This window comes from Eschrichtius robustus, chromosome 14, assembly GCF_028021215.1.
Source record: "Eschrichtius robustus isolate mEscRob2 chromosome 14, mEscRob2.pri, whole genome shotgun sequence".
In the NCBI taxonomy this organism is placed as follows: domain Eukaryota; kingdom Metazoa; phylum Chordata; class Mammalia; order Artiodactyla; family Eschrichtiidae; genus Eschrichtius; species Eschrichtius robustus.
Window position 1 is genome coordinate 57724992 of NC_090837.1, and position 144179 is coordinate 57869170.

Below are 144179 nucleotides of genomic sequence, written 5' to 3' on the forward strand. Positions count from 1 at the left end.
GGGGAAGTTAGTGCCACAGACATCACAACTTAGTTTGAAAGGGTAAATCTGAAATGAGCTCGTTCAATTCAATAGTTCCATCATCACTGCTACCAGATTGAGCTGCTCTGAGAAACACTTTGCTGTGATACATGAGGTGGGTGAGGCTGATTAGCTAAATCTATATAATACAGGGCATGAGAATTCAACAAAGGTTTAGTCATTTAAAAGGACAACATTGAGTTCCAGCCAAGGATTTTTAAAATGAATATTCCATGTGGGGAAAAAAATACAGAAGATTATAATGATAGAAGAAAATCTTGCTATAATTATTGCTTCATATGTTACCACCTTCAAGGGAAAATATATACATATAAAGTGAGAATAATCCCTCATATGGGTTTCCAGATCCATTTTTTAAAGTGAGCAATCCCAGGTTCAGAGCAAAGGAGCATTATTAAATGATTATAAACTGCAAGCCTTCTAGGGGAACAGCCTCAGCTCCAGCATAAACATTGTGAAGACCAGGGAAAGGTGATCAGTCTCTGGGATTTATGGCTCTTGGAGAGCACTGCCCAGGCTGGAAGGGACATTCAGAGGTTAACAGGTACAGTACCCTTCCCCTAGGCTACTTCACTTGCTTTTTCATGACAAAATAACATTTTACATGCAAGGTTAATTTGGAGGCAGAATGAGTATTATAAATAGGTGACTGGAGTGGGGGTGGGGTGGGAATGTGTATGTTGCTTCCACTTAGAATCATGAAAACCTCAACTGCATCTGTCTACACAATTTCTGCCTCTCCAGTAATTAGGGTAGCATCTGATACATTATAGATGTTCAGTAAATATTTGTGATGGGAATGAATAATCCCATACTGCCTGGGATTTCTCTTCACTTCTTTGACCTCTCCCAGGAAATTTAGGATTCAACCACCACCTCTCTGGACCAGAGTTTTAACCATAAAGTTTCTTGATTTCCATCTTTACAATCTAGATTTTCTAATATTTCTTTCAAAAATGAGGATTTTTGTGTGTGTGATTGCTGCACACTCTCAAAGTTCAGCTGAAAACAGCTTTTCCTGTTACAACTCACAGAAAAATTTTAAATCAAAATGCTGATAGGATTTCCTGAATAATAATTCTTTTGTGCTAAATACAGCATGAACATCAAAACTGCCTAAATAATTAATAATTTTGTTTCTTCCATTAAACCTCCTTTGATATCACTAGCCTACATGGATCTTTATTTCCTAAACTTCTGTAGCAAGTTATGTCTATAACACCTATGGAATACTTGGCTAATTAGTGTTCTGTAATTTTTCTAAATGTTTACAAAGATATATTTTGATTCCTCAAAAAGTTTGGAAGCCCTTGGAGAAGGACTGCATACTATCCCTCATTTAAGCCACACAAATTTTTTTGTGTGTAGTTTTGTAAAGTATTTTATACTGGTGTGTTTGTATGCCATCAATGTATCTACATATAATAAAACTTTTGAAAGTCAGTCATCTACATGTTGCTAAACATCTGAATGACACTGAAGGAGTACCTAGCCTACCTTCAGAAGGCCAATGTGGACAGGCTTCTCAGAGCTACTGATAGGTGAACAGAATTCTGAAGGCCAAAGACAGAGGAGCCAAGGGAAGGCAGAGGTGGACAATGCAGCATCCTCAGAGATCCAGGGACAGGATCTAAGAGTTTGAGTTTGAGCAGGACAGAAAAACGGACCTGTCATGAAAGACGTAAAAATGAAATAGATTAAACTAATTAGTTCTCTACAATTTAGAAAGATGAAGGCTAAAAGGAGGGAAAACTCAAATCTGCCCTTCAACCATAATTTGGAACGATATGCAATATAAACTGATAAACAGAATACTGTCTGATGTGGACTTTTCTTGAGAACATTTAGAAAATCCAGTAGAATCTCTGACATTTTTTTACCCAAAATTTTGAATACTAGGGAGAAGCTCACCAACTTCATTTCAACTTGGGCTATTTTAGTTAACAGACATTTTTTCTTATTTTGAAATAATATGGCTTCCTCAGTTCTACTGGTCCCAGTTCTGTCTTTGGGGATAAGTAAATATAATTTTACAAAGTAATAATTACCAAGAACTTTATGTAAAGAAGGCTTTCTCTGTCCCTCCATAGAAAATTGAGTTACTTCTAGGTGAAGTAGAATGCTGCCATTTAAACCCCATTGTTCAACTCCACCTTGCAAGATCTTTTACCTACAAAGGACTTTTGTTCTAATATATAAATAAATACTGAAAAAAATAATCAACCAAGTTAAACTGAAAAAGGTTAACATTTCACACAGCAAAATTAAAAGAAAAATTGACTGAAAATTCCATCAATGTTAGTAAGTTCCAAAACTACAAAATTGACCCAGGAAAATTACACATAGTAGAAAAAAACTTTGCAAAATAAAACTGAGAATGGTTGAAACTACATTGTGGGAAAATGTGTTATTGACTGAAAATTGACAAAAGAATCTAATTTTCTTGCCCAAATTTTGATCTGGAAAATGTGATCCAGGAAAACTGGACACAGTAGAAATAACTGCCATTAAAGAAAATTCAGAAGTGAGAAGTGAGACTTTTTTATAGCTTATTGCTGAATTAAATCAATTACTGTAAGTTTTATGAACGAAGATTTGATCCTGAAGAAAATGATTTTAATTAAACAAAATAAAATTAGGGGTAAAAAAGAAAATTGTAAATGGCTTAACTGTGTCTATAGAAAATTGGCTTTAGTTCACTCTCAGAAGGCTTTCTCAATGAAAATTTATTGATTAGACCTTATCGTTGTTGGTATAGTTCTGATCTGTTAACATGGAGTTCACATATCATCACTGTCTAAATGTTGAGGTCAAAATAGCATTGGGTTAACTACCTTGTTCTCCAAAGAGCAAATACTAAAAATGCATATCCCTATAAATAAATAGGATTCTAGCAAAGTTTAGACCAATACGTGATAAATCTAACATCCATGTTAAGGGAATGCTAGGGTCTTTGAAGTAAAATTCTTATTCAGAAACAGAAGGTTCTATTAACGGGGCATTAATGTTTCTCCAGGGTGGCCTCTATAATGTTCTGATATTTGAGTGCAACAAATTTAATAAACATATATTTCTTGTGTATCTACTTTGTGGCAGATACTGTAGTACCAAATGCTGATGGTACAGACTGAGCCATGCAGACTCGACCATGTCCTTGGAGTTTATTCAGCAGCCTGCTACACAGAAACTAAAAGAGATACCCCTAGGATCATTGGAACTCAGAGCTGTCTCTAATCAAGTCACAGTGTGTGAGCTCACTCCCACCAACTCTTTTGTAAGGATAAAAACCTGTGCCTGTGAACATCAAGAATGTTGCCAAATGAGATTGACAATTGACAACATGGATTTACTTAAAGCAATGGTTAATTTTATGTGTCAACTTAACAGACCTAAGGGATTCCCAGATAGCTGTTAAAATATTATTTCTGGAAGTGTCTGTAAGGGTGTTTCAGGAAGAAACTAGCATTAAATGGGTAGACTGAGTAAAGAAGATTGCCCTCACAAATGCAAGTGGGCATCATCCAATCCTTTGAAGGCCTGAATAGAACAAAAAAGCAGAGAAAAGGTGAAATTCTTTCTGCTCGAGCTGGACCATCCATCTTTTCCTGCCCTTGGACATCTGCTCTCCTGGCTCTTGAGCCTTTGGACTCAGTTCAAGACTTACACCATTGGCTCCCCTGGCTCTCAGGCCTTTAAGTTTGGACTGGAACTAAACCACTGGCTTTCCTGGCCCTCCAGCTTACAGATGGCAGGTCTTGGGACTTCTCAGCCTTCGTAATCATGTTAGCCAATCCCCCATAATAAATCTCTTTCTATGTATCTACCTATTAATCTACTAATTGATTGATCACTTGCTATCGATTGCTAGAGATAGATGATAGATAGATAGATAGATAGATAGATAGATAGATAGAAAGACAGACAGACAAACTGGTAGAAATCTTATAGGTTCTATTTATCTGGAGAAATCTGACTACTATACTTAACCAAAGATCACAGAAGGAAGTAACCATGTTCAGGACCCAGAGCCGAGAGCTCAGCAATAGACAGAAGTAAAAGGTTTCAGACCCCTAACTTATAGGGTATATAACCATGAGTAGTAACACCTGAGTGAGAGTCCCATCAGACTTTCAGTAGGAGCAGATTGATACAAAGAGCCCAGACACTTCCCAGAGACCATGTCATCTGGGTCAGACACATTCAGCAATCATGGGTCACAACTACACACTATGACTACAGGGTGCAATGCAGTACAATGCAGACACTCAGACACAAACGGTTTTCATATATCTCTGTGACACTTCCATGATACTTGTACTGGTTCAAGTACATTTTGAACTCAACACCATGGAACCAGGACAAGTGTCCACTGCACAGTTATGACTATCATACTAACAGAGAGCAATAGGGCCTTTCCTCAGAAGCTGTCAATGACACAGGAGAGAAAGAAATTACCCATAACTCTTATTTATATAGAGTCTCATGGGAAGATTGCCAATCATCCCTCATTATTATTATTATTATCTTCAGAAAAATAATACATTTTGATGCAGAGATTTTACTAGACAAAATTTAATCCTTAACAAATCGGATAATACTCCACAACTTTGTTATACCACAAGGCCATTATTTTAAACATCAATAATTTTTATATTATAAAGAGTAGGGTTCTCATTTTAAATAACAGAAGAGCGATGGAGAACTGAGTCTATCCCATAGTCTGCATTTATTAAAAGTGCTAGTTCATCAAGCACTTATTGAGCATCTGCTGGCTCCCACGTCTGGTTTCACCACTTCATTGCTTTACAAACTTGTGCAGCCTGTTCACTTTTTTGACTTTCTGATTTTTCATGGAAAAAATGGTAGGGAGAGGACTCTGGATTCTAGCCATTCTAGCTCTGAAAGGCTATGATTCTAAGAACAGGACTGAAGCCACAGAACAATGGCTCCTGTCGCTGCTTTAACTTACTCCTCTTTTTCTGTGGGCAACTCATGCTAGAGCCAGGTGTCTGCACTTGGAGGTATCTCCTCACAAGCAACATCCTGTAACTGCTCCTCCACAGCTTCTTTCACAAGTTGAGATGACCGCAATGATGTTGCCTCAGGACTGAGCCTTTTCCATGCTAAGGATATAAATGTGGTATCTGAACCATCAGCCCTGACTGGACATTACTTTTTGTAATGTGTGCTCTTGGAATAAAGAAACTTTTGAATTCCAAATTCCATCCCTCTGTTAGAGAAATTGCTTGCCAGTAATTCTGCTGACCTTCAAATATGGCCTTTGCAGGGTACCCTGCCACTTCCCTACATTCTACCAGGCCGGAGGTGGTCCTCTGGTCTGCCAAGGCTGTGTTCATCTGGCCACAGTGAGAATTGTGGTAGGTTAATTAGATACTTCAGGTGGGGTGATAGTCCTGCTGCTCAAGATGAAGCAGATTTGTGGATGAGTTAACCAGACTCCTCTGTTCAGCTTAGGATTCAGTTTGGAAGGTAATCATACACACAATGACATACTGGATCTATCTAGGTCAGAACTCTGCCTCCAAAAGTATCCCTGTGGGGCATTTGGAAGGCACTGTAACACTCACATTGTGTAACAGTGTAGCATCCAGATCAACTTTCCTATGATAATAGTTTAGAGACCTATAATTCATGAATTAACCCAAACTGTTTTAAATACATACATATTTTTGGAAAATAATATCTTTGGAATCCCATTCCACCATTTATTAGCTACAAAAATTTAGGCAAGCTACTCAATTTCTGATTTTGCATCTGAAAATGAAGATAGTAACTATCTCACATGGTTTTCTTACAAAGGTTAAATGAGTTATTGTATATAAAAAACTTAAAACAGTGTTCTCAGTAGGTATTACATATTGTTTTTATTTTTATTAATGTAAGATAACAATTTCCAAGTGCATGAGTGTGAAAGGAAGTATATGATGTTATGGGGTTTGGAGTCAGACAGACCTGACTTGGAGTCTTATCTCTGGTACTTTCTGGCTACACGACTTAAGTCATTCTGCTTAACCCTCCTGAGCTGTGGTTGCTGGATCTGAAAAAGAGGATATTAATGGCTACTTTAGAAAGTTGTTGAAAATATATGTGAAACATCAGGCATGTAGTATGTACCAAGAGATCCACTTACCCTTCTACCTTCCCTCAGGAGAAGCAGTCTGAGCTTCACTACAGAATAAATGTGGCTTATGAAGGCAGAAACACCTTTCCTAGGATGCAAGGACGGCATTCCTCAGAAGATGCTGTTCAAAATAACATTCACATTCAAAAAAATAGAAGTTTTGTTTCCCAACTGGAAACAATTTTAAAGGTCCTAGTAATAAATGAAGTTTAGCTCTTGTTAGAGTTTCTTTGTGATTCTCTCAAAGGATGTCCAAAGAAAAACTGAAAGGATAACTGAGAGCAATGAAATGGGGCTTTAGTATAGAAATTAGGAAATTCTGTTTTTAGCACAAACCAGGTAAAAGACAACCCAGACCTGGAGCACATGGTTGATGAGCAGAGGTATTACTATAGTGCTGGTGATACCTCCCTTACTTGCATACCTTGTCCTCTTAAAGCCAGCTTCTGATGAAGACCCGCATGTTCTAAATAAAAGGCCAATATCTCTAAACTCTAAAGACATCAGGAAAAGCATTTCCCAACCTAACCACTAAATTTAATTTCTGAGAGGAAAATAAAAATAAGCATTAAAAGGCATGAACTTAGAAGGCCAGGATCTGAAACTTTTAGGCATGTAAGACTTGAGAGAAAACATGGACCAGTAGGTAAGAGCTTGAGGTCTTTTCTGACTGCTTACTTCCCCCACTTATATATGATGTAAATAGATTAAAGACCAAATATAAAAAAAAAGTGATAAATAACATTGGAAAAATTTATAGAAGAATATTGGGCAGGAAAGATTCTCCTATGTAAGACTAAACACAGAAGGCATAAAGGAGAACATCACAACTTATACCACTGTGATATGATTACATCATACAACTTATAAACTTTCATAAGACAAAGGTACACACAGTTAGAAGACAAATTGCAGACTTGGAGTGACACACAATAAGTTGCAAAGTGTTACCTCAAGAAATGAGAGGAAGAATGAGGCAAGGAGGTAAAAAAAGACTTGAAACTTTGATTCTATGTTATTCTGGATTGTTTGAATTTTATGCCACCAGCATATAATTTAAAGGGAAGAGGGAAGCAGGGTGGAAAGGCAGCAGGAAAGGAGGGAAAGGCAGGCAAAGAGTTTTGTCCAGGAACTGAAAAATCTAGTTGAATCCATGAATAAATAAACTATAGATTGGATTTAAGGAAAACGAAGGACATGAATGAACCTCGATAGAGAATTGGAATCCTGACACCACCACTTAAGAACTGAGTAAACTTAGACAATTCATTCAATCCTTTCTAAGCCTCAAATTTCCTGACTAAATAATAAAGATAATTGGTATACTAATTATCTATCTAGATAATTTATTTTTTTAGAGTTGCTAAAAGGATAAAATAAAATGCAATATGTAAAGCCCCAAACACAGTGCTTAAAACATACCATGTTTTCAATAAAGGGGAAAGTTCTCTTCACCTTTCTGCTTAAAAGAATGGAAAAAAAGGGCATTCAAGTGAGCAAAAGGATAGAAGAGGCAATTCAGGTGACAAGGACAATGTACAGCTCAAGCTAAATAAAACTTGAGGCTGATTTAAGGTGTAGTCAGAGGGTTATAAGGGAAAATCTGAGCTGATCATATGCAAATATGCACATATCATTGTAACTAATACTTTGTTCCCATGTAGCTCAGACGTGTTCAACCAAGGTACGCAGCTATGTGATGCAAGGTGTAGTTGTAGAACTGCAGGGTGCTGAGCGCATGGCATTCTTGATTAAGGAAAAAGTCAAATTTCTTCTCCTTTTATATACAAATTGGTGCTTATGGCATTCCTTGGTTTCTGGCCACCTAGCAATAATATAACAAATTTCAAATCTAGGTGTTCTGAAAGAGACATAGTCCAAGGGGAGAAGGATGCACTTGAAAACCCATTAGAAACAGGTGCAGAGTGTCCTTTGAAGCCTCAGCTCCCCCACCCCCTGTTCTGCCCGAGCGTAAGACCTTATTCCAAAAGGTTGAACAAAAAGGGAAGATAGACTAATGATTAAAAAAAAATCAGATACAGCCTTGCCCCAATAGCCCACCAATCATACTTTCAAATAAGCTGATCACTTACTGTAGAGGTTATTTAGAACAAAGTGGAGCTCCAGAGTACATTTATTTGAATGTATTTCCATTTCAATCACCCTGCATCAGAAGTCGCCTCTCCTTCCCATCACATAAGGTGAACAGATGTGATTTTAAAGACTTACTTCACGAACTTCAGCTCTGAAAAAAACAGCTATCTGGATAGAGGATTTTTTTACCTCATTTGGGGCATAAGATTCAAAAATTAGTTAATTACCGATCCTACTCTTGTGAGTGCATCATATTAGTTGCCTTTCAATATCCTTAGTCATAGGTTCTTAGATGAGTGAGTTTTTCTCCACTCTGTGCATAAATAGATTAAAGTTGTCTGTTCAAGTGAGGAAGTAGGTATCAAAAAGTTTTTTGAAATCTTTCATTTCACTTGGCATAATCAGGGGTATACAAAGGAATCCCTCTAACCTAAATGGACCATCTGTTGAAGTTCCTTTTCCAAAAATGGGAAAGGATGGACCAATCTGAAGAGAACCACCTACATGGTTCCTTGTGCAATAGGTATGCTTGTGACAAAAAGCTTTCTACTTCAAATGATTAACCAAGACCAGGGTTGGTATCTACCCTGAGACTTAATATGGATAGAAATACTGTACATTATGAACATTTAGTCATTCATTTATCATTTCCAGTGTATTATAAAAAACAACAACATTGAAAAGAAAGATACAAGAAAAGAATGTGCCACAAATTTTTACCTTTCCTACCACTAGGGTAAAACAATTGCATTATCAAGCAACTTGTCATTTTTGAGCACTTATTATCCTGTTATGCACTGGGATCACCCTGGACACTTGGAGAGAAGACAAGACTCCTGCACTCCCTAATGGGAAGATAACACTTACACACACACACACACACACACACACACACACACACAAACCCTCAAAACATATAAGACTATTCTGAATAAATGAAAAATAAATCAGGTGCAGTTGTGAGGGCAAGGAGCATATGGGAATTCTCTGTAACTTCCACTCAATTTTGCTGTGAACCTAAAACTGCTGTAAAAAATAGAGTCTATTTAAATAAATAGACAGATAGATAGATAGATTTGGAGATAGAAGACCATCTAGAATAAAAATAGGCAGAGAGGTTTCCTAGAAGAGGCAGACCTTGATTTGGGGCTTGGTAAAGCAGAGAACTATAACGAACAAAGGTCAGGAGACCAGAATGTTTGGACTTCAGAGAAACCATCCTTATTCTATCAAAAGGAGCATGTTTATCGGTGCTTTGTGACCACCTAGAGGGGTGGGATAGGGAGGGTGGGAGGGAGATGCAAGAGGGAAGCGATATGGGGATATATGTATACATATAGCTGATTCACTTTGTTATAAAGCAGAAACTAACACACCATTGTAAAGCAATTATACTCCAATTAAGATGTTAAAAAAAAAAAAAAGGAACATGTTGGAAAATACTTGGAAATAAGTCTGAAGAGTGGAGTAACTAGAAGTTAAGGTCTTTGTTTTAAAATTACAACATCAATCATCTCACTAATTTATGCTATAACATGCCTACTTATTAGGGTCAAAATGCAGGACTAATTAATGATGAGGTTGAAGCTCTTAGAGCCAAGGCATGCAATTTCAGAAAGTTTGGTAGTGGCCTGGCACCATATTCACCCTTGACTTTAGGTGCCATGGCCAGCCTGAGAAATCTCTAGCACAATGGTGTTGGATATACTCAACAATCCAGCAGAACTAAGGAGATAAGGTAGTTTTTCAGGAAAGAAAAAAAAAGTCCTGAATCCTGCCGAAATTTTTCTTGGAGGAAGGAGTTCAAGGGGAGAGGTGCCAGGAGCAACTGAAGCAAACAGAAAAAAAATAATCTCATGTAAAGGTAATTTGAAGGGTAGGAGGGAGGTTTGTGTATTTAATTATGATAACACCAGTTTGTCAGGAAAGCTAAACTCAACAAGAAAGTTCTTAATCATTAACAGTGTCATTCCAGCAACGTGCCTTCTCACAGCTGCCTGTTTGATAGATTCTGGGTGACAAAGAGAGCCTGCAGACATGGACCTGTCAATCCTGCCACACGGAACCTCGGAGAACCTCTGAACATGGAGTGTTTGTGTGTGTGGTGTGTGGTGTGTTTGCAGGATGTATATTTGCTTTTACTTTTGCTTCTCACGCTCTCTCCTTGAAAATTCTTCCTTCTTGTTCTCTAAAATAAGTTGGCAATGCCCAGTTTGCTCCATTGCACCTTTTCCTCCCAGTACCTTCTGCTTGCTTTTGTCCCCTGAAGGGTTTAGTCATCTTCATGCTCTGCTTCGAGGGAGGTGGGCGGGGGGCTGGGGAGAGGGCATGTTATCGAAAACCATTCTCGAGCCTTGTTCTCTTTCCAGCATGCCTCTCTACCCGCCTTCATCTAACTTCAGAACAGAAGCTTCTAAACCCGTCGCAGAGGTTGAGAGGTAGTTAGAGGCCACCCGCCTGGCCCAGATCCCTGCAGCCAGTACCCGCGCCGAGGAAGAGGTCAGACTTTAATTGGTCTCTTGTTGACTCCTGCCATTTCTCCCCTCCTCGCCAGCTGAGCACCGTGGCAGGTAGTTCACCAGACACGCGGTCATTCACCTCCCCAGGTTTGCAATCCGCTTCTCTATATCAACAGCCCTTTCCTGTTCCCTCCTCAATTCTCCCAGCACACAGTCTTTAAAAATAAACTAGTGATTTAGCATTTAAATCGGAAGCATTTATTTTAGTACCCACGCTAAGCTGTGGAGATGGGGTGGTAGGGCTGGGGAGGGAACCGTGGGCAAATATTAAAGTCCCAAAAGAAGTGAAAATAGTTCTGTGCCATCCAGGAGAACAATGAAATGGGGGATTCAGGGAAAGTAAGTATATGCCCTATTGCAAGGGAAGAGTTCTAACCAAGAGTCAATGAAACTGCAGGATAACTTCCTTGAGGAAATGGCAGGAACTGCAGTGGCAGAGTCATCAAAGATGAACCCCACAAAGCACACAAAGTAAACCAGAAGTGACATTCTACACAAAGGCTCTGATTTTGTCAGCACGTTGGAATGGCAGGTTTCCCAGTTTGGACATATGTCCTTCTCAGACTTTGACCAGAGGAAAAACTGCTGCTGACTTTTCTGTACATTTGATGAAGAATCCCTGAAACTTGTGAGAGGTAAAATGTGGCTTGTTGCCATCTTCCAAATATACGTTTCTATGATAGAGTCCTGGTTTATTGCAGAATCAGGGGTCTTTGCTGGGTCTTTGCTTTATTTGAACTCAAAAGACATTTGACAGTTAATCATATCTTGTCTTGTACCATCTTTTGCATGACATATATTTCACTTGTACATTATTAGTGATTTGTGTTTCTTACCTCTGTAGCTAACTAGTAGGTTCCCTGTGGACAGAGAACACTTTATTCCTCAAAACTTTCAGCATTGAATCTTCTACATAGTAGTCAATCATAAATATGTCCCAAAAGCACAATCATCAAATACTACTATAAATTAAAATGAGTACAAATCATTGTCCATGGAAACTCTGTCAGAGAGTGTGCTAAGAAATGCAAGTCATCATTTCATCTAATCTTCTGAATAGGGTAATAGTTATTATTGTTCTCACTTTACAGAAGAGACTGAGACTTAGAGAAATAAGAAAAAAAGAATTTACTTAAAGTCTCACAGTTAGAAAGTGAGAGAAGCAGAATTCAAACTCAACCAATGCCACTGTTCCAGCTCCAAAGATCAGAGAATCCAAAATTTATTATTTTACAGCACATAGTGATAGTTAACTTTTTTGAATGTTGTGTGATAGGCTTGGACTAAGTGCTTCCTATGTGTTAGCTAGCATAGGATGCAAGCACATGAACTACAGCCTTTTACAGATGAGGAAACTGACACACATAGACATCAAAGAACAAAGCCGTGAAACTGGTAAGGAGGAGAATTGGGATTTGCACCTCACTGGTCTCATTCTGGTGCCCATGCTCTTCACTACTTTGGTAAATCACCATTCAGATGAAGGAACTGAAAATTCAGAAAGAAAAGCTAGGTCCTCAGGCATCTAGTCCCATGCCACTTTCACCACTGCATAATTTGCTGATTCAATAACTATTTAGAAGTGACTTTCCATCAAGTTTCATTTAATGTCTGTTCCTGAGTCCATAAAAGCTTCACCCAACTTCATCAAGACAACTCAACACTGCTCTTGTACCTTCCTTGAGTTCCAACATAGCAACACTCAAAGTGATCCTTGGTGAGGAAAAGAATGATGAATGAGGAAAGGTAATGTCACTGCCCAAGCACCCCTTGCAGGAATTGGTGGTGAGCTGGAGCAAAGCTGTCCCTGAAGTCATGGGTACAGTGTTTGCAGAAGAGGTAGAATAGAAAGTGTGTAAACTGAAATGTCATCTTTGAAGTTTCCATGGTTCAAGAAAAACACAAAACCTTTTTTCCAATGTTTCTACCATTCATTGATCTACATCATTAATTAATATTGAATCCTTACAGAGCAAACTGATAATACAAGATAATATACCATAGAAAGGATACCCCAATAAGCAACAACAATTAAGCCACAAACTCCTTGAGAGCAGGCATCCACCTTCTGGTTCTCTTCTGAGCCTATCAGAGTTTGGGCACAATACTGAACACATAGGAAGTGCTTGATCAGTCAAAGCTAAATTTAACCGAAACATTCTGGGGTCTTGTCCGGACTCTACCACAAGCTAACTAAGCAGCAAGCCACTTATGGGACTCAGGGAAGGCGACAGGCATAGAGGACTGGGATACAGGAGGACACTTTACTCTTCAAGGAAAGGAGGTCACAAATCTAGTGGGTACTAGCATTGGCTATAGCCTGAATAAATAATATATTTTACACACACACTTTTATGACATTTATTCTTCAACATAATAGAGATGCAGAGATGAATAAGATTCAGATTTATTTAATAGTGTCACTAAGTTCATAACTACTTTCTGTAATTATTATTTTTTTAATCAGTGAATGCAACTACTATGTGGAGAATCTGGGAAATGTTATGACATTTTTAAGGAATCCTCACATTAAAAAATGTTTGGAAATACTGGATCAGTGGACCTTTTTTCTTTTTTTTTCTATTCTAAGCTTTTGCAATCCTTTGAGCTGAAGTGGGGATGAGATGACTTGTCAATGCCTTTCAAAAACTATGGGCTTCATTCTTAGAAATTGTCTTTTGCTGATGATAATCTCCATAATTTACTATTGAAAATCAGGAATTTTTGTATATCCATATCTGATTCTATAAATAAGGTTTTCTGGACACTTTCTAAATTGAAGAGATAATTATTATCTTTAATTGGGTTTCCTCACCTCCTACAAAGATAGCTATGTCTTTGCAAGGATACCATGAGCTTTACAATGGTGGATGTAGATGTCTCAGCCCCATCTCTCCTTATATCCCTCTAGTCACACAAACCATTGGGTTTTTTTGGTTTTGTTTTTTCTGGAACTTGCCACACACCCTCACACTCATGCTCCTCATGCTCTTTCCATTAGCTGGGGGAGCCTTTTATTTCTCCTCAGACCAATCTAACCTCCCTTGAGCCTATTCCCTGGGACATCATCACTGTTAGGCATTCCATCCTCCAAAAAAGGTGGCTGTGTGCCTAACCCCAGGGCACCTCACTCTGCCTGATGTGATAGCTCATTGTTTGGGTGGTTATGTGCTCTCATGGCCTGGAAGCTACTTGAGTTAATTATGACAGTCTGTCATTTATCTTCTTTCCCCTAGGCAATATAGCTAAGGTGTTCTCTAAATGTTCATTAAAGGCCCTGAATGAGTGAAATGATAGATGAAGAAATCATAGAAAGCAAATATCTTTGATTATGAAAAACTACACTTGAATTCAAAAAGTTTAAACTGGTTTCCAGCTTGTACCTGACATGGTTTAAAATGAGTCTAAATTTAAAATGTATATATATCTTACCCTCCTACTCTTAATTACCTGATATTCTTTACACTTTATCAAAAGGAAAGTGAAATGAAATAAATTCTTTCTGCAGAGTTTCTCAGCTCTGCTTCTATACTCTACAAAAAAGAATTAATAAACCAACATTATTCCTAGAGCTGAGTTGATATAAATTGATGGCTCTAGTACCCAAACCAAGATGGGGTGGTAGGATAAGACTCTGAGAGAATAAATTTTTGTTAAAGGAAGACACTACATTAATTCTATCACCACATATAAAAAACCTAAAATTAAGAAAAAAAATAGAAAAGAGAAAATTACATTTCCTTGTGAAGTTAAGCACAGAGAAGAGAAGGAAAAAAATAAATTTGTTCTTTTAAGTTATTTCCAAATGAAGTGGAGAAGATTAGAATACACATGTAAGAATGAAGACATTTGCTAAAACAAAGCATATTGTATTGTGTTTGTTCTCACTGCAAAATTGTTTCTTTAAACTGCAGAAGGATAGTTACACCATTTAGCACAGGACCCAGGACAAAGAGCTGACAACTACTAACATGAACAGATTACTTCATCCTGGTCAGGACTGTGCTAAGCTCTTTATCTGCTTACAATATTTTATCCTCACAATAGCCCTATGAACTACAATTTGAGAACTGTTATTATCTTCATTTTTCAGATGAAGCTTAATAAGATTAGGTTGCCCAAGATGACAGAGTTAGTAAGCAGTCAGACTGGAATTCAGACCCAGATACTCTGATTTCAAAGTCCTAACCACCTCCTATTCCTAGTATGTCCTGAAAATAGGAAATCTGGAATTTCATCTCAATTCTCTATTTGAGGTAGATTTTTAATATTAGGCAGACTTTTGACAAATCTGGACTTAGACAAGATTTTTCAGTTTGAAAGACCAACATCAACAAGATGTGGAAGTGATAAAACAAGAGTTATCCCTAGGGGATAAAAGGACCAAGTAAGACAAGAACACATCATCTTATGGGGAGGATGAGGCTGGTACATTTAGACCCTGGGCCAAATCTAGCCCACCAAGTGTTTTTGTAGAGCTGCTGATTGAAGAATGGTTTTCACATTTTTAAGTGGTTGAAAAATTTTGCTAAAAGAATAGTTCATGACAGGTAAAAATTACATGAAATATATAAACTCACATGGAATTTCAGTGTCCATTAATAAAGTTTTATTGGATCACAGCCTTGCTCATTCATTTTGTATTGTCTATGGCTACTTTCAGAGAATTGAATAGTTACAACATAGACTGTGGGGCTAAAATGTTAACTATCTTACTTTCTACAATAATATCTTACTGACTCCTGATGTAGAAAGTCATAGAGGGATGTTTGGAAGGGTAGCTAAGTGACAGGCAGTCTTCAAAAACAGGCTGGATCATTCATAATTTTAAAGGTACTGGATCCAGAACTCTGAAAGATTTTGAGACATGAAGTGACATAATCAGGAACTTGGTTTGTAAAATTGCAAAAAAAAAAGACATTCTCAGATACCTTCTGTAATGATCATTTATTGTATGGTCACAAAGGGAAGCAGGACAGTGAGGCAACTGACTGAGGGACAGTATAGCCATTTTGGGTCCCAGAACTTCTAACCTTCAAGGAAAGCAGTTCGTCTACTCCAGGACTCATCATAACCTCAGGGGAGCCACCAACTTTATGTGCCTATAGCATCCATCCCCCCGAGAGAGTCTATCTGGTTGGACTGATTCATTGCCGACTCATATGGAGCATGCCTTATTCCACAAAGTATGGTGGCTAGTCCCTGTAGGTCCAGCCTGTCCATGATTGCCCTTGGCTGAGACCATTCCTTGGTCTAGACAATGGCAGGAGAGCAGGTTCTGTTGTACTCAACATTCAGAGCAGAAGCTCCAGCATCTACACAAGAAGTGCTTGAGGACACTTGCCTTTGAAGGAAGAGGTGAATACAGTAGGCCCTTAGCATTTTAAGGATTCCTGTTAGAGTAAAATGACTGCTCCATGGGCCCCGGGGCTACCTCAACACATACACCTGCCTAGACTTCAGTGAAGCCTCCTCCTCAGCATCTGTGCTCTGGCTGCCCTGCTCTACACTTCACAGCTACATAAAGAATCTTGTTGGCTCAAAGTATCCAAAGGAAAATATAAGCACCAGCTCCGAATTCTAATTTTATACCCTAAAAGCCTAGTCTATTTTACCTACTGCTTTAACCACAACATTCTTTGTCCTGCAGCATTTTGTGTCTTTACTGCAATTACTCTAGTTATTTTCCAAAAGAAGGAAGGAAGAAAGGAAGAAATAAGAGAGAGAGGAAGGGAAGAAATAAGGAAGAAAACTGAGAGAAGGATGCCCTCTGGAGTGTATCTGTACATTAGTGATGACAAATCAGTAGGCAGTTGGTCATTTATCTTCCTTTGAAGAACTTTATTTGTGTCATACTTACTTTGAATAAAATAGCAAAAGATTATCTTTATAACTCGCTCAGCAAGTCCCAACAGTCTTCAAATCTGAGTTCTTAAAAGGTCTCTGTCCTTCTCTCTTCTGAAGTATTTAAACTATTTTGAACAGAACAGGCAAAAATCAAAGTTTTGCAGGAAACCTTACAGATGGAGAAAAAGTTAAAGTAAACCTGCAGAAATAAGTCAGGAGAGAACATGGGTTCTAATCCTCACCCTATCACTCACTAGTTATGAGATCTTGATGAAGCCAAAACCCTTCAGAGCCTCATATTGGTCAGATATGAAAATGAATAATAATACTTCTGTGAGAAACATCACAGCTGGCTTTGGTGATCAAATGAGAAGATAACACATTCCAAGTTTCAGAAATTGTCAAATACAGAATACATGTGAATAAAGGATGTGAATGTTAGTACACGGAATAAACATTACAGGCCTACAGAGGAATGAGCCATCACGCCAGGCCAGACTGATAAGGGGCTGATTTGTAGATGACTTGGAACTTCATCAGGATCTTGAAGAAAGAGAAAACGTTCTATGCTGGAAGGAATGGTGTGGAAAAAAGCATGGAAGCCAAGAAGCTTGGTGTGTTTAAGGAGCAGTGAGTAACTAGTATGGTGAGAGCAGACTAAGTGTGTTAGCAAAGTCATGTTGAAGGAGATGAATGCGGAAAAGGTGAGTTGAAGCCCACTGTTGGAGGGCTTGAATGCGAGGGTTAGAAGTTTGGAATTTATTCGGGAGATACAGAGCAGTATTCTCAGACTAATGACTTGGCAGTAGCATGCAGGATAGATCAGAGGGAGAATGGGGAGCAGACAGAACCTGTTAGAGGCTGTTGCCTCATCCATCTAAGGATGAGATAAGGAGCTAAACTAAAGCCATGGCTGTGTTAGCTACCATGAAGGATTTGGTAACAGATATGGATGTAAAGAAAGAATGAAGTACCTCTTTTTGAGATGCTGTCATTGGAAATGGTGAAGTCATAAGAGGAAGCCATCCCAGGAGAAGAAATTAACTCTCTTTCCGCCTCAGTTTTTGAGGTGATAATGTCTGTAACTTGAAAGGATTCTAATATATTACATGAAAAGTCTTTGAGGACAGAATGGACATGAATGGGGCTTGGAGCCACAGTGAAAGACAAGAGGCAACCATTTCCCCAGATTTATGGATTGATCAAGGTTCTTCAAAACAGGTATGAGGGAGGCTTAGAGCAATCCAGCCAAAAGGGAGACAGCTCCCCAGGGAGCCTGAGTAGTGGAGAAAGAAATACAGGACTTATATTAAGGTCCCTGATGGTCTAAACCTGACCTTCTCCAGAGGTCCCACACACAGAGGGAAACCACAATTCAAGCCAAATGTTTCTGAACCAGGCAAATGGGGAGCCAAACACCAAGAAGCGCTGATTTCTATTTAAATATAATATTTTTATTACTTTTCTGGAAATTTGACACCAATCCTCATTTTAAACTAGACAAAGCAGCAAAATTTTTTTCTTTACAAATGATTGACACTCAAAAGGTAATACCCTTTAAATTCCTCCAATTAAAGCAAATTTAATTTTAAGTTTAATTAAAGGAAACTTTAATTAGAAAGAAGATTAAATTTTAATTAAATTTCTCTAAAATCTTCATACCAGCCTTTACAGCTAATATTACTGTCAGAAACCAAATCCCTTCTTAATATTCTTAAATTCTATTCTAGCATTTTCTTTTGTATTAAAGCAGCATCTCACCAGCTCTACCTGCCACTGTGAAAATTATTCCCATCTTAAAATACTGGAAATGTAAAGCAATTATACTCCAATAAAGATGTTAAAAAAAAAAAAAAATACTGGAAATGCAACAAAATCTCCCTGGGCAGAGAAGGAAAAACAACAGGTTCTATTATTGATGAAGTTTTTATTTTAAATCTCTTCCCAGTCCTTTCTGAGGTGATTAGGTATGGTGGGCCTGCTGTGAGCCAGTTGTGCTGTGTCCACAGCATCGACAAACATTTATGGAACACCTACTGTGTGCGTGGCCCTGCATTAAGTTCCCTGTCTAGCAGGGAAACGTTGTTAAAATACTAGCTCAACCAGAGACCCATCCGACAGAGTCTGGACCAGTTTTGCCTCCTGGATTCTTGGCTGTTCCTTCACTCGTAGAGTCAGGAAGAGAAACACCATCTCCTGATGCCTGACTGGTCCAGGTCTTTCCACTACCCCTCCCTGCTTGATGCCTGACACAGCTCACTAACTGAGGGCCCTTAGATTCTACACCTAAATTGCTGTTAGATAGTTATATTACCTGTAGGAACAAACTAAACACTATCTCTCACGTTCCTCATCTATAAAATGGGATAATAAAACCTGCCATGCCTACTTCCTAAGATGTCAGAAGGATGAAATGAAGTAATGAAGATAGAAAAAGTTTCTGAAAACTGCTAAGTGCTACATATTCCTACATATAACCACCTCCTACTGCCACATTGTACCTCCTTATCCCATTCCTCCCATGACCCATGCATGCCCTGCTCTCCATCAGCCTATAACCAAGCTCAGCTCATATGTCATCTCCTCCTCAAAGGCAGCACTGAACCAAGCCCCGACAGGGAACATTCTATTTACATGTAAACCCTGGCCAACTGCTTTATCTTTACAGATACTGACATAGAGCAGAGTCCTGTCTCTGCCTCCAGACACATGAAAGGAGCTTCAAGATTCCCAGCATAAGAGTGAAGTTAAAATAAAATGAGGATAAAGAATTTCATTAAGAAAAGTTACCTTTAGTTTGCTTGACAGTCAAAACTCTCCTCTGCAAGTTACTAGATTGAGTTTCCAATTGCTGTGAAAAGGGCTGCACTGAGCTCAGTACCTGCTACTCCATGTGTCAGTCGAACACCCCATTTTCTTGAGGAGCTACTATGTGCGCTCTAATTTTATTCATCTGTAATCACCCTCTAACAATTTGACTTCCCCTCACCCCAGGGCATCTTTTGGCCCTAGACCTGGAATGTCTTTCCCAAATCTTCTACTCACCTTGTCTTCAGAACTTCCAACAAACACAAGCTCCTCCAAGAATCCTGTCTGAATCTCCCAGCCTCTTCTGAATTCCTGTGTCCCTACAACTTGGGTGACACACAATGATGCCTTAAGTGCAGGGCATGTTTCCTTGCTATACCCTAGGCATCAGTCTTGTCCTGCAACTTCTCCAAGGAAGGACCTACAGTTTATGCTCTTTCTGTAACTCCTGCAGTGCCCGGATCACTGCTGCAGACATAGGAGATAACCAGAAACACTTATTAACTTTTTCAGAAGGGAGTAGAAGCCCTACTCTTTTTTGTTAAGTGCAGGGTACATCAGAGATGTCATAATTCTCGCAAAGCATCAAAGACAATTAATACATGAGCAAACAAAAGAGACGATGGTCAGAAATGGAAAACAGAAGGCGGAGGAAAGACACTTAAATCTGTGGGTTTGACATGGTGTAAAAGTGATGATGTGGAGGGAGCCTTTTCCCAGGAGGGTGTGGGAGGTTGAAAGGTGTGCAAAGTGAGAGGAAGCAGTCAGGGACAGAGGCCTCAGAGAAGACTGTTTCCGTGGCCAACTCTGGGCCCTTAGTGGTCCATTATTCAACTGTAAAATGGGTACAGTGTAATTGTGTTCCTGCTTTAGGACTTTTGTGAGACCTAATTATTTATTGTTTGTAAAGGCTTTGAGCTCTAGATGAAAGACACCACGAGCAGTTCAAAGGATGACTCTAGACCATTATTAGCTGTAGTTAGACTCAAAATGAGAGGAAAGACATGACCATTTTCAGCGTACCTGTCAGCTCAGCCTTTTTTTATCATTTGTAGGATTTTCGTGGCTAAATTAGAATTGTTCTTCATTACTTTTCACTGGCAATTTAAAAAAGATCAAAATGGGACTTGTAACAAGGAGGCTGAATGCTAATTTTTGCTCTCTATAGAAAGATGAAACATACATCTCAGAAATCCTTTACTCTACATTTACAGTCTGCAAGAATTTTAGGAGATATGTGACTTTCCTCTTTTTCTGCCTCAGAAAAATTAGGGGGGGAGCTAAAAGAAGTGAGAGAAGAAAGTAAAACTCACCAGTTTTTGTTTGTTTGTTTGTTTTTTAATTTATTTATTTATTTATTTTATTTTTGGCTGTGTTGGGTCTTCGTTTCTGTGCGAGGGCTTTCTCCAGTTGCGGTGAGCGGGGGCCACTCTTCATCGCGATGCGCGGGCCTCTCACTGTCGCAGCCTCTCCCGTTGCAGAGCACAGGCTCCAGACGCGCAGGCTCAGTAGTTGTGGCTCACGGGCTTAGTCACTCCGCGGCATGTGGGATCCTCCCAGACCAGGGCTCGAACCCGTGTCCCCTGCATTGGCAGGCAGATTCTCAACCACCGCGCCACCAGGGAAGCCCAGAACTCACCAGTTTTAAATGTTGATTTTTTTTTTTTTCCTTCTTTACACTAGTTATCAGACTTCCAAACTGCCAAATGATGGAACAGTTTTTTTTTTTTAAAGCTGAACCTCTGAATAAGCTGTTGTCAATGAATCCTGACATTCTCTCTCTGTCTCTCTGTCCCTGTCTCTTTCTCTCTCTCTCTCTCTCTTTTTCTTTCTCCCTTCCTCCCTCCCATTCTCCCAGCTCCTTCGAATGGCTTAGTCTCTGTGAGGTGAGTTTCTCAAGGATCCAATGGAACTGGAGTTTGATAATTTCCTTTTTCTATTCTAGCTGAAGTATATTTTGGGGTCCCTTTTCCATCAAGGACTATTGCCTACAGGTCATGTCCACCTCATGCTGAGGTCCCCATTTGCCTCTGGCTTTCTTTTTTCCTTGCCTTTTCCTTGACCTTTTTGCTTCCAGGAATATCTTCACTGAGAATCTGCTTGCTCCAATACTTTTGTCTAGCTTTATTGAGGTATACTTGACAAATGAAAATTGTATTTGTACAATCAAGGTATATAACATGATGTTTTGATATATGTATACATTGTGAAATGAGTATCACAATCAAACTAACACATCCGTCACCTCACACATACTTATTTTTTTTTTTTTTTTGTAGTAAGAACACATTTGTCTTAGCAAATTTCAAGTAAACAAGACAGTATTATTAACTATAGTCACCACGCAATACATTAGATCTCCAGAACTTATTTGTCCCATAAAACTGAATCTTGGTAACTTTTGACCAACATTTATCCCACCCTTCAGCCCCTGGAAGCTACTATTCTACTCCCTGTTTTTGTGAGTCTGACTTTTTTAGATTCCACATATAAGTAAGATGATGTAGTATTTGTCTTTCTGTGTTTGGCTTATTTCACCGAGCATGGTGCCCTCCAGGTTCATCCATGTTTGTCACAAAGGAAATGATTGTGTGTGTGTGTGTGTGTGTGTGTGTGTGTGTGTGTGTGTATCACATCTTCTTTATCCATTCATCCATCCATGGACACTTAGGTTGTTTCCACATCTTCGCTATCATGAAAAATGCTGCAGTGAACGTGGGGGGTGCAGATATCTCTCCAAGGTCAAGATTTCACTTCCTCTGGATAAATACCTAGAGTGTGATTGTGGGATTGCTGGATCATAGGGTAGTTCTATTTTTAATTTTTTGAAGACCTTGCTCACTGTTTTTCTCCGATCTTTGAGAATTAGGGCTCACAGTAGGCATTGCCCTCACTTCTTTCTAGCTCTTCTCCTTTCTCTCTTACATACAGAAGTTAATTTACCAAAATAAACATTCATGTTGGAGTTTCAGGTGGAAATTAGGAAACAGCACCCTATGTTCTTCTCCATCGTAGATTAATCCTCACGGGATCAATCCTGAATAAGAATCTAAATTTTTAAGTAACGCTTAGAGATGACAAGTATAACCCAGAATGGGGAGTCGAGAATGAGTTGTCTGGAAAATAAACTGAAATAAAATGCTTTCTGTTTCACCTACCAAAGCTGGGAGTTGAGAAGGTACTACATATCATTATCCATCCACAATGGCAGATGCTGTCTAAACAACAATAAGGGGTGAGGTGACCCACCCACATAAACCTCTGGTGCAAAGCTCCACATTTTTCCTGATCCACGAGAGTCTGAGGATCCCGAACTGTGCTCTGGGGACACTAGCAACTTTCCTTGTCCCCTCTCAAGGTCTTGTGTCCATATTCAAGGTGTTCACAAGTATCCTGTATCCCACAGCAATAATTGTGCTCCACGTGACTACTCAATCTAAAATATCTTGAATATGTGTTTGATGAGTCCTCTCTTTTCATAAACTGTTTCTCCAAGAACACAAAGCTTCCTTTTTAATAACTGTATTGGTTTCCTGTTGTTATTGTTGTTGCTGCTGCTCCTGCTGGGGGACATATTATATAATATAAACAGCAAAAGCATCCATTTCAGTAATAATTCCTTAAAATATAATATGTATATATATTTTATATATATATAAATATATATGTTATAATATAGCAACAACCAAAAAACCTTAATGCTCAAAGACTGGAGCAATGAGGTGGAACTTTCAGAAGACTCCCCAGTATTCTTATTTTTTTACTCCCTCTCTGAGATTTCTGTTTCCAAGAGTACCTCTGCCCAAATGTTCCGCTTTAAACACACACACAGCCTGCCCTCTGCCCCCATTCTCACAACCCACACACACACAAACATGGTACTTCTCAGTTGTTTCATTTCCATACTGCTCATTATTTTCATGTGTCCTCAGGCTTCCTTGGTTCCCTTACAAAACCCCATACTTATCTCTGACTTATCATCCATCACCAAACATCTGGATTAAACAAAATTTTTTTTTAAATCACTCAACCATTTTCTCAAGCATTGGAGTAGGAGACAGGTGACCTGTATTCTGATCCCAGTTTTGCAAATAATTGGTTTTGTGACCCAGATAAATTATTTAATCTCACTGTCTAATTTCTTCATCAGTAACATAGGAATATAATTGTCCTACCTGTTTTACAAGGTTGTTGTGAGAAATATTTGAGAACTGAATATACACCTGAAGTCAAAGGCTTATTATTGTTCACATTTACCTCAGGATATCTCTGGCTCTGATTCTCCTCTGAGAGCTGTCTCTGGTGATCTCCGCCTAACCTATTTATAATCCATGCTTTCATTCACTCAGCACACATTTATCGAGTACCAACTATCTGTCAGGCCCCAGGAGCTCACACACCCTAAGAATGCAGACTCTTGACAAAACTTCACCCTGTGTGAGAGGTACCCAGAGTGCTGGGGGGCACTGCACCCCATTCTGTGAAAACATAGACAGACTTGACGCAGTTCATCAAGGTATGTATGGAATGGACATCTGTCTTACTTTGTTTTTCTATCTCAGTCACTCACTATTCATTCCTCTTCCCTAATAGGATCTTCTTTTGAGAAATGTACACTTTCCTCAGTTGGCCAAGGAGCAGACTCAACCTGTGCTAATTGGGTGATCCTTCCCTGATACATGAAACTTGTTCACAGTGACAGAGATTTTAAATGTAGGAATTTACTTATTATAGCCTTGACCCCTGGCCCAGCTCTCCCCACTATGAGCTGTTCTAGTCATTACCATTTCTGCTCCTCAGAGCTGCCTCACTTCCCATCCTCTTCCAAGTTCTTCAGCCTTCTCTGTGAGTTAGCAATAGCTTTCCATTAAATTTTACATTTTCTTCAGTCAGAGTTGCCTGCAACAACAAAAAATAAATTAAAAAAAAAAAACAAAAAAAACCTGAATAACAACAATATGCCTGTATGTCATGTGCAGTGTGTCTTTGTGAAAGTGAAACACACAGGCCTACCTCAGGGCTCAATCTGTATTCATTCATTCAGCCAACACATATCCATTGAACATAAACTATGTGTCAGGATCTGTGCCCTCATGCAGCTCCCTGTTGGACAAGGAGGACAGACAGTGAACAAGTAATCGGAAGTATAGGAGGTGTTGAAGATGGGCAGGGCCCTACTCAAGACTATGGCAGGCAGCCTGGAACTAAGGGGGAGATTTCCATGAAGAAGTCATATTTTACCTTAGTTGTAGAGGATGAGGAGAGTTCTGCTAGGTTGAGGGTGGAGGGATGGAGTTCCAGAGGGAGGGAACAATACGTCCCCTGGGTAGCAAACCATGAACGAAGCCCACTGACTCTATTTCTAGGGTGCAGGGTAAAGGGATATAAATTAGAAAGAGACAGGAAGCTGCGTGCTAGCCCTGGTCCCACAGCTAACACACTGTGAGTTTGAAAAGGCACTTCATTTTTATGCCCATTCCCTTGTCTGTGAAATTAGGGTGGATGGACACATAATATGGAAGGTTTCTAATATGTTATGATTTATGCATGTCTCATGTCTAGTAATAGATGAATAGAGGACATAGCAGGAACCTCATCTAAAATGACCACCCATCCCATCTTCTCGTGGTCTGCTCTCTGCTGCTCCCACCACATGAGGGGGCAGTGTGGGTGCAAAGTACTTGGAGAAGTAATAAGAGGGCACAAAGGCACAGGTGGGTAAGTTGTGAAAGGCAGAAAAGCAAGCCGTTGCCAAAGATGCCTGTACTAATTTTTAGTCTGTCAAGAAATAAACCTACTTAGTATCCTTTTCTCTCTTTCCCGCTATTTAAGACAGCACCTCTCTCATGTTGCTTACCCCATTGTAATTGTGTGTGTGTTCTCTTCTGCTTTCTTTACCACTAGTTTTAATAATGGAAAACAATTGTAAGTAGACCACATGACTCAGGTCCTGTCTAAAACTTGTTAGAATCTGTGATTCAGCATAAATTATATGATCCTATTGGACAAATTACTTACCAAAAATCTTAACTATTTTTTAGGAGATAAATTCTCTGGGAACCAGGGGGCATCTGGCCAAGAAAGCTACCTGTTGGTCATCAGTGGGGATGTGCATTTTTCTCACAGATCTTTTCCCTAACACCACCCTCCCCTGAATACTGGAGAGGTCTGAGCAGGGAGCTGAGTGCCCTGGTAGGACAGGCCTGGGAGTAGAGAAGATAGAGAGGGTCGGAAAAGAAACCATCCCAGGAAGACGGGGTCTCCCTATCAGCTCCAAGACGTGAGAAATCCTTGCAAACATTTTCCCTATGATAAAATTAAAGCACAAAGCTGTGAGCAATTTCCCTCTCCATTATAATTTACTGAAAGAACAATGAACATGAAGAAAGTTTTGTTGATAGCTGTTGGTTGTCAACCTCAGGAGTTCCAAGGTGAAATTCGAAACTGGCCCCGCTACATGGAGGGCAAAGAGAGACCCAAGAAAGAGGCAGCCATTCCAGGTTGGTGCTGGGGGTCTTAAGATGAAGGGAACTTACACTGGAGGCTTGTCTTGGGTGCCTCAAGAAGAGTAGATCCCGGCCCACCTGTCAGAATGTTAAGAGTTTATAGAGAGGCCTAAACAGGTTCAGTTATGTACACCATCTAGTGTGGTCTCACAACACATTGCTCTCTCAGCACTTCATCCTTGAACCCGACTCCCACTGTGGGAACAGTGGACAGAGGTTACATTCTAAGGACGGAGGAGGGATGAGGAGCCTCCAGTTATCCCTGGTCTGGCTTGAGGGTCAACCAGCGGTCACATCTTCTCCATGACTTCCTCTAACAAAAGCAATATACTATCCCTGACTGTGTGAAGAAAAGGAACTCAAATACAAGGTGAACTCAGTCCTTAAAAGTTGTTTACTGACCTCAGCACTTCTAAGGAAACACAGCTGAGAGGATCTTGCAGGGAGCATATCTCACCAGATGTGGGTCTGGAACCACAGTGCTTCTCCAAGTGTACAGAGGTGTCCTCAGGGCTGGGGAGCAGCTCTATTCCCACCACTTTTTTCCAGTTGTTGCTTTTCTAATACACAATACACATTGTCATTGTTAAATCTTTGCCCACCCTGTTCCTATATCTGGGAACTCCCTTTCCTTTTCTCCCCAGTTGTCTACGCCCTACCCCTCCTGAAGGTCCAGCTGAAGTTTGACAAATGACCACTGGGAAGATTCCCAATTCAAACTAACCCTAAGTGACATGTCTTCATCTCAATTCCTATGGTAACCAATGTATGAATCACTCATTTGGCACTTACAGTATCCTTATATTACTGTTTTAAATTAAATCAGATAATGGATATGCAAATCCATTGAAAGCTATAAAATGATAACCAAGCATTTTTCAAAGCATATTCTACAGTATAATAAATATGTGTAATATTGATAAATATTACATTTAAAAAATGATTGTCTACTAAGTGTGAAGTACAGGCAAAACCACTCTGTCTATAGAGGTAGAAATCAGAATACTGGTTGCCTGGGGAGAGGGCAGGCTAGGGGGAGGAGAATTGACTGACAAGGATCATGATAAAACTTTTTAGAGTGATAGAAATACTCTTTGGGGTTTTGGTTACAAGAGTATATCATTGGTCGAAACTTAAACTCTATACTTAAAATCTGCATATTTTGCTGTATATAACTCCATAAAAAAGTTAAAGTGGGGACTTCCCTGGTGGTCCAATGGTAAAGAATCCACCTCCCAATGCAGGGGATGCAAGTTCGATCCCTGGTCGGGGAACTAAGATCCCACATGCCACGGGGCAGCTAAGCCTGTGCGCCACAACTACTGAGCTCGCGTGCCTCAACTAGAGAGCCCACGTGCAACAAACTACAGAAACCACATGCTCTGGAGCCTGTGTGCCACAACTACAGAGCCCACACACCACAACGAGGGAGAGAAAAACCCACATGCTACAATTAGAGAGAAGCCTGCATGCCGCCATGAAGAGCCCAAGCGCTGCAATGAAAAATCCCACATGCCTAAACGAAGATACCGTGTGCCGCAACTAAGACCCAACAGACCAAAAAAAATAAAGAAAAAAATTTTTTAATTATTTTTAAAAAACGTTAAAGTGATAACCTTTGTCAGAACAAAAAGCTTCTATCATGTTATTGTACACTGTAAATCTCCAGACAGTGAACATAGTACCTCATTTGTCCAAAGCACTCTTCATTTTCAAAGTGTTTTCGGATAGCAGTATTCCATGAAAAACTGTGCCATTATATGACATTTGTTTTTATTTTCTACTATATATTGGATTCTCCAGGGCAGAGGCTGTTTTTTATGACTGTCTTTTCCCACAGAACCTGGAACAGGACCCCATAGATAGCATATGTGCCTTGTTGCTGCTGTTGCTGAAAATGATGATGCAGATAATGACGATATAAGATACCACGATCAAAGTAAGAGTAAGTAATTTGCATGGGTCACAGGATTAGGACCATGGCAACCTTAGCCCCAAGGGATTCTCTTGCTACAGGGGCAGGATGAAAGGGGGATGTTTTAGTGTGAAGGTTCTATTTAGTAGGTCTCAGTTCTCATGAGGTGGCTGCATTCCCTACTCATTTAGGAGATTATGCAGCCACTTTCTGAGAATTGACTCACCCTTAAAACACCTGTAAACCATTCTGGTGCTAGGCACTGGGGAATTCACAGTGACTAAAACGCAGTATTTGCCCTCAAAAAGCTCATGATCTACTGCGGGTGTAAGATAAAGAGATGACTTAAAAATGCAGTGGAGTAGAACCAAGTGTTACATGAGCACAGAGGAGGAAATAACACATTCAGTTCCGGGAAGATTTGAAGCACTGATATTTGTCAGTTGGAGATGGTGGTAGAAGGTATTCCAAGCTGAAAGAAGATAAATGTAATAAGACAATACATTTGGAAAGGACTTTGCACATCAAATGACTACAACAAATATGCCTTATGATCTTACACAAGTTATTTATCTTTAGTTTTCTCATCCTCAAATAAATATAATAGTGATTCAGATGTGTCCAGTGGAGGTGGAACACAGGGTTTCTCTGGCTTGGTGGGATGAGATGGGGCCAGGTTGCAAAGCTCTTGTGGATCCAAGAGTTGCAAAAAGAGTCTGGACTTTATCCTTCAGGATGATATTAAGGAGAGGGGTATGACCACGTACATATTTAGAACGTCACTTAAGTTCATACCACACAGCTAATTTTATACAGACTATGTCTTGAAGGGTTTTTTTTTTTTTTCCAGAGAGTTAGTCTTGTTTCCTCAAACCCATTGTAAGTTACACAAGATCTTTATCCCATGTAGCAAACAGCAATTTACTGAGGCCATTGAATGCCCTAAATTTCTTGATTCTAATACAATTATCTAGCTTTCTTCTAGACTTCTTAATCAATAACATTTATAAGGTTTAATACAATCATATATCATAAAGCAGAAATAAGAAATCATAGTGCACAGGATTTTATAATTTACACAAACATTTTATTAAGAGAAGCTTGTTTTAATTTTTCAGGAGCCTTCTTACATTCACCCTGTAGGTGCAGGTAGGTGGTTGGTGTCTCTGAAAGTGTATGGGAAAGTCTCTGAGCTGTAAATGAGGAGGACTGCTGACTATAGAAGCCTAAGTAGAATTGGGCAAGAAGAGCTACGTAAGTGTAAGAAATCCCGGCAAACCATATTAGAAGGCAGGGAAAGAGAGGTGTGGTGAGGGACTGAAAGTGGGATAAATGAAAAGAGGAAGTGGAATTAAAAGCAGCAACCCACTTAAAGATCTATTTACTTGTGGGTCCAAACTCTTCTTTGGAGACCACTGGAATTAGTGGCTCAAAGGAAAAGCTATACAGAAATAAATTAAGAAAAATCAATGATAACTTTGTAGACTATTGAAGACTTGAGTGAGTTATTTTGTTTTCTTTTGTTGATCTTTGCCCATAAGTAGAAACCCACCACACAAACACACTTGGATCCAGTGTACCTCAGCCCTCTTAGGAGTCACAGACCCTGGATACTGCCCTCGGGACCACACAATCCCTCTCCTCCCTCACAGAGATAAATTCATATTAGCCTAGCAGTCAGCCATCATCTATTCTCAGGAGAAGTGTATATAGCATGACCTCCCTTGAAATATTAGCTCTATTTACACGGGTTTGCGTGGACCACATCACTTATGAGTCACAAGAGGAAACAAGAGCCTCCGGTAGATAAAGCAATCAGCACAGACCTCTGTAAATAAATATGAAATTTCAATGAAGGTCATGCCAGGCCTAATTTATTCCCCAGCACCCTATGAAATAATGTTGACCAGGTAAGTGGTTTTCATTTCCCTCCTCCTGGATAAGGGAGAACATTTTAGCTCTAAGGAGCTTGTTGTGCATGTAAAAATGAGCATCTGGCTAGAGAGATGCTACACCCTCAAGGAAATAGCCCTTTATTATTATATTAGATTCTCAATACTGAAAGGCCAGGTCATATAACAACTTTGTGTTGCTTTTTAAATTTAATATGGTGGTACAAGTTCTCATAACAGAACTTAATTGAGGAGATATTGCTCAACAATAGAAGCTATTTTTATTCAATAAACAGAAATGTAGCATCTACCTAGAGGGAGCACTGAGTGGAGCATGAGGTTAACCAATGCAAGGGAGATGAAGATAAATATGATATGGTCCCTGAGGGCCTCCCTGTGTCTCCAATGAAAGCCCCCAACTAGTCTGAGAAGTCAATGTCCTTGGCATATTGATAAGCCAGTCAATTTGGTAAATAAATAATAATTTAATCTGCATTTATTAAACATTTTCTAAGGACAAGACTTTATACTAAATATTGGAGTGGGGGGGATGGAAATAAAATGAAGGCATAGGAAAATTTTCCTAACCCTCAGAGGCTTACAATGCAGTTGAATTTTACTGTATAAATAGTCAATCCAGTGTGAAAAAACAATTAGCCAAATTAGGTAGGGTTGGGGGAAGGTTTTTGTGTATGTGTGTTTTTTAATTTTGGAGCTCAATCATATATCTTTTCTAAACTGAATTTTCTACTTTTCCATCCATCCTATTATGCATAGCCCATATGTAGCAAAGGGACTTTGGGACCCCAAAGATTTGGTCTTTAAGCAGGAAAAAAAGACCAATAAGATAATTGTTGAGGAAGATAAAGAGAAGGTTCAGGAAGTCAAAGATAAGAACTAGACATTAGTTAGTTCTTTAAAGAAGATGCCAATAATGCTGGAATTACGCATCAAGAGTATTCACATGCAATGTGACTTTTCCAGGTTTGGTTGGAATTTACAGAACTAATGGTAACAGTTCTTGCTTTCATTCTACCTGGAATCATGATAAAAGATAAGTCTCAGTGTATATGGGTGTCATTAAAAACCACACCTTAGGAGAATGGGAAGATGTCCCTCCACCCAGTGTTAACAGAAATACCAAACTCACTCTTTTTTTTTTTTTTTTTAAATGGGAATTATTTATTTATTTATTTATGGCTGTGTTGGGTCTTCGTTTCTGTGCGAGGGCTCTCTCCAGTTGCGGCAAGTGGGGGCCACTGTTCATCGCGGTGCGCGGGCCTCTCACCATCGCGGCCTCTCCCGTTGCGGAGCACAGGCTCCAGACGCGCAGGCTCAGTAATGTGGCTCACGGGCCTAGTTGCTCCGCGGCATGTGAGATCTTCCCAGACCAGGGCTCGAACCTGTGTCCCCTGCATTGGCAGGCAGATTCTCAACCACTGCGCCACCAGGGAAGCCCCAAACTCACTCTTTTTAAAGAAAGGTTTCTCTGGTTCTCATTAAAAATTTCATTTATAGGCAAACAATTGATAAGTTCCTTATAAGCCATTTCTATCTGTTCATAAAATTTCCTTGTCTTAGGGAGTCCATTGTGTACCTAAGACTGAAAAAGCCGGATTTTGCTACACAGACTCGTTCTTATTTAAACACATTTCTGTATCTTCACCCTCTCTTACAATCTTCCAACATTTTGCAGTTTCACTTTTCTTCTCACAAATCTCTCTTCTTTGGGGGCTCACACGCTGTTGGAGAGAAGGGCTCAAAATGTTGTTCTTTCCATCTGTGGTAACTGTGACCTCCAGGAAGGTATGAGCCCCATTCTGGATATGGTATATATATATGGTAATTTTGTTGAATTTTTCAGTCCTTGCTTACAAAGGTTTCAGAACATTTTAACCGGGGTAGGGCATTAGAAAAAACCTGAGGGCCGCCCGTTGTCATGCAGAGGCTCTCGCCTGTTGCTTTCGCCTTTGTTTCCATTCGATCAGGCTTATGTGTGCTTTGATCCAGGCAAAACACAACAAAGATATTTTTCAGTTGTAAAACTCCAACTATATATTCACCGAGGGCAAAGCTAAAACCATCATTAGGCAACAATGATAATTTGAAATTCTGGCTGTAGAATTTTGTGCAGCATATTCTCCTTCCCTTTACGTGAATAAAACCCTTTATAATGCTTCACATTCACGATGCCTCCTGGTTTCTCTGTAGCAGACAGCCCTGCTTTGTTATTCCCTCCTTCTTGATGCTAAAGAAAGAGGACGAGTGGCTAAGCAATTTGCCCAATATTGTTCATATGGATTAGAATGAGAATACTAAAACTATTGTAAAGAATGAAGAGAATGTTCTCCATAGCCACAGGTTCTTCCCCTGGCAGTGCTAATACTTACTGCCTGAAATGCACCTTCCCTCTACTACCACCTATTTCAAATCCTATCCCTTAGAAGTTGGCTCAGGCCCCACCTCCACAAGGTCCACTTCTTCCAAACCAGCCTACTCTGAACTTCGCTCAGACTTACCAACGGAATGTCACAATCAAGCTCTTGAGTCTATACTGTATTTCTTCCTATGCAACCCAAATTGGTAAAGTTTTAAGGATAGTACAATGCTCCCTATGTCTTCTTTTGTGGACAGTGATACTTATCCTACTTCATGGCAACAGTAGTAACAATAATTATTCCATTAGTTGACAGAAAGCACTAGATTTAGAATCAAAAGAAATCATGGACGTATGTTGCCATTGAGAAGCTCTTAAAACCTAGACAAGTCTTTCTAAGTTTTAGTTTTTCAATCTATAAAGTAAAAATGTTAAATACCATGCTTTCTGATAGTAATTCTAAAACTAAAATTTTATGATTCTATTGTTTTACTTGCACAAAACCTTTGAGATGTTAGGTGGGGAACTTATCTCACATTTTTCTACTCCTTTTCCTCCAGCATCCAACTTTTATCTACCTGTTCTTTCAACCCTGACCCAATTATCTCTCTGTTTCCAGAAGTGGGGTTTAGAGGGGTGTTGCTGAATGCATCTACCATTAGTCTACTTACCATATCTACATTTTAAAAAATATATTTCAAGACATACTGAAACAAACTAAAGACTCTAAAGCATTATTCCCTGTCTCCAGTATATGGAGGAGGGACATAGCCAAACATATATTTCTGGTATCCAGAAATAGAAACAGAGTTACCAGACTTCTTAGAAAAGAAATTAAAATTGTACATGAAAACCCTTAGAAATTGAAGGAGGAAACTTTTTCACTGGCATTATTCATTCTGTGATGGACAATACACTTAACTTGACATTATGATATCTGAGTTTTAGTTCAACCCCTGCTATCTTAATAGGTATTTGATGAGTTGAAAAAGGTCTCTAACCTCCCTTCCACCACTAACATTCTAGTATTTGAGATGTCTGATGGGCCACCCCTACTTCCTGTCAGTAACCCCATACTTAAGTTCTCAATACCCTCTTCTCCCCCAAGGTGCTGTTCTCTTCCTCCAAGATACGCCCTAACAAAACAGCTTTCAGTGGGTGGACCTAGTCTACCAGCTTCCACCTATATCAGTCTTAACCATATTTATCTCAACTCTTCAGAAACCTGCTACTGGTATAAATACTTGAAGCATGAAGCAAGCTCATACTGTCCATTCATATGCATATGTGAGAACACAAGATCTCCATGGAATCTGCCCAACATGGCAAAAGAAACAACTGTTGGATCAGAAGAAAGAGTGAGCCATGTCACCATGGGGACAAGGACACTGGTAACAGAAATTCTGGGAAGTACTCCTTGGCGTGAGCCATCCCAGAGTCTGTCATTAGCCCCAACAAAGAGCCAAGGTAGGTTTCAGTGTTGGGTTGCCTCAGGCCAAACAACCAACAGGGAGGGAACCCAGCCCCACCCATCAACAGTCAGGCGGATTAAAGTTTTACTGAGCTCTGCCCACCAGGGCAACAGTCAGCTCTACCCACCACCAGTCCCTCTCATCAGGAAACTTACACAAGCCTCTTAGATAGCCTCATCCACCAGAAGGCAGACAGCAGAAGCAAGAAGAACTACAATCCTGCAGCCTGTGAAACAAAAACCACATTCACAGAAGGATAGACAAGACGAAAAGACAGAGGGCTATATGCCAGATGAAGGAACAAGATAAAACCCCAGAAAAACAACTAAATGAAGTGGAGATAGGCAACCTTCCAGAAAAAGAATTCAGAATAATGATAGTGAAGATGATCCAGGACCTCAGAAAAAGGATGGAGGCAAAGATCGAGAAGATGCAAGAAATGTTTAACAAAGACCTAGAATTAAAGAACAAACAAACAGAGATGAACAATACAATAACTGAAATGAAAACTACACTAGAAGGAATCAATAGCAGAATAACTGAGGCAGAAGAACGGATAAGTGACCTGGAAGACTGAATGGTGGAATTCACTGCTGCAGAAAGAGTAAAAAGAATGAAAAGAAATGAAGACAGCCTAAGAGCCCTCTGGGACAACATTAAAGGCAACAACATTCACATTACAGGGGTCCCAGAAGGAGAAGGGAGAGAGAAAGGACCTGAGAAAATATTTGAAGAGATTACAATCGAAAACTTCCCTAACATGGAAAAGGAAATAGCCACCCAAGTCCAAGAAGCACAGCGAGTCCCATACAGGATACACCCAAGGAGAAACATGCGGAGACACATAGTAATCAAATAGGCAAAAATTAAAGACAAAGAAAAATTTTTGAAAGCAGTAAGGGAAAAATGACAAATAACATACAAGGAAACTTCCATAAGGTTAACAGCCATTTCACAGCAGAAACTCTACAAGCCAGAAGGGAGTGGCATGATATACTTAAAGTGATGAAAGGGAAGAAACTACAACCAAGATTACTCTACATGGTAAGGATCTCATTCAGATTCGATGGAGAAATCAAAAGCTTTACAGACAAGTAAAAGCTAAGAGAATTCAGCACCACCAAACCAGCTCTATAACAAATGCTAAATGAACTTCTCTAAGTGGGAAACACAAGAAAAGAAAAAGACCTACAACAAAAAACCCAAAACAAGAAAATGGTCATAAGAACATACATACTGATAATTACCTTAAACGTGAATGGATTAAATGCTCAAACCAAAAGACACGGGCTTGCTGAATGGATACAAAAACAAGAGCCATATATATGCTCTCTACAAGAGACCCACTTCAGACCTAGGGACACATACAGACTGAAAGTGAGGGGATGGAGAAAGATATTCCATGCAAATGGAAATCAAAAGAAAGCTGGAGTAGCAATTCTCATATCAGACAAAATAGACTTTAAAATAAAGAATGGGGCTTCCCTGGTGGCGCAGTGGTTGAGAATCTGCCTGCTAATGCAGGGGACCTGGGTTCGAGCCCTGGTCTGGGAAGATCCCACATGCCACAGAGCAACTAGGCCCGTGAGCCACAATTATTGAGCCTGTGCATCTGGAGCTTGTGCTCCACAATGGGAGAGGCTGTGATAGTGAAAGGCCCACGCACCGCGATGAAGCGTGGCCCCCGCTTGCTGCAACTAGAGAAAGCCCTCGCACAGAAACAAAGAACCAACACAGCCAAAAATAAAATTAATTAATTAATTAATTAAAATAAAGAATGTTACAAGAGACAAGGAAGGACACTACATAATGATCAAGGGATCAATCTAAGAAGAAGATATAACAATTTTAAATATATAGGCACCCAACATAGGAGCACCTCAATACATAAGACAACTGCTAACAGCTATAAAAGAGGAAATCGACAGTAACACAATAATAGTGGGGGACTTTAACACCTCACTTACACCAATGGACAGATCATACAAAAAGAAAATAAATAAGGAAACAGAAGCTTTAAATGACAAAACAGACCAGATAGATTTAATTGATATTTATAGGACATTCCATCCAAAAACAGCAGATAACACTTTCTTCTCAAGTGCACATGGAACATTCTCCAGGATAGATCACATCTTGGGTCACAAATCAAGCCTCAGTAAATTTAAGAAAATCGAAATCATATCAAGCATCTTTTCTGACCACAATGCTATGAGATTAGAAATGAGTTACAGAGAAAAAAACGTAAAAAACACAAACACATGGAGGCTAAACAATACGTTACTACATAACCAAGAGATCACTGAAGAAATCAAAGAGGAAATCAAAAAATACCAAGAGACAACTGACAATGAAAACACGATGATCCAAAACCTATGGGATGCAGCAAAAGCAGTTCTAAGAGGGAAGTTTATAGCTATACAAGCCTACCTCAAGAAACAATAAAAATCTCAAGTAAACAACCTAACTGGAGACCAGGAGAAGATGACGGAAGAGTAAGACACGGAGATCACCTTCCTCCCCAACGATACATCAGAAATACATCTACACGTGGAACTGCTCCTATAGAACACCTAGTGAACGCTGGCAGAAGACCTCAGGCCTCCCAAAAGTCAAGACACTCCCCACGTACCTGGGTAGGGCAAAAGAAAAAAGAAAAAACAGAGACAAAAGAATAGGGATGGGACCTGCAACAGTGGGAGGGAGCTGTGAAGGAGGAAAGGTTGCCACACACTAGGAAGCCCCTTCGCGGGTGGAGACTGCAGGTGGCAGAGGGGCTAAGCTTCAGAGCCACGGAAGAGGGTGCAGCAACAAGAGTGTGGAGGGCAAAGCGGAGAGGTTCCCGCACAAAGGATCAGTGCTGACCAGCACTCACCAGCCCAAGAGGCTTGTCTGCTCACCCACCGGGACAGGCAGGGGCTGGGAGCTGAGGCTCGGGCTTCGGTGGGATCGCAGGGAGAGGACTGGGGTTGGCGGTGTGAACACAGCCTGAAGGGGGCTAGTGCACCACAGCTAGCCAGGAGGGAGTCTGGGAAAAAGTCTGCACCTGCCTAAGAGGCAAGAGACTTTTTCTTGCCTCTTTGTTTCCTGGTGCGCGAGGAGAGGGGATCAAGAGCGCTGCTTAAAGGAGGTCCAGAGACGGGCGTGAGCCGTGGCAATCAGTGCGGACCCCAGAGACAGGCATGAGATGCTAAGTCTGCTGCTGCAGCCACCAAGAAGCCTATGAGCAAACACAGGTCACTATCCACACCGCCCCTTCCAGGAAACTGCGCAGCCCGCCACTGCCAGGGTCCTGTGATCCAGGGACAACTTCCCCGGAAGAACGCACAGCGTGCCTCAGGCTGGTGCAACGTCATGCCGGCCTCTGCCGCCGCAGGCTTGCCCCACATCCGTACCCCTCCCTACCCCCGTCCTGAGTGAGCCAGAGCCACCACATCAGCTGCTGCTTTAACCCCGTCCTGTCTGAGCGAAGAACAGATGCTCTCAGGTGACCTACAGGCAGGGGCGGGGCCAAATCCAAAGCTGAACCCTGGGAGCTGTGTGAACAAAGAAGAGAAAGAGAAATCTCTCCCAGCAGCCTCAGAAGCAGCAGATTAAAGCTCCACAATCAACTTGATGTACCCTGCATCTGTGGAATACCTGAATAGAAAACGAATCATCCCAAATTGAGGAGGTGGACTTTGGGAGCAAGATATATTATTTTTTTCCCCTTTTCCTCTTTTTGTGCATCTGTATGTGTATGCTTCTGGGTGAGATTTTGTCTGTATAGCTTTGCTTTCACCATTTGTCCTAGGATTCTGTCCATCCGTTCTTTTTTTCACTTTTTAAAATTTTTTCATAATAATTATTTTTTATTTTAATAACTTTATTTTATTTTATCTTACTTTATTTCATTTTATTTTATTTTATCCTCTTTCTTTCTTTCTTTCTATTTTTTCTCCCTTTTATTCTGAGCTGTGTGGATGAAAGGCTCTTGGTGTTCCATCCAGGAGTCAGTGCTGTGCCTGTGAGGTGGGAGAGCCAACTTCAGGACGCTGGTCCTCAAGAGACCTCCCAGCTCCAAGTAATATCAAATGGTGAAAATCTCCCAGGGATCTCCATCTCAACACCAAGAACCAACTTCACTCAATGACCAGCAAGCTACAGTGCTGGACACCCTATGCCAAACGACTAACAAGACAGGAACACAGCCCCATCCATTAGCAGAGAGGCTGCCTAAAATCATAATAAAGCCACAGACACCCTAAAACACACCACCAGACGTGGACGTGCCCACCAGAAAGACAAGATCCAGCCTCATTCACCAGAACACAGGCACTAGTCCCCTCCACCAGGAAGGCTACACAACCCACTGAACCAACCTTAGCCACTGGGGACAGACACCAAAAACAACGGGAACTATGAACCTGCAGCCTGTGAAAAGGAGACCCCAAACACAGCAAGATAAGAAAAATGAGAAGACAGAGAAACACATAGCAGATGAAGGAGCAAGGTAAAAACCCACCAGACCTAACAAATGAAGAAGAAATAGGCATTCTACCTGAAAAACAATTCAGAATAATGATAGTAAAGATGATCCAAAGTCTTGGAAATAGAATAGAGAAAATGCAAGAAACATTTAACAAGGACCTAGGAGAACTAAAGAGGAAACTAGCAATGATGAACAACACAATCAATTAAATTTAAAATATTCTAGAAGGGATCAATAGCAGAATAACTGAGGCAGAAGAACAGATAAGTGACCTGGAAGATAATATAGTGGAAATAATAACTGCAGAACAGAATAAAGAAAAAATAATGAAAAGAACTGAGGACAGTCTCAGAGACCTCTGGGACAACATTAAATGCACCAACATTCAAATTATACGGGTCCCAGAAGAAGAAGAGACAAAGAAAGGGACTGAGAAAATATTTGAAGAGATTATAGTTGAAAACTTCCCTAATATGGGAAAGGAAATAGTTAATAGTTAACTATTAGTTAACTATAGTTAACTATAAGTTAATAGTTAAGTCCAGGAAGCACAGAGAGTCCCATACAGGATAAATCCAAGGAGAAACACGCCAAAACACATATTAATCAAACTATCAAAAATTAAATACAAAGAAAACATATTAAAAGCAGCAAGGGAAAAACAACAAATAACACACAAGGGAATCCCCATAAGGTTAACAGCTGATCTTTCAGCAGAAACTCTGCAAGCCAGAAAGGAGTGGCAGGACATATTTAAAGTGATGAAGGAGAAAAACCTACAACCAAGATTACTCTACCCAGCAAGGATCTCATTCAGATTCGATGGAGAAATTAAAACCTTCACAGACAAGCAAAAGCTGAGAGACTTCAGCACCACCAAACCAGCTTTACAACAAATGCTAAAGGAACTTCTCTAGGCAAGAAACACAAGAGAAGGAAAGCACCTACAATAACAAACCCAAAACATTTAAGAAAATGGGAATAGGAACATACATATCGATAATTACCTTAAATGTAAATGGATTAAATGCTCCCACCAAAAAACACAGACTGGCTGAATGGATACAAAAACAAGACCCATATATATGCTGTCTACAAGAGACCCACTTCAGACCTAGGGACGCATACAGACTGAAAGTGAGGGTATGGAAAAAGATATTCTATGCAAATGGAAATCAAAAGAAAGCTGGAGTAACAATTCTCATATCAGACAAAATAGAGTTTAAAATAAAGACTATTACAAGAGACAAAGAAGGACACTACATAATGATCAAGGGATCAATCCAAGAAGAAGATATAACAATTATAAATATGTATGCTCCTAACATAGGAGCACCTCAATACATAAGGAAATACTAACAGCCATAAAAGGGGAATCGACAGTAACACAATCATGGTAGGGGACTTTAACACACCACTTTCACCAATGGACAGATCATCCAAAATAAAAATAAATAAGGAAACACAAGCTTTAAATGATACATTAAACAAGATGGACTTACTTGATATTCATAGGGCATTCCATCCAAAAACAACAGAATACACATTTTTCTCAATTGCTCATGGAACATTCTCCAGGATAGATCATATCTTGGATCACAAATCAAGCCTTGGTAAATTTAAGAAAATTGAAATTGTATCAAGTATCTTTTCTGACCACAATGCTATGAAACTAGATATCAATTACAGGAAAAGATCTGTAAAAAATACAAACACATGGAGGCTAAACAATACACTACTTAATAACCAAGAGATCACTGAAGAAATCAAAGAGGAAATCAAAAAACACCTAGAAACAAATGACAATTAAAATACGACAACCCAAAACCTATGGGATGCAGCAAAAGCTGCTCTAAGAGGGAAGTTTATAGCAATACAATCCACCTTAAGAAACAGGAAACATCTCAAATAAACAACCTAACCTTGCACCTAAAGCAATTAGAGAAAGAAGAACAAAAAACCCCAAAGTTAGCAGAAGGAAAGAAATCATAAATATCAGATCAGAAATAAATGAAAAAGAAATGAAGAAAATGATAGCAAAGATCAATAAAACTAAAAGCTGTTTCTTTGAGAAGATAAAAAAGTTGATAAACCATTAGCCAGACTCATCAAGAAAAAAAGGGAGAAGACTAAAATCAATAGAATTAGAAATGAAAAAGGAGAAGTAACTGACACTGCAGAAATACAAAGGATCAAGAGAGATTACTAAAAGCAACTCTATGCCAATAAAATGGACAACCTGGAAGCAATGGACAAATTCTTAGAAATGCACAACCTGCCGAGACAGAACCAGGAAGAAATAGAAAATATGAACAGACCAAACACAAGCACTGAAATTGTAACTGTGATTTAAAATCTTCCAAAATATAGCAGAGGGAGGAACACTCCCAAAGTCATTCTATGAGGCCAGCATCACCCTGACACCAAAACCAGACAAACAGGTCACAAAGAAAGAAAACTACAGGCCAATATCACTGATGAACGTAGATGCAAAACTCCTTAAAAAAATACTAGCACACGGAATCCAACAGCACATTAAAAGGATTATACACCATGATCAAGTGGGGTTTATCTCAGGAATGCAAGGATTCTTCAATATATGCAAAACAGTCAATGTGATACACCATATTAACAAATTGAAGAATAAAAACCATATGATCATCTCAATAGATGCAGAAAAAGCTTTTGAAAAAATTCAACACCGATTTAGGATAAAAACTCTCCAGAAAGTAGGTATAGAGGGAACTTACCTCGACATGATAAAGGCCATATATGACAAACCCACAGCCAACATCATTCTCAATGGTGAAAAACTGAAACCATTTCCACTAAGATCAAGAACAAGACAAGTTTGCCCACTCTCACCACTATTATTCAACATAGTTTTGGAAGATTTAGCCACAGAAATCAGAGCAGAAAAAGAAATAAAAGGAATCCAAATCAGAAAAGAAGAAGTAAAACTGTCCCTGTTTGCAGATGACATGATACTATACATAGAGAATCCGAAAGATGCTACCAGAAAACTACTAGAGCTAATCACTGAATTTGGTAAAGTAGTAGGATACAAAATTAATGCACAAAAATCTCTTGCATTCCTATACACTAAAGATGAAAAATCTGAAAGAGAAAATATGGAAACACTCCCATTTACCACTGCAACAAAAAGAATAAAATACCTAGGAATAAACCTACCTAAGGAGACAGAAGACCTGTATGCAGAAAGCTATAAGACTCTGATGATAGAAATTAAAGATGATACAAACAGATGGAGAGATATATCATGTTCCTGGATTGGAAGAATCAACACTGAGAAAGTGACTATACTATCCAAAGCAATCTACAGATTCAATGCAATCCCTAACAAACTACCAATGGCATTTTTCACAGAACTAGAACAAAAAAGTTCACAATTTGTATGGAAGCACAAAAGACCCCAAATAGCCAAAGCAATCATGAGAAAGAAAACAGGAGCTGGAGGAATTAGGCTCACTGACTTCAGACTATACTACAAAGCTAGAGTAATCAAGACAGTACGGTACTGGCACTAAAACAGAAATATAAATCAATGGAATAGGATAGAAAGCCCAGAGATAAACCCACGCCCATATGGTCACTTTATCTTTGATAAAGGAGGCAAGAATATACAATGGAGAAAAGACAGCCTCTTCAATAAGTGGTGTTGGGAAAACTGGACAGGTACATGTAAAAGAATGAAATTAGAACACTCCCTAACACTATACACAAAAATAAACTCAAAATGGGTTAAAGACCTAAATGTAATACCAGACACTATAAAACTCTTAGAGGGAAACATAGGAAGAACACTCTTTGACATAAATCACAGCAAGATCTTTTTTGATCCACCTCCTAGAGTAACGGAAATAAAAACATAAATAAACAAATGGGACCTAATGAAACTTCAAAGCTTTTGCACAGCAAAGGAAACCATAAACAAGACAAAAAGACAATGCACAGAATGGGAGAAAATATTTGCAAACGAATCAATGGACAAAGGATTAATCTCCAAAATATATAAACAACTCATGCAGCTCAATATCAAAGAAACAAAAAACCCAATCCAAAAATGGGCAGAAGACCTAAATAGACATTTCTCCAAAGAAGACATACAGATGACCAAGAAGCACATGAAAAGCTGCTCAACATCACTATTTACTAGAGAAATGCAAATCAAAACTACAAGGAGGTATCACCTCACACCAGTTAGAATGCACATCATCAGAAAATCTGCAAACAACAAATGCTGGAGAGGGTGTGGAGAAAAGGGAACCCTCTTGCACTGTTGGTGGGAATGTAAATTGATACAGCCACTATGGAGAACAGTATGGAGGTTCCTTAAAAAACTAAAAATAGAATTACCATATGATCCAGCAATCCCACTACTGGGCATATACCCAGAGAAAACCATAATTCAAAAAGACACATGCACCCCAATGTTCATTGCAGCACTATTTACAATAGCCAGGTCATGGAAGCAACCTAAATGCCCATCAACAGATGAATGGATAAAGAAGTTGTGGTACATATATGGAATGGAATATTACTCAGCCATAAAAAGGAACGAAATTGAGTCATTTTTTGAGACATGGATGGATCTAGAGACTGTCATACAGAGTGAGGTAAGTCAGAAAGAGAAAAACAAATATCGTCTATTAACGCATGTATGTGGAACCTAGAAAAAATGGTGCAGATGAACCAGTTTGCAGGGCAGAATTTGAGACACAGATGTAGAGAACAAACATATAGACACCAAGGGGGGGAAAACTGTGGGGGGGTGGGGATGGTGGTGTGCTGAATTGTGCGATTGGGATTGACATGTATACACTGATGTGTATAAAATTGATGTCTAATAAGAATGTGCTGTATAAAAAAATAAATAAAATTAAATTAGAAAATTTAAAAAGAGTGAGCCATGTTTCCTTGTCTGTTGACCAGTCCCCTAAATTTTCAGCACATATCTATCTTCCATCATGATCTGATCTTTTACAAATACCAAATGATGCACCAAAGCATGAAGTACTAGTCCTGGCCTCAGTTTCTTCATCTATTAAGTGGGGTGGTTGTACATGTCCAAAATTACAGGAATAATTTAGTAATTTAAGGTAAAGCAAAACAATGATTATCCTGCAGGCATTCAAATGAAAATTACAAAAACTGTGTAATAATATGGAATAATGATCCTAATTCAATGTTGAATAATAGTAGAAAAATATTTTATTTTTACTTCAGTAACCATACAAATATATATAAGTGGAAGACCCTGCAAAAAGTGAAAATAAACATTTTAGAGTAGTTTGGTAATGGATGATTTATATAGATAATAACAGCTTGAATAATGGTAGAGTGTCTTCATTTAACAATCAAGTGGTTAGAGTGATTGCTGAGGTTTCATTCAGTGGTGGAATTTCATGATCCTTTGATAAACACATTCTTGTCAGTGTTCAGCAAGTGTAAATGGGATATGGGGCCCCTCATGGAGATAAAAGATACATCTTAAAAATATGGATAAAATGCCTTTATGAAAAAGTATGACTGAAATAGACTTGTTTATTCCACATAGTTTCAAAATAAGAGAAAGCTCTTACGCTCTTGTCTGAATTTTTCCCTTAGGCCAGGAAGTGTTAGGCACCCAAGGTTCCTTCTGTATATCTTTATTACAGATAGTAGCTACTACACTGCACAGGGACTGTGTGTCTTTGTTTAACTTTCCTAGGAAATCGTGACCCCAAGAAGACAGGAATGGGGCTTCACTCCTTTTCAAATCCCCAGAACCCAAGTGCTTTTCATACAGAGAAGGGCCAAATTAAATGTTGACTTCAATGACTGAATGAGAGAAAAGGAGTATGGGTAGATTAGCATTTTCTCTTAAAAATAGAGATATCGCAGCTGTTCAGGAGCTTGTTGTCCCATCCCAGGGACAGTGTTTTGTTTGTTTGTTTGTTTTTCTTTTTCACTTGTTTGTTTTCCCCTCAAGCCATCTTCATATTCACAGCTCACTGGACTATCTTCTTGCTGCCAAAAAAACATGATTTATATTTCACCTCACAGGCCCGAGGTTTCCCGGATCAGACTCATTAAGGTTGATAGTGTTACACATTCCCCTTTCCTGTTTATTGTTTTAGTCAGCATTGCTAACAAACCCCCCTTGCTCATACTGATTGTGTTCATCTTTATAGAGTGTGCTGAGAGGGTCTCTCCTGGGTGACCCCCTTCTCCCACAGAGAACACGAGTCTGTCTAGGCACCTTGGTTCTCGAATCCTCTTCAGAGAAAGGTACTACGTTTCCTAAAGCACGTGGATGTATCATTTCTACAGGTCCTGCTGGGGCGCCGGGAGAAGAAGACCTAGACAGCAGTCCCTATTGGCATCCAGATACAGAGGCACATATAAAACGTTTGTTTTTTTACTTGTTAATGTTGTTTACATCGCATCTGTTTTTTTATCACTCAGAATACTCCCCCTATGTTCTCCACCTTTAAAAGTTACCTTGCTACTGGCTCTTTAATCAGCATTAAATATGCCCAAGTCTATCCCATCTAAATACCTCCTTCTCTCTTATTCACCATTCAGTTCCTTCAAAGTGTCCACAATCACTGTCTTCACTTTCCCTCACCTTCCAGCCCCTCCTCACCCCTCGCTCCAATGGATCTAGTCTCCCAAAGATCATCAGTGGTTTCTGCTGCTAAATCCAGTGGACACTTCACTCCCTAGATACTCTAAGCTCTCTGCAACGATAGACACTGTTCCCACTCTTGCACTGAAAGACGTGCTCTCTTTCTTTGGCTTCTCAGAAACCTCAGTCTTTTGGTTTTTCTCCTACTTCTGTAGCCATTACTTCAATGACTTATTTTCTTTTATTACACCTTAAATATGTGGGTTCTGTTTTCATTTACCTTTTCATTTTACTTTGTCTTCCAGGGCGAATTCATCTGTTCCCAAGATTTCAGAACCCTACATGCTGATGATGTTCATAGTCTCCAGCAGTACCTTTCACCTGAGCTCCAGAAGTAATATTCCATATAGTAAACACCTCCATTCGAACATCCTAGAGGTACCTCAAATTCAACACATCATAAAGTGAATTCGCTATTCCACTCCCCCAAATATGTACCTCATTTGTACTCTTTATCTCTATCAATAGTAGGGCCATCTACCCACTTACCTGAAACAGAAACCTGGTAGTCATTCCCAATTATTTCTCATCTTTTTCCTTTTACCCTCTTCCCACCCAACCAATCACCAAAAGTTAATTGCTTTTCCTTCCCCCTGTAACACAGCATTCACTTCACCTACTGCTGATGCAGCATCCCAAGGGAATGTTTTAGATGCTTCTACACAAGTCAGAATAAATTACAACTTGCATGAAATTAAATCTTGAACAGTTGGTTTTCATGGCAGGACACTTTCATCTGCAAATCAGAATTCCCAACCAAAAGTGGCTCAGATATTAAGGGTACCATTTATAGCTTACTTCACAAGAAATTCAAAAGTAAATATCCCTCAGCATCAGTGAACCAGAGGAAAGATAACAAGGATATAGAAAATCTACTTTCTCCTTTGTGAGGCATAACTCAAACTGCCTTACCAGGTTTTTCTCTCCTCTTTTTAAACTTCCATGAGACTTCCTCCTAATACTATTTGTCTGTAACCAGCTTCTGTTTTATGCCTATAGCTCACCTTCTCAAGTAGATGTAAAAATGGTCAAAGGAGAGAATAGGGTCTTACACATATTTGTATCTGTCACTGAGGTATTTATTATGTCTTGGTAGGCACCTACAGCTTAGTCATCATTTTAGTAGTTGACTGATTCAAAGTTCTACTCATGTCCTTCCCACAGAAGATTTCCACAGAGATGCAATGCATGCTCCCTGGTGTGGAACACAGGCTTGAAGTGGGAAAGGGGTATATTCACTTGCTTATCCAGCAAACTAACTCAAACCCACTTGCATTTTCTTGGTTCTCTGAGGTGTTACTGCATGAGTCCGGTGAGCATGCATTTGAGGTGAGTTCCTCAGAGTCATGCTTTTATGCTGCCAACATGGCTACAATTTTATCTGGATGGAGTTGAAGCCTTGTTGATTTAATCTAGAAATTTATTTCTGACAGACAGCTGGGTAGCATTTGTCACTGTGTTTGGAATCCAAAGTCAAGACTGAGAGTCAGTGTCACCACTGTTTGGGTGGTAGTGAACAACAAACATGGTTTATTTCCATCATAAATTGTTATTTGTTAGTTTTACACTGTGCATAAACCTATAGGCTAAACAATGGGAATATTTTACACATTTTACAAATAGAGACATGAACACTCTGGAATGAGTACTATGTTGTGGCGTCCAAGTTTGAGTGTTTTATTCAGAGGATCTGTTCTCTTTAATCTAGACTTTTTCCTCACTTATATCAATAAATGGAGCAAAAATTAAATATATGTGCCATCAAATCTCCCCTCTTCTCTTGGCAGATATTTACTAGAGGACACTGCTCTTAGCCTCACATCTCACAGATTCCCTGACAGCTTCGTCAGGGAAGTTATGTGAGACAACACATAAAAAGTGTGGGGTTAGTGTAGACATTCTGTCAATGAACAGAAAAGTAATTCAGAGCCCCTGCCAGAATTCAGCTTTCTATAATATTTACCAACTGAAGTCGATTTGGAAGTAAAGCCCCCATGTGGGGAAGCCAGAGACTCTAACCACATTACCACAACATTTTTCAAACAACTGGCTGTTTCCACAGTAACCAAACATCATTTAGGCTGAAGGCTAACCAAACATACGTGTTTTACCTCACCTTGAACATTAATAAAATTACATGAATCAAGAAGGGGGATTGCAACTTTGTAATCTCCCAGTCCTCTGTGAGGTTGGTGCCCACATGCAGAGCTAAGCAACTGCTATGGCAAATTAATCCTGGAGCAATCAACTGGAGGTTAATTCACTGGGTAATTAATTATTTGGTTTGTACCTGAGGATTTAAAGTAGAATTCAAAAGTATACACAATATAATACAGTGCATTTACTGGAAATGGAACACAAATTTGTCTCGAAGCTTTCAAGAGAACTGCAATAAAAAAGAGAAGCTAACAGTCACCTCACTTAGTGTCTAGAAGATAAAACCCAAGCTAGGTGCACAGAAGGGGATTCTTTTGGTATTAGGAGCAGAGTCCTCATGGAAAAACACTCTCATGTAGTGAACAATGTCTTTTAAAAAATACATTCAAGTCTTAAATACAAATACATTCCCATTATGAAAGCATTAATGATTTTCAAAGGGCTGTTTCTTGGAAATCTCTTGACATTGACATGGCACCAAAGTTTAACACAGCATTATCTGTGGTGCTGCTGCCATTACTTGCATAAATAAGTCAGGCAATGGATCAGGAAATTAGCAAGCAACATTTGTTTATCAACTCTCAGGGTAGCCTGCTGCATCATTTGCATTACAGCTTAGAGGTGCGCAGAAAAATGGAAGAGATTTCTCTTTTTTAAAAAAATAATCTAAAATTAGGGGACAGATGGGCTGTTACTTATAATGCTCCGGCTTTTTGAAAAGCTTCCTAAGATTTCTTGGACCCAGAAGCTGTACCTATCTAAGTATCCTGAAGTAGAGATATAATTATTTAGAAACTTTGGCAGGGGAAAAAACAAACTGTTTTCACAAAAATGGAAGTTATATCTAAATTTATATAGTCTGGCTGTGTTATTGACCAAATCACTACATAGATTTTTTAGAATTTCTATCCCCTCTGCCAATATATTAGCTTCTCCCAGGGCATCAATTACTGCAAGCCATTTTTTGGAAGGTATTCAGAGATGGCTACCCTAACAGTTCAGTAATCTGTATCCATCACCCAATGCAATCTGTTATTTCTATAACCCCTATATGTGTAGTAAATTTCACTGAAATATATCGAATATTACAGAAGATATGCCAATTTGATAAGTTTGCTCAGCTTCCATTTTGTCTCAAGATGAATGACTGTGTTAAAAATAAAGAGATATCTTGACATCCTATTATGAAGTACACAATTTCAGCAAAATAGTTCAATGTAGAACAAAACTATACTAAAACAAAAAGTTTCAATAGAGTTGAAAGAGAGCAACTACTCCAGCAGAAGGAAAAAAAAAAAAACAAAACTGAACTGCATCCTGATCAAAAGGCACTTCTTTTATTAAAACTCCAGCAAGATTGTGCACTCGAAGCTCTCTGGGCTTAGGCCAACTTTCCTTACTGTGTAAGAGCCCATATTCCCCTTTCTATGACCTAAACAACATTCTTACTATCCCCAGAAAAAATCCTGTGGTAGACTGTATTTTCCAAGAGGGCTACAGCGATGTCTCCTATCTCATGTGTTTTGCAGTGTAATGGTGTTCCTCCCCAACAAGAGGTGGAGTCTATTTCTCCACCCCCTTGAATCTGGATGGACCCTATGTCAGCTTTGATTGACAGAATAGGGCAAAGTGATGCTGTGCCCATTCCTGGCATAATCCTTAATTAAGCTGGCATCTTCCAACTCTTGCCTCTTGGAGCCCTTGTATGAAGTCCATGCTACTCTGATAGAGAGGTATTTGGAGGGGTTCTCAGGATCCAGACACATGAGTGAAATGCCAGCCATACTGGACATCCAATCCAGTTGAACCTTCAGATGACCCAGTCCTAGCTAGTCTCTGAGTACAATTGCTTAAGACATTCCTAGTGAAAACTCCCCAGTGGAGCCTCATCATCCCACTGAATCATGACAGAAAGTAATAAATTGTTTTCTAAGCCACTAAGTTTGGGGGTAATTTGGAACAAGCCAAATTTTCTAGCTCTATCCATGTTCTTATTCCTGTTCTGGAATTACATTCTTCTCTATTTCTGCCTTTTAAATTCTCATTCACTCATCAAAAGTTGACTAACTCAATCCCTCTAGCCAGCACTAACCTCTCTCTCCTTTCTAGGTCCATAATAATTTGTCCATATCTCTGTTCTATGAGTTTCCACTATCATAGTATACAGAACACAGACTCTACATTTATGGATTCATTAATTCCAAAATATTTTTTGACTGCTTCCCATGTTCGAAGCAGAAATGAATGCAGTAGACTGCCAGGCCTCAAAGAAATTATTGATTAGTGGGAGTGACAGATATAGACAAGATGGAGATTGGTGATTGTAGTACACACAGAGCTTCACAGAAACAATGAGAAGGGATGGCAGGAAGGGAAGGAATTAGGAGAGCCTTCAGGGAATAAGAGAGCCCACTTCAAAGAGATAAGGAAGAATGTTCCCTATAAAAGGGACCACATGCACAAGCAAATTTCCCAGAGGTGAGAGGCAGCATGGTACTTCTGAGATACCACAGGTATTTCTGTGTGACCCAGGTGCAACCAGGAATTCTTGAAGGGTTAGAATACTGAAGAGGAAGGGCATAGATTACAGAGGGCCTCTACACCACGTTAGAGAACTGAGACCCTAGGGAGAACCTCTAGAGTTGTAAGGAGAATGTCATTGTCAGGTAAGAGCAGTGATTTATTTTTCTGACATTTACATGGAGGGTGGTGATGAAGAGGGCAAGTCTGAGAGAAGAGAGAGTTCCATTAGGTATCCATGGCAATAGTCCATCTCAGAGATGGCAAGAACCTACTCAACAGATATGGTCATGGTGATGGCAAAGAGAATTAATCTAACCCAACTCATGCATTTATAAGAGGAAAAACTAAAACTTCAGAAGGATAAGAGCATTTCCCCATGCTGTGACAATAAATCAGGGCAAAAGTTGAGATAATATTTAGGTTAACCGATTCTTCACTTTCTCCATTCTATTAAAATGATATTTCCAACTTCCTAGACTACTCACTCTTCAATAAGAAAGTTATCAAGTACTATTCATCTTTATATTTCTTATAATATGTAGTGCAGATTCTTATAAACAGTCAGTGCTGGAAAGTATTTATTGACTTTTGTTGATGTTTAACTCACATTCTGATGACAGTAGTATAATAATGTATATCATATTACTGTTACTGATAGTCTTTCCAAAAAATTTTAATGAATGTGTAGCAATTTTAAAAGATATAATTCTGATTTAAAGAGTGGACATTTTGGTAGCAACAATGTGTCATGGTATTTTTAATAAAAGTATTTACTCACTCACATTCCCCCCATCTGTGAGTATGAATCCTCTTCCTTTGCTAAGGATCAGCTGGGCACCAACTTCAGAGGGGTCCTGATCCTCTGAGCTCACAGCCATCTGTGAGCCATCATGTCTTCTCAAGCTCCCATGACATAAAATTTCTAGGGCACTTTAGAACTTTATTCATTCTTTCTCATGTTTTTCTATGATGGTGTCATATATGTTTATCTTGTTTCCTCAATGAAATGGTATCATTGTGGTAAGAAAGGCAGTGAACACACTTCCTGGTCCTTTCTTCGCACACAGGAAGAACACAGAATACAGTTAGAAATATTTGACCAGGCAGTTTATAAAAGAGTTTTGAGTATACCCTTGCCTTCAATGTATTTGTAAACAAAGACACATGAAATAATTACAGAGCAACATTTAAAGGAAATGGGCTTGATGACAAAGTGGGGAATAAATGTTGAACAAATTAATATAGTATTTTATTGTATTTATATTCTAATTGACTAATGATAATAATAATGCCTTTTGTTTATAAGGTGTCATATGTTTTGCAAAGTCCTTTCATAACCTTTAACTCATTTACTTCAGAAAAACTTATACTAAGGAACATAGAGTAATTGAAAAACATTGGCATTATATACCAAGGAACAAATTACCAACTTTAATCAGTGAAGGAAGACTTCAGAAGTAATTGTGTGCTAAAGTGAAGTTTTCTAGAGTGAAAATGTATCATTTTACTTTGTCTATGAGATCTATAAAGAGTGATTTCTCTCCAAGGGAATAAGCAGGGACTTAAAGATGTCAAAAGATGATTGCAAACTTGACATGGAATCCTGAAAGGCAACTAAAAGTAAAATGAAGACAACAAATATTTTTCTCCACTATCACTGCTCTGAATCTAGAAGAAAATTATTGTATCCTCTTCAACAAATAAATTTGATTTCTTAGAAAAAGAATATTATTGAACATGTAAGAGTCAGCCAGTTCCATTATCTTTCTCCTTACACACTCCCCCTTGGTGACTAATGAAATGGGCCAATAATTATTTTTCTCTTCTCAGGGTCTTCTCTGCATAGAGTTTGGGAGCTCACCTAGCTAACCACTGGGGCTGGCCAAAAACAACAAATCAGGTAGAGAAGGCAGAGAACTGGATGTCACAGGTCTTTTATTATAACAATATTTTTAAATAACAGATCATGTTATAGTTCCTTGGGTCCATTTGCTACCACAAAAGCAAGGATTGCCTCTTGTGCACAGAGTCAAATAAAAATCAGATAGTAGATTTCCAGTACATGAAATATACTGTACTACATTTGTCCATGTTTTTTAATTCAATTTTTATGAGCCTCTGTGGTTGAGGGAACTATGGCTAAAGGAACAGGGAATTCTGGGTACTTTAACTGCAGGCTGATATATGATCATAAAATTATAAGGATGGAATAGACCTTGGGAATCAACTTGTCCAATTCCTCTCATTTCATAGGAAATTGAGGTCTAGAGCAGTACTTCCCAACTATGTACATACCATGACAACATAGAAAGTGAACCCATTTTTATGTCACAGTAGGATAATTTCTAAAGGTACTTATGGCTAAAGGTGACCATATGGGGTCGCTGGCTGTCTTTAGCCCTTCTTGTCCACCAAGAAGTCTACGGGGATAAATATCTTGGCACTTCCGTGTGGCCAAGGGCACATCAAGGGGGAGCTCTGGTCTAGAGTCCACACATTCAAACAGCAGATTTATAGAAGTAACATCTGAATTTCTGACTCTCCAGAAGGTTCTTGTTTTTCTTTTTTTAATAAATTTATTTATTTGTTTGTTTATTTATTTATTTATTTTTGGCTGAGTTGGGTCTTTGCTGCTACGCACAGGCTTTCTCTATTTGGGGCGAGCAGGGGCTACTCTTCATTGTGGTGTGCGGGTTTCTCATTGCGGTGGCTTCTCTTGTTGCAGAGCACGGGCTCTAGGCATGTGGGCTTCAGTAGTTGAGGTTCACAGGCTCTAGACTGCAGGCTCAGTAGTTGTGGCACAGGGTCTTAGTTGCTCCGCGGCATGTGGGATCTTCCCGGACCAGGGCTCAAACCTGTGTCCCCTGCATTGGCAGGCAGATTCTCAACCACTGCACTACCAGGGAAGCCCCTCCAGGAGGTTATTGTATTATCTTGGCCAATTGGTCAAGGGCAGTTGTAAGTAATAGGATTGTCCAGAATCGGGTTTATGGGATGCAAATGGTGGTTGCCTGGAACCACCATTTGCAGGCAAGACTGGAGAGTTCCAGTTTTCTTATGCATATCTATTTAGCGTCTCTACTTTTCAGATCCTTCCAAGATCTCCGACCTTATAAAATGGCAAATTTAAATCACTACTCTATCCCACTCTCCCTTCCTCATCCACTAACTTTCTTAATAACTAAAGAGAACTGTGAGTTTTGCAATAGAAAAAAAATTTTAATATGAATAACTGCTACAAATTCCATACACACACACCCCACACACATAAACAAAAGCACTCATAAACGTCTATGCTGAAATAATTCAAATTCTATGAGGTTACAAGCATCTTACTTATTATAACTTCTCAAAATTTTATTTCACTGTACCATTTTCTTTAGCACTTAGGCTGAGACAAGGTTCTTGCTGAGTCCAAGGGTGGTCAGATCTCTGCCTCTGTAGCCTTCCTTAGCTGGACTCAGAAAACCTGAAAGGCATCTAAACTGTTAACTTTGTGCTTTATCATATTAAACTTATGTGAATCATGCTTCACTTTTATGTGGTGTTGTGGCAGTTACAAAATCAGAAACACCAAGGTGGCTGAGCAGTCGTGTTAGTAACATTCTGCTCATTAGCCTTTCTCCTCTGTCATGACTCGTTCCACACTGAATTCTTTTTTTTTTTCTTTTTTTTAATAGTAATCTTTTATTTATTTATTTATTTTTATATTTATTTTTGGCTGTGTTGGGTCTTTGTTTCTGTGCGAGGGCTTTCTCTAGTTGTGGCAAGCGGGGACCACTCTTCATCGCGGTGCATGGGCCTCTTCACTATCGCAGCCTCTCTTGTTGCGGAGCACAGGCTCCAGACACGCAGGCTCAGTAGTTGTGGCACAGGGTCTTAGTTGCTCCGCGGCATGTGGGATCTTCCCAGACCAGGGCTCGAACCCGTGTCCCCTGCATTATCAGGCAGATTCTCAACCACTGCGCCACCAAGGAAGCCCCACACTGAATTCTTTTCTGAGCTCTGAAAGAGAGAGAGAGAGAATGCGCCCACTTATGAAATATTTTCTTGTATGCTGCACACTTGAGAATGTAGCAAGATGTCTCTCATTCCATTAAAATTTATTACTTTAGTAAATTCCAGGTTGAAAACAAGTGACTACAGAATGATCTTTTTTTAAAACATTTGGAAAGCTTGTTTTTTAAACAACTCCATTTCCTTTGCACAGAGAAAGCCTCAACTATTTATTCATTTCGTTTGACTACTTTTTTAATCTCAGTTTTTATGAGGACACTAATGACCCTCACAGATTGTTACCCTCCAGTGAAATTAACAGAGCTTTGGCAGCGGCTGGATTCCAGTTGAAGAGTTCTGAAACTCACTGTAAATCTTCTGTTTTGTTGTTCTTCAAACTAGGCTTTGCCATCTGCCTTATGAATTGAATTTTTGTTGCGGTATTTCACATGATCTAAAATATGGTTATTGCCATCCATAAACTGAGGTTCCTGGAGAGTATTAATTAAGTCCAAAATATTGCACCAACGTGCACAGTGAAATACAACACAAATGTCATAGCATGACCATCATTATAACTCTCTATGCATTCCATGATTGCTGTTCTCTCAAAACCCAGAGACAATTTGGCTGTAGCAGCCAAGGAGGTTAAATCTGAAGACTTAAATTCATGTGTTTGAGATAAATTGAAATAGATCTTATTGCTCCCAAACAGTCTCCTGGAAATAATGGCATCTTGACATTTTATCAGTCACTCAAGCGGTCATTCTCAGCTGTATCAGCTGGAGCTTGAAGGATAGAGCCGTAAAGAAAGGCCTGTCAGCCATAAACATTCCTCAAAACCATGAAAACCACAAATGAGAGCTTAAGTAATGGAGGACGAAATACCCTTGATATTTCAACAATTACCTGCAACAACAGGCTTTGTTCAGAACTGTGGTCATTTTTTCAAAAGACTTACTTGTCAGGGCCAGACTGGGGTAAAGGGAGAGAAAAAAGAGAAGACGGAGGAAGGTAAGGGTGGATACGATGCCTATAGGTTAAAAAATGAACTTGAGTTGGCTGCATATTTAAGCTTATGGGAATCGTTCAACAGCAATAAAATAAAAATTAAAAAAAATTAAAGATGGACCTGAGGACATTAATATCATTAAGCTTGTAGTGAAGTTTTGAGATCATTAGAAAGGAATTTACACTGCTCAGCTGTTTCCTGTGTGGCTATTCCTGATGTCAAGTTACAGAGGAGAAAAATAGCAGAGAATGCATTGCAGGGAAGTGAAGATTGTAGTGAATAAGAGTGTAAGTGTGGGAAGGCAAAATGAATTTAACTTCATTACGCCTCAGGAACATATCACTGTGCTGTGGAAGGAGAAAGACTAATTTTAAATGGACTTGGTGCTATTAACTGGGCAATTGGGACCCAAGAAAACTAAATGAAATTGAGACTACAACACAACCGAGTCACACAAACTCAAGAGACAGCAAACCTGGAAAGGTTAAATGCCCTAGAAATTGCATTTGTGGAGTTTCTCAACACAAGAGATTAATGGTTACTCAAAGCAATGGATAAATATTAGCTGAAGACCATTAGCCGAGGAAAACACATCAGTGTATCACGGTTCTCAGGGCTTATCAGATCAATTTTAAATAGGTTTATCTTGGACTTCTCTAACATTTAATGAGGAACAAATTGTTTTTTTTTTTTTCCTGTTTCCTCTACCCATGTTGACTTTTTGATATTACCTAGGAGAGAACAATTAAAATAAATGGGTCTGTGACAAAGAGTTAATTTGCTTGTCTCTGAAACAATTGGAAAAGGGTAATTTTATGATTGTTTCCTCCTATTACACAGTTTATCATAAGTATTTAGATTGAATAGTAGATTCTTTAGATGAGACAAGAGTTTGAATGGTCATCTGGCTCTTCCTGCAGCTTTCATATGGCACCCACCTAAACAATCTCAGATTGACATGACTCTACCTTCTTTTTAATAGCTTTCTATCTATGTCAATCATAATCAAAATGTCAGTCAATTCTCTTTATATTTAACAAGAACAAATGAAAACAAACACAAAATATATATTATTGTCTATCTGGCACCAGTCACTGTGCTAGGAGTGGTAGGGAATTCAAAAACAAATAAAGCCCAAGTCCTTATCCTCAAGAAGCTTAGCACCTACAAATCTAATTCACTCATGTGGTATAAGCCCATTTCTTCTGTCTCCAGGAAAAATGGGGAGAAGTGCAATTATTTTATTCCTAGCTTCTTGATTGTATGCAGGGAATATTGTAATCCAAATCTTCCTAATTAGACATTAATAAACCACTGGGAGGAAACAAGGGAGTATTACCTGAAGACTGAAGAGATCAAATGTCAGCCTTGTGGCCTGGGCTTCTGCCTCAGTCAGCCTTTCTTTGTCTCTTATCTTAGCCTTAAGGTATCATTCTGTTCCCCCACCAACTATGCGGCCTTTTTGACCATTCTTGAAATCAAAAGACTATGAGATGTAAATTTGTCTCTTAAAATTTACTTTCTTTTTTTAAAAAAAAACTTTCTTTTTCTATAGTTACACTCTGAAATTCAGCTGTAAGAACTCTGTGATACCTCTCTAAATCTTTTGATAGGCAGCAAGTAAAGCAATACAAATATTCAATCAAATGCTACAATTTTGAAAGTAGCAAGTGACATTTCTGCTTCCTTCAATGAACCATGCATTTTGCCTTCATTAAAAGAATCACTTCTTTTATTCTATGTCAGTGGCTCATAATAAGACATCAATAGAGTAGTGTTTATATGCTGCAGCTTGGCTGACCTGTAAAACAGCTTCTCATGACCCCAATATTTCCCTTTGTGAACAGTACAGCATGAAATAGCCTAGTCCCACCCATACAGAAGGCTACAATGTCACAACAAACAAGTGTACATGGTGTGCATGCACACTTTTCATAGACTTAGGACTGTCCCTAGGTTTGAATCTGAGTACATTTTTGGTCTGAAAACACAGGTCAAGAGTAAAGGAAGCTTTGAGAAGATTATTTCATGAAAGAACAAAAAACAAATCTCCAGTAGTCAGAAAAGAGAAAAGAAATGTGTCCCTTCTCCTATCAAATAAATGGAATATTACAAGTCTTAGCAATAGTGACATTTTTGTTCACAGTGGAGGCTCTACATGGGGGAATTCAATTGGGGTAAAAGGGTACTGAAATAAAGAACTTTATACTCTCTATTTCTCCATCTCTGTCTCTCTGTCTCTCTCTCTCTGTCTCCCCCTTCCCCCCCCACACACACACAAGAAAAACAAAAAGAAAAACACACAATCTTTCTGCTTTTAAAATAAGTATGCATAATTTTGTGTTTTAAAAAGTTAAAAAGAGGGTTTCCCTGGTGGCACAGTGGTTAAGAATCTGCCTGCCAATGCAGGGGACACAGATTCATGCCCTGGTGCAGGAAGATCCCACATGCCATGGAGCAACTAAGCGCGTGCACCACAACTACTGAGCCTGTGCTCTAGAGCCCGCGAGCCACAGCTACTGAGCCCACATGCTACAACTACTGAAGCCCGTGTGCCTAGAGCCTGTGCTCCACAACAAGAGACGTCACTGCAATGAGAAGCCCGTGCACCGCAACGAAGAGTAGCCCGTGTTCGCCACAACTAGAGAAAGCCTGCACGCAGCAGCAAAGACCCAATGCAGCCAAAAATAATAAAATAAATAAAGTAAATAAATTTATTAAAAAAAAAGTTAAAAAGAGGGTAAAAATCTCAGTTTCTAATACATAGTTTGCTTTCAATAGACATGTTTTAAACTTATATTTTTCAAAAGGAAGTGTGTCCAGTATTTATTCTCCCCTGTACCTTGCTGTTGAACATAAATTCCCCTTGTCCCGCTCATAACAGAAAAGAAAAAAAAACCTATGAAAATCAATGGGTGCCCTAAAGATTGCTTGGGACCCATAATCTGCATTTCCCTTCCACCCAGATCATCCATTTGCATTTCCTTGTTTAGCTCATTTTGGAATTCTCAGTTCCATATCCTGTCTTCAAACTTGCCTCTGGGCCACTTTGGTTCAGAAGATCCTCTGGCTTCCCAGTCTGGATCTTCAAATTTCCACTTCACCTACTGTTAATGTTTTGCTTGAATCTCTTGATTATCTAGGCCAGAACTCCAAGCTTCTGTCTCCAACTCTGGGAAACCACAAGACTGAAAGATCTAGCTCTTTAAATCATCTGCTTCTTCACCCAGAGGAACATAAATCAAGTTAGCTGGAGAGTAGATTAGATAGTCAAAATAATAATAATTATTGCTATTTTCATTATTTTTAAAAAAGAGAGAGAAATTCAAATCAAAGGGTAAGTCAGTTAGTAGGAAAGATGACATAAACTAACCTGAAAAGGAAGGAATCCAACAAAAGAGGTAGAAAGCAAGGAGCATTTCAAGGCAGAGAGAAGGAATTAAGCTACTATCTGTCAGTCCTCACCCAAACACTAAAGACACTACTGGATACGGCCTCTGGGTAAAGAGTATTTCTCAGCCCACCTGAGTAACAGGTGAGGTGATGAGACCTTCTTGTTTCTCTTCTCTATTTTCTTCCCCCACTTCGTGTTTATACCTATTTCTCTTTTTTGTCTATCTATTCAGACAAACAAGTACGAATAAACCAACTCCTAAATTTTACATAGGAATAACTATATAGGAATAGCAAAGAAGGAGGAAAATTCTGTTCTTATGCTTAAGGAAATTTGTCTATAAATGGGGATACATGATTTATACTTGTATTAATAAGCAACTGAAAAAAGAAATCTCTGCTTTCTCTAGAAGAGTCTGATAATGAAGAAGCTTTGTGGAGTGTTTGGTTTGGAAAGAAAGGCCAAGACCTGAATTTGGAGATAGGGCCAGAAGGGAGCTGAATTTCTTTGCATAAGAAAATGGGGGAGAAATATTTGATCCTCTTGGGATCAGAGTAGAAAAGAAAGGAGGAGGGAGGAGAGAGAATGACTCAGCAACTTAGAAAAGTATGGGAAGGACTTTTGTTGAGGAGCAGGGTTATAAGATTTTGCTTTGCTAGGATACAGAATCCATTCTTCTCTCCAAACTTTCAATGCAGTCTGCAAAATTCGAAAAACAAAAATAAAAAACCTGGTATTTTTGTGGAAATCAGAGAAATGGGCTAAGATCCATGCTTGGATAGAGGCCCAGTGGAAATAAACAAGGAGAAAACACAGCATGGGAAATCTGGAATTCAGAGGAGACAAGAAGTTAGAGCCAGACATGTACCTTAATATCATGACCCTTCAAGTCTTGAAAATCTTGGGGAAGGCAGTGGACTTTACACAGGGCATAGAACAGGAATATAGGCTAACCTAGATCTCAAGAAGAAAGGAAACCAAAGCTGACATCTGGGTTCTCCATATAACTAGTCATATGATGTAATATGTATGTGAAATATGTAATACACACCAAAAAAAAATTGCTAGGGAGAATGAAGAAATCAAAGCAGGTAGAGGATCAGGAAAACACTTTAGAAAAGGTAGAGTTCAAAGAATGAACTTCATCCTGATCTCACTAGCTAATATGAAATATGTCTACTTTATTATAATGTTAGTGCACTATCATTTGGAAGATGTGTCTTAGCCTCAAAGGTTTTGTAAAGACACCCAAAGCCCTAGGGACTAGTCGCATTTAACCCCAAACCAAACCACAGGGGAAAACACAATATCATCCAAGGGTGTCCCAGGAGTGTTCTAGTTTTTTTTTTTTTAATCTTTCACTCAGGGTCTAATGCTAGAGGTGTCTTTCCTATGAATTCCTCACATAGGAAAGGAAGAGTGCTATCTTACTATTTCACTTGCTTCTTATCTGGGAGAAGCATAGCTGTCAGATGTCTTTGAATCTCACTTCTGACATTGACTAGCAGTGTGACCCTGCGAAAGTTACTTGACTCTTCTGAGTCCCAATATTACCATCTATAAAGTGAAAATGAGAGCAGCTACTTCATAATATCATTAAGAGAATTACATGAGACCTTACAGCCTGGTGACTATAGTTAACAATACTACATTGTATACTTGGGACCTAATTAAACTTAAAAGCTTTTGCACAGCAAAGGAAACCATAAACAAAATGAAAAGACAACCCACAGAATGGGAGAAAATATTTGAAAATTACTATGACAGTAGAACTTTAATGTTCTCACAAAAACAACAAAATGATAATTACGTGAGGTAAAGAATGTGTTAAGTAACCTTACTGTGGTAAACATTTCCCTATATATATGTACATCAAATGATAACATTGTATACCTTAAACTTACACAATGTTATATGTCAATTATATCTCAATAAAGCTAGAAAAAAAATCTCTTCAGTTCTAAGCATTTCTTTAAACAACTAGACATATATGGGGAGGCAGAAGAGGGGGAAATACAAGAGTCTTTGTTTCCATTTGCTGACAATCCAGTAACAATGGTTAATTAAAAAAAGCATTGGGCTCCATATCCTGTGGGACTCATTACATTTAGGCCAACTCCAGCAAGTTCTTGTTCCCCATCTCCATCCTTGGTGATGAGAATTCATGTTGGTTGAGAAAAAGAATGATGAGATTCTGTAGAAATTCCTTGGTAAAAGAATATTGAATTACGTTCCCTGGGGCCTAGTGATTACATCAGAATTTTTCAGCCTTGACACTCTTAGCATTTTAGGCCTAATAATTCTTTGTTGCAGGGTGGGGCGAGTGGGGAAGGGGGTAGCTGTTCTGTGCATCAGAGGATGTATAGCAACATTCATGGCCTCTACCCACCCACTAGATGCCACCATTAACCCCCTAGTTGTGGCAACCAAAAATGTCTCTAGACATTGTCAAATGTCCCCTTGCTGGCAAAATTGCCCCCAGTTGAGGACCACTGCACTACACCACAAAAGTATCTTAACAACAGGTTTGAAACAAAACTAAGAAAAATAAATTAAGTAGCATTTCCCTCAGCTTCCCAGTTCATCAGGACTTTGCTATATAGTCTCATTTGCCCAGGTAAACCTATCCAAACCAATAATGGAAGAAAAAAAAAAAGATTACAGAAAATAAATCTCAGCTATGAACCAGTTAACTAACATTCCACAGAAAGTTATAGACAATTTCCCCCAAGAAATTAAATTCCTTTACAAAAGTACCCTGAGGACTTTTAACACAAATCACTCTTCTTACTCGAGACTATTTATCATTTTTTAGAGCTTATAAATTATACACACCAGCAGCAATTTTATACACCAACAACCACAATAATCCAGACACAAAACAGAGCAGTTGAAGGGTATTGTCTTCTAACAAAGAGAGAAAGAGATGGGGCTGGGAGAACAAGAAAAAGGAGCTAACCGTGCTCTCCTTTAGAGCTCTCCTCTCAGGAACATAGCTTTTCTTCTCTGTCTTCACTGTCTTAATAGATTTCATCTTCCTTTAAAAGATAAGTCACAATCTGTCCCTGAAAACAGCCGTTATCATTAAAACACTCCGCTGGGGGCAGAGGGGCAACATTACTCAGTGTGAGACAGGACATGCAAGAAGATATGTGACACTTTTCCTTCAGGGCCAGCATTTTGGAGAACAGAGGGGCTAAGACAGGACTCTCAGAGGTCAACTTTTCTATTGTCTTGCCTCTGATTGAGGCTACAATCTAAGCCATTCAAAAGGGAAGTAGTCAACTCCCTCCATTTACATTTCCAGAATGGAGTGTTTTTTTTTTCATTTCACAGCAATTAAAAGAGTGAAGATTGCTGCTAGAGCAATAACATTCCTCTTTCAGTTATAGCCTATGCTCACCTTAGCTATCCTGATCTGAACATAACTTATAATGATCAAGAATCAGATGCCAGATATTCATCTGCGAAGCACACAGGGAATACATCATGTCTGCCCTCCTGTGATGCGGGTGAAAAGAAATCAGATGAAGGACACACACACAGTGGTCAGCTCTCATTGCAGCACTTTTCCTCTCCTCGTTATTTGGCGTAGTGACCTACATATCACAATTAAGCTGCACGCCATTTACAGGACTCAATAGATGATAGAAAATAAAGTAATTACAGTATTCAGAGCTGGAAGGCACCTTAAAAAACCTCTATATCCAAACCCATTTTACAAAAAAAGAAAGCCAAAACCACAGAGGCAAAATGACACTGCCCAAGGTCATTCAGTTCATCAGGGACCCATGAGAACCAAAGCCCCCATCTCCCAACTCAACCGAATGCTCCTTTCATGACAGTAATGCTGCTTCTCAGGAGCAGTGACAGAAAACCCAGCTCAAACTGGTACCAGAAACATGAAAGGAAAAAAAAAAAGGGAGTTCCCATAATCAAACAAATCAGACAGAGTATTTGTTTTTATGAGGTTCCTCAGCAGCCATTCCCCTTCCTGGTAGCTCCCAATTTTCTTTTTGAGACACCTGCTGGTCTTCCATTCTCAGCCATGCAGTTTGGGTGGGTTTGGCCTCACTGCCAGCTCCACGCATTCACGATAACTTGCAGAGCCCTTCAAGGTAAATGAATTTATCAGATTGCTTCCTCCCAGTAAAAGGAAATACAAGCAATAGGAAGGCAGGCACATTGAAAGTAGGATTGGAACTAGGAATTCCAAATATACACGTTTCTATTGTTTGGAGCTGATGCTAAGTTTTTTTTCTTATATCCCCCAAGAAGCTTGGCAGACCCCAAGACCAGGGAGGCCCAAGACTTCCCTCCAGATATCAGAGGGCAACAGCTGCTGAATATAGCTCCAATTTACTAACTCAAAGTCCTCCTGATCCAAAGAGGAATCAACAAGAACAGTCTCAGAGAACTCTACCAGACAATAGAACATTGTGCTTACGTTCCAAGCCACTTCTGGTAAACCCTCTAAACTTAAATTAAATCCCACATGTGCTGAAGATCAATGACTCCATTTATTACCAGTTTATCTTTACTTTTTTAAGTATTATCTAAGAATAACCTTGATTATATTTTATATTTTTATCATAAAGATCACGTTTGACTAGCATTTTTATACTTATCAAAACCTAACACGTATTGTCTTATTTGATGCTCACAAGTCATTATTTATCCCCCCCACCCTTTTTTTGGGGTTTTTTGTTTTTTTTTTTTTTTGGCCACTCTTCTTGGCTTGCAGGATCTTAGTTCCCTGACCAGGAATTGAACCCACACCCCCGGCAGTGAAGGCTTGGAGTCCTAACCACTGGACCGCCAGGGAATTTCCCTATCCCCATTTTAGAGATGAGGATGACTGAATCACAGGTTCAAAGAGATTACCCAGGATTACACAGTGAAAGAATGGCAGAATCACGATTCATGACGTGAGATTAAGACACATTTATTTTATATGACGCAATGAGTGGGGCTGTTGTTTATTTTTCTTGGAATGTCTACAAATATATAACTATCCTTCTCTGTCTTCAAATCTCTGAAGGTTTATCTAATCTCCATAAATTAAGACATATATAGATCCTAAAGCAGACACAAAGAAAATGCTTTTGAAGTAACATGACATTATGAGAACTTCTGACAGGTTCATTAGGATTTCATGAGACTGACTGGGTGCTCCTGAGGTGGATAGAGGGCTCCCTGTGACATGTGGTGGGGGAGGGGAAGGGTGCATGTGCATATCCGTGTGAAATAACAGAAGAGCAACATGTTATAGATCATGCTACGAAAATGAAAATCAGAAAAGCACATTTTTCTTTTTTACATAGCACTGTTGACTTTAGATTGGGACTCAGGTGACCACTTAGGTCACCTGAAGTTCAAAGCAACTCCTTAGCTATGCTAACTATACTTAGATTCTTACTCCTCTTTCTACTAAAATAAATAAATTAATATGCATTTTGGACAATGACAGTGATCTTGTGTCTGTGAATCTGGAGGCTCTTTTTAAATCCCCATGCTCTGGAAAGCAGTGCTGTCAATCAGAGGCGTTTAACTCTGTCACCCATTATTCATTTACCTGCTTTTCTGTTTGTTCCTTATCATCAAAAATGAGGAAATTTGGCCACTTTATTGAAGTTTCAGAAGATTTAGTGAAAGGTTTTGAAAGAATTACTTCCCAGTTCAGTGCTGGAAAGATTAAGAAAGGTGGCAGAGGCAAGCAGCAACTAAATCCTAGAGGATAGAAATGGAAGAGCTGTCTCAGGAAGAAGAGATGGGAGAAGGCCATGGGGTATGAAGAAGTCCAGACATCTTCTCCCAACTTCTGCTTCAAACAGGGCATCTCCACTTCTACCTGTTTTATGTATTAAGATTTTGTTAAGAATTAATTTGTTAAATTCTGGTTCCACAGACATACCCAAAAAAAAGTTTGAAAAATTCGAGCTTAATTCAGGCAAAATGATTTGGTCCATATCTCCTAGTCACTGCAAAACAAGGATCTCAGCCCAAGTCATCTGTGTCCCAGCACATGTGCACTTCCCCAGCCCCGATCTTCCAGACCTCCTATCTCTAATCTCATTGAATCCTCACAGAAACCAGGCAAAGTAAGTATGATTATCCTTCTTTTATGGAGGAAAAAACTGAAGTCCAGAACTTCATAGATTGGAATACCTATGTCTCCTGACTACAAACCCCGTGTTTTTTGCACCATATGCATCAAGCCTCAATGCAAAAGACTGTGTTGGGTTTTTTTTTTAATATGTGAGTCATGTTATCTCAACTTCCTATTTTAATTTAAATTGTCTTCTTTAAACATCACCTCGTCTCTTCTGAAATGTTCTTTGTCCTTTAGCTTTGAGTCTATTTCTTCTCTATTAAACTGACTGTGTATGTGCTACCCTTCCAAAATGACCTCTGCCCAGCACAGAAAGCCATCCAACAGGCCATTTGTTACACCCCATCTCTTTTCTTTTACAAAGGGGACAAAAGGCTGTCTTTGAGCCCCCTTTGGAAGTGTTTTCATGCTAATCCAAGAATTACTGTTGTGTTTGTTTTCTGGCTGGTGTAGTGTGAAGCCATTCATGAGGCCGCATGGACCTTGTCTAGTCACATTCCAGGCCATTCTTGGAACATTTTGGGGAAATGCATCATCGCTCTGCTGGTGGGAGACAAGTCTGTGTCCCTGCCTGAGGCTGGCAGCCAATGCATCCATGTCCTTGATTGCGCACGAAAACATCTCCTGCTATCTCTGACAGGCAGCTCACAGCACACTCACAGGGAGGAGGGAGAGCAGAATTAAATGCTCCAAAAAAACTGAGACTGAGAAGAAAACAACAACCTCCTGAATGTAGGGAAAGAAAGTGAGCTGAGTACTTTAGTCAAGGAAACACATGCTTTTCCCAAACAACCTGAGTTGTTATGGGTTAACAGGAATAGATCCAGAATGGGGATTGGGAGATATGAACACCAATTCTGATTCTGCCACTAACTACCTGTGTGACTTTCAACACATTCCTTTATTTTGTCTTATAGTATCAGTTATAAAATGGGGCTAAAATTTCAAACCCCATAAGATTCTGATAAGGCTGAAAGAAAATACAGTCCACTGATGCACTTGGTAAACTACAAAACCCAGACAAATAGCCATTGCTGCTGCTGCTGCCATCTGGGCCTCAGTTCCTTCACCTCTAAAATGAAGATACTGGGATAAAACTATGTCTCCAAGGCCAACTGTTTATCAGGAACACCTAGGGAGCTTTGTATACATGTAAAGTAGGGGCCTCACTAAAATCCTGAGGGTTAGGACTCAAGGATGTATTTTTATTTTAATTTCCCAGATTATTTGGACACAGCTTGCCCAGGACTGGTTTTTCGGATCTCCTGGACTATCCACTGAAGATCACTGGTTCAGCATTTAGTGATTTCCAAAGAAGACACACTAGCTGGTATAAGCTGAGACTGCCCGTAATTTCACCATTAAAGATTTAGTATTTTCAGTTCCAAAATCTTATTTTCAAAAGTCCCCTATTAAAAGGTAAATATCCTTGATGGGGGCAACATCCCAATCTACCACAGCTTATTTGTTGACCCTTCTCAACTACACTAATGATTAGAGCACACTTACCACAGTGGAACACAAGAGAAGCCCGTGTATGTTTGAGGACAGGATTGTCTAGAACAATCTCTTTATTTTCAAATATGGTAACTGAGCCCCAGGGAGCTTATAAGTAGAGTGATCATATAATTTTCAGCCCAAACAGGATACTTTGAGAGTGAAAGGGGGATTATTGATAGCTACATTAGATACAAACCAGGGCATACAGGGACATATGTTTGCCCTAGATAAAAGGACTTGTCTATGTGACAGAGAAAGTTAATATGGAAAAGAAAGAGATGAGGAATGTCAAAGAGTGGACTAGAACTTCAACCTCCAGACTTCTCCTTCTTCAACCAGTGTCTCAGCCTGTGTGATTCAAGTTCACTTCACTCTGGGTCCATATTCACCCATAAACAACCTAACAGTATATATCTTTCTCCTTTACTTCTTTTCTATCTATCTCCATATTCTAGTTGGCCCATGTTGGAACTCAAACCCCATCACATCTGTGACACTCCATTGCTTCAGTGAATTCACTAACATGTTGAAGGTGCCTTTCCTTTGGATGAGCAAAGGCACCTGCTATGCAGAATCATCAGAAGCCCATGTAAATATCAGAGACTACACAGGGACCCTTAGAAATGTCCCCAACTGAAGACACATGTTCTTGAGGTTGTTTTGAGACCCTGACAGTCCTATAGTTAACTGTCCAGAAACCCTGTGTTTTACCCCTCTGATTCTCATTGTAGTGCCATAACTAAACCCAAGCTGCCAGTCTGTCAATGCTCACCAGGCAGCAGGAAAAATGTCTCTTCCCAATATCAGATTTTCTAATATTGCTTGTCTGACAAAAGTTATTTCATTCTGGCTTTATTTCCAAGAGATGACTTCTGGGTTGGTAATGAACCTCTTCCTATAACCTTATCCTCAGTCATATTAACAGGTAGCAAACACCAAGCTTGGGATTTAAAAAATAAAATAAAATAACCTGGTTTCCAGTCCCCTTTCATGCTTGAAAGGAAATTTGTAAATTGTCAACTTGACTTAATTTTTCCTCTGGACTCACACCTATTTGCTGTAATAAGAAATCTCCCCTGGGTATCACTCATCTACAGCACGTGGCAGGAAAAAAGGGGATTAGGATTGTATTTGTTGACATCTTGAAGCGGATTTTCTTTCAGCAAGTCTGCTATCAATTCTGTCTGCCAAAATAGCATTTTAATATGTTACCTGCCGGTCAAGTATGTTCTGTTAAGTTAACTTCTGCCACTGCTGTGTTTTCTGATGCTGTTTAGCATTAATTTTTCCCATTGTTACCAAGCTTATTATTTTTAATACAAATGTGGATTATGCTATTTTGATCGTGTCTCTATTTCTGCAATGCATTGGTTTAAAAGAAAAAAGAAGAGGGTGCAGAGAGGGTAGAAAACTGGTTTTCTCTAGAGGGAAAGACTAGTTTAATGAGTTTTATTCTGTAGTTGGGAAGATGCTCTTAACCTCCTTGGCCCAGTAGGAAGTGATTTCTTGACACTGTGCATATTGCAAATGCATTTTTATCAGAGCTGCCTAAGGTGGACACAGAGGGGATTTCTCCAGTATTTAACGAAGCCATCTATTTGCAACACAAAGTAACACTATGTTTACCCTTCCTCTTTGTCCTGGGTATGGTATTATTCCAGAGGCATTGCTTCTCCCTTGCAACTGTCAGTGGCCAAGGGTACTTTTCAGCGTGTTTGGGATCATAATTGGCAAAAATGTCTGCTCGGTAGTGAAGAAGGAAAGGTCAGATGTGACCTGGTGGGGGCCGTTCTCCAGTTTGCGTGACACGGACATCAAAGTGCTTCGCGCATTCTCCAAAGTTCACAAACCCTTCTCTGCATTCCAGGGACACGGCTTTCCTCCCTGCCAGATAATTAGCAGCAGCAGCAGCCCAGCCGCCTTGTCGCTGGGCACTCAATGGTGCTCCTTTCATCCGAGCTCATTTCCTTGGAAGGTGAGAGCCATTATCGTAAAGAGGGACATTGTAAATTCTGTTCCTTCTGCTACATCATGGCTCTGAGCAGAGAAATTTGTGTTTTCTGCCAGGGAGAAGAATAACATTTATTTAATGGATGCTGAGCAAAAGGAATTCACATTTCATGCTTCAGGGCTTAAGCCGATCCTAGATCAGAAGGGATCTTTTCCAGGCTCCAAACTATACAACTGTGTAAGTGCTTAGTGCTAACAACCCTTCTGTCCCATCTGGGGATGGTTTGAGGGGTACCATCTCAGGGGTACCTCCACAACCCCTCAGCTCCTGAATTTGTTCACAAATCATGTTTTTTACCACTCTCCCACCAGCTTCCCCTAGAAATTTAAACCTAGTTATGCTTCTCACAGATGGCTCTGTTCCATGGAATTTCAGGTCTGCCCATTCAGCCTCCCAGACCCATCAAGAGAATCCTCGACAGTGTTATAGCTGTAATACATGAGTGTGTCCTCACTCAGAATCGGGAACAGCAGAAAACTGTGAGGCCAAGAGAGCCTGGGATAGGGAAAAGAGGACAGCTTTCAAGCTAGAAGGATTGATCCAGGTTTGAACCATCTTTGCACCCTAAATAGTTGGGTAATCATGAATTGCTTTATCTCATTGACAGTTTTCTCATCTATAAAAAAGAATAATAAATCTTACCCCACAGCACAGTTGCGGGGACCAAGTGAAGTCACATGTGAGATGTGAAGTCCGTAGAGGACAAAAGTTGGTCCATGTCTCCCTTCTCTCAGGAGATTACCATCTAGTCCTGTTCTAACACTAGCCAGCTAAGTAACTCCTGGCAAGTCATTCAAGTTCTCTGTGAGTTCATCTTCAAAATGAGTGAAAGAAAAATCTCTATCCTGCCTTCCCTGAAGGATTATTATACAGATTAAATGAAATATTCATTAAAACAGAAAATTTTACAATGCAAAAAACAAAAGTGTTTCCAAGAAATAAGGTGTTAATATTATGCTGATGCTACTGTTAATATCTTTAAATTCTAGAAATTGTGTTTTATAAACTATCATCCACAATTAACTAAGCCCATCTAAAAATACAATGATACCTTTTAATCACATGTAGATATAGGTCACAATGATGTGATGGTGGAAAAGTTGACATAATCTTGTGTCTTGAGAATAGGTTTGCTCTCAGATCTGGGATAGAAGAGTCTCAGTGGCTTAGTCTATAAGTAAAATGAATAAGTACTTGGAAATTTGAATGCATTATAATTAGGCAAAGGCCTTGAATGTAAACATGTGAAGCATGTTACAGATGCTCATTGAATGTCCGATTTCAAGTGTTTGTGGTGTTCTAGTCAGCTTTGACCATCCCCCTTACCCCCATTGCTGGCCTCTGGGCCTTCTCTACCCTTCTCTCATATACACTCTGCCCCACTTCAGTTCCCAGTGTCTCCTGAACTTGAGAAAGGTAATAACCAGGCATTTCCAGTTGTACACTCAATTCTTGCTAGGAGACTAGTTCCCAGTCTCCTAGCCAAGGTTCTGCTCCATGCCTTTAATTCTACTGAAGGTATTCCTCACCTGTCCATGCCTCTGCCCCATTTCTCAGTCTCTCTACAGTGAGCCTCTTTTTTTCCTCAGTCCATGTAACCACTGACAGCTTCAGAGAGTGCAAGACAAGGATCCAGCTGCCGGCAGATTATAAATCAGTCTCTGGGGCCCAGTTGCAAATTCGTGGATAACGGAGACTAATTAGCCCAACCTAAGTCACATGCTCACACTGATTAAACAACAGTAACAAAGGGGTGGATCACTGTTGACCAAAATTGGGGGAGTAGCAGGACATTATTAGCTGGATACCCCCAAGGTATCCACCACACATGGTAGCGTGGTCCCCAGCATTGACCTCTACCCCTGTCCTAGCCCCTTTAGGTGATATCTTCCACTGAGCCCTCCACAGCCTGCAAGATATCATCAGGCCATGCCAGTGACTTTGCGGGCCCTAGAAGACAATCGCACACAGTGTCTGCCACTTGGTTCACTCTGGTACTTTATCTGCCTATACTGGGCAATGCTCCTACTTCTACTGTGTCTCCCTATCTCCACTAGAAGGTGTTGTCCCTCTGTTGAGTCCCTCCACATCCATTAGGCAACAGGCAGCTTCAGCCAGGTTCCATCACTCCTGCTGCAGTGCCCACCTTTGTTGTGCATTGTGGAAGTTCTAAGAAATACCTCCAACAAGACACTGCTGTTGCTCAGAAGTCATTGTCTCCTCAGCTGCCCTTCTATAGCCTGCACTTCCCGCCAAGTACCTATACTGGTACATGAACTATTTAAAGAGCCACAGTACTTGAGAGTGATATGGAGAAGGGAACTAGGAAGGGAAAGAATGCTTCCAGACTTCCACTCCATTCTTGTGTCAAAGTCTGTTAGTGTTGTATGAAATCCAGATTGCTCATGCCTTCTGTGTTACAGAGATTTAGGTGGAACTACTTTTTCTGTCATTTGTTAGTGACCCTCAGCATTACTCTAAACTCGAAGCTTTGCCAGTGGGTCAAGATCATCATGCCTGGTTCCTTCCTTCTTTTTTTATTTTTAATTTTATTGAAGTATAGTTGATTTATAATGTTGTGTTAATTTCTGCTGTACAACAAAGTGACTCAGTTATACATGTATATATTCTTCTTCATATTCTTTTCTATTATGGTTTATCAGAGGATATTGAATATAGTTCCCTGTGTTATACAGTAGGACCTTGTTGTTTATCTATCTTATATATAATAGGTTACATCTGTTAATCCCAAACTCCCAATACTTCCCTCCCCCACCTCCCCTTCTTCCTTCTTTAACATGAGTTTTTTTTTCTCCTATGAGATCACTTAGCTTTCATGAAATTCCTTCTGGCATGGCCTCAGATCCCATTGTTTCCTAGGCATGGACATGTAAGAATCTCATCTTGAACTGGCATCTTGCCACAGTTGGAATTAAAAAGACATAACTGTGGACTAGTTGTGAAGCTAAAGTTTAATTAGAAAGGATTTTCCTCACCATAAGTTTATCAGAATCACTACCCTTGATGAATCTCATTATCCAGTCAACTAGGATTTTGTTTTTATCAGGAGCAGTCTCCTACAAAGAGGAAGTTGTCCCCAAACAACTTTGTTTTCTCTGTATTAAAACGTTTTCTGTATTGAAATTGTATTACAATAGATCTGCCAGACATGGGAGTAGTTTGAAACTGGTTACGAAAAGCTGTTTCAATGACAGTTTCCAAGGCTAGGGAAGATGTTGGTGGTTGGGTAAGGCTGGAGCAAGGAAGGAAGGAGAGATTGGCTCAAGTTGGAGAGCCACAGTAAAATACTGTAAAATGCTGCTGAGGGCATCATCCTGAGCGCTTTCTCTCTGAGTCCCCTGGAAGAACTGACAACTGCCCGGCCTTTACAAAATGAAATTGACATTTGCAGGCTATGGTTCAACAGAAACTGAGAAGGGAGGGGTGGGTGATGCTGCAGGCAAAGCCAGAACCCAGTTCCCTGGATCCAGGGCAGCAGGCCGATAACTCTGCTGTGAGTGATGGGTCAATATCCAGCTCCAAATCAAAAGCTGAAGTCTTCTTGAGTCAGCAGAGCTGAAGCCTCCTTCAGGGGGTAAGAATATAACACTGGCCCTTCTCACAGATCTGGAGTTGCCTGTAGCCTTTAATCTAAGGAAACCACAGGCAAAGCAAACTTGGCATATAACTTTTCCTACATTAATTAGCACCCTTAAATTTAAAGGAAGAAAAATAATAATACTCTTGGGAGAGCAGCTAGAGCTCAAACTCAACTCATTTGGATTCAGAGCACAAAGACTCTTGGGGAGGGGATGATGGGGCGGAGAACAGAGCACAGGCTGGAGCAGAAGAGATTATTTTCAGGTCAACTGAACAGTGGCTCTTAGAAGCTGGCCATTGTTTGAACTGTGCTTCATGATATTGATTACAAATCACCCTTAACAATTCTTCACCCTTCTGGTCAGGCTTCACCTGTCCTATTGGAAATGGGATGTGATGCGTCCTAGAGCTGTGCTAAATGTGTTTTTTTCTTAGAAGCCATGAACCTGTTGGGTGCACATGATTTTAAAATGTATTCTTAATAAGTTATTGTCTCATAAAGGAAAATTAGCTAAATATTTTTATTCCCACTGATCAGAAATCAAAAACAAATCAGTGACTGAAAAAAAAAATTACAGAACATATGTACTGTTTATTATTTATGTGATGAGAAAGATATAAAGTTCTTTTTTAAAAATGAACCGAGGATACACACATCAAACTCACCATAGTGATTCCATGTGGTGAGGAGGACAGAACTGAAAATGGTGGACAAAGAAGACAGTAAGCTTTAACTTATCATTCTAGTTTTTCTTTTTGAAAAGAATAATTAAAATTCATAAATCATTTGTATAATGATTTATAGAAAAAAAAAATTAATCAATGTAGCCTTTTGCATTTCTGTTAAATTCCCAAAATTAAGACAAGGACTTGGCATTAGGTGGTTATTGTATCTATCTGAAGATGACATTTTAAGAACTGTTCTTGGACAAAGGATACTGGACTCCTGACTCTGAGATCACTATCTAAATTCTTCCTGTTTCAGTGTGGACACAGGTGTGAGACTTTCTTCCCTGAGTCAGGCAGAGAGGCAGTAGGAGTCAGGCTTTTTGGAGCAAACCATCTCCACTTCTTCATGTCCCCTTGGCCAAGAAGGGCATTGGCTTAAATCCATCCACAGGGCTCTATCTTCTTTTATTTTTATTTTTTTTTGTTTACCATTACTGCACATGTAGCACATTTTAAAACAGTAATTTAAAATATTTTTGAATGTTGTAAAAATTCAAGAATGAAAGCAATTTAAAACTATATTTCATTCTCTAGTTACACAAGTACATTTGCATCTATTATATTATTTAATTATCATAATACAGTTTGGAAACTGCAAGGATTGGCATTATTTTACCATTTTGCAAATGAGGAAACTGAGATCAAATAACTTCTAAATCATACCAATAGTAGTAAGAGTTCAAGATTTGTAAGAGTCCAACCGTAACTAGAGTTCAAGTCTTTCAATTCTTAGTAGTCCATCCATTTATTAATTCAACAAAAATTTATTAAGGCTCCTAGTATATAGATGGGAGATGTTATATAGATGGTAGAACCCAAGAGCTGGCAGAAACTTCAGGGAACATTCTCAGTGCCTGTGTTATCCTAGGAACTGTTCTAAGCTTTTGTTTCATTTCCACTTAGAGCCTGTTACATAACATTGAGAACATAATCAGACAAGACCTTTTGGTTAGGAAAAATAAAGTTAAAGAACACTTAATTGTCATCTCTCAATTGGTTTTTATTGAGGTCCTATTACATGCACAATATTTTGGATGATATTATAAATAAACAAAGTAAAGCACACAGACCCCTTCCTTTCCCGCAATGTGAATTGCACTTTACAGTTTGTATGCTATCTCATTTCAAACTTTATAGTCCATCATGGCAGTTATATGCTTGAGCTCTGAGCCAGACAGTCTAAATTTAAATCCTGACTCTAATACTTTCCAGCTGTGTGACCTCAAGCAATTTGCTTAATCTCTCCAAGTCTCAATTTCCTCATTTGTATGACAATGATAATAGGGTTCTTGGGAAGATTAAAAGAGATAATTCATGTAAACAACTTAGCACAGTGTCTGGCACAGCGTTAGGCCCTCAGTAAATATTAGCTATCCCTATTATCATCTTTACAACCACCCTGCAAGGTAGGTAAAACACATTATTTATACATTACAGAGAAGACTGAAGCTGAGAGAAATTATGTTAGTTGCAAAAGGTGACTACAGGCATTCTCCCTCCAGTCCCAGTGTTAACCCCATTTCACACTGAGGTGAGGAAAAATACAAATGTGGAGGACAATTGCTTTAATCAATATCTGATCTGCAACTTACCAACAGATGAACACATACTTGGTATTATGAAGTTCTTTCCAATTAAACTTATTTTCCTTAATCTATGACAATTCTCTGTATTTTAATCTCATGCAAAGACTTATTGTTGGATTTTTGACACCACACTGTGCTTTCAGACTGAACTAAATAATACAAAACACATATTTAAATATTATTCATTAATGAGTCCAGAGAAATAATGAAGGAGGCAAAATTTATTTCTAGTCCCACACCTAGTTCTTAAACTTCAGTAAGCATCAGAATCACACAAATTGTTGGGCCAATTTCATAGTTTCTGATTCAATAGGCCTAAAATGAATCCCAAGAATTTGTATTTCTGACATATTCCCAGGTGATGCTGCTGGGACCACACTTTGAGGACTGCTCAATATCAGTGTTCCCTAAAACATAGTCCCCAGATAATCTATATCCGATCATTTTAGGCAATTATTAAATGCAGCTTCCTAAGTCCCACTCCAGACGTGCTGAAGTCTCTTTGGATGGGTCCTAGGAATATGCATTGTCACAAGTTTCCCAGGTGAATTTTAAGCCTGTAAAAATTTGAAAACCACTAATTGAAATTCTGAGTTTTTCCATGACCTAAATCTTATTATTGTATGCCCAGGACCTAATAGAGTGTTTGGTTTATAGTAGCTGCTAAAAAAAGTTTTTATTTAGATAAATCCCCCTTTGTGCGTCCTGTTCCACAGTCCCCTCCCCACACCCCCCTTCCCCAAATAACAGCTCTATTCTCTGAATTCCCACCTTACTGCCACAGCCACTCACTCAACATTTACAATTTGTTGCCTTAGAACAGCTTTTTTTATTGTCTTTTTAAGTACTTCCGCAAACTGTTATTAAACCTTGTGCAAATCCCCCCTTTTTAAATGGGATTATAATCTCCCTGAAGAGAGTGACGAGATCCCTCATCTTGCTTCTTCCACCCATAGAACCTCAATCCCAGTCAATACATTGTCACTTCACCCCAAAATAAAATACTCAATTTGGGGCTTCCCTGGTGGCGCAGTGGTTGAGAATCTGCCTGCCAATGCAGGAGACACGGGTTCGAGCCCTGGTCTGGGAAGATCCCACATACCGCGGAGCAACTAGGCCCGTGAGCCACAATTACTAAGCCTGCGCGTCTGGAGCCTGTGCTCCCCAACAAGAGAGGCCGCGACAGTGAAAGGCCCGCGCACCGCGATGAAGAGTGGTCCCCGCTTGCCGCAACTAGAGAAAGCCCTCGCACAGAAACAAAGACCTAACACAGCCATAAATAAAATAAATAAATAATTAAAAGACTCAATTTGTTTTTAATTTTGTTTCATTGAATTAGAAACCTGTTTTTATTTAGTCAACAGTTTAATCCAGCACCTACTTGGTACCAGACACTTAGCAAGATACTAGGCTCTCAATTAACATATATAAAAATAATAAGAGAATGAATACTTAGCAAATATTAATCTTCTCTCTTTTCTTGTCTCCCCATCACAACACACACACACACACACACTCACACAGATACACACACACACACTTCTAGGAGGCTGACAGTATGCACTAGAAGCTGAAAAGGAGAAAAGATCTGATAACAAAGTGATTTTTCAGGAAAGTCCAGGGAGCTTATCTCAATAAATATCTGTGCAATTCCATCCCCACCTCACCCCGGAGAAAGAAGAAGCCACTCTCTTTGCCCCTTCAATCTGATGACAGACACTTTCATATTCCCTGCATTCAATCCATGCTTTATCATATCACACTACATTGTTTTTTCACTGTATGGCATGGAAATGCTATAATCATTTTTATGGAAGCCTCTCCCAGAATCAAGTAGCTGTAGACAAGACTGGGTGGCGGCACAACTTAGACATTTACAGATGTGGATCTAGCTGTGCAGGAGAAAAAGGCAATTTAAAGGGACATTGTGAGATTTGAGAAGCCTAAATATTTCATCTTTAGTTTGGTAATTAGCAGCTTGAAAAATACTTGATTAGAAATATTTTCATAAATGTTTTAAAAAAATAGAATTTTTTAATCATATGAATTTTTCCTCAAATAATAAAGCCAGGGAGCGCTAAAGGGCAAATAATAATTGCCTTCACATAAATATAAGATTTTGCTGGAAGAGACCTTAAATATCAGCAATCCAACACCCTCTTAGGAGGAAGCTGAAGCAAGATTTTGTTACTTGCTGATCAGGTAAAATGTTAATGGCAGAGACCCTTAGAAACCTTAAAGACATAGTGTGCAACTGAGAACATGGGCAAAACCCTGATCCAGTGTCACACAGAACCCTCTCAGACTTGCAACCCTGTGTCCTCCTACTCCTCACTGCACCTTTGGAGAGAGGCTCTCCCCAGATGCCAAACAACATAGGAAAAAAGCAGTCTATCTTCATAAAGGATTTCAATTAGATATAAAAACCCCATTTCCCATGGTAAACTTGGCTACAAGGAACCTCTCTTCCCACATTCTCCTATTTTTCTTTAAAAGGCACGAATGATGGCAATGCTACATTTGTACTTGAGCAGATGCCTGTGACGTGCAAGTTATAAGAACTAAAAAAGTACTTTTGTGCCTTGAAACCTCCTTGTCATTTGCCTATCGTGATGTCTAAAGTTCTCACCATCAGAAAATTGTTCCAAAACCCAGGGCCTCTTCCTGCCACACAGGTCCCAGGCCTAAACCCCACCCCCACCAAAGCCTCTTCCAGCTGCGCAGATCCCAGACCTAAATCCCACCCCCGCCAAAGGCTCTGAGGTCCTGGCAGCCCAAGTGCTGCCCTTGACAGGGCCTCCGCTGGCCACGTGAGTCCAGGTGGGCCAAGTGCCACCCCCCTCCAAGTCCTCCTCTGGTTGCACCAGCCCCTGTAGTCACACCTGTGGACGTCTGTGCCCCAACTGGCCTGCATGGGCACCTGTGCTTCAGGCAGGCCAGCTTCAGGAGCAGTTGCAGTAACACGAAAACACACAGAAGTGGGGCTGACACAGCAGGTCCAGAGACCTACCTAGAGGTCTTGGAAGGCTTCCTGGGGAGGTGAGGATTGGCTGTAGCTCACAGTGGAGGCAAGGACACTGATAATTGGGGCACCAGGGAAGTTTTCATTTTTTTAATTTTTTACTTTTTTCTTTTTTTCTTTTTTATTCCTATCTTTTAATTTTATTTTTAAAAATTTTTGTATTTTTATTTTCTTTTTTATTTTTTTTTGCTGCTGTGGTTCTGTTTGGTTTTGTTGTTGTTTCATTTTTATTGTTCTGATATATTTTTTATTTTTCTAATTTTATTTTATTTTTTATTCTTTGTTATTGTTCTGCTCTTTGTTGTTTGTTGCCTTTTTTTTTTTTTTTTTTGCCACACCACGTTGCTTGCAGAGTCTTGGTTCCGAGGCTGGGGGTCAGGCCTGAGCTCCTGTGTGGCAGCACCAAGTCCAAGCCACTTGACTAATAGAGAATTTCAGGCCCCAGGGAATATTAATCATTGTGAGCTCTCCTGGAGGTCCTCATCTCGGCACCAAGACATGGCTCCACCCAACTGCCTGCAAATTCCAGTGCTAGACGTCTCAGGCCAAACAATCAGCAAGACAGGAACACAGCCCCACCCACCAAGAACATGAGAAGACAAAAAAATATGTTACAGACAAAGGAGCAAGGTAAAAACTTAGAAGACCATAAAAACGAAGAGGAAATAGGCAACCTACCTGAAAAAGAATTCAAAGTAATGACAGTAAAGATGATCCAAAATCTCACAAATAGAATGGAATCATGGATTGAGAAAATACAAGAAATGTTTAAAACGGACCTAGAAGAACTAAAGAAAAAATGAACAGAGATGAAAAATACAATAACTGAAATGAAAAATACAACAAAAGAAATCAATAGAAGAATAACTGAGGCAGAAAATTGAATGAATGATCTGGAAGATAGGATGGTAGAAATAACTGCCGAGGAGCAGAATAAATAAAAAAAGAATGAAAAGAAATGGAGACATACTACTGGGCATATACACAGAGAAAACCATAATTAAAAAGACACATGCACCCCAAAGTTCATTGCAGCACTATTTACAATAGCCAGGTCAAGGAAGCAAATTAAATGCCCTTCAACAGATGAATGGATAAAAAAGATATCATACATATACACATTGGAATATTACTCAGCCATAAAAAAGAATGAAATTGGGTCATTTGTAGACACGTGGATGGACATAGAGACTGTCATACAGAGTGAAGGAAGTCAGAAAGAGAAAAACAAATATCATATATTAACACATATATGTGGAATCCAGAAAAACGGTACAGATGAACCAGTTTGCAACGCAGAAATACAGACACAGATGTAGAGAACAAACATATGGACATCAAGGGGGGAAAGTTGAAGGAGGAGGGATGAAGTGGGAGATTGGGATTGACATATATACACTAATATGTATAAAATAGGTAACTAATAAGAACCTGCTGTAAAAAAAAAATAAAATTAAATTATATTTAAAATAAAAAAAGAAATGAAGACAGTCTCAGAGACTTCTGGGGCAACATTAAACACACAAACATTCGAACTTTAGGGGTCCCAGAAGAAGAAGAGAAAAAGAAAAGGTCTGAGAAAATATTTGAAGAGATTATAGTTGAAAACTTCCCTAACATGGGAAAGGAAATAGTCAATCAAGTCCAGGAAGCACAGACAGTCCCATAGAGGATAAATCCAAGGAGAAACACGCCAAGACACATATAAATCAAACTATCAAAAATTAGATACAAAAAAAAATATTAAAAGCAACAAGGGAAAACCAACAAATAACATACAAGGGAATCCCCATAAGGTTAACAGCTGATCTTTCAGAAGAAACTCTGCAAGCCAGAAGGAGTGGCAGGGCATATTTAAAGTGATAACAGTGAAAAACCTACAACCAAGATGACTCTACCTAGCAAGGATCTCATTCAGATTCGACAGAAAAATTAAAACCTTTACAGACAAGCAAAAGTTAAGAGAATTCAGCACCACCAAAACAGCTTTGCATCAAATTCTAAAGGAAATTCTCTAGGCAGGAAAAACAAGAGAAGGAAAAGACCTACAAAAACAAACCCAAAACAATTAAGAAAATGGTAATAGGAACATACATATCGATAATTAACTTAAATGTAAATGGATTAAATGCTCCAACCAAAAGACACAAACTGGCTGAATGGATACAAAAACAAGACCAGCATGCATACTGTCTACAAGAGACCCATTTCAGACCTGGGGACATATACAGACTGAAAGTGAGGGGATGGAAAAAGATATTCCATGCAAATGGAAATCAAAAGAAAGCTGATGTAGCAATACACATATCAGATAAAATAGACTTTAAAATAAAGACTATTACAAGAGACAAAGAAGAACACTATATAATGATCAAGAGAGCAAACCAAACAGAAGATAAAACAATTGTAAATATATATGCATCCAACATAGGTGTACCACAATACATACGGCACATGCTAACAGCCATAAACGGGGAAATCGACAGTAACACAATAATAGTAGGGGACTTTAAAACCCCACTTTCACCAATGGACAGATCATCCAAAATGAAAATAAATAAGGAAACACAAGCTTTAAATGACACATTAAGCCAGATAGACTTAATTGATATTTATGGGACATTCCATCCAAAAACTACAGAATACACTTTCATCTCAAGTGCTCATGGAACATTCTCCAGGATAGATCATATCTTGGGTCACAAATCAAGCCTTGGTAAACTTAACAAATTGAATCATATCAAGTATCTTTTCTGACCACAATGCTATGAGACTAAATATCAAAGACAGGAAAAAAAAAAAACAAACTGTAGAAACCACAAACACAGGGAGGCTAAACAATATGCTACTAGATAACCAAGAGATCATTGAAGAAATCAAAGAGGAAATCAAAAAATACCTAGAAAAAAATGACAATGAAAACATGACGACCCAAACCTATGGGATGCAGAAAAAGCAGTTCTAAGATAGAAGTTTTTATAAATATAATCCTACCTCAAAACACAAGAAAAACCTCAAATAAGCAACCTAACATTACACCTAAAGCAATTAGAGAAAGAACAAAAAAGCCCAAAGTTAGCAGAAGAGCTCTTAAAGATCAGATCAGAAATAAATGGAAAAGAAATGAAGAAAACAATAGCAAAGATCAATAAAACTAAAAGCTGTTTCATTGAGAAGATAAACAAAATTGATAAACCATTAGCCAGAGTCATCAAGAAAAAAAGGGAGAAAACTGAAATCAACAGATTTAGAAGTGAAAAAGAAGTAACAACTGACACTGCAGAAATACAAAGCATCAGGAGACATTACTACAAGCACTAAATGTCAATAAAATGGACAAAATGGAAGAAATGGACAAATTCTTAAAAAGGTACAAGTTTCCAAGACTGAACCAGGAAGAAACAGAAAATATGAACAGACCAATCACAAGCACTGAAATTGAAACTGTGATTACAAATCTTCGCATGACCAGATGACTTCACTGGTGAATTCTATCAATCATTTAGAGAAGAGCTAACATCCATCCTTCTCAAATTCTTCCAAAAAATTGCAGTGTGAGGAACACTTCCAAACTCATTCCATGAGGCCACCATCACCCTGATACCAAAACCAGACAAAGATACTACAAAAAAAGAAAATTACAGGCCAATATCACTGATGAACATAGATGCAAAAATCCTTAACAAAATACTAGCACACGGAATCCAACAGCACATTAAAAGGATTATACAGAATGATCAAGTGGGGTTTATCCCAGGAATGCAAGGATTCTTCAATATATGCAAAACAGTCAATGTGATACACCATATTAACAAATTGAAGAATAAAAACCATATAATCCTCTCAATAGATGAAGAAAAAGCTTTTGAAAAAATTCAACACTCATTTAGGATAAAAACTCTCCAGAAAGTAGGGATAGAGGGAACTTACCTCAACATGATAAAGACTATATATGACAAACCCACAGCCAACATCATTCTCAATGGTGAAAAACTGAAACCATTTCCAATAAGATCAGGAACAAGACAAGGTTGCCCACTCTCACCACTATTATTCAACATAGTTTTGGAAGTGTTAGTCACAGAAATCAGAGCAGAAAAAGAAATAAAAGGAATCCAAATCAGAAAAGAAGAAGTAAAGCTGTCCCTGTTTGCAGATGACATAATACTATACATAGAGAATCCTAAAGATGTTACCAGAAAACTACTAGAGCTAATCACTGAATTTGGTAAAGTAGCAGGATACAAAATTAATGCACAGAAATCTCTTGCATTCCTATACACTAAAGATGAAAAATCTGAAAGAGAAAATATGGAAACACTCCCATTTACCACTGCAACAAAAAGAATAAAATGCCTAGGAATCAACCTACTTAAGGAGACAGAAGACCTGTATGCAGAAAACTGTAAGACACTGATGAAAGAAATTAAAGATGATACAAACAGATGGAGAGATATACCATGTTCCTGGATTGGAAGAAACAACATTGAGAAAGTGACTATACTATCCAAAGCAATCTACAGATTCAATGCAATCCCTAACAAACTACCAATGGCATTTTTCACAGAACTAGAACAAAAAAGTTCACAATTTGTATGGAAACACAAAAGACCCTGAATAGCCAAAGGAATCTTGAGAAAGAAAACACGAGCTGGAGGAATCAGGCTCCCTGACTTCAGACTATACTTCAAAGCTAGAGTAATCAAGACAGTATGGTACTGACACTAAAATAGAAATATAAATCAATGGAATAGGATAGAAAGCCCAGAGATAAACCCACGCCCATATGGTCACTTTATCTTTGATAAAGGAGGCAAGAATATACAATGGAGAAAAGACAGCCTCTTCAATAAGTGGTGTTGGGAAAACTGGACAGCTACATGTAAAAGAATGAAATTAGAACAATTCCTAATACCATACACAAAAATAAACTCAAAATGGATTAAAGACCTAAATGTAAGGGCAGACACTATAAAACTCTTAGAGGAAAACAAAGGCAGAACACTCTATGACATAATTCACAGCAAGATCCTTTTTGACCCACCTCCTAGAGAAATGAAAATAAGGACAGAATAAACAAGTGGGACCTAAGAAACTTAAAAGCTTTTGCACAGCAAGGGAAACCATAAACAAGATGAAAAGACAACCCTCAGAATGGGAGAAAATATTTGCTAATGAAGCAACTGACAAAGGATTCATCTCCAAGATTTACAAGCAGCTCATGCAGCTCAATATCAAAAAAGCAAAAAACCTATTCCAAAAATGGGTGGAAAACCTAAATAGACATTTCTCCAAGGAAGAAGACATACAGATGGCCAAGAGGCCCATGAAAAATGCTCAACATCACTAATTATTAGGGCAATGCATATCAAAACTACAATGAGGTATGACCTCACACCAGTCAGAATGACCATCATGAAAAAATCTACACACAGTAAATGCTGGAGAGGGTGTGGAGAAAAGGGAAACCCTCTTGCACTGTTGGTGGGTATGTAAATTCATACAGCCACTATGGAGAACAGTATGGAGGTTCCTTAAAAAACGAAAAATAGAATTACCATATGACCCAGCAATCCCACTACTGGGCGTATACCCAGATAAAACCATAATTCGAAAAGACACATTCACCCCAATATTCACAGCAGCACTATTTACAATAGCCAGGACATTGAAGCAACCTAAATGTCCATTGACAGATTTATGGGTAGAGAAGATGTGGTACATATATACAATGGAATAGTACTCAGCCATTAAAAGGAACAAAACTGGGAGATTTGTAGTGATGTGGATGGACCTAGAGACTGTCATACAGAGTGAAGTAAGTCAGAAAGAGAAAAATAAATATCGCATATTAACACATATATGTGGAATCTAGAAAAATGGTATAGATGAACCTATTTGCAAAGCAAAGACAGAAACACAGACGTAGAGAACAAATGTATGAACACCAAAGGGGGAGGAGGGTGGGATTAAATGGGAGATTGATATTGATATATATATACACTACTATGTATAAAATATATAACTAATGAGAACCTGCTGTATAGCACAGGGAACTCTACTCAGTGCTCTGTGGTGACCTAAATGGGAAGGAAATCCAAAAAAGAAGGGATATTTGTGTACAAATAGCTGATTCACTTCGCTGTACAGCAGAAACTAACACAACATTGTAATGCAACTATAGCCCCCCCATCAAAAAAAAATAAAGGAAAAGAAAGCTCTTCCAAAACCACTAAAATTAAAAGCATTTTCTCTTCAGAAAACTCCAGTATAATACTGCTAGTTCTAGGAAGGCTAACACATGAATCAAATAGTAGTCATTAAGCACTGGCAAAGCAGGACCCTAAGGAAATGGGACATATTGCCCATACTGGGAAAAGTAGAGTCTGAATCCATGAGTGCTACCTAGGGAGACAAACATAGAGGTGGCATAAATATGTGTCCTAACAAAGCCAGGTTACAACTTGAGGAGAGCTAGTAGCTGAGTTACTGAGGGAAAGAAAAAAATAAAAGAAGAAAACCCAAAATGAGCCACCTTACTTCATAATTTGGACTGTGGTGAACTTTGGATGACCCCCATGAAAAGCATAGGCTAACACAAGCTTAATGATTCATTAAGCAAGTATTGATTTCATACTTCCTCTGTGTTACATTCTGTGAAGGAATACAGAAGGGAACCTAAGGTATGTGTTTCTTTCCTTAGGGATAGCAAATGAGTAAAAAGACAGAAAGCTAACAACAAAAGAAATGCAATGGCTACAGTTTAGAAGTATGGCCAACCAGCTGTGGACAAAGAATGTTGCCACTTCAGTAAACAACAAATGTTGTGGCCATCAAGCCATCAGCCACTGCAGCTACCCTAAATTATGTGCCCTGTGGATATTTCAAGATGGAGAAAAACAGGATACTGACCCTAGATATACAGTTAGGGTGCATATCAAAGGAATAATTTCTATGAGCCCAGACTCTTGCATCTTCCCATATGTAGAAAATCACTAAAATCATTAACTTGAGATGTCTGGTTTTTGTGATTAGCAGATGTTCAACTACATGTTTGTTTTTCAGCAAAAACTTCTATATAACCTGACTCTTTCCTTACCTCTTTGGAACAGATCCTCAGAGCTATCTGAGACTCTGTCTCCTGGGCTATAGTCCTCAGTAAGGTCCCCAAATAAAACATAACTCTCAACATTTAGTGAGTTATATATTTTTTTTCAGTCAATATAACATTCACTGAACCTTAATTCATTGAACCTAAGGCTGTGAATTAGGTATGTGGGAGTTCTTGATGCCCTCATAGCTTAATAGAGAAGATAGCCTTGGTATACAAATAGCCCTAGTAGGATGGGACATGAAGTCCAGGCAGGAGATATAGGGAAAACCTAAGCCATAATTGTGTGTGTTTGTGGGAGAGAGGAGGTTGTTACTTCTACTGCAGAAAGTCTTCATTGTAGATGTGTCACTAAACCTAAACCTGAACTTGAAGGAAAGGTAGACCTCAGTAGTTGAAGATCAGGGATGGAGCTTTAAAGAAGGCCATGGCAGCAGATATACAATATATGTTTTCAGGACTGTGAGCAGTCCTGTTGACTGGGATGAAGAAAACAATTGAGAATTTAGGTGGGTCTTATATGGCCTTGGAGACCTTGTCCTTTTTCTACTTTTTAGGCATCAAGGGAACCTTGAAGGGCTCTTAAAGCCTAAGCATATTTCTCTAAAGTAGTAGAGTGAATTAGACCCAACTTCAAGGCTTGGGTTCCTCATTTAATGTGTAAACGACTCAGACAAATCATGTAACCTCCCTTAGCTTGTTTCCTCATCTGTAAAATGGAGAAATTTTTACTACTGGCTTTGTAGGGTTATGAGAGCCAAATAAGATAAAGTTAAAAAAAAATCCTAGACAGAGTTACACAAATATTCATTATCACCATTATTATGGAAGTGTGCCCAGCATGCCTGGTGGAAGCCAGCACCGGGGCAGGACACTAGTCTGTCCTGAAAAGACCTCGTATTCTGGGAAAGTAAATATCTATCTAAAATTGGAAATCTAGAGCTATTACGTGTGTGAGGTCCATCTGGTTTCTGGTTAGTCACAGTCACCCTGACCATCTAGAAGTGTTTAGATGGACAAAATGCTACAAGTGCTTTCATAAAGAACAACCAATAGAAATATTTTTCTCTACTTCTGATTGGCTAGTACTCCTTTGTATGTCATAATGCTAATAGGATTAAGTCTTTCAATACAACCAGTGTATTTTCTAATTACACCATAAATACAATGCACAGTTTATTATATTTTCCTTTACACGTTCTTCAAAGACCTCAAATGCATCTCTGAAGAGTCTGGGGAAATCTTAAGATGGTCAATGAACACTTCTGGGTGAGTGAAAAATAGATTGAGTGGTAATAACTGTGAAGATTTTTAACTTATTATAAAGATATTCCAAAGGATCTAGATAACAATACGTTCTCTTTTGATGTAAATGTCTCCTGTTGCTTTAATTAGCCCCATCCCTACTCTTCCTAATGAGTACCATTATCTGCAGACTTCCCATACATTTTTAGAACAAATGAAAGGCCAGGGTGTAATCAGGCTTTGGGGGCAGTCACACAGGGTACCACATTCAGAAAGGTCCCATACATAGTTTAAAGTTCTAAATAGTAGTAATATTTTCTTTGAACTTGTGTTTTATAAGCAAGTCTGATGGGACAATGGAGCGTAAGTGTGAGCAGAGGAGAATAAACAAAGGAAAAGAAAAAGTTTCACAATTTAATACCTTTCAGTGGTGTATTTTGGCCTGAATTGACCAATGGCTATATTTGCAGAACAGCTCTTTCGATAGGATTCAAGACCACCAGGCTGACCTTGTAAGTATTGTTTCCTCATCTCCCGCTGGACCTTGTTCTTAAGGCCCTGCTATGCCTCCAGCCTCTTCCACTGGAGCCATGATAATTTGACACTCTGTGACCCAGACTGTATCTTCTTTTGACCACAAAGCTATGCTACACTTTCAGAACTATATTAGGGTGGTGATATGTATTAGCTTTGTATTAGCTTTTTGAATTGTAAGAATGGTGTTAATTTTCTGTTTTAATCTATGATGAAGAAATATTCCCTATCAAAATCATTCCAGCCATGTTTTCCAAAGTAATTCCTGAAAATAAAAGCCAAAGACATATTAAACAACTTAGAAATTCAAAGTAAAAACAGTGAGTTAAGATTAAAATTCTGAAATGTCAGATTAGCTTCCGTTTTGGCAGGTTCTTATCTAATTCCCTTCATAGGACTAAATTTGGATTTCTTTTTCATTTTTAGTACTTCCAACACATTCTGATTTGTTTTAAATGGGTGCAGGACACACAGACACACACACCTATCTGTGCATTTGTTAAATTTGCAGTCTGTAGTTATTGATGTTCTATTTAGAAGCAAGTCAGACAATATATAAAAACTGTACGAAGAAGATTCTTTGCATAACAAAAGAGCTAATGCATCAAGTTACGTTTGTTAATGGCATTCAATTAACATAATTATTGTTAGTTGATTAAAATTAACTGTGAATAACCATTTAACATTTAGCACTTACAAATGTTCCCTGATTTATTAAAATTGTGGGAGCTAAGGAGTCTGGGGAGAAATTAGAAATATTTAGCTTTTTTAATGAAAATTTTAGGCACAATGTGAACTATTTCTTCCTAGTAAATATACATTTGTAAATCAAGCTTCATGTTTTAACCCCTCGTGAAGAATTTGCAGACCTCTTGTTTTAAAGGCACTTGAGAAATAAATATCTGCCAGGGAGAGAAATCCCATCAGTTTTCTTGCTGTTCCTATAAAGATGGTAGAACCATACTGTGAAATTTGCTGTTCTTCAATTGCTCCATTCTGCACATGCCCCAAGGAATCTCAGAATTGTAGAAACTAGAGACGTAGTAGACTAAATAGGTCATCTATTCTAATAGAAAATTTACCAGAGTTATACAAGACTCTTTTGAATTTACAATACAACTTACTTCCAAGGGGGTCCAAATGCTGAACTGAAAATTTGCTTTTATTTTCCAGCCACCCTAGCGTCCTATATTATGTTCTACTATTAATCATGTGTTTCTCTTGTGAAGATAATACACCAGCAGAACGTGCACATGGAATTGTTTTTCCAACAAAAGGATTAGACTTGCAGTGATCCGTTTCCAGGCTCTCATCTGCACCCCCATCCCAAACCCCAACCCAATGACTGTATTCTCAAGACAGTTATCTGAGGTCTCAGGAGTATTCCATGGCCTCAGAAAAATAAATGTACAGGTAAATGACCTATGTATGCACAATATTCAACAGTTTGGTGTCTTTTAAAACATACCCTAACCAATCAAAATAACCAGCTGCAGACATATTACATAATTACTCCAAAATAATTTCAACATATTTTTGAACACCAAGTGTGTGTAAAGAATAGTCAGGGAAACAAAGAAATTTGAGACACAGTCTCAAGCTTTAAAGTTTGCATTCTTGGGTGGAGGAAAAACCATTAAATACATGAGAACTTCATGTGGATGTCCATTGTTTTGTCTGCCTTCCTTCATTCTTCTGTTCCTACAGGGAATATTCTTTCTGTGGTTCAGATGGGACTGACCCCACAGTAACTCATACCTGTTACCACAGCAACTGGTGCAGAAATGATCAGCAATCTAAGTTGGCAAATCAGGGTCCTCCCAGGAATTTCATGCTAGAGGTCTCTAGGAAAATTTCCCTCCATCACCAGAAGTCCTAAACTTCCTAAACTGGGAGATGCAGGGTGAGAGGCTGCCAATGGCAACTTAACAATGGGGAGCCCGTCTGAGAAAGAAGCAGGGGTGAGAGAAGCCAAGAAACTGTGAGTCTTAACAATATCTTCTAAATTCAGCTGCTCCTGAGTCTACATCCAAATTTTTAATTTCTCTGTTCTGTGAACTCCCACAAAAGATCTCCTTCCTCTAGTTAAGATAGTTTGAGTTGGATTTCTAACACTTATAACTGAGAAAGATCTAACTAATATGTAGAGACACCTGCCAAGTGAGATAACAAGAGTTATGGGAGTTCAGGGTAGAAGTTCAAGGGAAGATTTTCTAGAGAAGATGGAGTTTGAGCTATGCTTTTAAGAATTCGGGAAGATAGACAGGAGAAAAGAGGCACTGCAAGTGAGGTGGTGTATAAAAATGCTGAAAAGTACAACCCGGTTTCAAGGGTCAGAGAAGATCAATTTTCGGTGAAAACTACAAGCCAGTTTCAAGGGTCAGAGAAGATAAGTTTGGGTGAAATGGAAGCTATGTATAGGATAAGAAGTGGAGGTAAGGACAAGAGTAGAAGTAAGCTTAATAAATGTGGAATGTAATTGCTAATCTAAAAGAGAGGCAATGTTTTTGAATAAACTTTGAAGAGAATAAAATGTTGAACAAGTATCATTTCATCATTATTAAAAACAACCAAAAATTAGATTCATTCACAAAAGCTTTACCCTGCACTCTCTTTTCCCCAGAGAGGATCTTGGGTGCGAGTCCTGAGAAAGCAGCTTGTGGGTAACCAGCCTTGCACGTGCACTCTGGCTTATCTACAGACTTGAGAGTCCAGGGCCATCTACCCAACATTTGTCATGATGACATAATCCTTTTAGAAAGATCAGTAGAATCGACTCCCTGTATGGATTGTAATTTTTCTCCTCTCTTGGTCTCTTATCTCTGGAAAATTATTCAGTTAGATACTCTTTCTTCTCCCTCACACCATCCTGATCTTTTGTTTTTCTATGTCTTACATTCCATACCCTAACTTTCTCTTGACCTAGTGTGTTGTTGCATGCACGATACAGAAGAGAAAGGTTTATAATGTTTTGTTCATCTGCATCTGAAAAGTTCTTTTGTACTTATATAAAGCATGGAAAACATATGTCAAATGTAAAAATAATTATCTAGCCATCCTGATTTTGGGGAGCAGTGGTGAGGAGTTTGCAGTAATTTATAAAGACAAATTTTGTAAGCCTCATTAATAGGAACATATAGTTAGATATATACGGCTATGGCTATGGATTTGGATATGGATATGGATTTAGTTATATAGATAAAGATATAGATGTAGGTGGAGGTGGAGGTAGAGGTAGAAGAAGAGGTAGGGAGAGAGAGAGAATGAATATGTCTGCGATCTGAGATTATCAAGGTGATTTATACTGTCTTCTTCTCATCTCCCCTTTCCCAATGACTTCTGGTCAAACTGTACTCCTTCACTTCTATAAGGGCTGTTAAATACCCTGTGTTTTTTATTAGAGTGAGCTCACTCAAGGAGGTAGTGTATCTTCTGTATGTTGGACAATATTGGCAGAAAATTTGAACCAATCATTTGAACCACTTCATAATGTTGGCTGGGAAAAAGCAAAGGTTCAGCTATGTCTGACCAAGAAAAAGATTAGGCAAAATCTTTTTCCACAAGTATCATTTTTTTCATCTACACACTTAGAGTTCACCCTTATGCACACATATCTAATCGCCAGAGAGAAAAAAATTTGCAGTGGAGGCAGGGATTGGGATGAGAAATGGAAGCCAGTTTTACAATTTCTAAACAACTGAGTTATATTAATAATTTAGTTAACAAACATTGATTGAATACCTACTATGTTCTAGGCATTGTTGGGGAAGAAGAAATTTTCCTCTATCTTTCTAGGTTCTCTGGCTGGTCTAAGAATTAAATTGACATGAGACAGATTAACAGGAGAAAATCATATGGAGTTTAATGTGTACCTGTGTACATGGGAGAGACCCAGAAAAACTGAGTAACTCTCCAAAATCGCTGAAACTCTCACCTTAAATACCATCTTCAGCTAAAGACAAAAGAGGATGTTGAGGGTAGGGGTCTGGGACTTCAAAGGGGAGAAAGTCAATTGTCATGGGGGCAGCAAAGCATATGTTTGGTCAACAAATGTTTGTTGGGCCAGGCAGAGACAATGGAACACAAAGTAGACTCTGATCTCTAGGCCCTGCCCAAGTTTCCCCCACCACACCAAGCCCATGTTCTTTGCAGATATTTCTAGTGATAGCTGTATTCTTGTAATAGGCCCTCAATATAAATTCTTCAGACACTTAGGAAGAAGGTCAAAATTTCTTCCTGAATCTTTTGGGCCTTGATTGTTTTCAGCTTGAAACAATCTGCATGCTAAAGACATTTTGGGGTGGCAAAGTTTTGTTCCTCTACAACATCAAATTAGCTGCATGTTCATGCACCTGAGTTCCAGACTGTGAACTTGCTGAATGATCTAGCCTGTGTCTCTCCATTTTTGTATCATAGAACTAAAGCAATGTCAGATATGTGGTAGATGGTCAATATTTGTTCAACAGATTAGTGGTTTGATGATTAAATGATATTAGGCATGCAAATTATAGAATTAGTATTCCATCAATGTTACTGTTTTTAATATTGTAACATTTAAATAGTAGATAAAAGAAGAAGAATCTACAAAGACAGAGAAGGAAGTGATAAGAAGGGAATCAGAAAACTGTAACGTCACATAAGCCATGCCTTCTGGCATCATATATTTTCCTCTGTGGAATGCCCTCATAACCTCTTTTGTCTGACTTCTTTCTTTCTTTTTTTTTTTTACAAGTCAAAATATTGCAGGCGTTTATTACAGATCAGCCAACTGGTATGGAAATGAAAGTTTTCTTCTGGTTTTTTGTTTTGTTTTTTTAACATTTTTATTGGAGTATAATTGCTTTACAATGGTGTGTTAGTTTCTTCTGTATAACAAAGTGAATCAGCTATACATATACACATAGCCCTATATCTCCTCCCTCCTGTGTCTCTCTCCCTCCCACCCTCCCTATCCCACCCTTGTAGCTGGTCACAAAGCACCAAGTTTATCTCCCTGTGCTATGAGACTGCTTCCCACTAGCTATCTATTTTACATTTGGTAGTGTATATATGTCCATATATATGCTACCAGTCTCTCACTTTGTCCCAGCTTACCCTTCCCCCTCCCTGTGTCCTCAAGCCCATTCTCTAGTAGGTCTGCATGTCTGACTTATTTCTACTCATCCACTAAGACTCAATTTCCATGCCACTAACCACCAGTCTGGGTTACATGCTCTTCTTTTCTAATGGTGCCAGACTCTACATCTACCACCCTACATTCAGCATTTATAGTCTCTGGAGACCATCAGAGTTAAGATAATGAAGGCAGAAGTCTGATGAGTTTGTTTATTTAGATTCTCTGATGACCTCATTTATTTATTCAGACTATATTTATTGAGCACCTATGATGTGATGTACACATCTCAAGACCACCCAAAGAGTAAGCTTTTCAAAAAGTTCTATGACCTAAGCCTATCTTCACACTTCACACCAGCAGCTTTTGCAGGTCACTCCTATTACCATAACACCAGAAGCCCATAATCAGCAGCATTATAAGGAAATTGAAGAAATCTTGTCATTTGTCCACAGGCATATTCAATAAAGTTAAACATTTCTGAGAAGTCAAGTGGCATGAGGCCTGAAAAGTCTTCTGGATTGAGACTCAGCTGTTTGTTCACAGTCTCTGTCAGGAATGTTGAAGTGAAGTGTGTAGAGATGGAAATCAGAAGGCAGTGGCTTGAACGTGAAGTCAAGAAGCTTAACTCTCATCCAAAAGAGTGAGAGAAATGGTTTCTAGAGGGGAGTGCGGAATACAGAGAGACTGATTTGAGGATTTTTTTGTTTGTATGTTTTTAAGATAGAAGAATCTTGAGCACATTTATAGGATAAAGAAAAAGAACCAATAAAGAATGAGAGGTTGAAAATGAGGAGAGAGGCAGAAAATGACAATGTCTTAGGGGACACATATGGGGAGGGATTCACCTGTTCCTCAGAAAAGGAGAGGAGCCTAGGTGAAAATGTACCTTTCTCAGAAAGTAAAAGTCAAGGTGACCTGCTATGGCAAGGGCAGATTGGGGGCTGGGGACTTTGGAGACATGATGAAGTGACCCTTCAGGATGTTAATGCTTTGGGAAGGCCAGAATTAGGTCTTACTTTTGTAGAGATGCCAACCTTACCATGGAGCTAGGCTGGCCAGGGAAGCAGGTAAAATCATGCTGGGTAGCAGACTGGGAAAAAAGGAGAGGGATTGGAAGTCCATAACTTTAGGAAGGATGGAAGAAGGGTCAGAGACCACAGAGCCAGTTTAAGATTTTAGTTGATTAAAAGAAACAAAAACCCAAGGTATGATCTTAGAATTATGAACCTGAGGTAGAAGGGATAAATATCATTTTAAGTTTGAAGCTAGAGTAAGGGGGTTAAATATGTTTTGTTTCCTGAAGTGCTACGCTGACATGGGTGTTGAAGTCACCTAAGACTTTAGAGAGAAGAACAATGAGGTGAGGCGGGAATCGAAGTCCCCAGTGACAAAGGATGGTAAAGGGTAGCTGCTGGTTGCATGAACTCAAAAAAGAAGGGACTTTTTTCTGTAATCGTGTAAGACAAATGGTCTCAAAACAGCAAAGGGAATTAAAAAAATACTGACAAAACATTAGAAGATAAGCAGTTCTGCTAGGATAAGGGAGATGGTGGCTTTAGGAGAAATTCAGTTTTCCATTAAGAACATTGATGGCTTTGGGTTTACCATGTAGAATACTTGGTTTATTTTTGTGCATAAATCACTTAGGTGTATCAAGAGCACTGAATCTGATCTGTAGGGGAACAAAATTTGCCACCCCAAACTGTCTCTTTGGCATGTGAATTATTTTGAGCTAAAAACAATCAAGGCCCAAAAGACCCTGGAAGAACCTTTGACCTTCTCCCTAACTGCCTAAAGAATGCAGATGGAGAACCTGTTCCAGGAAGGGAGCTATCACCATAGATACGTATAGCATGAACTAGGTGTGTAGACAGGGAGGAACCTAGCAAGTCTGTTTGTTAGAATTCCTCTCTGTGTCTCATTGTCTTTGCCTGGCCCAGCAAATATTTATTTACAAACATTTGCTTTTCTGTCTCCATGTGAATTCCCTTCATCCCCTTTGAGGTCCTAAAACACTACCCCCAATATCCTCTTTTGTCTTAAGCTGAAGATGGCATTTAGGGTGAGGCTTTCAACCATTATGGTGAGTTAGTCAGTTTTTCTGGTCTCTCCCATGTACGCATGTTATTAAACTGTGTTTTACTTACTCCTGTTAATCTGTCTCGTTTCAATTTAATTCTTAGACCAGCCAGAGAACCTAGGAGGGTAGAGGAAAATTACTTCCTCCCAGACAGATCGTACGTGGGTAAAATGGGTAACAATCATCTGAAAGACCACTCTAAAATGACACTCTCTGATTCAAAAACTTTCATTGAAAACCCATATTCCTTAGGCTGGTTTCAGTCTAGATTTACATTTTCTCCCACCACTGCCCTAGCTAACTTTCTGCCCTAACCAGGCTGATGTGTCCACAGCCAATGCCTATTCCCACCTTCTCATGCTCATTGCCTCCTTTCATCATCATCCCCATCTCAGGGGCCCTTTGTTTCTTTCTGGCAATTAAGATTTTTCCTGCCCTTTCAAGCCCAGTCCACTACCCACTTGTTTCATGAGCTCTCCCTTTGATACCAGAGAATTATGACATCATTCTCCTCTGTAATCACTTGCACCCATTTTTCTTCAGTTGTCACTTTTTTCATCAGCAACAACACTGTTAGATCCTTACATGAAAGAACAATCCATGTCTCCTACTTCGTTTCATCCCTCACAATACCTGACATATACTAGATACTCAGTAAATAACTGATGAATAAATGAGTAAATGAATTAAGGGAAAAAATGCCTATATTACTTCCACCCTGTAAGTTTTACCTTCTTAAGGGAGTGGAATGTGGGGGGCGGGGTGAGGGGTTGAGGGACCGCATTTGGGATCCAGAGACTTCAGCATGATTCTAATAGGGAGAGGGAGGCAGAAATTCAACTTTAATCTGACAGCTGCAGAGTGGCAGTGGGGGGAGCTATAACCATCTGAAGGACAGGGGTGAGGAGGGGCGCAGCCTCTCCCCCGTCGTCAATCACCAGAGAGTGTGCAGCCCTTCTGGCACGCTCCCATTATCCCATCACTCTCTCAGATGGTGGGCAGTGGAATCGATATTCCCAAGGCTTTAAAAAGCTCCCAAATGTTGTGCTGCCATTCATTCAACAACAGGGGGAGAAATAAGGGAGGAAAAAACTGATGTTGGTTTCTTATTTTGCTTATGTTGTTAAAAGCTACTCCGATGCTGTGGTTCTGGAATAGGTCTCCTCTTCCTTTGAAAGCATGCTGTGTGATAGACTGTCATTTGTCCCCTGCCTCCAGAAGAGCCAGCTGGCAGCTAAGTGCCAAAGCCAGTGACTTGCATGTGTTTTTCTGACATTTAACAAATGGGAACAGCTTGCAAATCTGCATTAACTCACTCTGTCTCACAAATAATCAGGGCCTATGCAGTGTAGACGCTGGGAACATTAGCTCCGACACAAAAGAGTGAGAGGCTGGGGGATGGGGGGGGCAACAGAAAACAAGTCAGCAAATAACGGATGTTTTAACCAAGAGATGAATGTAACATTCTGGTTCAGAGGGAAGAGTTTTGAAGTCATTTTTGTTTTTCAACAAGCCACTGCTAATGGTGCTAAATCTGTCTGTCAAGGCCCAGCTTTGCAGCTTGAAGTCATCTTGCCTGCATTTCACAAATGCTGATCTGTTGGTTGCTTCCATCTTGCAAATAACATTTCAAATTCCTTATGCTTCAGAGCCAAGGATCTTTCAAAGGGGTTGTGCTTGACCACAAGTGGACTTTTGCAAGTCTGCACCACACAATTAAATTGCTGCCCCTACTCTGACCCTGAATGAAGGAAAGAAAAGATATCACAGTTAAAAGGGCACACACAGACATGCATTTGCAGGAAAGTTGTTAAATGCATGTTCAGGTGTCTGTTATATGACTTCCTCACACAAACATATCCCCATATATTGGGGTACAGGTCCAGCTCATGTTAGCACTGTGCATTTATGATAAATTTAGGAGCCTTTCTCATCAAGGGCAATTTGGCATTTGGGGAATGCACTATCATTCCCTAATGTTTCATTCCATTTAGAAAATAACTGAATTTGTGATGTTCCAACATCTAGCCTCAAATATCCAAAGAAAATAAGTCCCTAATCATGAATAAATAGAGAAATAGATACACTGGGGACTGTATTTGGCAAAGGGCTTGGAAAATCTGTCTTCTAGGAGAGGGGAAATAAACTTGTACTTTCCTTAAACTTTCAGGAAGTGTTAGTCTGGAGCAGCATAATCCCCTTCCTACTATTGGGGCCTGTGAGGCACTGAGACAGGCCCTCAGACCCTCTGGAGGAACCCATGAAGAGGACTAGGGGGATCATAATTAGATCGCTGGACCACAGGACTAGGAGATTTTCACTAAGAAGAGGAATACAAATAGCCCCAATGACAGGCATGAATGCCCAGGAAGACAGTCACCTGGCCCGAGGGAGGGAAATGTCATAGAGCATGGCCCAGTCTGAGGCCTGGTCATGGTCAGAACTCTTGAGGTGCCATCTCTCTGTGCTACTCCGGGACACAAGGAGAGGTTCCCAGTGAGGACTTTCCTCCTTCCTAGGTGCCTTGATAGAGGGAGCAAAAACCTTGAAGACCAAAACAAACTTTCAGGGATTGAAAGACCAGGAATTAGAATCCTAGTTGACCACTGCCAGTTGAAAGAACAGCCACACTCAGAGGCAGAGGGGCAGCTGTCAGTGGAACAGATAGCGATTGGCAGCCCTACAGCTGAGGCTGCAATATTTCGGCAAGAGCTCCAGCTCAGCAAGGAAGCAGAGGAGAGCACAACACAGAGTTGAGGTTCAAGGGCATGAGGTCAGGTAGTCAGGATTAGGGACCCTGCGGCCTTGAGACTCTCCAGCTTTTTCTACAACCCTATTGAGTCGTTTGTGATGCTGGGAAGAAAGACCAGAGAAAAGTGTGGCCCATTCCCTTAGTGCAGGGCATCATGTGTGCAGCCACCATGGCACTGGACATGACCCAAAGGCCTCTCTGCAATTCCCATGAATCCTGACTCATTCCATAGTAGGGGTCTGGGGTAAACAAGAGTTACAGACAATTTTTATACATAAAAGATTAGCAAATTACAGATCTTCCTCGACTTACAATAAGGTTAACCTTACAAATAGGGTTACATGTGAAAAATCCATCGTTAACTGATAATATAAGTCAAAAATGCATTTAATACACCTAAGGCACAGAACATCATAGCTTGGTCTAGCCTACTTTAAATGTGCTCAGAACACTGACATTTGCCGACAGTTGGGCAAAATCGTCTCACACAAAGTCTATTTGATGATGAAGTGTTGAATATCTCATGTAATTTATTGAATACTATACCGAAAGTGAAAAACAGAATGGTTTTCTGGGTACAGAATGGTTGTAAGTGTATGGGTTGTTTACCCACATGATTGCATGCCTGACTGGGAGCTGCGCTCGCTGCCACTGCCCAGCATCCAAGACAGCATATCACTAGCCCAGGAAAAGATCAAAATTCAACATTCAGAGTACTGTTTCCACTAAATGTGTATCGCTTTTGCACCATCATAAAGTCAAAACATCGTAAGGTGAACATCATAAGTAGTTTAAAATGCAAGACAGCTGTGATATATATCCCTGCAGCTGGATCAAGCAGAGCTTGTTACAACATAATATATTTCAAAAACATTATATCCTAAAATAAATAATTGCGGGTCCAAATCCTTTATTTTCCCTGCCCTTGTTCTCAACCCAAACCTTGTGTTTTGATGGCTTTTATTTTAAATAATATTCAGACATACTTCTTCATTTCTGTTCACACTGTGCTAGACCAAGATGCCATCATTTTACTTCTCTACTGCAACAGCATTTGAAGTCATCTCCTCCAATTCCACTTTTGCTTCTGAACAATCCACAGGCCAGAGGGATTTCTTCAAAACACATGCTTGGCATCTGAATGTTCTACTTAAAACCTTTCAATTGGTATTTCTCAAAATGTACTCCATTAAAAACTCACAAGAGTGTTCTGGGATATTTTTAATTTTTTGAGGGAAACAGCAATACTCTACATCAGACACTACAATTTCAACATTAGATCACACTACATTTCTTTAAATGACATCATATCTTTTAGATGCCATTTTCAATGATGGTTATGATAAGAAAGCCAATACCATATGAAAATCAATGTGGGACAGAAAATAAGGGTGGAGGTATCCAATCTGATTCCAAGATTTGAGAAGCTGTATGGTGTCCAGCTGGCAAAACATCCAACTAATAAGTCAGGACACAGACTGCTACCCCAGGGCTGGGGTCCTGTTAGGGAACTAGCAATGCCTAGTGTGAGCATCACACTGTAGTTTCCCCTAGTTAACACTCCCTGTATGCAGCCAATCCTGTATCCATATGATTGGCCGTCTGGCCTGGTTTCTTGCTTGTATTCTTGCCTTCACCAGGAATGAAGTCTTGCTCTAAACCCCCAAGCAGGCAGCCAGGGTCCTCAGCACCGCTTCCCCACTCTGCCTGGGCCTTTCTCCCAGAACTCATCCCCATAGCTCTTCTCCCAGATTAGTCCTCTTTGAACTGAAGCAGTGAGCCAGAAACTGCAACCTGCTGCCACGGAGAAGCCCTTTCTTTCCACTGTACCCCCCATCTTTCAACAACAATAAAAAAATATTGAGAACTACTGTGTGCCAGTCACCGAAAAAAATGTAATATTCATACAAACAAAATTTAATATGCACAGTGCTGGACACAGACAATAAGCAAGTACAAAGAAATAATGTCATTTCCAGTTGGTATTAAATAATCCCATTTGTTTATCAACATCAGCTTGGACTGCACTTCAGTTAACTCTGCCTTCCGTCCCTGGTATTTGCTACTTCTGTCTCCTCCTAGAGAGACAAGAGACCGCTGCAGCTGCCACAGCCAGCTTACCGCCCATAGCTACTGGGCCAGTCTTCCTCATTTATTTCTGCTATGAGCTCCAATATCCTACAAACTCGAGTTCAAATTATTTAGAATACCCTTGCAGTGGTTAATTTTATGTATCCACTTGGCTGGGCCACAAGGGGTCCAGATATTTGGTCAAACATTATTCTGTGTATTTCTGTGAGGTGTTTTCCTACTATGTACCAGGCATTGTGCAGGATGCCAGTAAGATTGCAGGCATTCCATGTAAACAAATAATCAATGCAAAAGCCAGAAGACACTGAGTTTAGAAACACACACCTCAGTTGGAGAGGCAGCCTGGTATGCTAAACCAGGGAGCTAAGGTTCTAAATTTGGACCTGTCTTTAAAAATCTGTCCATATTTTTATTTTTTATATAAAAATTTAGGCAACAGGACTGAATGAGGAATGTTCTTTCTAGCTCTAAAATTTTAATTTAGAAATCTATTCAAGATCTCCTGAAGCTACCCATGTTCCATTACATAGAAAAATACTTCACTTGTACTTTATCTCATCTCATATTTCTTTAATAGGCTCCTCATATTAGCCATCAATGTTCTCTTCATTATACTGCTATTCTACCTTTCTAATAAAATCTCCTACAATTTACCTCTTACACATACGCTAATTTGCCTCCCAGTTTAACCCTTAACAGTGTCTTAAAATCATCTCACATTATGCCATCTAAATGCTTTTGCTATCACTGTTCTTTCAATCTGAAGTGTCTTTTCCTACCATCTCTATCAAAAGGCCACACTTTTCTGTGTGACTCAACAAAAAATGTTTCCTAATCCATAAACTTTGCCCTACTTGCTTCAGTTAACAATGATAAAGAAAGAAAGAAAGAAAGAAGAAAGAAAGAAAGAAACAAAGAAAGAAAGAAAGAAAGAAAGAAAGAAAGAAAGAAAGAAAGAAAGAAAGAAAGAAAGAAACAAAGAAAGAAAGAAAGGAAGGAAGGGAGGGAAGGAATAAAGGAGCTGCAAGGAGAAGGGTGGTGGATGGGGTGGTGGTGTGTAACCCCTCACTGGCTCTCAGCTCCCTTCTATTGATGAAATAAGGCTCTCTCACTGCCACAGGTGACAGGAAACACCACTGGGATCTTGGGCAGTTATCACCCAGCAGGGATACTCCTCTCAGAATTTTGCCATGGAAGCTGCTACATCTTCGAGAAGTTTGTTTCACATTCCCATTTTTTCAATAGGCTATATTATAATAAGTAATTACCAGAAGCATGGACTCTTTGGTCAAGCTATATCCCCATCTGAAAGTAGCAGAGGGTGGGATTTTTCCTCCCCATCAGTCATCCATATTCAGCAGGTAGCCCTCTGCCTTGATAAGTGGTTCCTTAGTGTTATGGATGAGGTTTCTCCTGAGTACTACCTTAGCCTTCAACTTACTCTTAACATTTTTGTTAATACCCTCCTCTGTCATAATCTTCGGCAGTTTACAAGGAAACTTAGGCTTTATGAAATATTGATATTATGCTCTGACAAATACAAATAACTTCCTACTTTATAATTTCCACTCATAGCAATTCATTCTCATAAACAATGTTTCTAATAATTTCCCAAGATGATGCTGTAGGTAGTAAAAAGAATATACACATGTTAGTGGTGGTGCACGAAGTAAGCACAGTAACATAGTTACATACAATCATGTGATCTGGGTCTGCCTTTCCTACAAAACAAAGAACTCATGACGTTAAGCCCACCCTTCCCAGACCTCATAAATCCATGGAAAATGCAATCATAAAATATCTGATTTAGAACCCCTGTCAACAAAAAGATTGTTAAAACCCTGCCTAGCTCTCACGCTACACCCACATCCTTTCTTCTCTCCTCACTGATTATCTCACAGGTCCTACACGTAGCCAGTAGAGAATGGCTGTAGGACTAAGATTCTCGGGGAGACAGCAATACGTACACCTGAAAAATGATGCTATGTTGAAAACCATTCGTTGGCACCAAACTGAATCATCATCCTGGCCCAGATGAAGTCAGTGAGCCTCCATCCCTCTGTATAGGAATAGCTATTTTACACATTGCTTGCTTAAAAATTTCAGCACTAGGGGTAGACTGTGATGAGTGCCACCCTCTCTGGATATCTAGTCATTCTTTATACAAAAGTCTCCTGAGGGTCCAGCCAGCAAAAGGTGTCCATATTGTCCAACCATAATACCCTTTGGGATTCTCCCTAGATAGTGCAATAATTATACACATGAAAGGAGGAAATGGTCTTATTGTGTCATCACTGACCTGCAGCTCTCAAAGAGCCAACTGCTTCCAGCACTGCCTAGGAAGCACTCAACAACAACTTATGAGGCAACCCATACGACCCCCATTTTTCACTACCATGTAAATGTAACTTATCTATGTCTTAGAACTTAACCCATCTCAGAATCTTCTGAAGAATTCAACAAGAAGGGTATTTTTAAGAGAGAAAATGAAAAAAAAAAGAAGAGAGTATTTTTCCCTTGGTGTATTTACTTCTGAAATACTTCATGTTGTTCTGAAAGATCCAGAAAATACATTTAAGATTTTTAAGGAAATAGAGAGTTCCTCTATAATGTCAAACTACAAAATCCAAAGGAAGTGCAAGAACTGACAAGATATAGTTGAAATCAACTTTTTTTTTTTTATTATATGTCATATTAGTTTTACTCCATTACAGTTTACCATATAGTTTCATGTATGTTAAGTAATTGTTTTTCAGAGCCTACACAGAAGGCAGAATTTATCTCTATTTCTCAGAGGTGGAAACAAAGTCAGAGAAGTTAAGTGAGCTTCTCATATTTATCCAAATAAGTGTTGGTGGAACCAAAATTGGAGGACCTTCTAATTCTTAAACAAACGTGCTTCCATTTCACTACAAATCCTTTTTCACAAAAGGTTTGGAATGGTGGTGGAGAGGGGGTTTATAACATTGCAGAATATCAGAATTTGGAAAGGTAGAGTGAAGAGATTTAAAAATCAAAAGAAACGATTTTAAGATGAATAGACTTGTTATTAAGGCAGTTTAGCAAACCTATCATGCAGACAAATTCTGCAATCAGAATACCTGACTTAGGATTCCAGCTCTTTCATTTACTTTAAGTGTGTTCTAAGGCAAATAACCTTCCCAAAAGTCTCAATGTGATTGTCTGTAAAATGGGGGTTATCAGAGTATCATCCCTCTCAAGGTAGCTATAAGGATAAAATTAGACAATGCACATAGTGTAGTGAATCACATAGTGTAGTAAAACATAATAAATACTTCATACATTTTAAGAATTATCATTGGCATCTCACAAGTTGTAACACCAGCTAGAAATTTAAAATAGCTCAAAAGTTGTTGTTATGAATTCATAGATAACAGATCTAGAGATGTTCTTGAGAAGAATCAGAGTACTTGGAAAATGTTCCTAACTTCATAACTCCAAGGAAAAGGGCTAGGACCCCCCCACAATCTCTCCTTTTGTGCCTTGCTAGAATAAATCCTAGGTGGATGGAACAGAGCTTAATATATGTATTTATAGAAAATTTTTGTCTTGGTTAATACATACTTAAGGCTATTGACTTCTGGAGGGCAAGGACCGAGTCTTCTTTAGATCACCTAAACCCTTCCCAAAGACCAATACTCTGCTCTGCATGCAATGAAATAATTTTAATCCCTTATTTATTGATGGGAAAAACATGAGGTATTTGGAGACATGTGCCAACAGCAACTGATTGTGAAAAACAGCAATTAAACTTCATCAAGCAAAATCAATGCCAGGCAGAAACCAAGGAAATAAGCATTAAGAAATTTGGAAACTGAGGCAACAATTACCTGATATAGAAAATTACCCATATAGGAGCATTTATTCCATAATTTTACATTAAGCATTACATTTGATCCTCTTGATAGCCCTGAAAAGTAGGGTAATGCTTTCACATATGATTCTGAGATTCAGAGAGAGAAAATGGCTGGCTTAGTGGTACATGGCTAAAAAATTGATAAAAAAGATAAAGCCAGATTGGTTCAAGATGGCAGAGTAGAAGGACGTGCTCTCACGCCCTCTTGTGAGAACACCAGAATCACAGCTAACTGCTGAACAACCATCAACAGGGAGCCACAGGAACTCACCAAAAAAGATACCCCACATCCAAAGACAAAGGAGGAGCCACAATGAGATAGTAGGAGGGGAGCAATCACAATAAAATCAAATCCCATAACTGATGGGTAGGTGACTCACAAACTGCAGAACATTTATACCACAGAAGTCCACCCACTGGAGTGAAGGTTCTGAGCCAAACGTCAGTCTTCTGAACCTGGGGGTCTGGCAACGGGAGGAGGAATTCCTAGAGAATCAGACATTCAAGGCCAGCAGGATTTGAATGCAGGACTTCAACAGCACTGGGGGAGACAGAGACTCCAATCTTTGAGGGCACAAACAAAGTAGTGTGTGCATCTGGACCTAGGGGAAGGAGCAGTGACCCCATAGGAGACTGAACCAGACCTACGTGCTAGTGTTGGAGGGTTTCCCCTTGGGGGGGTGGCTCTGTCTCACCGTGAGGACAAGGACACTGGCAGCACAAGTTCTGGGAAGTACACCTTGGCTTGAGCCCTCCAAGAGTCCACCATTAACCCCACCAAAGAGCCCGGGTAGGCTGCAGTGTTGGGTTGCCACAGGCCAAACAACCAACAGAGACAGAACCTAGCCCCACCTATCACCAGACAAGCAGACTAAAGTTTTACTGAACTCTGCCCACCAGAAGCAACAGCCAGCTCTACCCACCACCAGTCTCTCCCATCAGGAAACTTGCACAAGACTCTTAGATAGCCTCAGCCACCAGAGGGCAGACAGCAGAAGCAAGAACTACAATCCTACAGCCTGCAGAACAAAAACCACATTCACAGAAAGATAGACAAGATGAAAGGCAGAGGGCTATGTACCAGATGAAGGAACAAGATAAAACCCCAGAAAAACAATGAAATGAAGTAGAGATAGGCAACCTTCCAGAAAAAGAATTCAGAATAATGATAATGAAGATGATCCAGGACCACGGAAAAAGGATGGTGGCAAAAATCGAGAAGATGCAAGAAATGTTTAACAAAGACCTAGAAGAATTAAAGAACAAACAAACAGAGATGAACAATACAATAACTGAAATGAAAACTACACTAGAAGGAATCAATAGCAGAATAACTGAGTCAGAAGAACGGATAAGTGAACTGGAAGACAAAATGGTGGAATTCACTGCTGCAGAACAGAATAAAGAAAAAAGAATGAAAAGAAAAGAAAACAGCCTAAGAGACCTCTGGGACAACATTAAACACAACAACATTCGCAATATAGGGGTCCCAGAAGGAGAAGAGAGAGAGAAAGAACCCGAGAAAATATTTGAAGTTATTATAGTCTAAAACTTCCCTAACACGGGAAAGGAAGTAGCCACCCAAGTCCAGGAAGTGCAGAGAGCCCCAAACAGGATAATCCAAGGAGAAACATGCCAAGACACATAGTAATCAAATTGGCAAAAATTAAAGACAAAGAAAAATTATTGAAAGCAGCAAGGGAAAAATGACAAATAATATACAAGGAAGCTCCCATAAGGTTAACAGCTGATTTCTCAGCAGAAACTCTACAAGCCAGAAGGGTGTGGCATGACATATTTAAAGTGATGAAAGGGAAGAACCTACAACCAAGATTACTGTACCTGGCAAGGACCCCATTCAGGTTCGATGGAGAAATCAAAAGCTTTACAGAGAAGCAAAAGCTAAGAGAATTCAGCACCACCAAACCAGCTCTACAACAAATGCTAAAGGAATTTCTCTAAGTGGGAAACACAAAAGAAGAAAAGGGCCTACAAAACCAAACCCAAAACAATTAAGAGAATGGTAATAGGAACATGCATATAGATAATTACCTTAAATGTGAATGGATTAAATGCTCCAACAAAAAGACACAGGCTTGCTGAATGGATACAAAGACAAGACCCATATATATGCTGTCTACAAGAGACCCACTTCAGACCTAGGGACACATACAGACTGAAAGTGAGGGGATGAAAAAGATGTTCCATGCAAATGGATATCAAAAGAAAGCTGGAGTAGTGATACTCATATCAGATAAAATAGACTTTAAAATAAAGAATGTTACAAGAGACAAGGAAGGACACTACATAATGATCAAGGGATCAATCCAAGAAGAAGATATCACAATTATAAATATATAGGCACCCAACATAGGAGCACCTCAATACATAAGGCAACTGATAACAGCTATAAAAGAGGAAATCGACAGTAACACAATAATAGTGGGAGATGTTAACACCTCACTTACACCAATGGACAGATCATCCAAACAGAAAATTAATAAGGAGACACAAGCTTTAAATTACACAATAGACCAGATAGATTTAATTGATATTTATAGGACATTCCATCCAAAAACAGCAGATTACACTTTCTTCTCAAGTGTGCACGGAACATTCTCCAGGATAGATCACATCTTGGGTCACAAATCAAGCCTCAGTAAATTTAAGAAAATTGAAATCATATCAAGCATCTTTTCTGACCACAGTGCTATGAGATTAGAAATGAGTTACAGGGAAAAAAATGTAAAAAACACAAAACACATGGAGGCTAAACAATACGTTACTACATAACCAAGAGATCACTGAAAAAATCAAAGAGGAAATCAAAAAATACTTAGAGACAAATGACAATGAAAACACGACGATCCAAAACCAAGGGATGAAGCAAAAGCAGTTCTAAAAGAGAAATTTATAGCTATACAAGTCTACCTCAAGAAACAAGAAAAACCTCAAATCAACAATCTAACCTGACACGTAAAGGAACTAGAGAAAGAAGAAGAAACAAAACCCAAAGTTAGCAGAAGGAAAGAAATCATATAGATCAGAGCAGAAATAAATGAAATAGAAACAAAGAAAACAATAGCAAAGAACAATAAAACTAAAAGCTGGTCCTTTGAGAAGATAATCAAAATTGATAAACCATTAGTCAGACTCATCAAGAAAAAGAGGGAGAGGACTCAAATCAATAAAATCAGAAATGAAAAGGAGAAGTTACAACAGACACTGAAGAAATACAAAGCCTCCTAAGAGACTACTACAAGAAACTCTATGCCAATAAAATGGACAACCTGGAAGAAATGGACAAATTCTTAGAGAGGTATAACCTTCCAAGACTGAACCAGGAAGAAATAAAAAATATAAAAAGACTAATCACAAGTAATGAAATTGAAACTGTGGTTTAAAATCTTCCAACAAACAAAAGTCCAGGACCAGATGGCTTCACACGTGAATTCTATAAAACATTTAGAGAAGAGCTAACACCCAGCCTTCTCTAACTCTTCTAAAAAATTGCAGAGTAAGGAAGACTCCCAAACTCATTCTATGAGGCCACCATCACCCTGATACCAAAACCAGACAAAGATGTCACAAAAAAAGAAAACTACAGACCAATATCACTGATGAAAATAGATGCAAAAATCCTCAACAAAATACTAGCAAACAGGATCCAACAGCACATTAAAAGGATCAGACATGATGATCAAGTGGGATTTACCCCAGGGATGCAAGGATTCTTCAGTATACGCATATCAATCAATGTGATACACCATATTAACAAACTGAAGAATAAAAACCATATGATCATCTCAATAGATGCAGAAAAGGCTTTTGATAAAATTCAACACCCATTTATGATAAAAGCTCTCCAGAAAGTGGGCATAGAGGGAACCTACCTCAACATAATAAAGGCCATATATGACAAACCCACAGCAAACATCATTCTCAGTGGTGAAAAAATGAAAGCATTACCTCTAAGATCAGAAACAAGACAAGGATGCCCACTCTCACCACTATTATTCAACATAATTTTGGAAGTCCTAGCCACAGCAAATAGAGAAGAAAAAGAAATAAAAGGAATCCAAATTGGAAAAGAAGAAGTAAAACTGTCACTGTTTGCAGATGACAAGATGCTATACATAGAGAATCCTAAAGATGCTGCCAGAAAACTACTAGAGCTTATCAATGAATTTGGAAAAGCTGCAGGGTACAAAATTAATGCACAGAAATCTCTTGCATCCCTATACACTAATGATGAAAACTCTGAAAGAGAAATTAAGGAAACACTCCCGTTTACCACTACAAGAAAAAGAATAAAATACCTAGGAATAAACTTACCTAGGGAGACAAAAGACCTTTATGCAGAAAACTATTAGACACTGATGAAAGAAATTAAAGATGACACCAACAGATGGAGAGATACACTATGTTCTTGGATTGGAAGAATCAATATTGTGAAAATGATTATACTATCTAAAACAATCTACAGATTCAATGCAATCCCTATCAAATTACCAGTGGCATCTTTTACAGAACTAGAACAAATCATCTTAAAATTTGTATGGAGACACAAAAGACTCCGAATAGCCAAAGCAGTCTTGAGGGAAAAAAACGGAGCTGGAGGAATCAGACTCCCTGACTTCAGACTATACTACAAAGCTACAGTAATCAAGACAGTATGGTACTGGCACAAAAACAGAAATATAGATCAATGGAATAAGATAGAAAGCTCAGAGATAAACCTACGCACCTATGATCAACTAATCTATGACAAAGGAGGCAAGGATATACAATGGAGAAAAGACAGTCTCTTCAATAAGTGTTGCTGGGATAACTGGACAGTTACATGTAAAAGAATAAAATTAGAACACTCCCTAACACCATACACAAATATAAACTGAAAATGGATTAGAGTCCTAAATGTAAGACTGAACACTATAAAACTCTTAGAGGAAAACATAGGAAGAATACTCTTTGACATAAATCACAGCAAGATCTTTTTTGATCCACCTCCTAGAGTAATGGAAATAAAACCAAAAATAAACAAATGGGACCTAATGAAACTTCAAAGCTTTTGCACAGCAAAGGAAACCATAAACAAGACGAAAAGACAACCCTCAGAATGGGAGAAAATATTTGCAAACGAATCAATGGACAAAGGATTAATCTCCAAAATATATAAACAGCTCATGTAGCTCAATATCCAAAAAACAAACAATCCAAACCAAAAACGGGCAGAAGACCTAAATAGACTTTTCTCCAAAGACATACAGATAGCCAAGAAGCCCATGAAAAGCTGCTCAACATCACTAATTATTAGACAAATGCAAATGAAAACTACAATGAGGTATCACCTCACACCAGTTAGAATGGGCATCATCAGAAAATCTACAAACAGCAAATGCTTGAGAGGGTGTGGAGAAAAGGAACCCCTCTTGCACTGTTGGTGGGAATGTAAACTGTTTACAGCCACTATGGAGAACAGTATAGAGGTTCCTTAAAAAACTAAAAATAGAATTACCATATGACCCAGCAATCCCACTACTGCATATATACCCAGAGAGAACCATAATTCAAAAAGACACATGCACCCCAATGTTCACTGTAGCACTATTTACAATAGCCAGGTCATGGAAGCAACCTAAATGCCCATCGACAGATGAATGGATAAAGACGATGTGGTACATATATACAATGGAATATTACTCAGCCATAAAAAGGAACGAAATTGAGTCACTTGTTGAGACGTGGATGGATCTAGAGACTGCCATACACAGTGAAGTAAGTCAGAAAGAGAAAAACAAATATCGTATATTAATGCATATATGTGAAACCTAGAAAAATGGTGCAGATGAACCTGTTTGCAGTGCAGAAATTGAGACGCAGATGTAAAGAACAAATGTATGGACACCAAAGGGGGAAAGCAGTGGGTGGTGGGGGTGGTGGTGTGATGCATTCGGAGATTGGGATTGACATGTATACACTGATGTGTATAAAATGGATGACTAATAAAAATCTGCTGTATAAATAATTATTAAAAAAAAAAAGAAAACTAATATTAGAGGAATGAGACTACCTCTGTCACTAATGTAACCTGTGGCTAGTTAATAAACCAGGAGATGAAACCACACACACACACACACACACAAATATATATATATACATATATATATATATATATATATATATATATATATATATATATAAAGCCAAAGCCTTGAATTTGGAACAAAAAATAAAAGGCAAACAATGATTGGGGAAATGATCCTGTTTCAAATTTTTGTGTTTAAAGGCATCTATACTGACAATAGTTTTTTGGTACTTTAACTGTCAAGCTAATAATACTTTTCGATAGCAGGTGAATTTTGTTCTTTAATGTAGTTATACTTGTTAAGGTATAATATTTGATAACTGCATTGCATTGCCCTGAAAACCTGACCCCATAGCCTGAAATGTTGAAATATAAATGTAAATATGTATGCATATTCTCACCTACCACCACTTCAGTCCACTCTTAACAAGGTCATGTGAGAGAATAATGCTGTGAAAGACCTGGGAGCCCCCAGCAGAGTAACCTGAGCAGGGAGGAGTCCTGCTCCTCTGCCCCACAAACCTCTCCCACCTCTGAGCAATGTACCTCTCAGCCCCACATCATGAAGTCCCACCCAGCAGTGCTTCTGAGGGCCATGCTGATCTGATCTGATCTGCCCAACTGTCCTGAAAGCGCCTTAAGATCAGGTGCAATTCCTTCTCCTTTTGCTTAGACAAGAGCAAGTACTTGGCAAATATTTGTTGATGAATGTATTGGGGATGGGGAAATGTAATGAAATTTATTAACTCTTTGTGGGGAAACATGAAAGAATACTATACAAATACAAATAAAGAAAAAATTATTTCTGATTCAGACTAGACGTTACAACATAGCATTTGAACTGGGCCCTGAGGGATGACCGGATCACCACAGAATGAGGACAGTTAGGTAAACAGAGGTCTAGATAGAAGTTTAATGGTAATGCAGTCCAGCAATGATTTTGATATGATAAAATCCTTCCATAGTTTAAAAAGTGAACTCAAAATTTCCAATCACATAAAATGTCTAGGCTGATTATTGTGAAGTTAATGAAATAACAAGTGTGGCATTTCATTTGGTAGCATAATCTGGATCTATCCAGATCCCAGTTATGGTTTAGTGCCACCTGATGGTGGTTATCTATTCCAGATTAATATTAATGAGACCATTCAGGGCTTGGGGCTGGCTGGGACATCTAAGATTGCTGTAGCAATTCCAGGAATAATTTAATGAAATGGCACCTGTTCCTTAGGTCTGGTCAGGAGAGATTGGACCAGAACGTAGACCTGCTTCCCTGGATGGGTTGCCTCCTATTTCCCTACTTAACTTCCCTCCCCTGTTTACAGCCCAGTGATCTCTCCATTCCCTCCACCTCTAAAAAGATAACAAATTTAGCCAGTCCATGTTGAAGAAAAGAATGGACAAAGGGGCCAATTGTCAAGTATATTATATTTTAATCCCTATTCTCATGGAGTTTATTATCACAGGATTTTACTATATTTGACTCTCTTATAAGAGATCAGTCAAGTTACTCTGTATACCCCAGTTGCAAAGCAACCCATTCTATCCATGGATGCTTTTTTTTTTTTTTTTTCATGGATGCTTTTAATTGATGGAAAGTCATGGCCTAGACACTACACTATTTTAACACACACACATTAGCACTAGCTCTGTGATCATTCAAAAGGATGCTACGCCCTTCAAATATTAGAAAATAACACATATTTGCTAAGTTTTCTCTTTTACAGGCTAATTCTCAGTTCCTTCTGGAATTACTTGTCTGGTGTGTTTGCTGTTGTATCCCAAGAGCCAAGAGAAGTGCCTGGAACACAGGAGGCACTAGTAAAAATGTACTGAATGAGTGCTTGAGCCGAGGAGTGTTTCCAAATGCTTTTGCCCTATGATGAGCATGCCCTCTTTTGTGTCTGTTCCTCTTAGTGTAGCACCCAAAATAGAATGTAAAAGTCTAGGTATCACCCAGCAAGCACAGAGAACCAGAATGATCTTCTCTCATCCTGGATACTAAACATCCATGAACGCAACCTAAGACTGACTTCACTTTTTGAACAATCCTTTTACTATGGATTCATATCAAGTTTATAGTCAACTAAGACCCCCCCTGAGATTTTTTCACAGATCTACTGTTAAACTACATCTCCTTCAATTGAGTTTTCAGACTAAAGTGAAAGACCTCATATTATTCTCTATAAATTTCATATTATTTAATTTAGACCATTACACCAGCATCTAAAGACCTTTTTGAGCTTTGATCCTGGCATATTAGATATTTATATTAGATATAGATATTTAGCCTAGCTTTGCACCACTTACAAATTTGATCAGCATTTTCTCACTGTCTTCAACAAGTAGCTGGACGGTGTCCTGGTCAGAGCTCTGAGACTTGCTTCAAGAGACTTTCCTACAGATTCACGGACATTTATCTTGCAGCTGCATTATTGCCTGAGGCCACATGGGAAGTCATAACAAAGAGAAATAGTATAGCACCAGAACTTAGACAGACCTACTTTGTAGGTCTACCCCAGGTTATCATTAACTAATTGTGTTTCTTCTGCCAAGAGATAAGGAAAAAACACAGTATTTATTGCACATTTATGGTTCATATGTCAGATATTGGTAAAGGGTTTTGAACTCATAAGTTTATGCCATCATTAGAACAATTTACATAAATATCATGATACAGAAAATTGAGGTTTAAAAAGGTGAAATAACTGTAAGTATATAAGTAGGAGAGAGCAAAGGCAATATTAGAATCCAGGTCTTCCTCAGTTTAAAGCCTATGTTCTTTCCACTAAATCTGTGCTCCATACAAATCTAATTTTATAGGACAGACAATTTAGAAAACTTAGCAGTGGAGGAACCAACAGACACAACCTCAGTATAATCGTATATTAAATCTTTGGGGAGTATATGACATCTTTCGGCCTTTGGGGCGTTTTTAAAATCTCTTGAACATTTTTTAACTTTAAAAATAAATTCTGGCTTTAAGAAAAAAAATTCTGGGAAATTAATCATGTTACCCAGAGACATAGGGTGGTTGGTAACAAAGCCCATTTGGCAAACACCTAATGAGAAACAGACCCCCATCTCCTTCCGACTCTACCATGCTTCAGGATAGGAAAACACCTGCCTTATCTTAGGTGGAGATCAAAATCAATCAACAAATACTTGGCAAGTATATTCTTTGTACAAATTTCTTTCTTATGAGTTTCTGAGAGCACACAGAGAAAAGTAAGATATGGACTCTTCCTTCAAGATGTTCACATTCTAAATGGGAATATATAATATACATGATTTGATGCTACCCTATCTACATAATTCAACACCCTTGTATTAATGGTCTACCACAGGTAAGATGGGATGAATTGTACAGGTATAAGTAAGAGACAGCTCCTGTGGGGAGATTTTTTACCCACCAGTAAAGTACTTAAGCTAAGTAAACCATAGGATGAGGTATAACAGTACACAGGTACCCAAGAGATACAGGCAGTGTTCCAAGGACTCAAGGAAGAAGTAGAGGCCTTCCTAAGATCTAGTGTGGTGCCTGGCTCTTTTTTGGTACTTGTGGCAAAAAGGGTTTTCACAGTAACAAAAATATTAGCTCAGAGTAGGAAATACTTTTGACCTGCAAAACATAGGAAAAAATATAATGGGAAAAGGAAGTTTTATTTTGATCTTGAGAAACTGGTAAGATTTGACAATACTGTAAGGCTCTTCATCTACACTGCCCAATGGCTACTTATGGCAATAAATCACTTGAGATGCAGCTTGTCAAAACTGAGATGTGCTATAAGTGTAAAGTGCATATCACATTTAGATGACTTAGTGCAAAGAGAAGAATATAAAATACACCATTAGCAATTTTCTATATCAATTACATATTGAAATAATAATATTTTGGATATATTGGGTTAAATAAAATATATTCTTAAAATTAATTTCTACTGTTTAAATTATTTTTGTGACTACTAGAAAATTTTAAATCTCAAGTGTGGCTTGCATTCTGTTTCTGTCAGACAGCGCCAGTGTTGAGAGTGTCTGGCACAGAAAAGGTGTTCACTACATGTGTGTTGAACTGGACTGAAGCATAGGAAGACTATTCCAAGAGATGCAAACAACAAAAACAGTGGCACAGAATCAGAAAACTAAGACATTCCAGGGGACAGGAAAAAAATTATGATGTGATGGTGCTTTGGAAAAAGGATAAGCTATGAATGCACCATTTTCTTTCCTTTTATGTTTATATAAAGATTGCCTCCACTTTTCACCTATTATTGGGGCTCATTAATTGGGAAAATAATGCCCTTAAGTGATAACAAAATGATTTCTTTTAAAACAAGTTTGTATGTACAATTTAGTGTATCAAAACAAGACAGGGAGTCCTGATTCTTTGCAAACTTGCTTTGTGACATTGACTAAGTTGGACTTAAGGTCCCTGCATTTTACTGTGGAGGGGTGGGTTTGGGCGGGGGGTTAGGGAGTAGTCTATGGGACCAAAAAACAATAAGTTACCTTCTAGTTCCTGCTGATGCATGTTTTTCTTTCCTCTAATCTTGCTGCTGTTAAGCTTAAGCTGCCTTGGACTCTAAAAATCCTCCTTCCATTCTACTTTTTGTTCTTGTTAGGAGAAAACACCTGAATGTTTTCCAACTCAGCACACTGCCAATCATCACGGTAGTTAAGAAAAAAATCCCAGTAATTGATGAAAAACACATTCACTCTAAGTTCCCCTATGAAAATGTGGTAAATTGTTGCAAATATTATTTGATCCCATCCTAAATAATACCTCTTGCAGGGACAGCTAATACATGTGCTTCAGGTCATAAAATGATCATGAGTCAAGATGACCAAAATTTGAACTGTAGTTATATTTTCTTCTAAAGACATTGACTATTGCCTCTATTAGAATAAGATGGCAAGCTGAGCCAGAGGTGTAAAATAATTTACTTAATGAAATTCCTAGTAGCAACACATGTGCCATATTAGAAGACCCAGTTGGACTGGTTGGGAATATATTAGTCAATATTCTCAGGCTTGCCAGTAAAAGAAACCCAACTCAAATACTTTAAGCTAAAAAGGGATTGCATTGGATCATATAATTGGGAAGATCAGAGATGGAACTGCTTCATCATCTTTCCCTTTGCTCATCTCACGTCCCTGTTTCTCTCTGCAGCCTCATTCATTATAACTTCAGACAATTTTGTTTCATGTATTGATTGAGGAGAGAAACCAAGAAACTAACTAGGCTTCTGGTGGTACATTAATTTATGTGGTCAGGGATGGTTTTGCAAAAAAAAAAAAAAAAAAAAAGTAGGTAGCCTAAATGATGGCTTCACAGAGGAAGATATCACTGACATTGCTTGCAAAAACTTACATTCCTACCATCAGAATTTGATTACTCTGCTTATGAAATTCTTGCATTTTCTCCTGTTAAAATGGAAATCTTCAGTTGAAATTAGTTTATCAATCCTCTTCCCAAGGCATGATTTGATAAGAACACTTGGAAAAGCATAAAAGCTCCAACTAACCAAACAGAGGACCAAAGGATGCCATCCTGGAGGTCAAAGGTATAGGACCACAGACACTAAAGAGAGCTCCTTCTCTGGCATTGCACTGTCCCAGCACATACAGTTCTGTTTCTGATTTCCCTTTATTCCTATGACCTAATCCGCTATTTTTCTTTTGCTCTATTGGGGCTCCCTGACGCCACCCTAATCTTCTTTAGGACAGATGCCCCTTTTATATCAGATCTGGCGATACTTCAAAACATGTGCTTACAGCAGCTTAGGCTAAACAGGAAAAAGCTGAGGCTACTGAAAGGCCAGATTAGATGAGACCCAAAAGAGATCAGCATCAGCACAGTGGTGACAAGCTAATGGGGTTGGCAGAGCTGTAACTGCCAGATTGCCAGCATCTTACCTTCCAGAACGGGAGTTGTGTATTGCTAGGTGGTTCTAAATGTTGATAATAGCTCCAGAGCCAGAGAAATAAGGGACACAGGTCAGACAAGATGATCAATTCCACTGGCCCTCCATTGGACTGTCTTGCATTATTAAGGTTTTTGTTTGTTTGCTTGTTTGCTATTCTCTCTTTCTCTCTCTTTTTTTTTTTTTTTTTTGAGGATGTGTCCTACACTGGTCTAGATATGGTTGTTGATGATGTTCACAGTTGCTATCACCCTTTGCATTATCTGAGAATGTCCTGATGAGTTGGAGGCAGCAATGAACAACCAGGCAGCCAACTCTCATAAAGATGAATCAAACTATAGTGATCTGATAAGAAGACTTGTGAGATCCATGTTTTTCATCCAGAAGGGTAAGAGTTATTATATCTCCTGAAATCGTCAGTGTGATAAAGTAACCAATTGGAAAACACACTATACATGCTTCACCCAAATCCACTGACTGGGTAAACACAGAAGCATGGCTTGTACCACAACCATAAATTTAAAGATAGTATTTCAGGTCTATATCTAAAGAATGACAGAATATCATCTCTCCTGATTCATCCAGCAAGAATGCATCATCCTTTTTCTCCTGATCTAATCAGGAACACTTCTGCCATGTTCATTTTTCTTTATAAGTCAAAAAAACACAGAAGAGATTTAAGCCCCCTCTTCTACACCTCTCTTGACTCTGGGTGGGGGAGGAAGCAGGCTGCATCAGAGCAAAACCTCTGATTCTACTCTGACCACACCATAGGTACTCTTGTTTTAATAATTTCAAATGCTGTACACAAGTGCCATCTACTGGTCAGTAAAATTCACATGACTCTTCAAGAAAGAAGGAAAGATTTAATGCTTCTCATGAATAACCAAACATCTTTTTACCTTTTTCACTTAAACAGGAAGATTTTTTTAATTTGTCTTCATTTTTAGAGGAAATTATTTCTTTCATCTGTTTCTCTTTGGTCAGAATAGAAGTATCTTGGCTCATCTTCTGTCAAAGTGTGCTTCGAGCCATAAGATGTAGGCTGGGGTGTATTCACAAGGAAACACACTGAGAATATTTTCTTTATTGCCAGTCAGTACCCTGTGGAATAAAATAGAGGTGCTTCCATTGACCCTGAACTTTACTTTAGCAGACAATATAGAAATGAGTGGCTAGAATGAAAGAGAAAAATAAGAAATGGGGATGGAGCAAACCACAGTCAATACTTTCAGTGGTTCTCCATTGTATATCAGATGACAACAAAATCTCCCACCCCAAAGTCAAAATCTCTACAGTCTGACTCACATTCACTTTTCTAGCCTGTTTCTCCTTCTGCTCCCCAGTGTAAAATTTTAACTTCACGTTAGCCTATCCACTGACTCCTGAATAAATACAGTTGATCCTTGAACAACATTGCCCGTAGTAGAAAATTCCCATATAACTTATAGTCAACCCTCTGTATATGCAGTTCCTCCATATCTGTGGTTCTGCATTGGAGAATTCAACCAACCACTGACTGTGTAGTAATGTAGTACTTACTATTGGAAAAAAAAAAAAAACATTTATAAGTGGACCTGCACAGTTCAAAACCATATTGTTTAAGGGTGAACTGTATATATTTTAACTGCTCTTCATTTTCTTACTATTGTTCCTTCTCCCCAGTCTGTGATATTCTTCCTCTCCTTTCCCTGCTCATTCAGCTCTTTTCATCCTTCAAGTTACATATTACTGTAATAGGATACCAAAATAAAACTATTTTAGTCTTGATTCTCACTGAAACCTGTATCAATTAGTTATTGCTACATAACAATTCACCCCAAAACTTAGTGGCTTTAAACTACAAGCTTTAAGTATTGTCCACAAGTCCGTAGGTTAGGTAGGCAGTGCCAATCTCAGCTAGACTTACTCATGTATCTGTGGTCAGTGGTGGGTCATGATGGCAACTCTGCTATTCTTTGTCCAGCTCTCTCACATGTACATTAGTATGACATAATAAGAACTACATATTTGGTTTCTGTTTTTGGTTCCTGACACAGAGATCCTAAAACCCTTGGAATATCCTTGGTGATAGAAGAGTCTTTTGTTCTAAGGAGACAGCTCTTGGTGGGCTTCCAGGTAGCTTCAGGATGGAGGCTGGTTACCAGAAAGACCAAGCCATGATTAGAAGCTTGGAACTTTCAGCCCTACCCCACGACCTCCGGGGATGGGAGAGAGGTTGGAGATTTAATTAATAGTCTATCATGCCTACATGATGAACCCTCTATAAAAATCCCTGAACTATGAAGTTTGGAGAGCTACCAGGTTGATGAACACATCCACGTACTGGGAGGGTGGCACAATCCAACTCATGGGGACAGGAGGTCCTATACTCAGGACACTTCCAGACCTTGCCCTATGTAACTCTTCAGCTAGCTGTTCATTTGTATCCTTTAAAATAAATCAGTAAATGTAAGTTAGCATTTCCTTGCATTCTGTGGGCCCTTAAAGCAAATTATCAAACCTAGAGAGAGGGTTGTGGGAACCACAGATTTATAGCTAGTTGGTCAGATGTACAGGTGACAACCTGGGACTTGTAAATGGTGTCTGAAGTGGGGGGCAGTCTTGCAGGACTGAGTCCTTAACCTGTGGGATCTGCACTAACTCTAGGTACTTAATGTCAGAATTGAATTGTAGGGCACCTAGTTGGTATCCAGAGAGTTGTAAAATTAACTGACATCAGGAAGAACCCCACATACTTGGTGTCAGAAGTGTTATGAGTATAGTATAGAAAAATAGTTCCCTATTTAATTAACTAGCTGACTCTAGGCTGGTCTACGATGGTCACAGCTGGGACAACTGAACTCTTCTTCTTATGCTCTCCCATCTTCCAGTAGGCTAGCCTGGGTTTGTTCACATGGTGGTACAAGGTACCCAGAGAGAACAGAACCATCAAGACCTGTTGAGTTCCAGGCTTGACACCAGCACTCTGTTATTTCCACCACTATCAGCTGGCCAAAGCAAATTACAAGATCAGTTGAGATTACAAAGGAATAGATTCCACCTTCTGATAGTATCAATATGAACTGCAAAGTCACTTCACACAGGGTGTGGATACATCGAAAAGTGAAGAAAAATGGGTATGTAGGCAATCAATCGACTTCAACGTCCCCATAGATGCTACATTTCACAGTGACATGAAAGTTCTTCTGTAGAATTTTAAAGGGATTCTCTGAAATTGGGATGTGGTTTTTAAATTTTTGGCCACTCTTCTCGGCTTGCAGGATCTTAGTTCCCTGACCAGGGATTGAATCCGCGCCCTCGGCAGTGAAAGCGTGGAGTCCTAACACCTGGACTGCCAGGAAATTCCCAGGCTTGTAGTTCTTAACCCTCACTCTCATCCAGATTTAGAGCTCAGATGAGGTGCTGTGCTTTGAATATAACTAACACTCCCTCCAACACACACACCAAGATTAAGTGTGAGAAGTACCTGCCCTTAAACTGAGGTCTACAAAAGAGGTAATTCAGTTGGAAGTTTTAACAACCTTGAAATGTGTCTCCTAAAATCTGGAAGATGCTGTGAACTGGTGTCTGACTCAACATGGATAAGTATTAAATAAGGGTAGTTGGATAAAGCACTGTGGTTTGTGAAATTACTGCATTCCCACCAGTGAGGGGTCACACATGCAAGGCTTCCTGTAGGAAATATGTGAACCAGAGATTTTCAGAGAGGTGATAAAATGTTGTCTTGGATCCGCATCTAGAGGGCCATGAAAACCTAAAAACTGTGAAGGACTCAAGCAAAAGAAAGCAGAATGTGCACCATGGAATGCCTGGAAGTTAAGTGACCAGCTGGGAAAAAATGTAATTACCCATTTTGAGGAACCTGACAATCAGAGATGCTCAGATTGGAAGAAGGGGGGAAAAAGTGGAGTTCTCAAGAACCACAGAGGCACTCCCACAAGAGAAAGAATCAGCATTTGATAAAGAAAACTCAGATCACAGTGATACTTCCAGTCAAGTAAGAACTTTCCTGCTGCCACTGACTCTCCTTCTTCTCCTCCCCAACCCCCAACCCAGCATTATAATTCATATTAAAGAAGATAAACAAGAGGAATAGCACTAGGTGAAGAACCACAGCAACTTCACTCTTTGCAAGACCTAGTCTTGGGAGAGGGAGGCAGAGGAGCTGTAATTTCAAGAGAAGTTTTATTTTTTCATTATTGTACTAGACATACTAATTACTGAGCTGGAATCACTTTTATAGCCTCAGATCTAGAAAGTCATGGACCATGCCTTAGTTTCCACTCAAAGGTAAAGAAAAATATTAATCCTGCAGCATGTGTTTGAATGGGCATTGGAGGAATAAATCAAATTGTTTTCTAATTACACCTCTCGAGTGCTGCAAGTTCACTGTAATGATTTCCTTAAATTTCCTCCTTAGTGTAGCTGTCCCAGGTGTCTCTTCAGCCACTGTCCTCTCTGCCTTCTCTGGTTTGGTCTGAGCTTTTCTTAAAAGAAAGCATAAAGTCTATCTAGAGTTAGAGAATCTAAATTGGAATTATAATTTATTATATGACTGTGAGCACAACCATAACTTCTCTGATCCTGTATTTTCTTCCTTTTATTAAAAGTAAAATATGATAATAATACTCATATTCATGGTTATTGCAAGTATTAGTTGAGGTAATACAAATGAAAAAGACTTTAAAATATCTACTGTTTTAGCCATTAAAATACATTTTTAGAATATTTATTAAGTCATTTACAGGAACAATAATAAACCCATTACATATTTATGCAGTATAAGTAATATATTTGTATGAAAAGTAACTATACTTTCCAAAGCAAAATAATTTAGGGAGATGAGTGTCATTGTTTTCATTTTTACAAATCTTTTTAATGTCTGCCCTAGTAGAAGACAGCTAGATTCTTATATCTGCTTCTGCATTAAATACTGCAAAGTGTGATTTTTATAGTACATGAAGAAAATAGTACATTTTATAGCACATGAAGAAAATTTGGCCTCAGACAGGTAGATGAAATAGGGAAGAGTATATTAATAGCAACTTCAGATAATTCTAGATATTCTTCTTTGATACTACACCAAAACTCAACAAGTGGTTATTTCTTTAAAGTTAGCTACAATGTGGAATCCAAACCCTATCAATGATTTTTGTACTCTACATAAAAATTCATTGGTTTATTGTGTACTTTGAGCAGATTTTTTTAACCACGAGGATTTTATAACATAATGTATTGGCCATTTGGAAAATACTGGCTCATTGAGTTATACAGATCATCCAAATGTTGACACATTTCATTATACAATATTTTTTGAAATCACATTTGTTAATAATATCACCACTGACCTCATCAGAAAGTTCTTTAAGTATTGGGACGCTATCATGGTCATGTGGCAGATATAAAGGGTTCATACTGCCAATTTTTGTTTAAAATCTCAAATGTTTTCACTGGCAATAAATATTGTTCATGTTTTCTTAAAGTGACAGATTTACATTGTTCATTCAGAAAATATCTGCCAAATTCTCGAGTCTGAATAACCATAATTTGTCTGTCATGTTTGATTTCAAGCAAAATGGTGTCTCATGAAAAAAGCTTCTAGTTAGATGATTTCAAAAGTACTTTTCCAGTGGGAAAGGGAGCATCTATAATGTTGGACACACTGTTCATGCCTCTTGGCCAAGTTAACAGTGGTGGCCTTCAGTCATATGGTTCAACAGGAATTTTATTTTGGCTTGAATCATCCAGAACAACCATAATAATAATGCCAAATTTAGTGAACCATAGAATTAGAAAATATTTTAAACATCATCTAGCCCTCTCTGAAAGAAAATCTTCTCTACAGCAGACTTGAAGGTCATTCAGCTCCTGATCAAGTACTTCCAGTGATTTGAATCTCAATAGTCCTCTAAGCAGCCTATTCCAACATTCTTGGAGAGCTTCAATTATCATTCAGATCTTTGTCATACTAAGCCAAAATGTTCCTTTTTTGGTTACATGATGCAGAAGAAAATGAATGTACTTTCTCTTCCATATGGTTAAACTTCAAGCACTTAAACTTTAAATTTCTTTGAGTTTTAAAGACCACATTAGTACATACTCTTCCCTACTTCTTATCCCCCCTCCCCTCCACACACACACAAAACCTTCCCTCATCATGCTATTTCTTCTCAAGGACAGAACCTGGATTCTTTAGTACTCATCCTCAAATAACAGTTTCTAGATCCTTGTCATTTTGTCATCCTGGACTCTTTCTGTTCACTCATGGGCCTCTTCAAAATAATGCCAGAACACTATTAAAAGACTCTGAATTAAGTATTTCTGGATTACTGTTGACAAAAAATTGGGGGGTATGACAAAGCCATAGGCAGAAACAGCCTAGTTCCCTGAATCTCTGTGCAGAGAAGAGCTGCCTCCTGACATGGGATACCTGTCCTGGAATTACAAACAAGAAATAAACTCTTCCTTAAGCCACTACGTTTGGGATTTATTTATTATAACAGTTTAGCTTACATTAACTAGTATAATATGCAACATATTAGTGGTAAGTATGATTACTAGGATATTTGTCTTCAACCAAATTACGTTTTTCCATGGTAGGAATAATGGAGAGAAATATAATGCTCACTAATAAAATTAGGCCTTCTATATGTCTGTGCTTCATTTCAGCTCATGAAACCTGTTTTATTTCCTAGAAGATACCCTAAGCCCCTGATTCTGGTCGTAGTGCTTTTATTATAAGTAACCTCCTCTTTGAAGTTTCTTCTGTCTTCCCCAGGCAGAGTCAATACCTCCCTCTACCAATGCTCCCACTGAAACTTTGCCCAAGCCTCACCACTTGTTAATTCCATTAAAATTGTTTGCCTGCTCTCTTTTCATTAGACTATGTGCTCCCAAGGATAGGGACCACATTTTATTTATCTGTGTATTCTCAGTGCTGTGTCACAATGTCTGACACATAATGAATACTCAATAAATGCTTGAGAATGAATAAGTAAACAACTGTATACTTTTAGATTTGTACCTATAAGAAAAAGAAATCATCAGGAGCTATTGGTTCTAACATCACTATGTTTCTATTAATGTCAAATAAAGACTGAGTCCCTGAGTACAAATTTACAGAAACAGAGCAGTTAGTTCTCTGGAGAGTCTCTCTGGTATTCTGAGTTCTGTAAATTCTTTTCTAATCCTATTTTTGCTTTGGCTCTCTAGAACTAGTTATGGTGTCATCATCACCTATGACTAGTCAATGTTACAAGTTGCAATGAACAAGCCTCTGAAAACCACAGCATACTTTTCAAAACTTGTACATTCTCTTAAGATGGAACATACTATCTCCTTAGATATTTTTTACTTTTGGTTCGATTTATTTAAGACTATTCATGATGGCCATTTGGTCCACACTAATTTCAGACAATTTATCACAGTGCTCAGCTGCTGCATTAAATCTATTTCTTAAAGGAGAAAAATAATTTATTATTTTAACAAGAAGAGAATAGGGCACCAGACCTACGAAGTAGCCTAGATGTCAGTTCATGGCTCCCTGATCTTTAGAATCTTTATCTAGAACTTATCCGATTGGCTCAAACTCCATTCAGTATCCTGTGAAAATCCAAAGCCCTTACCAGATTTTCTCCAAATTCTTGGAAATATGGGAGGGGGGGGGGCAGAATATGTCCTAATGGTGATCTCTTGCTTGGAGGTTTTGCTTTGCACCACCTCAGGTACACTCTACCTTCTACATAATGTCAACGCAGGTATGGAATTAAACTCCTTTCTCAGTTCCCTCTAAAAATCCCATCAAATGTTATCGATGATTTGGGGGAAAGGGAAGGAAAGCCAACATTATAGAATTGCAAACAACTTCAAAATGGATGTTAGCCTTTCAAGTAGCCTTGCTCTCTCAATTTTTTTAACCCATCCAGGGATTTTTTGCAACTGGTCACTTCACCTCCTGTGCATTAGCCCTGTGTCTTCTCACTGGCTCTTCTCTCCTTCCCGCTTCTTATACCTCTTCTCTCTCCCATCTCAATTTCTATTTCTTTCTAACTCAGAGCAATGTAGTTGTTTCATTTTTGGTTTGGGTTCCTACAGACCCAGTTAGGATCTCACCTTTCTCTCTTAATCTTACCAAGGTACTTTCCCAAATAATAACATAATTTTTCTAAGTGAATTCCAGACAATAAAACTTAAAGTTCGTTACATATCCTGGGTGGTGGGGAAAGATTACTGATATCTGGACCTCAGTCATTTTGTATAGAGACTTGTCCAGGAGCCTAGAGTATATCAGCTGCAGAACACAGCCCTGCCTCTGGGCCCCCTGACTCCCAGCTGACTCCTCACCACAGACCATATCACCATCCTCTGCAGTGTGGAATGAGTGGCCACTACCCTAAGCCCAATCAACATGCCTCTATCCTCCTCCCTTTATGCCCCAAGTTCAGTAACAATACACCTTTCTCATTCTCTGATCCCATGTTCCTGTCTTCACAACCTGCTCACTACCTCTATCCATCTAAGACTGGGACTCTGATACCCCAATGCATCCAAGATTAGAACCACAGTACCAGCTTTCGTTATTTCACTGTTCCCAGATATTATGATATTTCCATGTCCTAAATTACTATAGTTTGTTCATGTTTTTCAGAATCAGATCTGTATGATTTACATCTTGAGTTAAACTACAAAAGCATTCTGACCATATCTTCTCCCTCTTTAAAATCCCTACATTGTATCTTGTTATTTTAATTCACATATCCTGAGTAACTATGGAGGTAAGGCATGTTTTCTTATCTGTATTTATTGGTCATTTGAATTCATTTAGGACTAGATGACTAGATTATAAATTGTTAGAAGTTGGGATGGAGATGCGGGAAGCCAAGAAAAAGTAGAGGTGGTTATATTGTTTAATTAACCATTACCAGGATGAAATATTCAATATTAGATATCCAAATAAGGTTAGGCATTAGATAATCAGCCTTCATACATATGCTGAGATAGAATTACCCACATTTTGTCAATAAAACCAACATATAATATGGACTGTGCATAAACATTCCTCTAAACTATATCATATATGCTTTATCTCAGAGATGGGTACAGGAGGGGTTAATAATTGTTTCAACACGACATCAATATGTCTCCTCAAAAAGTTCATACAAACACACACACACACACACACACACACACATCTTCCAGATGTGTTGCCTTCATGTTCTGGGCACCTGGCTGTTTCTAAATAGCTGAGTGCATGGGCTCCTGCAGGTGGAACATCTGGGTGATTGACTGTATTCTTCCCTATTCATCCAAAAGTTTTGGCAGCTACCTGCAGTCAGATTGAAAATCTTCCCCTGAAACAAGCAGGAGTAGCCTCTGTCAGCTGAATATTGACAGGATCCATCAGAGAGTTTATTTCCCTAGTCTCGGCTACCATCAAAATGTTATTTTCCAGCTGCTAAGTGCTGACCTTATATATTATAACTCAAGAACAATTATATTCAGAATGAAACATGAAAAATAATTTTTTTTAAAATAAAAGAAAAATACATTTAGTGAGATTTCAGTCCTCGCAGAGGTGTTTAGGTAACAGATAAAGTCATAGAATGGTACATAGGGCGTTGGTTTTTGTGAATATCAGACTATTTGACATCTGAAATATTCCTTCATGACTAATTTAGGCTTTATGTATTTAGGAAGAATTGGAATTGGTCATCTATTGGCAATTAAATTTATGTTGGTCCAGATCTGTGTGTGTCCATTTATTCTCATAGATTGTGAAATACTAAATTAAGGAATTTTCTGAGTTCCAATGGAATAAACAGGTGTTTTAAATTGATTACAGATTGTCTGGCATTAGCAATCAAAAATAAATTATGTGAAATATACCTATATAGTAAAATGTGCACATATTTTTTCCTGCATATGCATACATTATTTAGCTGTATGGTTTGGTGGGTAAGAACATCTGTTTCGCAATCAGGCTGGGGATGAATTATGGCTCTAACATCTACTATCTACATGAACTTGGGCAAAGTACTTAACGTCTGTGTGACTTTACAAAATGTGCATAACAGTAGAGCCTGCATCATAAGGTGATTTTATGAGGGTTAAATGAAATAATATGTGTAAGCCATATGGGAGGTGCCTGGAACACAATAAGCTTTCAATAAACATAATAGGATTGTATCTGTGAGTGTGAATAAGACAGAGAGGGAGTGTGTGTGTGTATGTGTGTATGCTTAAGGTCTAGATATATACTAATTTCTTCTGAATAATGAAAAGCTTTTGGCATTGATTTTCTAAGTTTTACCCTCAAAGAACTGTCATATGATTCACAGGTTGTAAAAATACAGGAAGAGGGCTTCCCTGGTGGCGCAGTGGTTGAGAATCTGCCTGCCAATGCAAGGGACACGGGCTCGAACCCTGGTCTGGGAAGATCCCACATGCCGGCGGAGCAACTGGGCCCGTGAGCCACAACTACTGAGCCTGCGCATCTGGAGCCTGTGCTCCGTAACAAGAGAGGCCGCGATAGTGAGAGGCCTGCGCACCGCAGTGAAGAGTGGCCCCCGCTTGCTGCAACTGGAGAAAGCCCTTGCACAGAAACGAAGACCCTACACAGCCAAAAATAAATTAATTAATTTAAAAAAAATACAGGAAGAAAAAAGCAAACTTAAAGAATGGAAAGAAATTTTGTTCAAAAGCAAAACGCTATTAGAGCTTATCTCTAAATTGCTAATCTTTCTTAAATATCACTCTGATCATTTCACTTCCTGGCTCTAAAACCTTCAGTGGACTTTGATCAAGTTCTTGCTTGGCCACTTAAAATATATTTGACTTTGGGCCAGCTACCGCATCCTCATCAACGGATGAGAATGGGAATCCTAATCCTACCTGCCTCTTGGAACTGTTGTGAGAATCACGTGGGAAGCTTTAACTGATATTTGCTGCTCTCGTCTGCCTAGCTCCTTCTTTCCTTGGAGGAACTGCCCCCTTTCTCCATTTGCATGTCTCCTGTGGGATTGTTCGTCATGGGGCATGCTTTCTTCTCATCTCAGACCTGGGCACGTGGTAGAGGCCCGATCAATTGTGGTACTCCATTCCCATGTCCTCATCACATAGTCCAAGGAATAGACATCCAAGGAGAACCAAGAATTTAGATACAAACAGACCATTGGTGAGAAAACATCCTCTTCTTGGATCACTATTTGTATAGAGGCTGGAGGCTGGATCTTTTGGTATCACTTCCCCAACCACATAAGGGAAGCTCTCAATAATAGTAGAGAAAGAGGGCAACCAGTAAAAAGAAGTAGATATGAACAAAAGGACACAGAACAAGTCCATAGCAGAACCACTTTTCCAATCTTGCTATAGAGCTACAAGGCATCATTTACATTATTTCTTGCTACCCTATATCATGCAGCCTACAGGTTTCTGCCTTTACTCAGCATTGCTCTATTGCCACTCCTCTCCCCGCACCCCACTTCCAACACCTAAATCTCTTTTCCTGTTGCATTTTTAAATCTTGGACCCTTTAATTTCTAGATTTATTTTACTTCTCCACTCCTTACTGATTTCCTTCTCCTCTGAAATTTTACCAAATATTACCATGTACTTCATATTTGGACACAATGATATTTATGCTATAATGATACTTTTGGATGTTTCATGTATCAGTCTGGGTTTCTGATGAACACCTGCTTCTGTATTCCAGTCCCAATACTTCTCTTCCTCTGTAATAGAAGTCAAGGCTGCTTGCTTGCCAGCTGCTTCCTAACTTTTAAATAGCCAATCCTGTTCACAGCAAAATTAATAGATCTTTAATAGATAGTGCTTAGTTAAAAAGTTTTTAAAAACCTAGAATGTTAAACCAAACCATTTATAGACATTAAACATACTCACAAACAAAACATGCATCTTATAAAAACAGATATAAATAAAAAGGTATATATTAAACAGAATAAAGTGGATGTGGAAGAAGGGCATAATTGTAGGAGTAGGGTACGGTGATGAAAGACTTCTTACATGAGTTAATGGTGATGGTGTGCTGTAAACTGAGGAGGATTAAAAAAACATCAACCCTCCACATCTAAGATCCTGAATACATTCATAAATGTATACCTATATTCTGGGTCACAAGTATTACAGAATCCCTCAACAGTTTGGAGAATTGAAATCAGAACCTCCTCAAGTACATGTTTTGTTACATATACCCTGTTTATACAATGAAGCAAGAAGATTGCACATTAAATGGATGTCAAACTTGAAGAAAATCCAATGTAAGAAAATATGGATTAAAAATTCTAAAACATATATTAAAAAGGATGGGAAGAAATTATTTCTACTGCCAAAAAAAGTGTCCTATTTAATAGGTAACTTGCTGCAAGCTTAATTTAAAATTGAGCAGTCCAGTTCATGTAAAAGCATGTTTCAGTTAAATAGTTCTATTTAAAAAAAATTAACTCACACCAATATTTCATAAAAAAGAGCAGCTCTTTGTTGTTGTCGAAACTGTGCTTTTCCAACTTTAGTATACATGTTTCACATCTTAATAATGAATAGAGTATGTTGTATAAACTGTATACTAGAGAAGTCTGAGAACTTTCATTTTAAAAGCAATTTAACCAATTAAAAAATACATTTTCCAAGTATTTGTTGAAACTTATTTTTCTGTTTTTTGTTTGTTTTTTGGTTTGGGTTTTGTGTGTGTGTGTGTGTGTTTTTAAATGCTGTATAACAAAGGCTCTCAAGAACAAAGGCACATGGTGTCTTTTTTGTGTGAATCCAGATTTGCAGGGTCTAATGATGGCAATGATCACACTAATGATGTTAATGACAATAATACTGCTGGTGGCAGAGCAGTCAAGACTGGCAAAATGAAAAATCTTACATTTGAAGTGGGCCTTTTTAAATTGTCATTTCTTCCTTCTTTTTTTTTTTTTTCTTGTCCTTTTCTCCATTGGCAATAATAGATAGAGAATCACAGATAATTTCAAACTATATTATGTTCCTTGACACAGGAGACCATATCTTAAAGCACCAGTTGTCAACCAAGGTGTCATAACATACTCATTTTTTCATAACATACTCATTTTTTCATAACAACTGTGAAGTACTTTAAGATAAATCATAGTGTGTGATATAAGTAATTAGACATTAATAGGGAAAATACTTCAAAATGTGATTTTTAATAAAACAGTATCTTTAAGGCTCTACCATGAACAATGTCACTTTCATTCATTTTCTTTCAAATATGCTCTTTTGAGAGAGGAAAAAATGAAAATATAACTAGTATGTTAAAAATTGCACATAAAGCCTTTCTATTTTGTCCATACCACAACCCCATGCTGAAAACCTTCATGGATCCTCATTTTAAATGTACTGTCATCCCCCAAATAAGGAAAGATTCCAGCATTCATGTCACTATCTCACAATCTAAATCTAACGATGTGCTTCTCAATGGCAGAATTAGCACAAAAATCTTTTGTCAAATTCTAGATCCTGAATTTTTTTTTGAAAAATATGGTCACCATGAAAATCTGCTTAAAATAATACAGTTTGTTAACTGCCATATAAAAGAAAAACAGAACCAGAGAACCACTATGCAGACATTTAATCAGATATAAATCAGGCATAAACCAGTAACATATGAAAACCCAGGTTAAAAAAAAATTCTCTTCCATCAGAGCAATGCATTTAACTGATAATTTCAAGACTCTCCATCTCCAAACTCTTTTAACTGTGTCTGTTAACAAAAAAGAAAAGAAAAGAAAAGAAAAAGGAGAAACTGCAAAGGTCATTCAAGCTTCTAAGAATTTGTAAGACCAAAAAGGGAGATATTTGTCTATATTCATACCTGCAATAGAGTGCCAGTCATTTGCAGTGCATTGAATAAAGAACTGCCATTTTCAATTCACACTGGGGAGAGAGAATGGGAAAATTCTAGAGGCAAAAAGGAAAATGTCACATTCACACAAAATACTAAAGATATAAAGTTGAGTGAGAAAAAATGTGGGAAGAAAAAGGGAAAAGAAGACTGTGGGTGCTGGGGCAAGACAGAAGGAGCAGAGAGACGAAATTGAGTTTTTAATTTTAAGAGGAGGAGGAATTAAATTCTCCACCAGAAAAATAAATCAAGGGAACTTTTATAGGATGCCTAATACATTAATAACCTACAGGAAGAGCTGAGCTCTCAGGCGAAGCCAGTTCAAGGACAAAAGGGCGAGCTCTCACTCTTCCAATACTGTCAAGGGATCTTCAATGAATTCACGGAGCAGAGACACAGAATCCAGAATTCTTAGACATGCTCATCTGTGTCCAGAGCGTCTCTTGTGTACATCTCTGAAAGGCCTTACTATTGACTAATGAGCTTGTCTGAATCACCTATTTGCTTTATTATTTGCAGGCAAACATACAATTATGCCTGAGCTAATTTGAGATTCCAACTTTTCATTTTTTATGCAGCTTAGTTAATGCATAAAACCTTTCACAGTGTTCATGACAAAAAGGTTACTCTTTATTCTTTTGTGCCAGTGATTTTTTCAAAGCGAGCTTCACTGGATGTCATTTTCTCTACAAACTTTTTTCCCTCCTTCCATTAGTGGAACAGTCGAATTACTGCATAATAAAAAAGAGAGGCGCACAGGGCTGCCTGGCTTCACCACATCCACACAATGGTGCCAAATGCATCTTAACAGTCCAGTGAACTGTCAGCCGCAAAAATAATTGGAAATTGGGGGCTATTTTTTCGTGTACTGGTAGTGGGAGTTGTGCTTGTTAATAGGCAAATCACTCTCCGGAAGTAGGGAGTCTATAGTTACTTTGTAAAGACTCTTTATAATGTCAAAAAAAAAAAAAAAAAAAAGGAAAGAAAGAAAAGAAGAAGAAGACACTGCCTTACTCCCTCCTAAAAATTTTTTTTTCAATTACACATTAAATGACATGGCATTGAGGTAATGTTATCTAACTTTAATTCACCTGTTAGGAAATTGCCTCTCTCTAGAACCTGGGGTTAATAGAGTGCAAAAGACCATTCTTATCAAGGGGTGGGAGAAAGGTGATTAATTTACACTGTAAGTTAAAACATAGAAAATGGAAAGAAAACAGACTCCAAGTTCTGGCCTCACTCCTGAAAAGCTATTAGGTTTTGCTGTTTTTTCTGTTTTTATTTTGTTGTTTTTGTTCACTTTAGCAGGCCTCTAATCATTCCAGGCAGAACACACAGCATGGATGAAACTCTACATGAAAGAATATGCTTCAGGAAGCAAAATTAATTGACATTTCAGGGAACATATTCACAGAGTCCATGGAGTTACAGTTGTGTGACTTCTATTCACATCACAGTAGAATCATTTGTCTGTTTAATATTTGCAAAAGTGCATTGGAAAAGGAAAACCATGAAGTACTAAGTAGTCTTACTGACAAGCATGAATCTTCTTTATCATATTTCACCTTTAATAGAAATAGTGATGCTTGTAGATTTTACAGTCTGTCATACAGAGTGAAGTCAGAAAGAGAAAAACAAATACCATATGCTAACACATATATATGGAATCTAAAAAAAAAAGGTTCTGAAGAACATAGGGGCAGGACAGGAATAAAGACACAGACATAGAGAATGGACTTGAGGACACATGGAGGGGGAAGGGTAAGCTGGGATGACGTGAGAGAGGGGCATTAACATATATACACTACCAAATGTAAAATAGATAGCTAGTGGGAATCAGCCGCATAGCACAGGGAGATCAGCTTGGTGCTTTGTGACCACCTAGAGGGGTGGGATAGGGAGGGTGGGAGGCAGACACAAGAGGGAGGTGATATGGGGATATATGTATACATATAGCTGATTCACTTTGTTATACAGCAGAAACTAACACAACATTGTAAAGCGATTATACTCCAATAAAGACATTTAAAAAAGTGATGCTATAATGATTTAATCCATTTGTATCACATTCAGAACCCATTGCAAAGCAATGTAGGTCAGAAGATGGTTTCCCACAAGTGAGCCTGGAAATAATTGTTTATGGACCACTATGCTGCTCTTGGTGAAGACCAGTTGTTATAAATAAAATCTCTGGTGAATTAATAGTAAAAAATAAATAAATAAAGACGGACACATAAGTTATTCATTTTCATTTCAGGAGACAGGCCTTTGCTCTCTACTTCACCTGCCTCCAACAACTAAAGGTAACAGCAAATCTGATCACGTGCATGTATAAAATATGCAAACATCACATGGTTTCCAGAATAACATAATATTTTAGACTGGTTTAGTTTTCTTCCATGATAAAGCATAGATTACATAGACAAAGGATAAATGTTACATGTTATCAGTAAGGCATTTGAGGCTACTACAATTATTATTAGCACTTGAGAAAACATGGAATGGTCCCCATCATTGTTGCCTGGGACTATGTGAATTGTAGTTGGTTAATAATGAGTCACTCTTCAACTATTTCAAACGGTAGTCCAAATAGATCCCTTTGGCATCCATTCTACTCAGTCTATTGTTGAAAACAATGACTTTTTTAAAAATTAAGACTGTAATTAAGAAATTTCAATGTATCACAAAGTAAGTATTAGAAGATAGAAACTTTAAAATGTCCCTGATAAATTGGGGAAATTGTCTTTAAAAATAGTACAAAAATCAATGGGAACAAGGAGATACATTTAGAGAAAATAAAGAAAAAGAACTGGATAAAGGAAAAATCTTAGGGGAGAAGAGGGGCTTTTAAAGAAAATGAATTTTGATTTGAATAAAACTCCATCACTTCTTAGTTCTATAGCTTTACATACATCACTTAGACTCTTTCAACCTCAGTTTTCTTATCTTTAAAATGGAAATTATGTCGCTGCAAGTTTCTACTGAGAATTAGAATAATAAATATTCCAGGCACAGAGTAGCCACCCAGTAAAGAGCAATAGTGGAAGAACTGGTGGTGGCGGCAGCGGCAGTGGCAGAGAAGCAGCTGTAGGAGTAGACTAGTCTTTGGGGAGTCATATTTAACTATAGGCTAATACAAAACAGCAATTTCATGCTGTAGGGAAAAAAAATAGTATTCTGAAACGTATTTTTTAGGCATGTAATGGAAGGGGGGAAATCAAATGGCTAATAAACATATAAAAAAAGTTCAATTTTACTAGTCATAAGGGAAATGCAAATTAAATAATGAGGTACCATTATGCACACATCAGATTGGCAAAAATTAAAAAGTGTGACAATATCAAATACAACTGAGGATATGAAAAACAGGAGCTATGAGAAGCACTTTGGAGAGTAATTTGCAAATCTAGTTTAAAAGCTGTAGGTCCTCTGCTGCTCTCCAGCGGCATTGCTCCACTGGAGACACGCTCTCATCTGAGCAAGAGGACAAATGTACAAACATTGCTTATAACAGAATGAAAAAAAAAAAGGAGAAAACCTAAATGTCTCTCAACAGGAGAATGGATATATAAAAATGGTGTAATCATTAAATGGAATATGTTAGAACATTTAAAATGAATGCATCAAAGCTATGTGTATCAACATGAATAAACCTTAAAAACAATGCTAAAATGAGAAAAGCATGTTACTAAATTATAAAAAAATTAAACGGCTTTATATTGGTTCTGGAAAAGTACAAAAACATGAAATGGTACACACTAGATTCAGAATGCTAGTTTTTCCTAGGAAGGGAACGAGAAGAACAGGAGTATAGACTCCATGATATTCGATTTCTTTCAAAACAATCTGAAGCAAATATGACAAACAGATAAGATTTCTTGAACTTGGTACTATGTGTGCAGAAAGGCCCATATAATCACATCATGTAGACAAATCTCTGGGGCTTAGAATCACCATCTGTAAAATGAAATAACTGGACCAGCTAATCACTAAGTTCCCTTCCAGCTGAGATATTCCATTACTCAAAAAGTGATAAGAAGGACTTACAATGATGGGGTGGGCCAGTCAACTTGTTCTCCCTGGCATAGAAAAGGAAAATCAGTTTAAATTTGAGGAGAAATACTAGAAAGCTACAGTAATCAAGATAGTTTTGTACTGGCATAAAGATAAACATATAGATCAATAGAACAGATTTGAGAGTTCAGAAATAAGGCCTTATAGTTATGGTAACTTGATTTTCAACAAGGGTACCAAAACCATTCAATGGGGAAAGAGTAGTATTTTCAACAAATGGTACTAGGACAACTGGATATCCACAGGCAAAAGATGAAGTTGGACCAGTACCTCACACTATGCACGTAAATTAACTCAAAATATATCATAGACCTAAACATCAGAGCTAAAACTATAAAACTGTAAGGAAAAAATTATGAATCTTTGTAACCTTGGATCAGGCAGTATTCTCTTAGATACGACACCAAAAGCACAAAAGGCAAGAGAAAAATAGATACATTAGATTTCATCAAATTAAAACCTGTTTCATTTCAAAGGACACCATCAAGAGGATGAAAAGACAACCTATGGAATGGGAGAAAATATTTGCGAATCATATGTCTAATCAAAGCCTTGTAACAAGAATAAATAAAAAAATTCTTATTACTCAACAATAAAAAGACAAATAACCCATTTTTTAAATGGGCATGGGATTTGAATAGACATTTCTCCACATACAAACATACACATGGTATACAAAGGAGCAATAAACACATGAAAAGATGTTCAACATCATTAGTCATTAGAGAAACGCAAACTGAAACCACAGGGGGATACCACTCCATACTCACCAGGAAGTCTATAATAAAAAGATGGCCAATATCAAGTGTCAAGGATGTAGAGAAATAGGAAACCTCATGCATTGCCAGTGGGAATGTAAATTGGTACAGACACTTTGGAAAACAATTTGGCAGTTCTACAAAAAGTTAAACATAAGAGCTATCATATTACCCAGCAATTCCACTCCTAGGTATACACAAAAGAATTAAAAACACATGTCCACACAAAATTTGTACATAAATGTTCATAGAAGTATTATTCACAACAGCCAAAGAGCAGAAACAATCCAAATATCTATGAACTGACGAATGGATAAACAAATTTGGTATAGCCATACAATGGAATATTAGTTGGCCTTAAAAAGTAATGAAGTACTGGGGCTTCCCTGGTGGCGCAGTGGTTGAGAATCTGCCTGCCAATGCAGGGGACACGGGTTCGAGCCCTGGTCTGGGGAGATCCCACAAGCCGGCGGAGCAACTGGGCCCGTGAGCCACAACTACTAAGCCTGCGCATCTGGAGCCTGTGCTCCGTAACAAGAGAGGCCGCGATAGTGAGAGGCCCGCGCACCGCGATGAAGAGTGGCCCCCGCTTGCCGCAACTAGAGAAAGCCCTCGCACAGAAACAAAGACCCAACACAGCCAAAAATAAATAAATAAGTAAATATTAAAAAAAAAAAGTAATGAAGTACTGATACATGGTACAACATGGATAAACCTTGAAAACATGATGTTGAGTGAAAGAAGACAGACACAAAAGGTCACATATTATATGATTCAATTTATATGAAATGTACAGTATAGGCAAACCCATTGAAACAAGAAGTAGATTAGTGATTGCCAGGGGATAAGGGAAGGGGGGGATGGGTAGTGACTGCTAATGGGTACAGGATTTCTCTATGAAGTGATTAAAATGTATTCAAAATTAGATAGTGGTAATGAATGCACAACTTTGAATATGCTAAGAAACACTGAATAGTATTCTTTAAAGGATGAATGTTACAGTATGTGATTTATATCTAAATAAAGCTGTTATTTAAAAATTTAAGGGGGAATTTGGGTTTTTTAAAGAATATCTTAATTATCAAAATTATTAGAATTATTAGAATTTCCATGAAAAGCTCTGAGCAAATATGTGGGAGCACTGCAGAGGAGTTTCAGAAGAGAATGTATTACTGTCTTAATGCCTTTAGACATTTTTTTATCTGAAGACATAAAGTTGGTTCATAGAATTTTATACGATTTCTTCCAGTTTCATTCAGTAATGAACCTAAGACTTCTGTTACCAAATACTGATTTTTTTTCTGTTTCCCTCTTGGGTTTTACCTCTAAATACAAAATGTATTCTCTTTCTCATCAGATTTGAGGAAAATTCTTTGTGGAAATCAAAATTCAGTGATACTATATTCACCTGTCATCATTGAGGAAGGAATTGTTCCATATAGGTAAATATTACAAACTAACTGAAACTTATCTGCAGCCAAGCTCCACACTGTGTTTTCCTTAATCACACCTGATGGAAATATCTCAAAAATGCTTTATTTCCCTGACTTCTGAAGCAGAGAATAATGATCATACCCCTTTTTCTTCACGAAATGGGGTCAGCATTATGGATACCCATCCCCTGTAATGCACTATTGTGCACTGCCAGGCTCTGCATTGGTTTTGAGTGTCCTATCCTCCCAGGCTGTCAACAGTCACTTCTACTGTCATTACAGAATGCCTTCCGTGAAGGCTTTTCATAGACTAACAGAGGGATTATTTCACTTCTCCCTAGCCTTCTCCCATGTACCATCCCAATAAACTCTTTCATATCAGTCACTTTTTGGGGTGGCGGGCGGAGGGCTTTTTATAGAGATAAAATGAAAATAGAGGACAATTGCCCTGCACTCCCGTGACTCGAATTCATCTCAGCTTAACTGATAAGTGTAAGGCTCTTGGTTCATCTATTATACCTCTTAGGGTGGATGGCTTATGGTGAGCTCAATGTTAACGAATGGATGAATTCCCATCTTTTCAGTCCCAGGGAGAGCCAGGGGAGTTGAGATGGATACCAGGACTTTATCCTAATAAAGTGGATATAATGCTACTCCCAGCAGCCTCATTCTGGTACCAAGACCACTTCTCCCACCTTCTTTCTCTTCTCACAAGTGTCGGTATCATCTCCCTAAAGATGGTAAGGGGCGGAGGAGGTTTAGAGAACAAGGGGGCACAAAGGAGGCAGAAACAGTGTTCTTAATATATTTATTTTTTTTATAAACCACTTTATTGAGATAATATATCACACAATTCTCCCATTTAAAGTACACAATTCAATGGTTTTTAGTATATTCACAGACTTGTGCAACCAACACCAGAACCAATTTTAGAACATTTTCATCAACACAAGAGATAATCCCACCCCCCCATAAGCAGTCATTCCTCATTCCTGTCACCCCAGTTCCTGGTCACCATTGCTATGCTTTCTGTCTCCATGGATTTACCTCTTTGGGTCATTTCATAGAAATGGAATCATTCAATATGTGGCCTGTTGTGTCTGGCTTCTTTCAGTGAGACCATGCTTTCAAGGTTCAACCATGCTGTAGTGTGTGTCAGTATTTCATTCCTTTTTTTTTTTTTTTTTTTTTTTTTTAGTATTAGTTGTTTTTCCTTTTTGTTTGTTTGTTTGTCTATACTGCAGGTTCTTATGAGTCATGACTTTTATACACATCAGTGTATACATGTCGATCCCAATCGCTCAATTCAGCACACCACCATCCCCACCCCACCACTGTTTTCCCACCTTGGTGTCCATACGTTTGTTCTCTACAGCTGTGTCTCAACTTCTGCCCTGCAAACCAATTCATCTGTACCATTTTTCTAGGTTCCACATACATGTGTTAATATATGATATTTGTTTCTCTCTTTGACTTCACTCTGTATGACAGTCTCTAGATCCATCCACGTCTCAACAAATGACTCAATTTCGTTCCTTTTTATGGCTGAGTAATATTCCATTGTATATATGTACAACAGCTTCTTTATCCATTCGTCTGTCGATGGGCATTTAGGTTGCTTCCATGACCTGGCTATTGTAAATAGTGTTGCAATGAACATTGGGGTGCATGTGTCTTTTTGAATTGTGGTTTTCTCTGGGTATGTGATCCAGTGGGATTGCTGGATCATATGGTAATTCGATTTTTAGTTTTTTAAGGAACCTCCATATTGTTCTCCATAGTGGCTGTATCAATTTACATTCCCACCAACAGTGCAAGAGGGTTCCCTTTTCTCCACACCCTCTCCAGCATTTGTTGTTTGCAGATTTTCTGATGATGTGCCTTCTAACTGGTGTGAGGTGATACCTCATTGTAGTTTTGATTTGCATTTCTCTAATAGTGATGTTGAGCAGCTTTTCATGTGCTTCTTGGCCATCTGTATATCTTCTTTGGAGAAATGTCTGTTTAGTTCTTCTGCCCATTTCTGGATTGGGTTGTTTGTTTCTTTAATATTGAGCTGAATGAGCTGTTTATATATTTTGGAGATTAATCCTTTGTCCGTTGATTTGTTTGCAAATATTTTCTCCCATTCTGAGGGTTGTCTTTTCATCTTGTTTATGGTCTCCTTTGCTGTGCAAAAGCTTTGAAGTTTCATTAGGTCCCATTTGTTTATTTTTGTTTTTATTTCCATTACTCTAGGAGGTGGGTCAAAAAAGATCTTGCTGTGATTTATGTCAAAGAGTATTCTTCCTATGTTTTCCTCTAAGAGTTTTACAGTGTTCGGTCTTACATTTAGGTCTCGAATCCATTTTGAGTTTATTTTTGTGTATGGTGTTAGGGAGTATTCTAATTTCATTCTTTTACATGTAGCAGTCCAGTATTCCCAGCATCACTTATTGAAGAGACTGTCTTTTCTCCACTGTATATCTTTGCCTCCTTTGTCATAGATAAGTTGACCATAGGTGAGTGTGTTTATCTCTGGGCTTTCTATCTTGTTCCATTGATCTATGTTTCTGCTTTTGTGCCAGTACCATATTGTCTAGATTACTGTAGCTTTGTAGTATAGTCTGAAGTCAGGGAGTCTGATTCCTCCAGCTCCGTTTTTTTCCCTCAAGACTGCTTTGGCTATTCGGAGTCTTTTGTGTCTCCATACACAAATTTTAAGATGATTTGTTCTAGTTCTGTAAAAAATGCCATTGGTACTTTGATAGGGATTGCATTGAATCTGTAGATTGCTTTGGGTAGTAGAGTCATTTTCACAATATTGATTCTTCCAATCCAAGAACATGGTATATCTCTCCAACTGTTGGTATCATATTTAATTTCTTTCATCAGTGTCTTATAATTTTCTGCATACAGGTCTTTTGTCTCTTTAGGTAGCTTTATTCCTAGGTATTTTATTCTTTTTGTTGCAATGGTAAATGGGAGTGTTTCCGTAATTTCTCTTTCAGATTTTTCATCATGACTGTATAGGAATGCAAGAGATTTTTGTGCATTAATTTTGTATCCTGCTACTTTACCAAATTCATTGATTAGCTCTAGTAGTTTTCTGGTGGCATTTTTAGGATTCTCTCTGTATACTATCATGTCATCTGCAAACACTGACAGTTTTACTTCTTCTTTTCCAATTTGTATTCCTTTTATTTCTTTTTCTTCTCTGATTGCCATGGCTAGGACTTCCAAAACTATGTTGAATAATAGTGGTGAGAATGGACATCCTTGTCTCGTTCCTGATCTTATTGGAAATGCTTTCAGTTTTTCACCTTTGAGAATGATGTTTGCTGTGGGTTTGTCATATATGGCTTTTTTATGTTGAGGTAGGTTCCCTCTATGCCCACTTTCTGGAGAGTTTTTATCATAAATGGGTGTTGAATTTTGTCAAAAGCTTTTTCTGCATCTATTGAGATGATCATATGGTTTTTATTCTTCAATTTGTTAATATGGTGTATCACATTGATTGATTTGCCTATATTGAAGAATCCTTGCATCCCTGGGATAAATCCCACTTGATCATGGTGTATGATCCTTTTAATGTGTTGTTGGAATCTGTTTGCTAGTATTTTGTTGAGAAATTTTGCATCTATATTTATCAGTGATATTGCTCTGTAATTTTCTGTTTTTGTAGTATCTTTGTCTGGTTTTGGTATCAGGGTGATGATGGCCTCATAGAATGAGTTTGGGAGGGTTCCTTCTTCTGCAATTCTTTGGAAGAGTTTGAGAAGGATGGGTGTTAGCTCTTCTCTAAATGTCTGATAGAATTCACCTGTGAAGCCATCTGGTCCTGGACTTCTCTTTGTTGGAAGATTTTTAATCACAGTTTCAATTTCATTACTTCTGATTGGTCTGTTCATATTTTCTGTTTCTTCCTGGTTCAGTCTTGGAAGCTTATACCTCTCTAAGAATTTGTCCATTTCTTCCAGGTTGTCCTTTTTATTGGCATAGAGTTGCTTGTTGTAGTCTCTTAGGATGCTTTGTATTTCTGCGGTGTCTGTTGTAACTTCTCCTTTTTCATTTCTAATTTTATTGATTTGAGTCCTCTCCCTCTTTTTCTTGATGAGTCTGGCTAATGGCTTATCAATTTTGTTTATCTTCTCAAAGAACCAGCTTTTAGTTTTATTGATCTTTGCTATTGTTTTCTTTGTTTCTATTTCATTTATTTCCACTCTGATGTTTATGATTTCTTTCCTTCTTCTAGCTTTGGGTTTTGTTTGTCCTTCTTTCTCTAGTTTCTTTAGGTGTAAGGTTAAATTGTTTACTTGAGATTTTTCTTGTTTCTTTAGGTAGGCTTCTATAGCTATAAACTTCCCTCTTAGAATTGCTTTTGCTGCATCCCATAGGTTTTGGATCATCGTGTTTTCATTGTCATTTGTCTCTAGGTATTTTTTTATTTCCTCTTTGATTTCTGCAGTTGATCTCTTGGTTATTTAGTAATGTATTGTTTAGCCTCCATGTGTTTGTGTTTTTTACATTTTTTTCCCTGTAATTCATTTCTAATCTCATAGCGTTGTGGTCAGAAAAGATGCTTAATATGATTTCAATTTTCTTAAATTTACTGAGGCTTGATTTCTGACCTAAGATATGATCTATCCTGGAGAATGTTCCGTGCACACTTGAGAAGAATGTGTAATCTGCTGTTTTTGGGTGGAATGTCCTATAAATATCAATTAAATCTATCTGGTCTATTGTGTCAGTTAAAGCTTCTGTTTCCTTATTTATTTTCATTTTGGATGATCTGTCCATTAGTGTAAGTGAGGTGTTAAAGTCCCCCACTATTATTTTGTTACTGTGGATTTCCTCTTTTATAGTTGTTAGCAGTTGCCTTATGTATTGTGGTGCTCCTATTTTGGGTGCATATATATTTATAATTGTTATATCTTCTTCTTGTATTGATCCCTTGATCATCATGTAGTGTCCTTCCTTGTCTCTTGTAACATTCTTTATTTTAAAGTGTATTTTATCTGATATGAGTATTGCTATTCCAGCTTTCTTTTGATTTCCATTTGCATGGAATATCTTTTTCCATCCCCTCACTTTCAGTCTGTATGTGTCCCTAGGTCTGAAGTGGGTCTCTTGTAGACAGCATATAGATGGGTCTTGTTTTTGTATCCATTCAGCAAGCCTGTGTCTTTTGGTTGGAGCATTTAATCCAATCACGTTTAAGGTAATTATCGATATGTATGTTCCTATAACCATTTTCTTAATTGTTTTGGCTTTGTTTTTGTAGGTCCTTTTCTTCTCTTGTGTTTCCCACTTAGAGAAGTTCCTTTAGCATTTGTTGTAGAGCTGGTTTGATGGTGCTGAATTCTCTTAGCTTTTGCTTGTCTTTAAAGCTTTTGATTTCTCCATCGAATCTGAATGAGATCCTTGCCAGGGAGAGTAATCTTGGTTGTAGGTTCTTCCCTTTCATCACTTTAAGTATATCATGCCACTCCCTTCTGGCTTGTAGAGTTTCTGCTGAGAAATCAGCTGTTAACCTTATGGGAGTTCCCTTGTATATTATTTGTTGTTTTTCCCTTGCTGCTTTCAATAATTTTTGTTTGTCTTTAATTTTTGCCAGTTTGATTACTATGTGTCTCGGCGTGTTTCTTCTTGGGTTTATCCTGTATGGGACTCTCTGCACTTCCCGGACTTGGGTGGCTATTTCCTTTCTCATGTTAGGGAAGTTTTCGACTATAATCTCTTCAAATATTTTCTCTGGTCCTTTCTCTCTCTCTTCTCCTTCTAGGACCCCTATAACGTGAATGTTGTTGCGTTTAATGTTGTCCCAGAGGTCTCTTAGGGTGTCTTCATTTCTTTTCATTCTTTTTTCTTTAGTCTGTTCCACAGCAGTGAATTCCACCATTCTGTCTTCCAGGTCACTTATCCGTTCTTCTGCCTCAGTTATTCTACTACTGATTCCTTCTAGTGTAGTTTTCATTTCAGTTATTGTATTGTTCATCTCTGTTTGTTTGTTCTTTAATTCTCCTAGGTCTTTGTTAAACATTTCTTGCATCTTCTTGATCTTTGCCTCCATTCTTATTCTGAGGTCCTGGATCATGTTCATTATCCTTTTTCTGAATTCTTTTTCTGGAAGGTTGCCTATCTCCACTTCATTTATTTCTTTTTCTGGGGTTTTATCTTGTTCCTTCATCTGGTATATAGCCCTCTGCCTTTTCATCTTGTCTATCTTTCTGTGAATGTGGTTTTTGTTCCACAGGCTGCAGGACTGTAGTTTTTCTTGCTTCTGCTGTCTGCTCTCTGGTGGTTGAAGCTATCTAAGAGTCTTGATGGGAGGCTCTGGTGGTGGGTACAGCTGACTTGCTGTGGTGGTCTAAAGCTCAGTAAAACTTTAATCCACTTGACTGTTGATGGGTGGGGCTGGGTTCCCTCCCTGTTGGTTGTTTTGCCTGAGGCAACCCAACACTGGAGCCTACCTGGGCTCTTTGGTGGGGCTAATGACAGACTCTGGGAAGGCTCACGCCAAGGAGTACTTCCCAGAACTTCTGCTGCCAGTGTTCTTTTCCCCACGGTGAAACAGAGCCACCCCCCGCCTCTGCAGTAGACCTTCCAACACTAGCAGGTAAGTCTGGTTCAGTCTCCCTTGGGGTCACTGCTCCTTCCCCCAGGTCCCAATGCACACACTATTTTGTGTGTGCCCTCCAAGAGTGGGGTCTCTGTTTCCCCCAGTCCTGTCAAAGTCCTGCAATCAATTCCCACTAGGCTTCAAAGTCTGATTCTCTATGAATTCCTCCTCCCGTTGCCAGACCCCCATGTTGGGAAGCCTGACGTGGGGCTCAGAACCTTCACTCCAGTGGATGGACTTCTGTGGTATAAGTGTTTGCCAGTCTGTGAGTCACCCACCCACCAGTTATGGGATTTGATTTTACTTTGATTGCACCCCTCCTACCATCTCATTGTGGCTTCTCCTTTGTCTTTGGATGTGGGGGTATCTTTTCTGGTGAGTTCCAGTGTCTTCCTTTCAATGATTGTCCAGCAGCTAGTTGTGATTCTGGTGTTCTCACAAGAGGGAGTGAGAGCACATCCTTCTACTCTGCCATCTTGGTTCCTCTCCCAGTGTTCTTAATATTGACATTTCCATCTAAGATGTAAGAAGAAGCATAGGGATTAATTATCATAGTATTAGCTTCTTAATCTTACTTAAAGACACAACTTAAATAAATTAAGTAATTAATTAAATAAATTCCTCTGCTACATCATGTTGACCAGAGAGGACTATTTTTTATTCATGTACTATTTTTCATCTTTGAACCCTGAATACTGACATTGTCTTGGCTTCTAATTTTTCTAAAGGAAGAAAAAAAAATCTGCAGTGAAAATTTTCTCCCAAACTGACCGCCACCTATTTTCCTTCTCTTGTCTTCCCAACACTTCAGTGTTAGATAATTACAAATAAAACTTTAATAGCCCTTGCATCTTCATAGGTAGGAAATAATCAGATTAAGTGCTCGAGTATTATAACAAGCATTTTCGAATCTCAGTATTCCTGTTCACTTTTTTTTCTTGGTCCACAGATAGGTGAGTATATCTGGAGTCTTTTTTTCTAAATACATCAGATATTATATTCCAGAAATTATTTGGAGGCAACAAACCTAATTTCAGTAATTAAGGTTACTGAGTGTTCCAGATGGTACAGCTATTAGTTTTTCAAGTATTGGTTCCTGATTGTGCGGAAGAGAAATATCTGATGACCTTTATTAGAAATGCAGCATGGGGCTTCCCTGGTGGTGCAGTGGTTAAGAATCTGCCTGCCAATGCAGGGGACATGGGTTCGAGCCCTGGCCTGGGAAGAGCCCACATGCCGTGGAGCAACTAAGCCCGTGCACCAAAACTACTGAGCCTGCACTCTATAGCCTGTGAGCCACAACTACTGAGCCCGCAGCGCCTAGACCCCATGCTCCACAGCAAGAGAAGCCACCGAAATGAGAAGCCCTCTGCAACAAGGGAAGCCACTGCAATGAGAAGCCCACGCACCACAACGAAGAGTAGCTCCTGCTCGCCGCAACCAGAGAAAGCCCGCGCACAGCAATGAAGACACAACGCAGCCAAAAATAAATAAAATAAATAAATTTAAAAAAAAATGCAGCATGAACAAGCAATGAAGATTTGCTAAATGACTGATATTTCAAGGTAATTTGTTGCCACATCATAACCTACCAATCTTGACTAATGTAAGCTAGAAGTCTAAAGATGGAGAAAATCTGTATGAAAAGGGCATTCAGCTTCATCTTTGTCAAGACTGGTTGCTGTCTGGAAAGAAAGAAAGCATTTGAGGCTAAAATATACAACTTGAATTCTTGCCGGGGACATCCCAAGAGAGATGACATTTGGGTGCTGCTAAGGTGAGATCCCCCACCAACCCAATCATCTGTAGGCCAAAATGGACGATCACATCATACTTACAGGGATGCTGGGAGCTCACTCTGTGAATCAAGGATTTCCCACAAGGGCGATGACCTTGTGGACAGACTGGCCCCCAGCAGTTGCTCACTACAAAAAGTAGATAAATTCATATATGCTAGCTTATACAGCAATGCAATGTAAATAATATGATAAAAGCTATTTTAGAAAATTTTACTTTGAAATTAATGAGCAGACTAGATCAAGATCAACATAGATCAGAGAGAGACCAGATCAAGAAACATACATGTGAACATGTATCCTAGTAAAATTAACTGTTTATATCAAAACAAAAGTAAATATGAAGGAAAATTCAGTTAATTCATATCAATAATCATGATTATTTCTTGTTTGATATTCCAGGAGTTGAATATTGAGTGGACAATATATTATTCAGGTAAAGTCATATTTTTTAATGGAGCCAATCAAGTCAGTTCCTCAAATTTTAAAGATAAATACACACAGACCTCATCATAACATTAGTAAATGAAACATTAATGCTTTCTACCTGGTTGATAATGAGAATTTCCCCTATCCTTAAACATTTACGTCAGAAGCGTTTTACGTTTAACTTTTCAAGCTATGAATAATACATTTTCTCATATATATTTTTTCATTTGGAATTTATATCCTCTTTTGATTCAATCTTGCAAGAAATGATAGTTTGATAAGGTAGAGAGGGCCCTAGCCTGATAGTTATAAGACTTGCTCTGAAATCATAATTCTAACTCTCTTGGTTTGGAGTCCTTGAGCAAAGGAATTAGGCAGTCTGAATCTTTGTATCCTCATAAAGATATTGATTTTTAAAAATATTTAACAAACAGGGTTTTGAGCAACACCAGAAAGCATCATTTAGTTCAGGCTGGACACAAAATGCAGAGAGTTGCACATGTATGGTCTCCCCATTTCCCATGTCATCCTGTGGACCAGTGTGATTGGCTGAGTTGCACTGGTCCCACCATAAGGCTGGACTCCAAGAGATGGATCCTGCCCTCTGTAGCTGTATTCCCTTCCTGTGGTTCTCTGCATTGTGGAGGATAGGGATATAGTCTAAATGAGGACAACAGAATCTGAACTTAGGTGCAACTGTTCTGGAGTTGCTGAATGCCAGCAGCCCTATGCAAAGCTACCCATAGGAAGTTGATCTTTTCATAAAACCAAGCCTTAATTATTTACCGATGTGAATAATTTTCCTATTCCAAGGTAGTAGTGTCTGTCACTATTTATCAGCAAATATAAAGACACACATGATCTAAGTATTCTTTGCTGCCATCACTTGATGATAGATTGGCACTTATGTTTTCAAATAAACATATGTTCTCCCAAATCTACCGTACTGTAAGCCATGACTCCATCTGGCACAACTTCTACTGACATCTCTTATCACATGGTCATATCAATGTTAGTGTCCCCCACTGAACCCTGAAACCCCAAGGGAAGATAATTAGCCTTTTTCCCCTTTGTGTTACCTGAACATTTTACAGTGTTTAGAACGGAATATATTAGATGTTCAATAAATATTTATTAGACTAACAAAACACAAAATGTTTCCTTATAAAACAAACATCTAAAAGAAAGAAATGAAGGGAAACAAAGATTTAAAAAGCAGGCAAACAAGTAGCTTGAGACCTTAATAAAGTTCCAAGTGGATTTCCACCTGCCCTAGGAAGTGATTTTTTGTAAAAAGGCCAAAGGGATCCTTTAGCAATATGATGTGCCCTTCCTTTCTAGTCCAGTTGCTTTTACCCTTTTCAGCTAATTCCTATAATTAGAGGGTGGGTGATTCTTTGGATTTACTGTATTTGATATTCACTCAGCTCTTTAATCTGTAGGTTTATGTCTTTCACCATATTTGGGGAAATTTCAACTATTTCTTTGATTAAGTTTTTAGTTGCATTCTCTCCTCTCTTTTGAGGACTTTAATGATATAAATGTTATCTCGGGTTCCTGAGATTCTATTCATTTTTTTTTAGCCTGTTTTCTCTCTGTTGTTCAGATAAGGTAAATTCTACTGATCTATCTTCAAGTTCACTGATTTTCTTTTCTGTCATCTCCACTCTACTACTGAGCTCATCAATACGTTTTTCATTTCAGTTACTGCATTTTCCAGTTCTATTAATCTCCATTAGATTCTTTTTTATATCTTCTATTTCTTCACTGAGATTTTTTATTTTTTCATTTGTCTCAAGAGAATTCATAATCATTTATTGAAGCATTTGACAATGGCTGCTTCAAAATCTTTTTTAGATAATTTCAATATATCATTCATCTTGGTATTGACAAGTGTTGTCTTTTCTTATTCAGGTTATGATTTCCTGCTTCTTGGTATAACAAGTTATTTTCAAATGCATCATGGA